At 38.3% G+C, this 141,816-nt stretch overlaps 1 protein-coding gene across 2 annotated transcripts; it reads left to right on the plus strand.

Moving 5' to 3' along the window:
• The first annotated feature begins 11,256 nt into the window (after positions 1-11,256).
• On the plus strand, positions 11,257-118,024 carry LOC136858600 (uncharacterized Golgi apparatus membrane protein-like protein CG5021). 2 transcript variants are annotated; one of them, XM_067138276.2, is made up of 7 exons: positions 11,257-11,365; positions 19,973-20,043; positions 49,335-49,489; positions 68,112-68,191; positions 89,680-89,805; positions 106,254-106,394; positions 116,370-118,024. In XM_067138276.2, the coding sequence occupies exons 1-7, from the start codon at positions 11,351-11,353 to the stop codon at positions 116,436-116,438; spliced, it is 657 nt and encodes a 218-aa protein (XP_066994377.1). In that variant the 5' UTR covers positions 11,257-11,350; the 3' UTR covers positions 116,439-118,024. The 2 variants fall into 2 exon arrangements, with proteins under 2 accessions (XP_066994377.1, XP_066994378.1); XM_067138277.2 differs by having other exon boundaries at positions 11,262-11,365; positions 89,692-89,805.
• Positions 118,025-141,816: the final 23,792 nt, after the last annotated feature.

A 141,816-nucleotide genomic window follows, 5' to 3' on the forward strand; every position in this document is an offset into this window, starting at 1 on the left:
CCAAAGACATCAAGTTGCCTATTATCTTTAGAGATGAGCCTTACCCATAGAATTTCGTGTTTGTCATCTTTAACTTTTCCATTGCTTACAAATTTTTCTTTCATGAGAATGAATACTCCCACTCCTAACCTATCTCTACGATAAACCCTCCAGTTCCGTGAGGAAATTTCTGCATCCATTATATCATTTCTCAGCCATGATTCAACTCTTGGCATTGTATCTGATGAATCTGAAACAAATTATTCATATTTATATACTAGCGAACACTTAACAATAAAGTATTGTTCATACAGATCTTATGTAATTTACCTTGCAAGGGCTTTGTAAAGATATACATTGTGTGTTCATGAAGCTGCGGAATTTGCACATCCTCGCAACTTTCACTCCTTCTATAATTTTCATCCATCTGGCACATTCTTGGTTGTAGTAAACGGGTTCGTACATAGCGGATTTTATATTCATCCCTAAGCTCAACACTGCCTTTTTTGATGCCGCAATAATTTATGTATGGAACCTTGTTTCAATTGCGTTAAGGCATGACCTTGCGTCGTAGGTGGCTAAATAGAAGCTCGATATCATCGCTTATTAGTTTCCTCTTCAAGGCATAATATAAATGTATACTTATGTGGTATTTTCCGCAGGCCACCGTGGATTGGGTAGTCAAGACCAATGCCTGATATTCTTCCCTCGTGAATCTTTCCTCTTTATCTGGATGCATTTGAATGTTCTTGACATATGTAGGAAAACAGTTATTAACCAAGTGAGGCGTTCTACTTCAATGCTGAGAAATACCAGTTTGGTCTCATTCCTGGAGTATGTCCCATACGAAGATTTGCAGACATCATGCGCATCGAACCACTTCATATAATACTCCATAAAACAAATTGTTTCTTTTAAACTGTCGCTGTTTTAATGCTCTCGGGACAAACCGCCTCCATACTCTTGAAACCAGCGATTGTTTCAGGGGTAAAAACAATTTTGGCTCTTCCTACATTCATTTTCTCCAAATTTGTCGGATAAACTGCTTTTCTGGTTAGTTTTCTCACCGGTTTCGTAACTGAAGATTTCTGAAGTTTGAAAAGACTTTTCAAACGATCGCCGGTCACGGTAGCATTGTTTACAAAAAAGTATCGAGCCAAATTTTGAGATCGCACGTTTTTTAGGACGTGGCTGGTATCAAAACATAGGAACAGAGGCCTAGTTTCATCAGCTGGATGTCGTATCTCATGCGTAATGCTTCCTCCGCATAATATTTCGAACATCGAAGCATTTGCCTGGGAATTGTCGATCACAATTCTGATTACTTTGAACAGCATCCGAGGTTAATTTTGCAAGTTGTGAGCCCGTAACGGCTGAAGTGAAATAGAAAGACACCGGTATTCTGCAATATGTAGGGAGTCCCTTGAAAAAATGATTAGTTTATTTACCAACCTCTCTTCGATTCCAAGAACGTCAATTTCAATGTCATTCAGTCCAATAAACATATCATCTCATACATTAGTCTCTGCATTATGGACATTTCATCTATTATAAGAGAACCAACCTTTTCGTTATCGTTCACTAACGACAGTTTATTCTGCCAGTAATCGGGCTTTAGTTAGCGAAGTTATACCTGTTTCCCCTTTTGAGTACGTATCCAACATACGATTTCAACGTTCTTGGATGACGAAGATGAAAAATATAATGTGTTCTGAGAAGCCGATAACCCCTTGCCGACCTTGAAGGTAGCAGCAATAGGGTTACCAACCGTCGGGCATTTCCCGGACATGTCCTGCTTTTCAGTCATTTTTGTTATGTCCGGCCGTCATTTCAAATTTATCGACATTGTCCGGCATTTTTCGTTACAAGATTGCTCACTTAGGTTTTAGGCTGAAGACAGCATGTTATTGTATCGTACATCAAATCCATGTGCTCAGGGCGCTACTTCCGAGGGTGGAAATAACTAATACTAATATTCGATATATTGAACTCGAAGTCCAGGCATCGATCAACCAATCAACGCGCTTCATTTCCATGTTTATGTTGAGAGAAACCGGAGCTGTCGAGAGCTACAGTTTACATGTGCTTGCCATATGATTTGCAGCTATCGTGTTCGGTTATCTGGTTGTTGCCGTAAATTATAGTGCGAGTCGCGAGTGGAGTGAAATGTTAATATCATTGCATCCTATTACGTACCTGTATGTCATCTTTGCAACCTGAAAGGGGTGAATCTAAAAAAAGACAGTGTACATTTTCGGATAAACTAAAATATAAGTCTCCTTGCTTTACTCACGGACGCAGTGAAAGTGAAGCGAAATGTGCAATGTGTGATAATTATTTTAATGTCGGATACAAAAGTGTTGGTGACTTGGAAAGACACGTTAACAGTGAAAAACACAAAAAGACGGTGAGAACTAGGTCAATATCATGTTCAATGTTATCATTTGTCACTCCCAAATATTCACCAGATGATTAAAAATTTCAAGCCGCAGAAGCTACAATGTCATTTCATACAGTTTTCCATCACCAGTCGTACAAATCAATGGAATGCACAGCTAAATTGAATATGTTCATAGGTTCTGAAGTAGCACAGAAACTGACCTGTGCAAGAACTAAAACAGAAGCCATAATAAATAATGTTATAGCTCCTCACTCGACAGATATTATAGTTGAAACTCTTAACAATAAAGTTCCATTTTGGCCTAGGAACAGATGCAAGCAATCATGGTGCACTAAAGTTGTTTCCAATTGACATCCAATTCTTTGATTACAAAAATAATGGCATTCAGATAAAAGTTCTTGATTTGCAAACATGTCCAAATGAAAGTTCTGAATGTATTTCCTCCTATATTTCAGATACTCTCAAAAAGCATAAAATTACTTCTAGATGCATTGCATTTTTTTGGAGACAATGCCAATGTTAATTTTGGAGGCCTTGCACACAGGGAAGGGAAGAATGTATTCTCTGCTCTCAAAAAGACTTGAATGAAAACATAGTAGGTGTTGAATGTCCTGCTACCGAGCTCGATAGCTGCAGTCGTTTAAGTGCGGCCAGTATCCAGTATTCGGGAGATAGTAGGTTCGAACCCCACTGTCGGCAGCCCTGAAAATGGTTTTCCGTGGTTTCCCATATTCACACCAGGCAAAGTACCTTAATTAAGGCCACGGCCGCTTCCTTCAAACTCCTAGCCCTTCCCTGTCCCATCATCGCCATAAGACCTATCTATGTCGGTGCGACTTAAAACCACTAGCAGAATGTCCTGTTCACATTCTACATAACAGTTTGCAAAATGGAGCTGATGCTCTTCCTGTTGATATTGAGTCTGTGGTGATGAAAATTTTCAACTTCTTTCATATATATGCAGTGCGCACTCAGAAACTGAAAGACTTTTGTGAATTTGTTGATGTAAATTATCTGCAGCTTTTAAATCATTCTAAGACTAGGTGGTTAACATTGTATCCATAAGTTGAAAGAATCCTGCAATTGTTCCCAGCTCCGAAATCCTACTTTCTTTCTCAGGGTAGGAAGTCAGTGCCTTCATCAATTAGAAACTTTCTTGAAAATGACTTTTCAGAGCTCTATCTTTTGCTTCTTTCCTCAACCATGCACATTTTTCACTATAAAATTTTGTTATTTGAGGAAGAACATAATTCAGTTGTAGAAGTGCTTGAACTTTTAGAATCTGTCCAATCTTCATTGAAAGGCAGACTTGAAGGTCAATTCATTGCCCTTAAAGTTAGACAGGTGTTAAATACATTTTCAGAAGATGGTTTGGATAAAGAACGCAAAGTGTTTATGGAGAATGTATCTTGTTTCTATGAAACCTGCACTGAGTACTTGGATAAATGGGTGCATCCTATAGAGGAATTCAAGTGTTTCAAATGGTTGAAACTTCAAGACATTAAAGACCCCAACTTTGACGATATTGTACTATGTATTCAGTACTTACAGTTAAAAGGTGTAGAAATAGATGATTCAAAATTATTCGACCAGTTCTGCAACGTAAGGGCTTATTCTAAAACTTCAACTTTGGATAAAGATACAACACTAGACCAGCAATGGTCTGTTTTTTTAATAAGTGCCAGAACATTGAGGTATTTTCTGAACTTTTGAAGATTTGCCAGATTTTCTTTGCATACCAGGCAGCAATGCCTCCACTGAACGGATGCTTTCATTCCTAAATGCTCAATGGACAAAGGAAAGGAACCGTTTGTTGATAGAATCAGTGAAAGGAATCTTACTTGTGAAGTTCAATTTCAAAGATGTGTCGTGTGAAGAACTTTATAAATATGTACTTCACGAAAATAACTCGCGCCTTGTTTCAAAAGTAGGTTCTGTTGAAAAATACAGCTTCAAGGAAATGAACAGCAGCAAGGACTGATCATTAAGTAAGGTATTTCCTTTTGTAAAAATTTGTGTGTAATATATGTATAATTTTGTTATCGATTAAAATTGTCAGGCATTTTTCTTAAATGTCCTGCTTTTTGCTAAGCAATGTCCTGCATTTGGAAATTTTCAGTTGGTAACCCTAAGCAGCAGACAAATTTTAGCTGTAGTCTCCTGGTATTTACATTTCTTTTCGCAAAGCTCTGAAGTTGCTCTAACAAAAAGTTTGCTTTCATTTTACCTCCCTCAGCTTTCTTCTGAATTTTAGAAACTCGACCTGAAAGATTTCAGGAATCCTTCTTTACCTTACTAAGTTCTGCTTCCAAGTCACGGGTTTTTACGCACAACTTCTTAATAATGGTCACGTGCTTTCTATTTCTTTTGATCTCTTTCCTCAGTTTCCTCGTGATGTATTTGGGTACTGTTGTTTCAATACAGGAGAAAACTGTGTACCTACTGTTGTGGTGCCTACATTTATCAGGTCAGATTCTCCAGTATTATCAGGCACAGGAGTGTCCCATTGTTACGTACATTTTCCCGTTTTTCTTATATACCGGTACTCATTTTCACTTTCCGGTTTTTCAGTATGTCTTTCCTTGGGAGCTTTCCTACAGCTTAAAATGACTTGTTTGTATTTGGGAAACTCTGTTAAAACTGAAGGCACTTTGTTAAGCAGGAGTGTCTTTTTAGATGTTCCAATACTAAAGTCTTCTTCTCTGAAGTGTTTACTGCACACTCGCGATTTTTCTGTAGGAACCTAAAGAAATCCCGGTTTGTCTCCTCCGCGAGATGTAGCAAAAAGCCACCGTTCTTTTAAAGCACTATTCACTGGAAACTTGTAAAATGAAATTCCACTACCTTTCATTTCTCGTGAATGACAATAAGGAACACAGCAATAAACTATGATTGAAACTGTGAGTGCTTATTATCACACGAATAAACACATTCACAACCAAGTCAATAAACACGTTTAAAGGCGTGAACCTGGTAAACAGGGAGCAGGAAAGCGAGCCTAGCGTCCCGGCATTGAACTACAGCGTGACCACTTCGATAGCGTTTTACGGGCTCTATTTCCAGGCCTTGTATTATAACGTAAATAACTCAGCAACCCTCCTCCTGGCCCCTAACGGGTGACTTGCATGCACTCTACTGAGTGATGGCAGTAGTGCCAGACTTGTATATTTGATCCTTTTCACCAGAACAAAGATGACCTTTGGTTCCATAGCTCACTTGGTAGAGTAACCAACGCGAAATCGGGACGTTGTGAGTTCGGATCCTACTGGTATTCCGTTGGCCATTTTTGTTGTATAATGTACTTAACATCTCTTCAACATGTACTACATGCACGTAATACGACCTAATGGTTTGAAAGTTGATTTGGATTACAATGCAGCCATGAAAATTCAATATTAATTGACTTGTGCAGGATACTAATTAATGAACGTACCGTATTTAAATTCCAATAATTTTTTTTCCGATATTGTATTGTATTTTATTTCATTCAACTTATCATACAGTGATATGGGGCACGTCAATAATCATATTTACAGTAACAAAGGGTGAAACAGTAATATACATGCCATGAAAAATAAAGAGAAATATACTATATGGCAGAGAGGCACAAATTAAAAAAGTGATACATAAGTTAATTTTCAAGACCTAAGTATTCTTCAATAGAATAAAATCAAGGGTTAGAAACAAATTTGAATAATTCTTTCTTAAATTTTGAGCATGGCCTTATCTGCTTAATGTACTCTGGCAATTTATTAAAAAATGTACTCCTGCATAACTCTAACTTGATTCATATAACTTAGTTTTGTGTGGTTCCATGTGCAGACTGTGTCTATTTCTAGTATTATACCTATGTACATCAGAGTTTATGGTGAAACTGTTTATATTCTCCTTCATATATACAGTACAAATGTATGGAAGATATAACGGCTAGGCAATGTATTTTAATGTATTTCTTTCAGCTTGTCCTCCTGCCGACAACGGCCATTCCTCTAATTATTTTCTTTTGTAACTTAAAGATGACTTGTCTATATCGCGAATTCACCCAGTAAATAATTCCATAGGTTAGTATGGGATGGACATATGCAAAATTCATTATTCCTCAAGCTTCTAAATTAAAACTTTCAAAGATATTATCATGAAATAAATTCTACTAAGCTTTTTCACTATGAACTCTGTATGTTTTTCACAGGTTAATGATTCATCCATCCACAAGCCAAGAAACTTTGTTGATGGTGAGTACTCAACTATGGTCTCTCCAAATGATATTGGACTAATTTCCATATTTAGATTAATCATAAGGTGAAATGTAATCACAGAAGTTTTCCGTTTACTTAAAATTAATTTATTATCTTCAAGCCAATTCACTACATTGCCTGCCCTAATTATTACCCTTCAGAACTTTCATAAGCTACAAGAACAGTAATATCACCTGCAAACATATTTAATTGCACTGCTGGAATATCTTCGACAATTTGGACGATATCATTAATCAATACTAAAAATACAATAATGGTCCTAATCTGACCACTGTGGAACACCATGATCTATGTTTCTGGCACAGGAATACACATTCGTAATTATATTTTTGATCATATCAGTACCGGTATATGATCTTTCAACAATCTGTCTTCTATCCGCTAAAATGATTTGAACCAGTTATAGGCCACTCCCCGAACTCCATACATGTATAACCTTTCTAAAAGCAAGCTGGGGTCAATTATATCAAAAGCTTAAGTCCAAGAAAATACCTAAACATGTACCCTTCCCATCTAGTGTGTCATATATCCGTTCAATAAAGTTAATGAATGGTGTGGTTGTTGATCAATTTTTACGCAAGCCATTCTGGCAACCAGCTAATATATTATGCTTCTCTAAGAATGATAACAGTCTATCGTTCATAATTCTTTCTAGTATTTTGGACAATACAGAGGGGAGGCAGACAGGCCTATAGTTAACACCATCTTCTTCACTACCCTTTTTATGTATCGGAACAACTTTGGTTACCTTGAGTTTGTCTGGACATTTACCAGTGGTTAGTTTCAAATTTATCAAATAACAGAGTGGCTTGATCATGAATTGGTAACCGTATTTAATAAGGTAGTTTAAATAACCATGTAAACCAGAAGACTTCTTTTTATCCATCTGTTTATTATCTTCTCAATCTCTTGCTCAGTCACAGGAGTAAGAAACATGGATGATACATTCCTGCGAACAGTATTCAAGTTTGTTCTTGTCATTGATGTTTGAAAATTTTCCGTTAACCTCAAAACCGCTTCTAGAAAATAGTTACTAAAGATTTCTGCAACTTCTTCTGGATCACTGACTCCTTTCCCTGCATTTGTAAGAGTAATATTATTATTTTTAATGGAACTAGAGTACCTTTTTCCCTTTTTATAATGTTCCCTATGCATTTAGACCTGTTTTTAGAATTTTTTTAGCACATTCTCATTATGCAATCTCTTGGCAGCCTTCAAAACTTCTCGATATATTTCTTATAATAATCCTTCAGTTAAGATGAGGTGTTACTCCCTTTCACACATTTGCTTAAAAACCTTAATCGTCTACTTGAATTTCTAATTCCTGTTGTAATCCACCCATTCCTATAATTATTTACAATTACCCTTTTGACTGGTATTGCCACTTGATAATAATAGTTGAACAAACCCAAAAACTCACTGAAGGCCTCATTTGTTGAGTTATTTCTATATACACTCTCCCAAGTTTCCTTGGCCAATAACTGGTTAAAATATGAAAATTTTGCTTGTTACACATTCTAGTTTCTCTGTAAATTACATTGTTATTTATAAATTACGGTTTTTCTATTACCCTAAAATTTAGATGCACAATTTGAGCAAAATTATCTGAAAAACTTGTATCATAAACTTCTATTTCATAATTCCACATTTCCTTATTCAATACAACTTGATCTACTGCTGACTTTGTATCCCCAGATATTCTAGTTGGTTGATTTACAACTACCTTTAGACCATACAAGGAAAGCAACATTTCTGGCCTTTGCTTATCTCGCCCACCATTATTCCCTTAAAAATCTACATTTCGCCCATGATTATTACATTTTTGTTCTTATTCTGTAGGTCATCTAAAATAATTTCAATATTATTATAAAAAGGTTCAACATTACTATAAAGATTTCTATAAATGCATATAAGTATTAACTTATAATCCACTAGTTCAACAAAGCTAGCCTCGAAATGCTCCTCTACATTCAGATATTCAAATCTATCCAACTGCTTACATTTGATATTGTTATTAACATATATACATGGACTTCCACACTTCATTTTCTTTCTACAAAACTTACTCATCCTCTATCAACCAATGTTCAGTTAAGCGTAATACATCATACCCTTGTAGGTTATCTGCCAACAGAACCTCCATACACAGAATTTTATTTCTTAAAGATTGAACATACTGGTGGAACAAATTTAGCTCTCCCTTTGGATTGTTACTATTGCTACCTTTTACCTTATAAATCATGCTCTAGTAATACTGGTCGTTTCCTTGTCCTACTTGACGTTCTTATTTCTGGTTGTTTAGCTTGCCCTCCTTGAGTTCGGCCTGATGGTGCTCCAACATCCATCTTCTCCAATAACTCCTCTCCTCTCCTCATTCAGCCAAGTGACTGCTACTGACGAGCTCAATTGTTTCTCACAAGTTTTCCTTGAGTACTCGGTGCTTTCTGGTATTGCTCCCTGTGATGATTGTGGTCGAGTCACATTAATCCCTTTCAGCTGATTTTCTTCTCCTAGGCATCCTTCTTTAGTGGTAGCACTCACCTCAACTACTTCCTCAACTCTTCTTACTTTAATTACCTGCAAATGTTCTGCAACTTCCTCATTTTTATCGAACAGCAATGGTTTGGCATTATTCACGATAGTTGTTCCTGGGGTCTGTTGTACTTTTTCCTTATCATATTACATAGCTGTTTCCCTCTTCTGCTAAGATGCATGCCATGATTTGTGAAATATCCTCCATCCATATTGCTCATATCAATTCTTTCTGTATTTTGAAAGCATTTGACAATCTTCTGTAGCCGCCTGTTTGTATCATCAACTAACTTATTTACACAAGACCATTCAATTAGGTTAAATCATGTCAATGTGGAATATTACATATTACATTGGTGGTCTTTAATTTTCAAATTGCTTCCTTCACCCCAGAAATCACACTTGATTCTTCATTTCTAGCAATATCATTCGTCCCTGCCATAATAACCACGTAGGCATTCTCATTAAGTGTTCCCATCTCTTCGATATCTGACTTAAGAACCTCTTTTAACAGAGCACCTGGCTTGACAAAAAAAACCCATCTTCAGTCCCCGGTAGCATATCACCAAGTTCGATAGCAATACCCCGACCATGGCTATCCCCGTACACAATTACCTTACATTCTTTAATAATAATAATAATAATAATAATAATAATAATAATAATAATAATAATAATAATAATAATAATAATAATAATACGCCCCACTAACTTCTTTTACGGTTTTCGGAGACGCCGAGGTGCCGGAATTTAGTCCCGCAGGAGTTCTTTTACGTGCCAGTAAAATTACAGACACGAGGCTGACGTATTTGAGCACCTTCAAATACCACCGGACTGAGCCAGTTTCGAACCTGCCAAATTGGGGTCAGAAGGCCAGCGCCTCAACCGTCTGAGCCACTCAGCCCGGCCCTTACATTATTTCTTCCTCAACCCCAGTGCAGGCTTCTTTGTAATGGCTGGAACATGATTAATCTTTACACATTCTTCTTCACTAGAGGTAATTGATTGTAGGACCTGGAACTTATTCCTTAATTCAATACCTAGGCCTACGCCCCGATCATGATTAGTTTTAGGCCTACTTTTGCGACTCCTCGTGATTACTTCCGACCATGTCTAAGTTTGCACTTCAGTCACACCATTTACTCTAAGTCTATTACGTTTAATACTTTCAATGTCTTCCCTTAATATTCGAATAATTTCATCCCTTGAGGCCAGTTCGGATAATAAATTAACACAGTCAACACACATTCCCGCTTTCGCATGCACGATGCGTGCGTCACATACCGTACACAAACACTTCGCGAATTATTTTCCATTTGACCTATGTCCTGACCCACACTTCCACTGGTATTTTACACCTTCTTCTTTCCGTCATTAAATTTTATGCACTCACTACTTTCTATTAAACTATTATTTCATTTCTGAAAATTCTCAACAGCTTGTGGAGCAACACGACCGGCAGGCGCCATGGTAAGAGAGAAGTCGGCATAATAATCAGTTCCTTTACCTATTCATTTCTAAACTTAAGTGATTTCACGTGAAGAATTGAAAACATAATCTTCATATAAATTATTTTTCTAATAATCCTCACGTGCCCCCTTATAACAACTGCGTTTTAATATACCGTACACTTTTCGCTTTTTCCTATGACAGGACGTATGGTGCTAGTTCAAGCATATCAACGGTTTGAAAGAGAGGAGCGTACAAACATATACTGATTGTTTTTTTAAAACCTACAACCTGTTTTCCAGTCATCGATATAGGCTATTAGTACATCCCACTCCCAAAGTGATTTATTAATGACTGATAGATGCTATGAAATGAGAATGGAGAGTGTTGCTGGAATGAAAGATGACAGGGAAAACCGGAGTACCCGCTTCCACTTTGTCCAGCACAAATCTCACATGGAGCGACCGGGATTTGAACCACGGTATCCAGCGGTGAGAGGTCGACGCGCTGCCGTCTGAGCCACGGAGGCTCTATACTGATTGTTATGTTATTGTTTCATAAAGGGACAAATACTCGTATGATTTTATGATGAGTTTGTTAGATCATGATTATAATAAATACTCGTTGTGATCATGTATACATTTTCTGTGCAATAGCTTTCTGTTTAGGTGGCATTTCTGGCATATCTGATTCTTTGCATCTGATTGCAGCTGATTTTGAAGTTGACTAAATCATGGCATCAGCAACGGTGAGGTTATATTGCAATATGCAGCAAGTGTGCTATAATAATTGAACTGTCCATTTTAATTGCAACAAGGATTGTCTGTTATCCATAGGTTATACGAATACCGTTCGTAGGTTATGTTGCCTTGTAGATATGCCTTGACAATATTGACTCGATGTGTGTTTGTTTAATGTTTTCCTGGCCAACTCGTATTACCGTTTATGTTTGCCATGAATATACTACATTATCACTTTCCGGAAAATAATCGCCATAGCTCTTTTGAATTACGTACTCTTAGTAAAAGGGAATTATTTCAGTTTGACACTGGTAAGTCACTATAGGCCTACTTGGAGTTCAATGACGGCTTACCTGCTGACTTTCTGTGGCTACTTTAGCCTTTCATTCGGAGACTTAACGATACAACTTGTGTAAAGCGTCTATATCGTATTTCCTTCATTTTCGTCTAAGTTAAGCATCGATTTTGTCTGCATCTCTATCTCGTTTAGAATACAGGTAGCCTAACTTAGTTATTGAGGATCAAGGTGTAGGTGGATGTACACCTAGATAACCGTAGTCTGCAAACCTTCACAATTGAATTAAAGTGTGTTGACAATCCCCTATTTTGCAAGTTATGAATCTCATTATAAAATCGTATTGGATTTCAGAATAAGAAGTTATTATATTAATAAAACCACCTTTCCAATACATGACTATCCTTTATATTTTTTGGATAAAACCATTAACAGATATTATAATTAGGACATGCTTCGCTCATGCTTAGTGAGCATCATTAGCTAGAAGTAATCCAAGGTAGGTCAGGTCCCTGATCCCAGTATATATAACGAGAAAACGTCTAATAATACATTGATAAAATATGAATTTTAACTATTTAAAAATTGTCAATAAGATTATATCTATTGAAACAAATAGTGACCATAAAAATTGCTTAAAATATAAGTGGAATGAATGACATGAAGATGTTAAAGTAATTTGCTGTGAGTGATTGTATAAATCGATGATCATAATAATCTTACCGGGCGAGTTGGCCGTGCGCGTAGAGGCGCGTGGCTGTGAGCTTGCATCCGGGAGATAGTAGGTTCGAATCCCACTATCGGCAGCCCTGAAAATGGTTTTCTGTGGTTTCCCATTTTCACACCAGGCAAATGCTGGGGCTGTACCTTAATTAAGGCCACGGCCGCTTCCTTCCAACTCCTAAGCCTTTCCTATCCCATCGTCGCCATAAGACCTATCTGTGTCGGTGCGACGTAAAGCCCCTAGCATAATAATCTTCGCTCACTGGCATTAGACTGCTTGTAATTAAAAACAGTTTTTCACATGTAATGAATTATGATCTTGTTTCATATATTAAATGTGATGAGGTGTGTTAAAATCGCATGTATTGGTTGAAAAACGAACTGCACAGATGAATAAAACTTCGTCAAGTCAAATTCACAAAGAACTTGGCACTTGTTAGTATGATGTTGCACCCCCTCTGGCCTGGATGCTTGCACTGATTTGGTTCTGCAAAATCAAAAGGAGTTCGGTTAGTTTCCGCCAAACATGATGAAAATATCATTCGGGTTGAATATGAACAGGTGTAACTAGAGGGTTAGCAGGAGTAAAATTATCAGGATCTCCTAATATATAAGGTTCGAGAAGAGTCTTAAAGCTGTTTTATAACTGGTCCTTGATATCCTGGATACTGGTACTGGGATGTAGTTAACGTCCCAGCCTGTCCCACACATGTTCTATCGGGGACAGACCTAGGGATCATGCTGGCCATGGGAGTACTTCAAGATCATGCAGACAGTTCGTAGAGAGACGTGCTGCGTGTGGATGAGCATTGTCCTGTTGAAAAATGGCACTAGGATACCTTCGCATGAGAGGTAACGTGAGGATGCAGGATGTCAATGATGTACCATTGTGCCATTAGAGTTCCCTTAATCACTACTAGCCATGACCTGAAGTCATATCCGATAGCTGCCTACACCACGATGCCAGGAGTAACACCGCTGTGCGTTTCCAAAACTTTGGAATAATGTGACCTCTCCCCAGATCTCTGCTATACTCGCAGATGATCATCCAGGGTAGTGCAGAACGGCGATTCATTGCAGAACACAATATGATGTCATTCATCAGCAGTCCATGCTTCCTGGTCACAGCATCACTCCAAATGCAGCCGTTTGTGTTGTGGGTTAACTGAAAAGTGTTCCCACAGGCCCCTAGAAAACAAAAGAGCTTGTAGGCCTAAATATTCTCTTTTACATGACGGTTGATATGAAGATGAAGGTTATCTTTCACTTGGGAATGCCCTCTTATCATTTCATCCTGTCTGTACTAGTAATGATTTTCACTAATTTGTTATCTCCATCTTATGAATTGGATATATTTCAAATTCACTGAACTTTCGCACCCTCCGACTCATTGGCTGAATGGTCAGCGTACTGCCCTTCGGTTCAGCGGGTTCTGAGTTTGATTCCCGACCGAGTCGGGGATTTTAATCGCTTCTGATTAATTCTTCTGGCTTGGGGACTGAGTGTTTTTGTATGTTCCATCATTCTCCTCTTCATTTTCACACAACACACCACACTACCAACCACCACAGAAACACGTAATAGTGATTACATCCCTCCATATAGGGTTGGAGTCAGGAAGGGCATTTGTCCGTAAAACAGGGCCAAATCCACATGTGCAACGCAGTTCGCACCCGCGACGCCACAGGAGTGGGAAAGTCGGTAGTATAAGACGACAACTTTCACACCCATCCATGAAAGTCAACCTCATCACTTGGGAATTCTGATTTTTCATATCGCATTTACTGCAATTCTTTTTCTATTCAACAATATTAAATTGCACATTTTTAGCATAGTCTGGTATTAGAGCTTGGGCATTAACATAAACCAAGCTACCCAATGATCCCTTCCATGCTCTTTTATGCTTTTCAGTAAATGTTCCACCGGGCGAGTTGGCTGTGCAGTTAGGGCCGTGCAGCTGTGAGCTTGCATCCGGGAGATAGTGGTTTCGAACCCCACTTGGCAGCCTGAAGATGATTTCCCAAGGATTCCCATTTTCACACCAGGCAAATGGTGGGGCTGTACCTTAAGTGAGGCAATGGACTCTTCCTTCCCTCTCCTAGACCTTTCCTATCCCATCGTCACCATAAGACCTATATGTGTCATTGTGATGTAAAGCAAATTGTAAAATAAAATTAAAAAATAAATTAAAAAACAAGTTCCATGTAGATGATGAATGGTAAAGGTGAAAGAAAACAGCTGTGCCTCATTTCTATATAGGGGGCCGATGACCTGCGATGTTAGGCCTCTTAAAACAACAAGCAAGCAATCTCTGTAACCAGAGAACTCTTTCCAACATTAATTCTTTCTGTAGCTGAACTGCCGGCGTTAGTCTATGATTTCCTGTTACACCCTACCCTTCATCCCATAAAGTTTCAGCATGACAAGTATTCTGTTGATATTCTATTATACACTTTCTGTAAATCTGTGAACATACAGTAATGTAGCATTTTTCAACCTCGTGCCCCCTGTGGGTTTGGGCGGTAGAATATCACACATGGTATTCCCTGCCTGTCATAAGAGGCGACTAAAAGGGGCCTCAGGGGCTCTGAACTTTGGAGCGTGGGTTGGCGACCACGGGGCCCTTAGCTGAGTCCTGGCATTGCTTCCACTTACTTGTGCCAGCCTCCTCACTTTCATTTATCCTATCCAACCTTCCTTGGTCAACCCTTGTTCTTTTCCGACCCCGATGCTATTAGGTTTGCGAGGGCTAGGGAGTCTTTCATTTTCATGCCCTTCGTGGCCCTTGTCTTCCTTTGGCCGATATCTCCATTTTTCGAAATGTCAGATCCCTTCAAGTTTTTCCCTCTGGTTAGTGTTATATAGAGGATGGTTGCCTAATTGTACTTCCTCTTAAAACAGTCACTACCATCACTACCTTTCAACCTCGTGGCACATATTGAAAAGTCTGGTACAAACAGCCTCTTTCTGGAAAAAAATAAAAGAGCTTGTAATTGTTCTGTTTTATATGACTGTTGATATGTTCATAGCCATGGAACCTTCATGGAATATCTCCCTGGGTTGATGACCTTAGATGTTAGGCCCCTTTAAACAACAAGCATCATCTCATCAGGAATCTCTCCCAGCGCTGGGTGTGGAGGGTGGGGGTGGCAGTTGTATATACCACGGTATCCCTTGCCTGTCATAAGAGGTGACTAAAAGGAAAACCAGGGGCTCTCAATTTGTGAGTGTGGCTTGCTGGCCACGTTCCCCTACTTGAGTCTGGCATTGCTTCCACTTGTGTCAGGCTCCTCACATTTCATCTCGCCAATCCAACCTTCCGTGGTCAATTATTATATTTTATCCTTGACAGTATTAGGTTAACAAGGCCTAGAGAGTCTTTCACTTTCACATCCTTTGTGGCCCTTCCCTTTTCTTTTTCCGATATCCTAATTCTTCAAGGTGTCAGACTTTTCCATTTTACTTCTGATTAGTGAAACATCATATGTAAATAGCCTTCATCATCATACAACAGTATACACAAATATACTCTCTATGAACTAAAAGAACGTAGTCATAAGATCTATTGTGCCAGTGCGACGTGAAGCAAATTAAAAAAAAACGTGAAAAATAAATATATCAATACATTCATCATCTAGCTAATGTACCTGTGCTTCGCTCCAGAATTCTAGGTTAAGTAGTGTACATGTTGTAAGATTGTATTCAATTGCATAGCTCTTAACTTTACCCCAGAAACGCGATGGGGAAATCACCATGCGTCTTTTCTCATGGGAAGACTGGGTTAGGGAATTTTCATCATAATGCAAGGCCCTCTTGCCTACTATCAGTCACGATCAGTTTCGGTAGTTTTCATTATGATGGCAGGCCAACTTGCCTACTGCCACTCACAATTGAGTTGGGCAGTTTTCATTATAATGGCAGTCACTCACTCTCCACTTGCCTCTTTTTACATCCTCAATCTTTGTGGTTTTCCCAACTGAAATCGATTTAGGTCATAGAACGACGTCAGTAGGAATGTCACAATTAAAAGCAGTGCTATCATATGAAGTAATCAAATGAAAAAACGCACATTTTCTCACTTTTAACGAACAGTGCTACGCTGCCAGTCTAACAGTCCAAAGTTTCAGAGCTGGAATGACCAGGTCTAAGACAGCCGTGAACACTCCTCCGCCATTATTCCTTTAAGTGTGCACACTGCTCATTCAGATCAACACTTCAGAGTAGGGATTGAATAGTTGGAATATTATGATGAACCAGTGTGTTATGTACCAGTAGTATTAGAAAATTTTTGAACCAGAGGAATGATGCGCTAAAGAAGAAAGTTATCTACCTCCCCAGCTACTTACCGCTATATTCAGGCAGGCTGTTATACTCGGTACGCAGCAGTAATTCCATCTATCGGAGGTGAATGTTCTTAAGATGGAAGAGAGAATACTTTGCCCTGCCTGAAGAGTTTATTTACTGAAAGAATCTTTTGTCATAGAGCTTGTTGTAGGCTTCCATCAGGACTGCTAATCTGGAAGTAATTCCTTGATTCTGATCCCAGCTTGGCAGATTTGATCCTGGATCAGTCCAGTCCAGTAGTATTTGAAAGGGCTCAAATACGTCAGCCTCATGTCGGTAGAATTACTGGCGTGTAAAAGAACTCCTGTGGGACTAAATTCTGGCACCTCGACGTCTCTGAAAACCATCAGAAGTAGTTAGTAGGACATAAAAATCAATAACATTATTATTAGTAATTCCTTGAAAATAGTATGTCCTGCAGCATTTGGAATAGATGCACAGGAATAGATTTTTTCCAATATATATTCATTAGGGATTGTAGCAACGGTCTTAATCTTCTCATCCAACATAGCTGAGAATTTTGTCTTCCACTGTTGTTAAAAGTAGGGAGCTTGACATGAATGAGGGACAGTTTGTGGGTTTCTGCCCATGAAAAGATAGCTTCTCTGTTTCTATCCTCTTGGATATAGCCCCAAGTGTGACTATGGCTGTTGAAGTCGTAAATTATAACAGACCCTTTTTTTTTCTGCTAAAGTTTTCAGGTGGAATGAAATAAAACTCTAATGTAATAGTTGCTCTTTGGCAGTTGACTTACCCTCAATGTTCACACAGATGATTGTCATGGTTGACCCTAAGAAGGGCATTTGCATGATCGCACTTTACCTTTAGGATGTTGTACTTCTGATGTGAGAGAATCAGCCGTCTAGGAACCATCCTTATCTGTTGCCCAGGGGATGCTCAGATGCAGCAATATCACTTTGAATGCACCCTGTATCTAGGCTTCCCGTATCCCCTGTTAAGGTGATTAAGCAGTGGGAGAAAGAAAAGAACATAGTCTCTTATTTCTTAGATATCAAAAAGCTTACGACAGTAAAGGAATAAATGATAAGAATGATATCTACCACCATTTTTAATGAATGTGGTCAAAACGTATTACCAATGGTGTATCCAATAGGTGATGGTTCCTCAGGGTGGTTTAAGGTGAAATGAAATATGCTACAAGAGTGCATGGTTGCTCTTGTATTCTTCACTATAATGGATGAAATAATGAGAAGAGTTATAGGCCTACATTTAAAGAACTTGTAAATTATATATTTATATTGGGCCATATTAGATAGGAAAAGTAAGAGATGATGTACACAGGGTGTCTCATATAAACTCAGACTGAATGCATGGTGTTTGTACTCTGCGCTACGGCAGCTGCCTCAGCCGAACTTATGTCGCGCGCGGCCACCCTGCTTTAGGCGTGTATACAATCTTATATGAAATCTTACCTTATAAAAGATGTTGGAAGTGTTGTCATTGCTGGGTTATACAGGCATTGTATCTGGTAACCACATTCTGGCTGACGTGAGTGAGTTCTGCCACTGTATTGTTTGATTTCATTCGTAGTGTTTTCTTTCAGTTCTGATGTGTGAGGATTTGTTTGATACACTTTTTCTTTCAGTTTTCCCCACAAGTAAAAATCACACACTGTTAGATCTGGAGAATGAGGGAGTAATAGACCAGCACTGATCACTCTGTCTGCAAACACTTCCGAGTTTGTACGAAGGGAATCTCTGTTGTATGAATGGGCTGAATCTTGTTGAAATCACCCATGTTATTTTTCTTCTTCCATTAACTGATGGAAGAACGGCATCAAAATGTAATCTTGGAACCTCTCTGCATTTACTGTTGTATTGCAAGCTGTCCACTTCATGGCCGTATCGATGAGTTTAATCAACAAATTAATTTAAAAAGCCACCTAATCGATACTTTATAAAGTATACTTAGGTGGCTTTTTAGATTAATTTGTTGATTTACTGTTGTCTCGAAAAAAATAGGCTCAATTATTCGTCTTGCATTAACATCACATCAAACACAAATCTTTATATCATAATGAGGGACTTCATAAACACCATTAGGATTTTCTGCACACCAATAGCAAGAGTTATGACTGTTCACACAATCATTAAGATGAAACCAGGCCTCATCCAAAAAGAACACAAGCTGTGGGTTGAATAAAGTATCATTCAGTGTTGCAAGATACCACTCACAGTATCTCGCTCTTGTGGCTGGATCAGCAGGTTTTAAACAATGGGCATATGTAAACCTGTACAGTTTAATATGTAACAGCTTTTATAGCTCTATGTGCAGAAGAAACCAAAACCCCTACTTGTGCTAATTTTGTAAGCGATTTATTTGGTGACCGTTGAAGATTTGCACCAATGTCATCTAGCTTTTCCTCCATTAAAACTGTTTGTGCGTTTTTTATTGAGCGCTGAGCCAGTAGTTTAAAATTTATTTACAATTACATGAATCCGTGCTCATGAAGCTGGGCACTTCACCGGGAAATTACTGAACAAATACATTGTGTACCCATCAAGCAGTCTTGTACTTCAAATAACTTTTTCATACGAAAATACGGTGTTGCAATGATAACTGTCTCACCATGTTAACAGCTGAGATTCAGACTGGCGACTCACGTTTACGAGGTCAAACACCTGCAAGCTGCTTGCAAGGTCAAGAACTATACACGCATCTCCCATACTGCAGCTGCTATAGCACAGAGTACAAACACCGTACGTTCAGTCTGGGTTTATATGAGAGACCCTGTAGTTGCTCATGAAAAGAATGAGCGCATGATATTGTATGTTCCTCGCTCTTAGTATTTTATCGGACTTAATTTTAATTATTATCCAGTTGTGATTCATCTCCCATGTAGATACAAATCCTGTGGATACCCACAACAAACATAATATCTATAGCTTCAGTTGTTTCTGAGAAAAGTGTACCTCTTAGGAACTTACATAATACAATAAACTCATTTTTTTGAGTGACTATACATACATACATACATACATACATACATACATACATACATACATATTGCATTCATTTATTTTTAGTATAGAGTGTTATGACTTGAAGTTTTCAGTCTACAAGCCTCTGTGAATTATCTAAGCAATCCCTGCAATCCTCTATTTATGTTTGCCATCAAGCTAGGTGTATATGTGCATGGTATTTCACTATCTTAGATTTGAACTATTCTTTACACTTACAATTTTTCTCTGCACTATAATTGAATTTAACTATGATTTAACTATCTTTTCAGGCACCGCTGTTGGATGATGACACCCTGGGATTTGGAGAAGAAGACGACGCAAGAGACAGTAGAAAGTTGAAGTAAGAAGATATTAAAATAAGCCTTTTTAAACTCCTTCCTCCTCCTCCTCCTCCTCCTCCTCCTCCTCCTCCTCCTCCTCCTCCTCATCATCATCATCATCATCATCATCGGTTTGCCCTTCCAGCGAGCCAGGTAGGATGTTTGAAAACGAGCATCTTCCAAAGTTGCCTATTCAAAAAGATTTTGGTGTCCATGACAGATTCTCAATTCCATCCTCTTCTCTCCACGTCTTCCCTCAGTTGGTCCATCCATCTCCTTCTTGGTCTTCCAGCTGGTCTTCTACCTATTATCTTTTCCAAATAAGCACATGGTAGTCTGGCCCCGCGGTGTAGGGGGCAACGCGTCCGCCTGTCACCCAGCGGCCCCAGGTTCGATTCCCGGCCAGGACAGGTTTTTTTAATTGTAATGGTTAATATCCCTGGCCTGGGGATTGGGTGTTTGTGATGTCCTTAATCTTCCTTTCCTCACACACAACATTCCACACTATCACCATTCCAATTACACGCAGGTTCATACAATATCGTGCCAGTAGGGGCAAAAGATCCACATGGGTCGACGCCCAAAAAAAAAAAAGAGGCACATGGTAACCTTGTGCTATTCATTCGTTTAACCTGCCCAAACCATTTAGGTCTAGATGACATGACCTAAGTCTCTCCTCCATCGATGCATTTAGACCTAGGTTAGATCGGACCTCATCATTTTTCACGTGATCAAGTCGTGTCTTTTTGGAGGGCAGTTCTAAGAAATTTCATTTCACAGGCTTGAATCCTACTACAATCCTTTGATGTTAGTGTGCAGGTTTCCAGAGAATATGTAAGGATGGGAATGAAATATGACTTGTAGGCCTACAGGATCATTTTTGTTCTTTGTGGGACCTTCTCATCCCATAGTAGGTGTCTTAACGATATTGTAAAAGTTAGAGCCTTTGGTTACTCTGTTTGTTATTTCTATCTCAGCTCTGTTGTTACTAACCATTATACTTCCTAAATATCTGAATTGGTGTACTACTTCAACTTGGTGGTCCTGTATTTTTATGTTGCATTCTGTATTATGCCTGCTGATTTTCAGTGCTACTGTTTTTGCTGGGTTCAATTTCATTCTTACATTATGCATTCAGTTTATTTTGCACTCCCTCCTCTGTTTCATCCCATATTGCAACATCGTCTGCAAACACCAGAGCCTGAAGATCTTTATTACCTTTTCCTTTTAGTTCCTTTAAAATGGTATCCTTAACTGCTATGAATAGAAGAGGTGTTAAGGCACTTTCCTGTTGTACTCCTTTGGTTGTATTGAACCAGTCAGAGTGACCATCTCCAATACTGACACAGCTTTTGCAATATTAGTATATAGTATTTAGATTTTCCTAATAAGGTACTCTGATATATCAAGTTTTCTAAGACTTTTCCAAATAGTTGATTTAGGAAAATTATCATTATGCCTTTTCAAAGTCCATAAACACAATAATTAGGTCTTTTCTTCTTTCCCAGTGTTTCTCTGCTAACATCCTCAAAGATATCAGATCTGTTATGCTTCTTCCAGCCCTAAAGCCATGTTGTTCCTCTTCTTAAGATAGGCTCTAGTATATCCCTTACCGGGCGAGTTGGCCGTGCGCTTAGAGGCGTGCGGCTGTGAGCTTGCATCCGGGAGATCGTGGGTTCGAATCCCACTGTCGGCAGCCCTGAAGATGGTTTTCCGTGGTTTCCCATTTTCACACCAGGCAAATGCTGGGGCTGTACCTTAATTAAGGCCATGGCCGCTTCCTTCTAACTCCTAGGCCCTTCCTATCCCATCGTCGCCATAAGACCTATCTGTGTCGGTGCGACGTAAAGCCCGTAGCAAAAAAAAAAAGAAAAGTATATCCCTTACTCTGTCTTCAATGATCTTCTCCATAATTTTAACGCCATGTGATAGGAGGATAATGCCTCTGTAATTTTCACTTTTCCTTCTACTACCTTTCCTAAAGATAGGAACTATCATCCCTTTTGTCCAATCTTCAGGTATTTTGTTATCTTTCCATATTGTTCTGAGAACTCTATACAGCCACTGTATTCCTGTTGGACCAGCAGCTTTAATCATGTCAGCTGTAACTTCATCAGCTCCTGCTGACTTACCACTTCTCATCTTATGGAGAGCTTGCTCTACTTCTGCCCATGTAATTTGGAAATCTTCCTCTATTATTTTCTGTCCTACATCCTCAACAGAGATGTCATTAAGGCCATTTAGGAGCTTGTCAAAATACTGTCCCATTGTATCCCTGATATCTTTCATACTGTGAACTGTATTCCTATCTGCTGTCTCCAGAGCTGTAATTGCTTCTTTATCTGATCTTTTACTTTTTACTGCTACATATATAATTTTCATATTCCCTTTACTGTCTTCTTCCAGTTTAGTTGTAAATTCTTCCCAACTTTTCTCTTTTTCTTCCCGTACAATTCTCTTGACTTCAACTTCCTGTATCTATATTCTTTCGCCATCTGTTGTCCATTCAGTCGCTGTTGATTCTTCTATCGGACTTAGCCACATCAAGATCTTTTTTGGATTTATTAATTTTCATTGTGGCTTCTTTCACTTTATCATACCACCAAGATGTTCCTCTTCTGCTTGTTCTTCCTCATATTTTATCTGCGCTACCAACCAGACACACCTTAAAATCATTCCATTCTTTATTACTTTTCTTTGTGTCTGTTATTGGTATTTTAGCTCTGATTTCCTCTTGAAACTGCTGTTTGACTTCCGGATCTTTCAATTTCCAGTCTTTAATTTGTGTTTTTTTTCTTCTTGTTTACTTTAATAGGTTTGGTGACTCTTAGGTCTGCAATGAGGAGTCTATGGTCACTATCAAGGCTCTCAGTAGGTATCACTTTTACGTCATGCACCTTTTCTCCACTTGGCCTATCTGTGACGATAATGTCTATCACTGATCTATACTGACCATTTCAGCTGTATCCCGTTATCTTGTGGCTATCCCGTTTCTGAAACCACGAGTTCTTCACTGGAAGTTGGTTTCGTGTACATAGATCAGGTAGAAGTTCACTCTCCTCATTTCTATTACCAAATCCATATGGACCAATAATTCCTTTATAACCTGACCTATCAGTTCCTACCTGGGCATTAAAATCTCCAATTATCATTATGTTCTCTTCATCAATGATGTCCTCTAGTTTTTCTAGGAAGCTTGCTTTTTGGTCTTCGCTACAACCCTGCTGGGGAGCATTTGTCCAGCTCCATGGCTAAATGGTTAGCGTGCTGTTCTTTGGTTACAGGGGTCCTGGGTTAAATTCCCGGAAGGGTCGACAATTTTAACCATAATTGGTTGATTTTGCTGACACGGGGATCGGGTGTATGTGCCGTCTTCATCATCATTTCATCTTCATCACAATGCGCAGGTCGCCCACGGGTGTCGAATCAAAAGACTTGCATCTGGCGAGCCGAACTTGTTCTCGGGCACTCCTGGTACTAAAAGCCATATGCCATTTCATTACTTGGATCTGTTTAATTCCTTAGAGAAATGCATATTCACCAAACTTGTTGAATTGTTTACCAAGTTTGTTCTATTGATTTACCATATGAGGGGGTAGATGAGGATGAGAGAGACAAATTTTTTGTAGCACAGGTTGATGTAATGGTCAGTAAGCTTATGTGAATATACAGTGTGGTCCATGTAGGTTTACACCTCAAATATTCAAACATCTCCCGACCTGTTGAAGATAGTGATACAGTTTATGAATTTCATTTTAAAAAAATTATATTTACGATATTCAGTTATAGAGAGAGTTCCCGTCTTTCAATGCATTTGTTATTTCTTACCTTATCAAGAAATAACAATTAGTCAAGTACATGTTTCCAGTAGTGGCGATTAAGGCCCCCCCCCGCTCTGTAGAGAAAATATTACATTTTTATTCCATTTTAGCCAGCTGAAACTATGAATTAAAGGAATTATTTTAAAAAAAAGGAATTTATACAAGCCTTGTTGTCTTATCAGGTAATTCTTTCCTTTATTTTTTTAATTATTAACAAAATTATTAGCGGAAATACATAGAAAATGTCGATCGCCCCAGCTGATGGATTTGTATAGTGCCACAGCAAGTGGTGCAGACTTTGCATGTACTGCGAGGAAGGGTGGCAGTGGTATAATTTTTTGCTAAGGCAGGGACTCTTGAGGTGTGATTCACCCGTTTACCACGCGCATTCGTCAGTCTGGCAGTCTCTTTACTATCTGTTAGTTTCTTAGTGTGTAGTCAAATATTAAATGATTTTAATTATATAATCACTTCTTTTTAATTGTAATAAATGCATAATATTATTCCTTTGGTGAAAGTTTTATTGTATAGTATTGAATCAGAATCTCAAAAAAACTATTATTATTACACTTAAGTTGTTAAACTGTCAACCTTTACCTCTCTGTCAAACTTCACTCAGCGAGCATAAAAAACTTGCCATTTTGTAGCATTTTTAAAATTTTTTAAATGTATATAACCCCCCGTATTCTGCTATATCCCACGAACCCGGTACTGTTTGTTGTCTGTTTATCTTTTTGCCTCTGCACTTTTAATTTCCAATTGCCGCTACTGCATGTTTTGCCCCTCTTTATGGGAAATCATCTGCTTGGAAGATTAATTATATCTAAAAAGACATTAGACAAGTTTAAAATATAAAGTAGAAAACATTTCAGAATGTTTTTAAAACATTTGTGTGTCACTGTGTTTTCTTCTTCTTGTGGTTAAATACTATATTATCCTATTCATATTTTCTTGTGGTATTTTATTGCCTTAAATGGGTGATATACGGTTAAAAATGTTCAACAAGGTTTCTGGTTGTGTTTTTTATGTTGACAATAAAAGGAGTTTTAATCTAGCTGGGGACTCACCTGCAATTGGAGTGCAATATGGATGCATGCTCGTGAATCTGCCAATGTAGCTTGTTGTTAATTTTGTTATAGGGGCTCTAAAAAGAAAAATAATTTATTTTCGTGTGAAGAAACTGTGGTGTTAATGTGTGGGGATACTAGAGAATGTTAAATTCTACACTTCCCTGCTGGTTCCTTTAGAACATGTTGTCGCCTTATATTGCTGGTGACTGACTGAGTCGAGCACCTGATCGGTTGAATTTCTTTCATCAATCAGTCAAAATATGTTTGCCTCGTACATTGCCTGTTTAACTGCAGAAGGTGACATTTCCAGCATTTGCAGTGAGGTAAGAGTTTACTTTCTTGTATATGTACTGTAGATTTACTGATTTAAGAGGTGAAAGCAGAGTACAGGTCAGCCATGGCCATGTGGGCTGCAGGTGTGAGAGAAGCCAGATGGCCAGCCAGCCTTGGTTCAGCTGCATGCGTGTGGTCAGGTTTTATATGGGAAACCCTGTACTTGGTGGTCTTGCTTTCTCCTTTTCTCATAAATACTATGATCAGGTGCACCATTCCTCAGTATATCGTATACAGTAAAATACCAGTACAGTATAACAAAAATTTTGGGGACCTCAGAAATTATTTGTTATAGTGAAATTTTGTTATACTGAAATAAGTCAGTTCCTTAAAACTTGCCTATTGCTAAACCTGTTGAAGATTATTTCAACATGAATTTACACATTAAAAGCCTTAATACTGTATTTATTAAATGAGAAGAAATTTTAGATACATATATATATACATGAAGTAAGGTATTTGCAAGAAGTTTTCAGCATCTCTAATTTTACCCTGTACTGGTACATTATGTCCTAGACTTTTTTTGAAAAAGTCTCTGATTTTCTTCGGAACACTCCCAGACACAAACGAATATTCAAGGTAGTCAGCAACCACTGCACTGGAATTTAACACAGATTCTGGCACATCACTTCGTGACGGAAGAAAATCTTGAAGATTACGTGCCATGTTTGTTGCCTGCACAAGAGTCAAACTCTGTTGAGCACTTTGAGGCACATCTTCTTCTTCCACCTAATCATCACACAGATTCCTGTCACTTATGATATCTGCCACAATCTCTTCTTAAGTGATTTCCTTTTCCACTAACACATCACAGTCCACGTTGACAGGATCGGTAAGATTTACACTTGTTGGCTCATCCAGCTTTTCACACAAATGCTTCCAGTTCTCCTCTGTTTCTGCATCCACCTCTTCACTTTCTGCGATGTTGTCTTTTCCATCAACCCACTCCAGTTTTTCTAAAGCGGTTCCTGATTACCTCTTCTTTCAGTGATATCCATGCAGCACTGAACATCTGCATTGCTTCCAATAAGTTGACATTAATGTCTCTCTGTGAGCCAATGTTATATAGCATACGCCGGACCACACTAGTTTGGTAATGCCACTTCACCACGTGAATTATCCCTTGATCTAGTGGCCTGCAGAACTGAGGTATTTGGAGGCAGAAATAAATCTTTCACATGTTCCAAATGGCGAGGTACATAATTGTGGGAGGAGCAGTTGTCTAAGATGAGAAGAATTCTCCTCTTTTCGGCCTTCATCCAATGTTCCAGGCACAACAACCACTCTTCAAAGATCACTGATGTCATCCATGCCTTGTTGTTGTGCCTATATTCACAGGGCAGATGTACTCCCTTGAAGCACCTTGGCTTCCCAAACTTCCCAATTATGAGAAGCCTCAGTTATCCGTCCCTGTGGAGTTGGTGCACAAAAGAGCCGTTATCTGTTCTTTTGAGCTTTTGGCTCCAAAACACTTATATTCCTTGAATTCCATAGTTTTGTTTGGCATTAATATGTAGAATAATGGAATCTCATCTGCATTATAAATATCCGCCGGCGAATATTCTTTCAGGGCAGCTGATAGTGTCTTCATCCGCCATGAAGATGCAACTTCCTTTGGGACACTGTTTGCTTCACCATTTACAACCTTGTGGGAAATGCCATATCTTTCCCGGAACCTATGAAGCGAACTAGTGCTCCCCATAAATTCCAGTAATCCAAGCGAACATGGAAAGGATCGTGCACACTCACATATCAGTGGACCATTGACAGAAATGTTTCTGGTCCGCATTTCGATAAACCTTGTATAAACGGTTTTGTCCACCTTCTCATAGTTTGCTTTCCTCATCTTCTTTCGTTGTGGGCCAAGGGAATCAGCATCAATATTCTGTTCCATCATACTTTTCTATTTTAGAAAAGTAGACAGTGTTGAAGGGCTGATGCCATACTTATTTGCTATTTCTCCTTTCTTTCCTCCTTTCTCCACTTACCGAAGTATTTCACATGAGATATGAAACTGTAACGTTCATTGGTTGATTGTAAATGTGGCGTTCCTACCCAGCCAATAGCATTACTTCTTACGTATTAGTTACTTTGAAATCGATATCCAGCTCGACCAATCGTGTACATGTATGGAAAATGGCTACCTGAACCATATCCTGTAAACGCAAATACTGTAATCCAATCCGCGCACCCCAATAATTGAAGATATTTTTTATTAATAGAAAATTGGCTTTAATGTGCTTTTTATGTATAAGAAATTAATCCTACATAATGACGTTCAGTACCGGTACACCAAAACTGAATAAGATAATCTTCATGTGCTGTTGGGTAGGCAGCCCGCTCGTCAGAGTTGTGATGTGTTTACTTACCTTCCCCTGATTTGTAATCGGTTAGTTTCGCCTGTGTGTTGTATAGTGTGTGCCGTCTGGTATTGGCTGTATAGAGACATGTGGTGCTAAATACTCGGCGATTTAAACAGGACAAATTTCAATTCTATTTTGAAGAAAAAAGATGTTAAATATAAGCAAAAAGGCTACATTTTAATTCGTTATACTGAAGGTTTGAAATTTGTTGCAATGAAATATTTTAACATACATTAAATAGGAAAAAGGGAAGGGACCTAAAAATAATATCGCTATTCTGAACATTTCGTTAAACTGGTGTTCGTTACAGTGGCATTTTACTGTATTATTACTTTCACTCTCATGAACTTCTCTCCTTCTGCCATAGATTGGGGCAGTAGAATAACATCCACGGTATACCCCACCTTTTGTAAGAGGCAACCAGGGGCTCTTGGAAGCATGGGTTGGTGACCACGGGGGTGTCCTTAAATGAGTCCTGGCATTGCTTCTACTTGTGTCAGGCTCCTCACTTTCATTTATCCTATCCGACCTTCCTTGGTCAACTCATGTTCTTTTCCGACCTTACGGTATTAGTTTTTGAGGACTAGGGAGTCTTTCATTTTTACTCCCTTCCTAACGGCTGTTTTCCTTTGACGGATACCTTAATTTTTCGAAGTATTGGACCCCTTCCACTTTTCCCCTCAGATTAATGTTAATAGAGGATGATCTCCCAGTTGTACTTCCTCTTAAAACAATAATAACTGCCACCACCACCACCACCACCACCACCACCACCACCTGGGGGGCCGATGACCTAGATGTTAGGCTTCTTTAAACAACAACCACCACCACCACCACAAATTTCTCTTGTTTCACCGCATTGTGTATAGAGTGTATTATGGCCTCAGAAAACTGTTCATCTAGATTCTGCCACAAACGTTCAAAGGTCCTCTAAAATTTTTCAGTCAGAAGTTTGTTTAGAAGTGGCAATGCCAGATTATTTTTTCCTTCTAAGAGAAAGGATTTCAAATGGATACATTTTGTTCCTAATGCTGCTTTGATATCTGATGGGTGAATCTGTTGTAGTTCATCAACTATATTTCATCAGGATCAATTGCTGTGTGGTTTGATAAGAATGAGAATCTTCCTGAAAACTCATTGTGTACATGTATTCATGTTTTTATCTCTGTTGACAGTTTTTCCAATGTCTCTATAACTGCTCGGTAGGATACAATTTAGATCATTATCATTTTAATTTCTTGGTTTAGTTTCAGATTCAGGCTCTTCATCAAAGAATCTCTTGAGCTTCTTAATTCATTTGAGCTTAGGTGATTTCCTCTGTACTGGGCGAGTTGGCCGTGCAGTTAGGAGCGCGCAGCTGTGAGCTTGCATCCGGGAGATAGTGGGTTGGAACCACACTGTCGGCAGCCCTGAAGATGGTTTTCCGTGGTTTCCCATTTTCACACCAGGCAAATGCTGGGGCTGTACGTTAATTAAGGCTACGGCCGCTTCCTTCCCACTCCTAGCCCTTTCCTATCCCATCGTCGCCATAAGACCTATCTGTGTCAGTGCGACGTAAAGCAACTAGCAAAAAAAAAAATTTCCTCTGTTCCTACCACTTGTTGAATGCTTTTAATATTATTCTCACCAACACTTCTATAGATATTAAATGACAATTTCATTTTATTCAGGAAAACAATTCGAGAGTTGTACAAGTTCACCATTGTACGAACGTCCATTTTGTCAGACTTTAATTTTTCCCTGACAATATCTCCACACACTGCAGTCATAAAAGTCATTGTAGGGGAGTTCTCATTTTTATCTTCTTTTATACATTTATAGATCTTAAATAATGACTTCAAAATTATTGTTTGAACTCTTACGTGTATTTCTTGTTCCAGAAAGTGTTTTGAGAGAAAGGTTTCCCCGATGTGAAAAATGACTCTAAAACATTCTAATGATGGGTAGATGCCAAGAAAAAATTATACAGTTGTTGCAGTAATTTTAAGCAAAAAAGAACAAATTGCAGCACTTGATCCCACTGAATTAAGGGAGTGGGCTGAACATAGTATGTAAATTGCTAATCAATTGGCCTTTTTGATTCTTGCTTACAGGATGGAATATATGCCAGACATATATTGGTGGTATTGTGATAGGTTTGGCCCCTACAACTGATTACATCTAGACCTTGGGATGAGAAGAAAGTCATTACAGCATTCTGGAATGTCTGGGATTTTTTCATGAACTTTAAAAAACGTTCTTCAGGAGACCCCTGTTTATTCACATATCTGAGAATAAAGCTCAATTGATCATTCTGTGTGATGTCAGATGAGGAATCTACAATAATTGAATGAGTTCCTCAAAGGTCCAAAATGATAAATAGCAAGTCTCCCCTTCACTGGGGTTTCCATAGTGGGCTGTGTTACCTTTGAATAATGGGTCAAATTCAGCTATATAAGTTCTAGACACGGAGCCAAATACTTCAGCTTCACCCCAGAATGCTAATCCATAAGAAGACAGTTTCTTGACTATAGCAATTACTTTTTGCAGTATACATCTCCAGTATTTAACTATTACTTCTAAGAGAGCAGATGGTTGTCAACTCTGCACAATTCACTGCCCATCTTTTAAACATTAGCACACAGTCAAGATGAGAGTGAGAATTCTCATGTTTATACCTGCTGATTTCCATGCTTCCAATCATTGAAGCCAGTTGTTTGCAAATTGTGATGTCCCTGCAAAAAGTTTACAAGGAACACAAAAATAGATCCTTAGTTGCAGGAATAAACTGGATATATTCATGTTTCATTATGTCTCCATTTAAAATCTTTCTTTCAAACAAAGCTTTTCTTAGGAATTGCTGTTTGTCTGGATACATCCGCATAGAATTACATAAATTGTCCTTATTATGTTTCATTCCGCTTTTAGCTTAATGGACCTTAGTAACATCATTCATACCCCAAAATAAGGGTCATCATTTGGTTTTAAAATCTTTTAGTACTAGATCGTCTTCATGATTTTCGCTTCTAGTTCCAACAGAAGACGCAATAGAAACACAACTAAAAGTGAACTACAGTCATCAAGGTTTTCTGTGCTGATACAGTCATTTTTATTTTTGTTGATTGCATGAGAGGAAGTTTTCTGAGTTAAAGTTAGGTTCCTGTGGAAAAATAAGTCTAATTTTGGTGTTCGAGACAATAATTCACTTTCCCTCCTTTTCTGCTAATCTGCTATATTTTGTGCCGTGTCATTGTTTCTAACCATTAATTTTGTGTACGTAACATGAAAAGCACTTAATAATTCACTAAATGAATGAAAAATGGCTTTCACTTTCACGGACTTATCTGAAACTCTTGGTATGGGAAATTAGCAGCCTTTTCTATTCATCCAGTGCTACACGATTGTCTCTTGATTAAGTTGCAGCCCGAAGTTGAAACCCATACGCAGAACCGAGAAGGCTGTGTTTCAATATTGTGGCGGTATTTAATATTATTTCTGACAACTTTCAAATAAGATGGATGATAATTCCGTTATTCACTTGGGAGCTTTAATTGTTTCATTCTTCGAAAGTGTGTACATTCTAAAAACTTGTTTAAAACTATTATACCTTTTCTATTTTGATGCCCTGGTCTTGGGCCGATAAGATCCATGCCTAAATACAGCTCTGATCAGGAGAGGTGCTGTCATTTTTAGATGCACTGCTGTCATATGAAATGCTATACTCTTCCCCACAGAAACATTACCACATATACAGGATAGAAGAATAGATGCAACTCTTCTGAAGTTCTAAAGTCAACACTGGATGGCTGTGGAATGACACATTCAAACTTGAACATTCTTTCTCTTTCATAATATCTAATGTGGCATCAGCAAAAGCTTTTCTTATCATTGTTTACCCTTTTCTAGCTTTTCAAGTAAGTGTTTTAATTAAAGTAAAGAAATTAGATGTTAATGTGTATTTCAAGTGTTCAGAAATCATGTACACAATATACAATTATATTTTATTGTCAAATATGTTCTGTAAAAATCTTATTAAGATTTGAAGTGAGATTGTCACATGTGATCCTGTGATCCTTTGTCAGTCCCCGATTTTACAAATTTTAATTGCTGGGTATAGATTTGACAATTTTGCCTCTCCTTGTGTTCCCTCTCTAGCAATAGTTGGTGACGCTAGAGCATTTATAATGTGAATTGATTGACTTAAGGTGTGATAGTCAAATGCAGTCCTTACAGCCAACACTACTAGTAATGCTTTAGAAGTACAAATTACTCAGGCCTGTGATAGAAAAATTATCTCAAATGAAATCAGTGATTTTTATAGCACTTTTGACTGATTACGGAGAAAATAATTTAAAAATTCCATCATGCACAGTTTGGTCACAAACCACGCATTTTAGTTTTGCCTATTTAAGGTTTTCAAAGTTAGACAATAGTAAAACTAATAAAATCTGGTTAAAACTTAGGCTCGTTTTCCTGTCTTTGCCTGTCTCCCTCCCTTCCCCCATTCCCCTTCCACTGCACTGGAGCTCAAAGCAAATTACAATAGTGGTGGGCTGTTCCATCCAGCGCGTGGACATTACTCTCAGATTAATTACAAAATCATATTGCATATTGAGAATGTGTGAATTATGTATCACAAAATAAATACCCAGGTTCATGTACTATCCACCCATGACCATTAAACTATTACGTAGGACAGGGTAAATACAGTTTTAAAGACTTCAAGATCATCAGTAATGGGGGACTCTGGTAAGTGTAAAAGCTGTTGAGTCTTTGTTCTCCTAGAGTGTGCCTCTTGACTGTGTGCTGTACACATGCCATTCCTAGTTTTATGAAGTGGTGATTTTTTATTGTTTATATTTTTGGTTGATTTATAAACAGTGGCTTCTAGAGGATGTGTTACTTCACCAGATCTTTTGTGCTTCATTTGTGGTAATTATACAGCTAAAAATTGCAAAGAAACATTTCAGATTTTGTAAGAAAAGTTTACTTCGGCATGAAATTTGGTGATCAAGTCTTGGGACCCTCTCAAAGTCTGTTGAGTGTGTGTTGAAGAACTAAGGCAGTAGTTTCAAGGTAAAAAATAGTCTTTTTGTTTTGGAGGGAGTCCAAAAATCACAGTGATGACTGTTATTTTTGTTCTTGTAATGTGCAAGGTTACAACTTAAAAAACATAAAGAAGTTTGACCTACAGCCAGCGACCTTGTGCCGAGTGTCTGGTGACGAGAAATAATTCAACGCCCTTTGAGGACCAATGGCCTCAGGCAGGTGAGTTCCCTCAGTGTAGAAAATGACACTGGAACCCATCAAGCAATGTCTGTCCCAAGATTAGGGGTGGCTACAGAAGGCATCTGTATTCCATGTTAGGAGCAGCTTCACCTGCTGGCAGCAGCTCTAAAAATTCCTTTGGGAGTGGCAAACACATCATGATAAAAGCCTAAAATGAGTGCAGATATTGTGTGGTCTCGGAACATTCTAAGGCGTCCCCTGTAGGTGATGTGCAGTTCTTTGGGGGAGCTGTGAGAAGTGGGTGACCAGTATCACAATATATCCGAATTATCACTGACTGTAATGAATTCTTCATGTTGGGTTTCCACAGGGCAGTTTAAACAGTAGAATAAATGCTCAAGATCGCTCAAGATCTTCACTTGCAACATAGAGGCAGTCAGCATTCTGTGTATAACCCCATCTTTTGATTGTAGCCTTGGTTCTTGTTTTCACCCGAACAACCGAATGGCTTCAAGGGACCTCAAAGTATACTTCGGTAACACTCTCCTCCGCCATAATAAGACACCCCAGATATCTAGGTGTTACACTCGACAGAACACTTTAATTCCAAAAACATCTGAGAAAGAGCGCTGCCAAGATTCAGACACGTAACAACATAATTAAAAAACTGTGTGGTTCTTCTTGGGTGCAAGTGCAACTATTCTACGCTGCTCAGCTGTTAAGTCTGGTATACTCTACTGCAGAGTATTGTGCCCCCGTCTGGATGAACAGTCCTCATGTGAAGAGAATAGATGTTAAGTTAAATGACGCAATGAGAATGATCACGGGCACGATCAGATCAACTCCAATTCAATGGTTGCCCGTACTAAGCCAAATTCCTCCACCTTACCTCCGTAGATGCCTTGCTCTGATGAATGAATACAACAAGATCGAGAATAATCAAAGATTGCCCATTCGTGAGGATATCCTCCACCTACATATAGACAGACTTAAGTCAAGTCGTCCACCCATCTGCACAGTAGTGAACCTTACATACGTACGTACGTACATACATACATACATATCCCACGTCGTTCCATCTTAAGCGATGGGTCGACAAACGAGGCTTCTCCACCAGTTGCGGTCCCTGAACCTTATAGCCAGTAGTGAACCTTATAGCCAGTAATTTCAACCTGACTGAGAGATGGTCTAATGAATGGAGACAATTTGCTCCAGCAGAATCCTTAGAAATGCCATGGATTACACAGAAGGTACCTAGCTTTAAACAACCTCGGAAAGTATGGTCCAAGACAAACCGGATCCGGACTAACCATGGTGTGTGTGCAGATCTGTTGTATAAATGGAGGAAAAAGTCATCATCCTGCTGTGACTGTGGTGCTGAGAGGCAAACTGTGAAGCATACCACACAAGAATGCCCACTGAGACGTTTCAATGGAGAAACAAGTGAATTTATCCTGGCGACGCCACAGGCGATTACCTATGTAAATAATGTAGATATAAATCTGTAATTTATTATACTGTTCATGTATATGCCATACGATAAATAAATAAATCTAGGCATTCCAGTTCTTATCCTATTAAGGGTATTCCAGACAGGCCAAGATTGTAAAGTATGTGCTGGAGTTCCTTCTGTTGGCCAATTTCAGTTGGATAATGTGGACTGTTTCTGCCAGTATTGATTCCTTAGATCGCTTGATGTGGATGGTGCTGGCCTGGTGTTATTAATGAAACTTCTCAGTGATTTGAGATGCTGTTGTACTACTTCATGACCATAGAGAGGATGACAACTGTCCTCCTATTGTTTGAGTTTCTCAGTTTCAGCTGCTACTTGCTGTCAGATTGAAGGTGGAGCCATGTCACAAGTATTGTATAGCTTTTCGACGTTTGATAGTAGGAATGATCATTAGAAAGGATATCATGGAATATGTGGAGGAGGTGAAGAAGATCAATGACAGTATGATCAAAGCAAGGATACAGTTTGAGAGGGGAACATTAGATCTGTTCCTGTTATATGCTCCACAAACTGGAAATAAAGAAAATACAAAACAATCTTTGAAGAAATGGAGAAATACTCTGAAGACAAGGAAGTAATAATAATATGAGATCTGAATGCACAAGTGGGAAGAGAAGAGATTCTGGAGCCATATGGATATGGCAACAAGAATCAAGAAGGGGATATGTTAATGGACTTTGCCAGAGAACCAGCTAAAAATAGGAAACACGTGGAAGAAAAATAGCCAGAAGATTACTAGGTGTGGATGGAGAGACAGAAGAACGAAAATGTTCATTGATTACATATTAGTGGAAAAAGGACATCAGAAAGATCTTATGGACATTACAGCTATGCCTGAGGATGCCTTTTGGGGGTGATCATTGGGCAGTGATAGCAAAGTTGAAAGTAGGCCAGGTCACAAAAATAGAAGAAAACAGGGAAATAAAGATTAGGGTCTGGAGATTGAAGGATAAAGAGGTTCAGGACGAGTTTAAGAATTACAAAAACTGATTCCATGGACAAATATTAGTCATGGTGAACAGGAATGGAATAATTTTAAGAGTGCATTTGTATGGTGTGCAGAGAAAACATGTGGCAAAACATCAGGAAAGATAAGAAAGAGACAACATGGTGGAATGATGGAGTGAAAGATAAAGTAAAGGAAAACAAGAGAACTTGGCAGGAATATAAAACACAAAAGACTGAAGATACATAGAAACAAAGAGTTTGCAAAAAAGGTAGTAGTTGAAGAAAAGAAGAGTTAGGAAATATTCACTGAGGAAGTAAAGAAAGATTTCAATGATTTCAACTGTGGGAAAAAATTATTATTTGGAATTATAAAGAACAGTAAGAATGAAACTGAGTACACATGGTTTGTGAAGAATAAAGGAGTTCATTCATAGGTTGTTCTGCCATCCGGCAGGTCCAGTCATGGCTGTGACCTCCATATCTCTCGATCTTGTGCCCTTTTCTTCACTGCTGCAGAATCTTCCTTTCTTTTTCTAATTATTATTAGCGTATGGTAACGTACACAAAACAATACAAAGATTAAATATAAATGAACAGTAAGCACAAACCATTATATACATAATTATAAGATATACACATAACATTGAAAACAATCATGCAAGCAAAAGGGTTCAAAGATTTAGATCTAAATTCTCTAGCCATTGTATGGCCTCAGCAGAAGCCACCACAAAGTCCTGGCTAGATCCAGCGAATGCCCTTCCAATGCATTCGGTGACGATATGGTCGATAGTCTGTTTAACTGCACCACAGTCACAGGCTGGGGAAGATCTCATACCCCATTTAAACATCATTGAACCACATCTCCCGTGGTTAGTACGGACTCTGTTGAGGGCTACCCATGCCTTGCGGGGCAAATCAAAGCCAGCTGGAAGATTCTTATAATTGAACAATGCCCGCCATTGAGTCGGAGCTACGCTGTTCCACTCTTGTTGCCAATCTGCTTTTGGATTGAAATCCCTCCTAACAAGTTCCTGTGCTGTTTGAATAGGAGGTGATCTTGATTTGAGGCGGCTGAATCTGACGTTAGCATCTTCATGGATGGGGAGATCAGGATTGGTTAATATCTTGCTGTATTCTCTAAACAAGTTGTTCAATCTTCTAATTCTAGGAGGTTCTATGTGGCTGAGCACTGGCAACCAGAAAAGAGGAGTAGATTTTACTGTGCCACTTATGACACGCATTGTTTCATTCAGGACCATGTCCACCTTTTTAGCATGAGAGCTGTTGATCCATACGGAAGAACAGTACTCAGCTGTGGAAAGCACCAACGCCATAGCTGAAGTATGATATAGATGTTGATTCCCATAGGGAATCTGAAATATTTGTCCTGAATGAGCAAATTTATAATACCAATATAAATGGTCCGTTATTGGACATTATAAATTTTCCAGCTAGCTCATTCTTGGTTGCCAGCGTTTCGCCCTCGTGTGCTAGGGTGGGCTCATCAGTTGGTACCTAGCACACCTACCAATACGCTGGCTAGTGCATACCGTGGAGGCCACTGCGTAGGCTAACTGGAGCCACCGGCAGTGCCAATGCACTAAGAGACTTTGTCTCATCACTAAAAATTGATGCCTGCTTGGCCATCAGATGATATAGATGTTGATTCCCATAGGGAATCTGAAATATTTGTCCTGAATGAGCAAATTTATAATACCAATATAAATGGTCCGTTATTGGACATTATAAATTTTCCAGCTAGCTCATTCTTGATTGCCAGCGTTTCGCCCTCGTGTGCTAGGGTGGGCTCATCAGTTGGTACCTAGCACACCTACCAATACGCTGGCTAGTGCATACCGTGGAGGCCACTGCGTAGGCTAACTGGAGCCACCGGCAGTGCCAATGCACTAAGAGACTTTGTCTCATCACTAAAAATTGATGCCTGCTTGGCCATCAGATGATATAGATGTTGATTCCCATAGGGAATCTGAAATATTTGTCCTGAATGAGCAAATTTATAATACCAATATAAATGGTCCGTTATTGGACATTATAAATTTTCCAGCTAGCTCATTCTTGGTTGCCAGCGTTTCGCCCTCGTGTGCTAGGGTGGGCTCATCAGTTGGTACCTAGCACACCTACCAATACGCTGGCTAGTGCATACCATGTGGAGCCAGCAAGTTTGTGAATGATGTTGTTGCGTGACCTTAATTTGGCTGCTAGGTTGGTTAGATGTTTCCTGTATGATAGCGTTCGGTCGAGAGTAACTCCAAGATATTTGGGGTTGGCATTGTGAGGGAGAAGACTTTCATTAAGTGACACTTTCAAGGTGATATTCGCTTGCCGGTTATTTAAATGGAAGAAGCAGGTTTCCGTTTTACTAGGGCTTGGTTTCAAGCACCACGTTTTGAAGTATGTGCACAAAACTTCCAGATCTGCATTTAAAGTTCTCTCTATCACATTAGCATCCACATGCTGACTAATTATTGCCAGATCGTCGGCATAAGCAAACTGACGAGAGCTCGTGACAGGTATGTCTGCAATATACAAGTTAAACAGTAATGGAGAGAGAACAGATCCTTGAGGTAAACCATTGTTAAGTACCTTTATTTTGCTGTGATTTGTATGCATGACTACCTGGATAATCCTGTTTGAGAGCATATTGTTAATCAGACACGACATTTGACTGCACTTTGTCAGTTTAAAGAACTTATACACAATACCTTCTCTCCACACTGTATCATATGCAGCTGTTAGATCAATAAACACTGCACCACTCTTTAAATTGCTTTTCAAAACCTGTTTCAATATGTGTTGTCAGTGCAAGCACCTGATCTTCACAACTACGTTGAGGTCTAAAACCAGCCTGTTCGATTGGAATGATTTTAAAAATTAGAGGACTTATTCTATTGTAGATAAGCCGTTCCAAGAGCTTAAAGCAGACACTCATTAAGGCAATTGGTCTATAGCTTTTGACAGAATCCGTAGGTTTACCAGGTTTTAAGATAGCTAGTATCTTAGTTCGTTTAAACTCTGAAGGGAGTTGACTTGTTCGGAGTATGTTTGAGAAAACTGCACTAGCCAGTTCCTTACATTTTTTCCACAGTGCTTCAAAAATTCTGGGTGTATACCATCAAAACCTGGGGATTTTCCATTTTTCAATTCATTTAAGGCAAGCAAAAGCTCTTGCTCAGTAAAAGGAGCAGAAATGTTGGAAGAAGTAGTGTACTCCTTTTTCAAACGAAACAGTTCATTTTTTATAAACCTTTTGTGTAATTTGTCTGGCTTGGATTTGGACAAACTGGCAATGCGACTGGCAATATGATTAGGTGAAACCTCTGGTTTCAGCTGGGGACTCTGAGGTATTCTTCCCAGCTTCTTTAGAAGGCTCCAAGCTTTTCTACTTGAGTGTCTGAAGTCCAGTGTATCTATGGTTTCCTTCCATCTGCTTCGTCTAGCTTCATCTAGTTTATGAAGGAGCTCGTCAGCTACATCTTTTTCACCACTCTCCTGGAAATCCTCATAAAGTACTTCACAAGCCTCATCCCACCCTGGAATAAAGTCCTTTCTCACTCCGCGGGGAATATGTCTTTTAGCGCATGTTAGAGTAGCTTTCACAAACCTAGAGTAGTTACTAACCTCAGGAGGAATCCATCATATGGTACTGTCCAGATCAGCTGAATAGCTCTCCCAACTAGCTTTACTAAAGTTCCAACGAGGGAGTGGAGAAGATCTTATAATAGGAATCTGCATTCCAGTTTCCAGAAGGACAGGTCGATGTTGACTATGTGGAAAGTTCATAAGAACTTTACAAAACACAGGTAAGCTGGATCCCTGACAATCACATGAAGCAAAGCATAAGTCAGGATTGGTTTCTGAGTCCCATCTTCCTGACTTGAATGTACGTTTGTCTTTTGGATTGAAAATCAGTTGCATGTTACAAAGCTCAGCCCACTCTATAAGTTTTTCTCCACACTGGTCACTATATCTATAACCCCACAAGAGTATAATGACTATTGAAATCACCCACATAGATGGATGGGTGAGAGATTGTTTGAAGAACTCTGTTAGGCCACAGAATTCCTGGAGGTTTATAAATATTTATGATTGATACATCATTAACTTTTGTAGTGATGTTGAAAATGCCTGCATCAGAATTAGCTGAGACTAAATAAGAGCAGGCGATGGAATTTCGAACAAAGGTTGCAGTTCCATAAGACTGATGATACGTAGCTCCCAGTAACTTATATCCAGGAATGTTTCCTTTTGAACGAAGCTGAGATGGATCAGAGGCAGGAGTTTCCTGAATGCATATTACATCAACATTATTTTCCAATGCCAGTTTGGAAAGGTAGTCACTTTTAGATCTACTGATTCCTTCGATGTTGATTTGAAGGACTCTCAGAAGAGTTCCCAAGGGCTTTGCAGATTGGCTCTGAAAAGAGCTAGTATCATTCGTTTTGTGTGCCATTAGCCAGGAGATCACAAGTGATAGTGCTGTCTAATAACTGGTATTGTCTCCTTCCCCTTCCTTGTTTTCCTTTTATCATCCCTTCAATTGCTATTCGTAGTAAAGTGTTGTGTCTTAGATTATGCCCTATCCAATTTTTCTTCCTATTTTGGATTACGGCCATCATGCTCCTCTCTTCTCCCACTCTCTTCAGAACTTCCTCATTTGATATTTTATCTTCCCACTTTACTCCTTCAATTCTCTGCCAAACCCACATCTCAAATGCCTCTATTCTTCTCTGTTCTTCCTTCCTTAATGTCCATGTTTCAGCGCCATATAGAGCTATACTCCATATGTAACACCTTGCAAGTCTCTTCCTCAGATCTTTCTCTAGTGGGCCACAAAGCAGTTTTTTCTTCTTGTTGAAGCTTTCCTTGGCTAAGGCAATTCGAGCTTTTATGTCTGTTATAGAGTGAAGGTCTTCAGTCACAATACTTCCAAGATACTTAAACTTATTCACCTGTTCAATAATTTCTACCCCTATCTTGATTGTTGCTTTTTCACCTTTACCTCCAAGTATCATGAATTTGGTTTTCTTTTTGTTTATGCTCATTCCATACTCTTCACACTTTTTGTTTAATTCTCTCAGCATTTTGCGGAGGTCCTTCACATTTTCAGCTATTACTGCCATATCATCAGCAAATCTTATACATTCAATTCTCTTGCCTCTAACGTTGACACCTCTTTTACCATCCAAGCATTCACAAATAATTTCCTCCAAGTAAATATTAAACAAAGTTGGTGATAAGCAGCAACCATGTCTAACACCTTTTCCCAGTCTGATTTCTTCTGTTAATTCACCTCGTATTCTCACTCTTGCTGTTTGGTTGTAATATAATTCCTTGATCAATCTTCTCTCTCTCTCCATTCCACTCCATGTTTTTTAAGTATCTCCAAGAGTTTATCCCACCTCACTTTGTCAAATGCCTTCTCTAAGTCTACAAAGACTGTGTATACTTTTCTATTCTTCTCTATGTACCTTTCTCCTATGACTTTCAGTAAACCAATGGCATCCCTTGTGCCTACTCCATGCCTAAACCCATATTGTTCTTCACTAATATAATTTTCCATTCGTCTGTAAATCCTTCTGTTTATTGCTCTTAATAGTATTTTAGCTGCATGAGATATTAAGCTTAGTGTCCTGTGTTCTTCACATTTCTTACTATTTTTCCTTTTTTCTATTGGTATTATTATATTTTCCAGAAAATCTTTTGGCCATTTCCCTTTTAAGTATATTTCTTGACAAAGTTTTACAAATATACCTTTTCCTTTCCCCTGCAGTACTTTGAGTAGTTCAACTGGTATTTCATCTACACCAACTGCTTTACCATTCTTCATTTCCCTAATAGTTGCCTCAATTTCCTCTTCTAATATACTGAACCCAATCTGATCTTCATTTATTTCATTTTCCTTCTCCAAATTTATACTACTCTTGTCTGGTCTGCTGTTCCAATCATATAACCATTCTGTGTACTCTTTCCATCGTTCCTTGACTTTTTCAGGCTCACTTACTAACTGTCCATCCAATGTTTTAATCTCAGTCATTCCACTTCCATTCCTTTTATCCTTGAATGTTAATTCCATAGCTTCTTTGTACATCATGTCATATTTACCTTCGCTTTCCAACCGTTCTATTTTGCTGCAGGTTTCTCTGATCCACTTTTCAGTAAAGGAGTAATACTGATAAAATCAGAAGAGATAATGAACAGATGGAAAGAATATTTCAGTGAACTGCTGAACATGAGAAACCAGACATGTGGAGATGGTATCCAGGCAGCAGGAATAGGAGAGAATCAGAGAAGGAATCAGACACTACAGTGACAGAGTTGGAATGGGTAGTTAAAAAGATGAAGATAGGAAAAGTTGTGGGAATAGATGAACTAGCCATAGAAATTATCAAGGCTGTAGGACCAGCGGGACTCCAGTGGACCTATAAAATACTGGTGTATGTAGAGAGGGAAAAATGTCCGAGGATTGGTAAAAGGATGATATAATACCAATATTCAAGAAAGGAGATAAGAAGATGTGCAGTAATTACTGAGGAGTCACAATCATTTCCCATGTTGTCAAGGTAGTGGAAAAGATATTTGAAAGAAAAATTACTAGAAAAAAGGTGGAAAGTTAGTTACAAGGAGAACAGTTTTGATTCAGATGTGGAAGGTCAACAGTGGAACCAATTTTTATACTGAGACAGATCATGGGAATATGGGAAGTATGTAGCATACAACTGCAACAGTTATCGTATCCTGCTTAGACAAGGCATATAACAGCATCCTTAGAACAAAAGTTTGGGAAAGCCTGACACACAGGGGGATTGGCAAGGAACTAATAACTGACACCGAGCTCGATAGCTGCAGTCGCTTAAGTGCGGCCAGTATTCGGGAGATAGTAGGTTCGAACCCCACTGTCAGCAGCCATGAAAATGGTTTTCCGTAGTTTCCCATTTTCACACCAGGCAGATGCTGGGGCTGTACCATAATTAAGGCCACGGCCGCTTCCTTCCCACTCCTAGCCCTTTCCTGTCCCATCGTCGCCATAAGACCTATCTGTGTAAGTGCGACGTAAAGCAACTAGCAAAAAAAAAAAAAAAAAAAAAAAAAACTCTGACAAAAGCAGGATACGATAACTGTTGCAGTTGTATGAAGACAACTGTGGTTAGAACGGAATGGTTTAGAATTGCCAATGGGTTAAATGAGTGTGTTGTCACCTTTACTGTTCATTGTGGTGATGGATGACATCGTAAAGGCAGCAAGGGGGAAAGTGAGCTGACAGATATTGGAAGACTGGATATGGAAAATAGTAGGATACAGGTGGGAGTGCTTTTTACCACCAAATACAGAGATTAACCTTCCGTCGGTCGCAACTGATCTGACAGGCACAGGCTGTAGTCATCGGTCGCTACCGCTCCAATGTGCAGACCTACAATTCTCATCCTCTGACTAGCCTCACTTCTTTTCACGTTCGTTAGTAATGTGACTGGCAGTCTGTGTTCGCTCGCTCCATAAGCCGGAAGTATTCCATCTGATTTGGTAGATCGTTGCGATTGGTGTTTCAAAGAGATGCAAGCAATTGCTGTTCTGTAAGCAGTTAAATTATTTGTTTACCTTAAATTTGGTGTAATTTTCCATGTAAGCATGCAGATAGTGCAATATAAGCCCAGTGCCTCACAGGCACATTGCAACTACTTACGTCCCAATTTCTCTTCATTTTAGATTTACCATACATTATGGCCAGTAGGAAGGAACATTTTAATTTAGAGCAGAAGATGTGGAGGATGTCCAACGACTGTTGCTGGGTGAAGATGATGATGCGTTACATGAGAATTTTGAAGACAAAAGTGACACAAACAGTGACGATCTTCTAGAATCAAGGGATGGTGACTCTGAAGCAGAACAAGAAGATGACAACGGTGATGCTGATGAACAAGGAGCATTAGAGGCCAGTGCTAATTATTGTGAAGGGAAAGACAAGACAAAATGGTGTACGGTGCCGCCATCCCAACGGGTCCGCGCCAGAAAGCACAATCTCTTACGACATCTACCTGGAGTTATAGGACAAGCAAGACAAGCTAAATTACTGCTTGACTCCTGGCAGTGTTTATTTATCGAGGAAATAATAGACACTATCGTAACTTACACAAATCAATACATGGACTACGTGAAACAAAATTTTACTTGTGAAAGGGTTGCTGAGCTGAGCCGAGCCGAGACCAGATAGAGATAAAAGCATTTTTTGGCCTATTGTACTTGGCAGGATCTTACAGAGGGAATAGGCAGAGCCTTGAAGGTCTCTGGGGCACTGATGGAGATAGTATAGAAAAGTTTGCACTGGTAATGAGCCTCAGGAGATTTAAGTTCTTGATTCGTTGTTTAAGATTTGACAACCGCCATACCCGTGAAGAAAGAAAGGAACATGATCGACTAGCGCCTGTGTGAAATATTTTTACACGGTTTGTGGAGCACTGCATGAAATCATATAGTTTGGGTGAAAATGTAACTTTAGATGAAAAGTTGGAAGGTTTCCGAGGTAAATATTCTTTCGGGCAATATATACCTTCGAAACCCAATAAGTATGGGATAAAGATTTATGCATTAGTTGACGCAAAAATGTATTACATTTACAACTAAGAAATATATGCTGGTAGGCAGCCTGACGGGCCTTTTAGTGTCAGCAACAAGCCTACAGATGTTGTGAAAAGGCTCACTGAACCAATTAATGGATCTGGTCGCAACATCACTGCTGATAATTGGTTCACCAGTGTACCTCTTGTTGAAGATTTGAAGCAAAACAAGTTGTCTTATGTGGGAACAGTAAAAAAATAAAAGAGAGCTGCCGCCTGAATTTACTTCCTCAAGCAGAAGAGAACAATATTTCAGCCTCTTCGGATTTCAGGATTCTACTACTTTGGTATCATATGTTCCAAGAGAGGCAGAACTGTTTTACTGATATAAACTCTACACAGTGACTCTGAAATAGACCCAGAAACAAAGGAAAAACACAAGCCTTGTATCAATACATTTTATAACCAGACGAAGGGAGGTGTTGATACAGCTGACAAAATGTGTGCCTCATTCATTGTAGCCAGAAACACTCATCGCTGGCCTATGGTGATATTGTATGCCATGGTTAACATAGCAGGCATCAACTCCCAGATTATTTATTTAGGAAACGGCCAGAAATCTCTCTGAAGGCAAGTGTGTCTGAGGCAGCTTTCAAATGAGCTTGTTCTACAACAACTTTCTAGGAGGAGTTTGAAAACAATTGGAATGCCATTAAGTCTGCAGATGAGATTGAAACGATACAGTCCAGTACAGCCCAAGGAGGATGATGAAGATAATAGGTCAGAACAAGAACAAAAAAAGGCGTAGATGTTTCATGTGCACAGCTGAAACTGGCAAGAGAAGATTGTCGAAGTATGAATGCAGAGTTTGTTCCTCAGCAATCTGTTTACAGCATACAGATTTTGTTTGCAGTGGGTGCTACCATAACTTCTGTGAGTGTTACGACACTAAAGTGAAGTGAACTTATGCTAGAAAAGATTAAAACCTGGATTCTGGTGTATTTTATGTTTAAACTGATAAATGTGTGGTGAATGTGGTAAGATAAGCTGGGAAGAAAATCACACATTTTACATCAAAACTTCTGACACCACAGGCCGATGCGTATTTTCGTATGTTCAGTCCAGAAAACATTTTTATTTCAAGTGTTGTCACCATGTCTAGTATCACATAAATGCTAGTGCTCTCTGATTACTACCCACTTAAATGACACGGATTTTCTTTTGTGTCGAAAATATTAGTGTTCTTGTAGAATCCTTACTGAAGAATATATGACCTGTTTAGGCCTGTTTATGATATTTCCCATGTTTGTTGTTATTGCTGAGACGTATGAACATAGTTTCCGCCTGCATAATTTTTCTCTGCGATTAAAATTGTAAATACTGCAAAGATACCTAAAATTTTGAAGAAAATAGTTGGTTATAAAATGTGGCTTATTTTAGGATCAGAATTTTGCTAAACCATTTTTAACTGACTCAAACACACCTCTATAACATAAGGAGTTCTTCATAGCTGCCCACTTGAACTTCCCGAAACTTATACGCGGGGGGATCTCTCAGGCTCATTGTGACCTGTCTTGAAACTTTATATATTGCGACCGACGAAAGGTTAATATGGAATAATGATGTACCAATGAAGGCTAAAGAAGTAAATTACAAGGGATGTTACTTACCTATAATGACATTGCAGCAGAAACGTGGACAGTGACTCAGGCAGCTGAAATGAAATTCCTGGGGAGTATGCTACAGAAGACAAGTAAGGATAAAGTGAGAAAAGAGCTAAATGTACAAAAATTAAATGATGAACAGAACCGATGGAGATCATTTGTACATGCCAAGCCATGAAAAAAGAAAGACTGCCAAAACAAGCACTGGAAAGACAGATAACAGGGAAGAGAGGATGAGGGAGACCAAGATTACGTGGATGGACTCTGTGAAGAACAGCGTAGGACAACAGAACCTGGACTGGATCACAGTGTTGGATGAGGAATGGTAGAGAGACAGGACAAAGTGGACTGGAATCATATTTTGCCCCACCTGGTGTCAGCTGGAAAAGGGGAATGATGATAATGAAAATTAAATGATGTTTTTTGCTTTGATGTCCTTGAAGTTACGGCAAGCTTTCAATATAGAATATATGCTGAAAGATTGGAGACTTTTACTGAGTCTTCAAAAAGAAGCCTGAAAGCAGTACTTCTACACAATGGCAACAAATATGCTTTGGTGCCTGTTGAAAATTCAGTTCTTTTTGTTATGAACATCCTGAGCTGGTCCTCTACAAACTTTGCTATTCAGACCACGAATGGACGATTTGTGATAATTTAAAGGTGTTTTCAGTGTTGGTTGATCAAGAGAGTGGTTACACAAAGTTTCCATGCTTTCTCTGCAAATGGAATAGTTGAGAGGGAACAGTACTATATTAAGAAATAATGGGCATTGAGAAAAACTGCACAGGCTGGAGTTAAAAACATTCAGAGAGAGAGAGAGAGAGTTTTGTGTATCCAGAAAAGGTGTTATTTCCACCACTTCATATCAAATTGGGTCTGATGAAACAATTTTTTGAATTGTTTCCAAAAGAAGGAGAATGTATTAGATATCTTTGTGATCAGTTTCTGGGCTTATCTGAGGCATAGTTTAAAAGGAGGAGTATTTTTGGACCTGACATCAGAAAACCTTTGAGGGATGCCTATTTTAAGACAAAAAAGGGAACAAAAGAAAGAGCACCTTGAGTATCTTTTAAACTTGCTGTAACCAGTATTTTTGTAAGCAACAGGGAACCAAACTACAAGTCCATTGTAGCAGACATGTTGGAAAATATCATGAACATGAGCATAAAAGTTCATTTTCTGGCTACTTCGCTGAAAATCTCGGGTACTCTCAGCGAGGAGCAGGATGAAAGTTTTCATCAAGACATTAACCCGCCGTTGGTCAAGCCTCCCGGACAGATGCAGATGGTTGTGGGTGAGCGCGGCGTTACATGGTGAGGTTTTCTTAACCTTTGTAAACTGTTTTTGCTTTGTTATTTTTTTTTTTTTTAGTTTTTCTTTTTTATTACTTTATTTTTCAGTCACATATCGTTTTTCAGACCATTGTGTGAGGCTCTTATGGTCATGCGTGTCTTTGTGAGATCTAGACCCAGGTTTACGGGAATTTTCTTCTTGAAAGCTTTCCTCTGGTATTGAAATTTTCAGAATGATTTGTGAATTTGTTCCACCAGTGTTAAGAAGGGAATTTTCTATGAGGCCACCGAAATGAAATTCTTGCAAGTTAGTACTCAGACTTCATGCCAATGACGACATCCACTCCATCTTTGATAAGGTTACAGAAAGTTACAACAGTAGGTTTTTTTGGTTCTCCAGAAGTTTCATGAGTCTTATCAGAATCATGCATCGTCAATTAAAGGAGGACATTCCGATATTTTTTAGGAGCTTAAGACCCTAGCTTTGCGTTTTCGCCAAATCCAAAGGGACTATAAAAAGGAGGCCTTCATCGAGTGTTAACAGTTTCTAAAGGTACTCTTTTGTTTTTCCTCAAGTCACTACGACCATAAAATTCTTTTGAGTAGCCAACTTGTTTGCAGTGGGCACGGAGAACCAATTGTACATTGCCATGTTCCAACCAAAGCCTTGAATTGGTTAAGTCATTCTCTTCACACTTCATGGATTATCCAAATGGAAAGGTCCCTCTAGTTGATTTCCAAAATAAACTTCAATACTTTGTGTATAAAATATTCTTGCATGTACTACAGCAAACATCTTCAAACTGTACTTTGCCTTTTTTTTTTTTTTTTTTTTTTTTTTTTTTTGCATAGCCAGAAAGAACTTCCTCGAAATAAGTCTAACATTTCATCATGTGGTGGGTTATTTCTTAAAGAACCGACACTGGAAAAAATAGGTTTCATACTTCAGTAACTGTTTCTGAATTCCTGGCCTCCACTGTCACTCCTGGAAGGTGAATTACGATGTTCCTCATTGGTCTGTGTACGACTCATTGGCTGAACGGTCAGCGTACTGGCCTTCGGTTCAGAGAGTTCTGGGTTCGATTCCCGGCCAGGTTGGGGATTTTAACCTTAATTGGTTAATTCCTACGGTACGGGGGCTGAATGTATGTGTTGTCTTCATCATCATTTCATCCTCATCACAATGCGCAGGTCGCTTACGAGCGTCAAATAGAAAGACCTGCACCTGGCAAGCCGAACCCGTCCTGGGATATCCCGGCACTAAAAGCCATACGACATTTCATTTCATTGGTCTGTGTCTGCGCTGATTTGGTGCGTGGATTCTCCATTGCGTTGTCTTGCCAGGGCGAGTGTAAAGGGGCCCAAAACTGTTAGCACTTTCTTCCACTTCACCAGGTTGTTTACTTTTGCTGTTGTGGTCACTGTTTATAACCTCATCTACCTCAGAATCATCAGAAGAATTCTTACCATCCTGAAACAATTTCCTGCATGGTCCAATTCCTCTTCAAGCCAATTAGCTTTTTGATTTTCAACACTCATAATGTAAAAAATGTAAACAATAATCAAAACTGGATAATTAATTGTTAGAATTCTAAGAATTTGGAAAGCCAAACACAAAATATGAAAATCGAGAATCAAACAGAATCAGTAAAAATGTATGACACGGATGGTCTAGGGTTAGCGCTCTGCTCACTGGTACGTAGTAGTGTACAGTTCAGTAGTGCTGAACTCACTCAAGGACAAGGTGACGCAGTTGCATTCTGACTAATCCCCCTCACTTCTGACATTCCAACGGACAGCTACTCATAGTTACATGTTACTATCTGCGGCTTCTGGGCTTTTACAGAAAAAATATTTTGATAGTGAGCACCACAGTCTCCCCTCGATCAGCGGGTTAAGGAAATGGAAAGAAGGTACCAAGGAAGATGGTATGTTAACATGATAGTGGATTATTGCTGGATGTTTAAAAGGGATGATCTTCAATGAGTCCACAACAGGAAGAGCAGTAAAAGAAGTCTTGATAGGAAGCAAAAGCAGTACTTTGAGGGCTTTTGACCTTGTAGTAACACATATTTTTCAAATGTGTGGTGTTTTCATATAAAATAGTCGCTTATTAATAAAATGTAAAACTAAAACAAAATTTTAAAAAAATGTGTTTTAATTAATTTTTTCCAAAATGTATCACTTTTTTGTAAAAAAACAGTTTACATGATAAAAACAGATTTCATTTTTGAAATGACCATTGAAAAATACACAGAAATTAATTACTGAAGTCAACAATTTAAAAAATATATTTATGCAGGCCTGTGTTATTTTTGCAAATGCTTTTTAGCCTATTTTTTTTAACTTAAGGTCAAGATTATTATATTCTTGTGAATCAGTTTGATTCCTAATATTAGGACTTAATTCGAAGGAAAGAACAGGATATTGTATGAATGTTAAGCATGTGTTCCCGTACAGTGGTGTGTATTTTTTTCCAAGCCCTGTTTTCTTTTTCATAAAAGAGTAAGATATAATTTTTTGTTTCAGGCACCCATTTGTAACATTTTTCCATTTAGTATTTCGAGTCTCAGCCATTCTGGTGTATCTGCTATGTGGTGTGTTCAAGAGCAGTTTCATAGCAAGCTTTGTCACTGTTGTCTTGTTGCTATCCATGGACTTTTGGACCGTAAAAAATATAACAGGTAAGAATAAAAGAATTCCAGCATATCTCTCTCTCTCTCTCTTATTCACAGATAGTGATTCAGGTGCTAGAGATTAGGATCAAAAATTTACTTTCTTTCTGTGATAGATTGGTGGGACAGGATATAAATTCTGAATGCTTTAAAATATCCTATGGAAGTTTCTCGGTAGAGCTGTTTGTGTTGTATTGTTGCCTTGTTCTTTACTACGCAGGTGCAAAAGTTACGAATAATGCAGGTATATGGCGCAAGCAAAAATTTCCAGTCTGTTCAGTAACACATCTATACTGCTGTGCTAGCTGCCTCTGTGGATCCGTGGTAGAGTGTCAGCCTCCGGATCCCAAGATAGCGGGTTCAAACCCGGCAGAGGTAGTCGGATTTTTGAAGGGCGGAAGAAAGTCCATTCGATACTCCATGTCGTATGATGTCGGCATGTAAAAGATCTCTGGTGACACATTTGGTGTTTACCCGAAAAAATTCATTTAATCTCAGCCATAGACGCCCAAGAGAGATCCGGTTTACTCTGGCTGCCATCTAGTGGGCCTAGAGTAAAACGGAACGTCGAAATTGACGAACAGACAGCCAGATGGCGTCAAATCGAAATGTCTGCACACGGTAGCTGAGGCTATACGATTATTATTATTATTATTATTATTATTATTATTATTATTATTATTATTATTATTATTATTATTATTATTATTATTATTATTATTATTACTGCTGTGCTAATCACAGAAGGGGTAAGAGCATTTTCAGTGAAACAGAGAAATCAAGGTTGTTCAGCAGAGCTGTTACCACGTCGTTATTTACTGTGAAATAATTTTTTGCAATATACCTATCTTACAATAAGGTTGCTACCTTTTAGTCATGGATTCTGGGGCATACGAATAATAATAATAATAATAATAATAATAATAATAATAATAATAATAATGGCAATTATTACAGTTTTATGTTTATACCACTTTTGGTTATATAAAAAAACTATGGAAATCCTACATTTCTGTAATAGTAGAAAAACAGTTTCAGTAATATTGAATCTGCTATGTAATTTATTAGGTTCTGCTTAACCGAGGTGGTAAAGGCGTGCTTGGTTCATCCGGAAGAACATTTAAGAAACAAGATTTCCACTTCTGGAACAGCATATAGCCCTGATGTTCACTCAGCCTACTTCAAAATTGAGCACCAGGTTAATTCCTGGAGACAAAGGCGACCAGGCATAGAGCAAACCATTCTATCCCACATAGTGTCGAGGTTACGTAAATTTATGTAATTTCTTAAATTTTACAACCAATTGAAGTTCAGTGCTTTCTCAACAATAGCAAAACCAATCTGCACAAATATTTTTTAAATATATAAATTGTTTAATTCAATTTATAGAGTTAAATTTTGTTGTATGAAATAAACAAAGATAACCCTACAGTAATTGTATGAGTATGAACCTAACTCTCAAGGAATATTACAGACAAGCAGTGTGCAACAGTATAGTACAGTATGTATGTATCTAGTAGAATTATATTTTTATCTCTACACTTAAAATTTTGGCCTCATGCTTGGATTAGGCATAAAAAAGATGATATGTTTAGGTCTAATTTTAAGTACCGGAAAGGAACAAACAGATTTCAAATCGAATCATATATAGGTAGATAGGAACAAGAAAGGAACGCATAATAGATTTTTTTGCCGGGCTGAGTGGCTCAGACGGTTAAGGCGCTGGCTTTCTAACCCCAACTTGGCAGGTTCGATCCTGGCTCAGTCCGGTGGTATTTGAAGGTGCTCAAATACGACACCCCCGTGTCGGTAGATTTACTGGCACGTAAAAGAACTCCTGCGGGACTAAATTCCGGCACGTCAGCGTCTCCGAAGACCTTAAAAAGTAGTTAGTGGGACGTAAAACAAATAACATTAATTATTATTATCATAATAGATTTCTCTATACTTGACTCAGTTCAGTGTTTGTCTGAACATCATGGGGAAAACAAATTGACAAAATTTCTTGCAACTTAGTATTTAAATTCAGGGATATACAGAGAGTGGCCTAGGTTATATATTATTTATATTATTGTATCCGTATACAGCGGCATTGCATTTTAAGGGGATGAAAACAGGAAAGGTTAAAACTTCTCCATTGACATTAGCATCCCCACATGATTTGTGGGATGAAAATCTCAACCCCGATCAGCCGGGATTCAAACCTCAGCCTTTCAGGTGGGAAGCCAGCAGCTGTAATAATAATAATAATAATAATAATAATAATAATAATAATAATAATAATAATGGCATGCGGCCTCCAGAGAGACCTGGTGCAGGTCTTTTGATTTGACTCCCATAGGTGACCTGCGTTTCGTGATGAGGATGAAATAATGATGAAGGTGGCACATACACCCAGCCCCCATGCCAGCGGAATTAACGAATTATGGTTAAAATTCCCGACCCTGCCGGTAATCGAACCTGGGACCCCTGGGACCCCTGTGACCGAAGACCAGCACGCTAAAACCATTTAGCCATGGAGCCGGACAGCCAGCATCTAAGCCACAGAGATAATCGTGCCCCCGAAAAAGAAGAAACATGTGTAATATAAAGATTCCTATCTTTTATGTTTTATGCACTTTAAGAATAATAAGACTATTACATTTTTTACAAACTTTCAAATATCTCAAGATATATTAGTACTATCTAAAAAGTGTACATAATGACGATTATATAAAGTATTTTTCAATTTTTCAATCTCTTACATCTGGTACATTTTCATCATGAATTCAGATTAGTTTTTTCAAAGTCCATCATTGGCGAGCATTGTTGATGGAAATATTGTTCAGCTGTCATAATAACGAACTCGCTGATGATGTTGGTTTGTTGGATGTTTTTTATAAACTGAAAAACTGTGTGGTCATTATCCATTATTGATCAAGAAGATAATGAAGAAAACTATTGAAATTTGAAGAAAACCTCTTAAGGAATGCTCACTCAAAGAATATGGGAGAGAATTGTAAATGAAAGGGGTTGTCCATAAATGCTCTAATATCACTGAACCAGAAGAAAACAAAACGCGATGGCCTGCAGTGTTCTAAGTACATAAAACATAACATTAACATTTCACTGACTTACTATCATTAGTTGAGGTGTGCTTTGTGTCTCCTGTTGCCACTCTTGTTCTCTAGATGGCATTACTGCTGCAGTTATACAGAAGTTACCATGTTAAAATTTCAAAGACGTAAGTTTGAAGCTTTGATGCTGTGTGAAGACTATCTATAAACTGAAGGCTCATACTAAGAGGAAACAAATTTTTTGAGTTGTCAGAAGAAAGTTTTCTACAAAGATACCTAATGACCAAAGCCATAATGAATAAGGTACTAGAAGAAATTGAAATAGGTCAGAGGGTCCCATAGGTCAGAGGGTCCCACAGATTGAAACTTATCAGTGTCTCTAGTACAGCAGTTGCTTTTAGTTCTTCAGACTTTTTTCACGTAATTGTCGGTACCCTTCAATTCTCTCTCTCTGATTAGTGTTAATAGAGGATGGTTACCTAGTTGTACTTCCTTTTAAAACAATAATTACCACCTTGTAATTGTAGGTGACTATTTTTATCAGTGCAAGACAGGAGTGTTTAGAATTGTGCAAAGAGTTTCTGCTGCCATTGCAACATTGGGAAAATAATGTAATGCCTTGCCACAGCATACAAGAATGCTTGAAAATCATTCAATACAGATATCAGTTATATTTTCCCAGTGTTGTAGGAGCCTTAGAATGCACTTACAGAAGAATATATTGAATGTTGTGATATAACCGTCCGTTCTTTTATTTCTCAAGCACAGATCCATACTTTTAAATTAAATTCATAATAATGTTTATCTCGTATTCATTACATTAACACTTTTGTTGCCTCTTACTGCACATCTTTACGTCTTAGCTGTCTCCGCTAACCATAACCTATAATAAAGTCAACCATGTGTGACAAAATACAATTCCACTATACCGCTTTGAGCCTGAGCACTTTACATAAAGCAAAAAATGCCCACTTGCAAACACGTTCGGAAATCTAACAGAAATGTATTAATTTGTCTTTTATAATAATTGTTTTATAACAAATGTTGGAAATGTGTTTGCGAAACAGGGGATTTTTAACCAAAGAGTTAATAACAATTGTTAGTTAACATTTTAAAAGTAAAATTTAACATGGATTTGAAGAAATCAAGCATAGGATTTCCTACGTTAGATGCGTTTGATTATACAGAAATGTATACTGACTTTTTTCAGGTCTTTATGACAAGTTTCTGTGAGATGGGGCTAGTACGTTTTGAACAGTTGCTGTTGCTTTGGCCAAATTTTATTTCAGCAGCGGTCTTGCATTCTGAAAACATTTTTCAGACATTTTGTTTTGGCAATCTAAACTGTTATCTTTGGCAATGCTTAACATTGTGAAATACGGAAACAACTTCATCGCTTGTGTTTTTGCCGACAAAAAACTCATTGATTATTTTGGTGTTATATTTCTTGGCCTTTTTTTGTGATTCTTTGATTCTGTGTGAACTTTCAAGGTGTATCATCATTTACAGTGACAGAAAATTTAAGAGAACTAACTTCATATACATTTAGTTATATATCCTTCTTGCCATACTACTCAGTTTTAAAATTCTTTTTTCTTTTTCCCATTCTTTATAATGAGAGCAAAATCTTTTCAAGTTTTTTAGTAGGAGTAGAATTACCTCAATCGTCCTTGCCTTCATCATTGCCAAAATTTACCATGTTTTCTTAAAAGAAACACTTCATATACACATATACTACTACTGTTTCCCCACATCAGAAGAACAGCTCAAGGTAAAGGGTAATAAAATAGTGTATTAATATTAAGCTAACAGTGGTGCAGAAGACAGCATTATGTATTAATTAGCATTCTGGTTCAAAAACCTTTGAGTGGACGTTCCAAATTCAACCTTACACACACCACCAATATATATGCATTATTGTATACACTGATGAGTAATTGAATTAGTGATGCCTGACTAGTACACTAGTGTCCAAAAGGTAAGCATAATCATTAAACGAGGCCATACCACCTGATAGGAATGTCAGACTGATTGCTGAACAAATGGAAGCTGAATCACACACAATATGTGACACAACTTGTCCAAAAAAAAAAAACAGTGTCAGAAAGGTTCTGATAGCTAAGATACACCTTTGACAACAACTAACAAAACTTGGCAATGTCTTCCACAACAAAATATGCTGTTAATAGGGTGTGTGGTTACCCCTAACGGCCACACATACTTCCAGCGATGTGACATACTCTCTATCACATGGTCCAAGAGCTCTTGTGGCAGTCGATCCCATTCCTCCGAAAGGGCAATGCGAAGGTCTTGGAGGGTCCTTGGTGGAGGCTGACGGGATGCAATTCACCTCCGCAATGCATCCCAGGCATGTTCTATAGGATTCAGATCCACAGACCTCGCTGGCCACCAACACCATTCTGGTCCCATTCCACGATGTTCCTGTGGTTGTTTCGGCTACCCGGTTCTCTCCAGATTAATGTGTCATTCCCAGCCGGAAATTCATCCACCAGAGCAGCGCGGTGCGGTCGGGCATTATTGTCCATTAAGAGGAAGTCTGGACCAACCGCACCTCTGAAGAGTCGAACATGTGGTCTCGGTACCTCATCCTGTATCTCCGAGCGTTAACAGTGTTCCTCGGACCACCCATGAAGATGTGCAGTTCCGTACGGCCATTCAACATGATGCCGCCCCACACCATGATGCCACCAACACCATACTGGTCCCATTCCACGATGTTCCTGTGGTTGTATTGGCTACCCGGTTCTTTCCAGATTAATGTGTGATGGAATCGTTCTGCAAACTGAAGCAGGATCTGTGAAGAGCACATGCCTCCATTCATTCATGGTCCAGTTTCATTGTTGACGACTCCACAGTGCTGGAGTGAGCGGGACGTACACCGCTGGATGTCGGGCAAACAGCCCTGCTGTTCTGAGCCGCCAGTACACAGTTTGCCGGGAAACGGCAACCCCTGAGACGGCTGCAAGCACTGCCGACAATTGTCTTGCAGGTGCACTTCGATTTCGTCGGACGGTTAAGGCCAGATATCAGTCCTGCTGTGGGGTGGTTACTCTTGGTCAACCTGGTACTGGCCAAATGGAAATTCTAAGTTCTCATGGAGGGAACTAGACATTTTTCCACCAATAGATCTGATTTTATATGCTCTATAGGTGGAAAAATATCTAGTTCCCTCCATGGGAACTTAGAATTTCCATTTGGAATTGCTAGGCGGGCATTAATTCCATTGTGGAGTCTTATCTCCCGTATGCAGTTATCAGACTGTGCCTCTTAAATAGGCTTCTGATAAGGTCACCTGCATACACCCCAGCGTCAGTGGGTAGGGTCTGACACATCCCACTCTGACGACTCTAGTGTCAGACCTAAGACGAAATGCTGGTCAAGGGCAAAGCCGGAAAAACCCTACATCTAATTTTTGATCTGGTACTGGCGTCTCAAAATCGTCTCCAAAGCCTGGAAATGACACTTGATGGCACATTCAAGGATACAGCGACTTCGGTCTGTGTCTAGCCTGCTTCCAGGTGGCCGAGTATTCTACACTGCAAAACGGGGTCCAAATGGCGTTGTCGTGCCATTATGTTGTCACGTTCACCACGAGGCTACACTCCGCACATTATAACAGGGCAAATATGACTGAGGGAATATGGGGCACAGGCACTGGCTGTGTTTACCTTGTGGTTACGCCTCTAGTCAAAGCAGGGAACACTCCTTTTTTATACAGAGCGAACACGTAAGGTTGGTAAGTGCATATATTGTGCGATTTGCGGTCTATTTCCCGGTGCCCTGCTTACTCGTAACTTACGCTTAACTTTTGGACACTGGTTTAGTATGTAGAACCCCCTTTCACCCTGATGATGGCAGTAACGTGGTGTGACAGGTACTCCACAAGGTATCAAAGGCATTAGGGAGCCATACTGATCCATAACCGCCGCCCAGTCTCACATAATGCATGGAGATTTCTTGGAGCAGGGTCCAGGGTGCACAGATCTCTCTCGATAGCATCTCAGATACCCTCAATAGGATTGAGTTCTAGGCAAATATTCTCATGTCTGTGGGGACATTCATTGAACCAATCAGCCACAGTTCGTAAGCGATGGGTCAATGCATTGTTTTGCTAGAGGAAAAGGTTTCCTGCAGGATGCTGGAGGCAAACAAATGGGTGGACTTGGTCAGGCATCAGGTTCCTGTAACGTTTGCCAGTGGCAGATATACCATGTGTCCTATTTAATTCCATTTGATCCTTTGAACCATCTGGTACCTCAACTGATCTGAGCAGGCAACCTTTTTTTCCCTATACTTCAAATGTCCAAAAGCGGTGTTCCTTTGCCCATGTCAATCATTGTGCCTTCTGAAGTGCAGTGAGCAGAGGTACCCCTGTGGGATGGGTACTCCTGTATCCTATTGCGAGGAGATGGTTCTGGATGGCATAGCTGCTCACACTTCATTATTGTCGAGCATTGAATTTGCTAGTGATCTGCAGCACTCTCACTCTAGACCCGTTTTTCACATTTCATTGTCAACATGTTGTACTTCACGGCATTTGATCCTGGTCGTAGTGGTGGTATCCATCGAATCCACTTACTCATGAAACACTCTTGACATGGTGGCCCTTGCAAAGTCTAATGTCTTGCACGACTTCGGAGATGGAGTAACCCATACGCCAGGCACCAATAATCAGGCCTCAGTCAAATGCACAGAGATCTTATGTCTTGCCCATCCTGTGATCATCTGGTATTCGCATGGCCAGTACGAGGTCTGACAACATCGCAGTCATGTGCTACACTGTACTACTACGTTTACCAGGCCGACCACAGTGCCATTTTGGCAAAACGGCAATTATCTTTAATTCCATTGCTCATTTTTACATAGTATAAAATTAAGTCCTCAATCCTGCCTGTTTGTTTGTTTGTTTGTTTGTTTGTTTGTTTGTTTGTTTGTTTGTTTGTTTGTTTGTTTGTTTGTTTGTTTGTTTGTGATGGCTAATCTTGAGAACCACTGGATGGATTTTGATGCAGTTTTTACCATTCTATAAAAGATTTTATTGAGAAATGTTTATGTATAAAAACGTTCATCTCATGACCAAAGGAAGCTGAGCAATAACGATTTCAGTGAAGCAGTTGAAGAAAAAACTGCTGACCATGCGCCTTTTTAGTTTGCACTAGTTAAACTGTTACAGATGCATCTATACTATGAGTGTAAGAATTGTTCAGCGTAGAACATTGTACAATAAAGTCCGCGACAGCATGTATCGAATAGTCCACTAAGGGTTTTTATGTTACAGTTTGTGGTAAAAAAATTTAGGCACAACTTTTTAAGTTAATCCATTAATACTTATCAAAATGAGTTGTTTATTCACCTCCAATAACTAATGTAGGTTAAAATGTAATTCACAGTATGTAATTTTCATCTTTTTCTTTTTTTCTTAATGTTCTATATGCTATTTGTTTGGGGCGACGACCTATGGAGATCTTTTGCCCCTACTTGCACCATATGCGAGGAACCTGCGTGTATTATGTAAATGGTGGAAGGGTAAAGTGTTGAATGGGAGGAAAGGAACATTAAGGATGCGGCAAACACCCTGTCCCCAGGCCAGGGATATTAATCATTTATAATTTAAAACCCCTGACCCGGTCGAGAATCGAACCTGGGGCTGCTGGGTGACAGGCGGACGCTTTGCCTCCTTCATCGCGGGGCCGGATAATTTTCACCTATACTTTAGGAGATATCGTCATTGTAATTTTTTAGTGCAACCTTCCTTCTGATGTGGAAATGTGAATGACCCACTTCAGAGCAAGTGAGTAAATTGCAAGCCGGTGGGGGAGCATCTCTTCCAAGCTATGTTATGTGAGTTACGGGCTGTCCTTCACTGCACATACATTGTGAGTCTCTGCAGAAACCCCACTTGAACAATTTGTCGTTGCTACTCCGGTGCAGATATGATTCAAGATCTTCCATGTAACCCACTCTTGACTGGGGCCAGGAGGCAGCTTTTTGATCTTTTTCACCAGGTGCTGGTATCTTGCCGACCACTTTGTGATCCTGGCTGATTCTGGGATGATCTCAATTAGTGATGTAGTTGCCAAGAGGCTTTTCCTAGATCTTAATCTCCTTCTTGGCAACTGATGTCTGTGAAGTGGGTGTCACATATCTTGGATAATTTTTTATCAATTTCCACTTCAGCTGCAACTTCAGCTCTTGTTGTTGGTGGAGCTTTACTTGGCAAGATATACAGGGTTATTCACCTAACATGTTACACAGAAGTAACTTCTAAACCATTAAAGATATCGGGATTCTGTTTTCATATTCCTAAATGGTACCCAGGCCCTTGTAAAATAACGTGCTACTTAGACTCATGGGGTGATTAATAACCGAGATATTGATACTACCTCCATATTTTTAAATGGAACGGCACAAATTCATACAGGTGGCCTAAAAGTTCAACTGCGTACAAGTTCAAATATGTAAGTATTTTCAAAATCGGACAATTACTTTTTGAGATATAAATAAGAACAGCATGCGCGGTTTTGCTGCCGCATTAGACGGCATGAGTCGGGCATGGACATATTGTGGCGCAAGTTGCTTCCTGGCCTTGATTCCAACGACAGAACGGATACCAGGCATGTACTGTAAACATAATGTGATGCACCGTAACATACCCTGGGTGTGCAACGTTATTGTATGACTGGCGAACACACAGCGGGGAAGGGAGATTAAAGTTGTATTGTTTTGTTTTGATATGTAATAGGTTGCGCTCAGTTTAGCGTTTTTTCTGACGGATCAAAATGGGAAGGATTTTGAAAGGAAGTCGGCCGTGGCCTATCACAAAGGTACCTATCCGGTTTTTGCCTGGTGTTGAATATGGGACACCATGAAAATCACTTTCAGGTTAGGTGAGGCAGGACTCGAACCTACGCTCTCCCGAATGCATGCTACTACAGTCGCGCTGGAGCTCTGCAGAGATTAATGCGTGTAAAATAAAACATAAATAATAGTGTTGCTGCCATCTCACCACGATCAGCTCTGACCATTTGCTTTTCTAGAAGGAGGTCTTCCGGTGTTTTGTGTTATGTTTATTTCTCAACTCATAGAGTAGTATGAACTGTACACTAAAACCAGTGACAATTATAGCTTTCGTTATGTTCCTTTCAAGGCAAAGTACTTATTCTATTCCTTTTAAACAAATCAGCTCTTTCTGTCCTGTCATGTGTTCGCCTGTCATACACACTTTGCAAACCAATCACGTGTGTACGAGGTGCTTACATGCTTGGTATCCGTTCTGTGGCTGAACTCACTCCCAGGAAACTGCTTGCGCCTCAATATGTCCTTGCCCGACTTCACGCCGTCTAATGCGGCACGCAAATCAGCACTTGCTGTTCTTACTTATATCTCAAAAAGTAATTGTCCGATTTTGAAAATACTTACATATTTGAACTTGTACGCAGATGAACTTTTAAATCAGCTGTATGAATTTGTGCCGTTCCATTTAAAAATATGGAGTTAGTATCAATATCTCGGTTATTAATCACCTCATGAGACTAAATAGCACATTATTTTTAATGGTTTAGAAGTTATTTCCGTGTAACATGTTAGGTGAATAACCGTGTATAGATCATCCATTAGTGTTGATTTATGACATCACCGAGCTTGATAGCTGCAGTTGCTGAAGTGCGGCCAGTACCCAGTAATCAGGAGATGTGGGTTCGAGCCCCACTATCGGCAGCCCTGAAAATGGTTTTCCGTGGTTTCTCATTTTCACACCAGGCAAATGCCGGGGCTGTACCTTAATTAAGGCCACGGCCGCTTCCTTCCACTTCATAGGCCTTACCTATCCCATCGTCGCCATAAGACCTATCTGTGTCGATGCGACGTAAAGCAAAAAATATATATATATATATGACATCTGCATGGAGTGGCACCAAACTGCAGATGTATCAGATGTATATTCTCTGGATGAGAAACACATTGCCTGGGCACTTGCTCTTAGGATGGTAGCACGTGCTTTCCATTTGGAGCCAATTAATTTGTGAAGGAGGCTGTTGCGGGCTGTGACTTTTTGCTTGGTGTTTTCATAGTTCCGCTGAAAAGAGAGTGTTCTGTCAAGGGCTACACCAAAATATTTAGGAATTTTTCAGTTTGTTTTACGTTGCACCAACACAGACATATCTTATGGCGACGATGGTATAGGAAAGGGTTAGGAGTAGATAGCAAGCAACCATGGTGTGAAAGTGAGAAACCACAGAAAACCATCTGCAGGGCTACCGACAGTGTGTTCGAACCTACTGTCTCCCAAATGCAAGCTGACAGCTACATGACCCAAATCGCGAACCCTCTCGCTTGATATTTAAGAAAATCAGTGTTCCAACCTAGTCCCATTCCATGTAACATTTAACTTTCTCCTGACATTTGAGTTCTGGGGATACAAGGCGCACACTGAGTTCTTTGGTGGGTTGGGTTTTGGCTGGAATTCATGATAATGTTTACAGAACAGTTTTAGAGCACCTGTGCGTTTGTCATCATTGAAATGTTCTCCTTGAACTTCCAAAGCTAAGTCATCAGCATAAATAAAGTACATAGTACCACAAGGATTTGTCTGATCATTGGCATAGATGGTAAAAAGTGTGGGTGCCCGAACACTTCCTTGAAGCAGGCCATATCTTTGCAGTCTTTCTCTACTTCGCTTGTCCTAGAATTCAACAAAGAATCTTTCTATTTTACTTACTGTTTTCTTCAGATGGTAATCTTAGGTAATGTTGTACAATTTCAGATACAAGTCTTGATAGGTAACTGTATCATATGCCACTGTAATATCAACAAATGCAACTCCCATTGCTTTACCTAGTTCAAAGCTGTTTTCTATATGGTGGACTAAATTCGGCACCTGACCAGTACATGGTCTGCCCAGTTGGAAACCAGCCTGCTGAGGGATAATTGCCTCATTCTGCTTGCAAGAGCCCAGAACTGTTCATTTATATCTGTTCTATTCTTGTGTTATTACTTTTGAGAACTTTTATATGCACTTTTCAGAACAGCCTTACTTTAATGAGTGTATTTCTTTTTCTTCTTCAACCTGGCCTCTTTCCTTTATGTTGGTATATTAAGATACTAGTTCAACTTTCTGATGATACCTTTGTTGGTTAAAGTATCTACAGTCTGAAATTTGTCGCTTAGTAACTCCTGATTTTCTACAATTATTGCCCCATCGTTTTGATTTTCCATGTCACCAAGAACTCCTTTGTTGTTTGTGTTGAGTTCCGTATCTTCTGTAATGGCTGCTCCACTGTTTTTGGTCTCTGTATCACAAAGTAGTCCTGTGCTGTTTATTTTGGGCTGTAGCCTATATCTTTTTGCAAATGAACAGTTTCAGCAGGAGAAAAGCTTGATAAAATTAGAGAGATGAGAAATATTACAGAGGAAAAACCTGCTCTCATCAGTCAGAATGTGCTTTCCAGGTACAATGCCTGTTTTACCCAGGAAGGAAGACACTTCCAGCATCTATTATAAGGTAAGATTGTATTGTATACACAGTAATTGAAGCAGGGAGTCCAGGTAAACGCATCAGTCAAAGTGAAGACTTCTGTTGACTTGTATGTGAGGCTGCAGGCACTTCATTTATGAACTTACTTTACACTTTTCAAGATTGGTTGTGCTGCGCTGAAAGTCTCCCAAGTTACTTCGTATTGAACTCTGTCTTGTAACTGTCAATGCTTGGCTTTAATTCTTGCTCCAGTTATTTAATATGCTCTGTAATACATCAGATGATTTTTCTACTATTAGTAATTTTAAAATTTGGCCTATGCAATTTCACTCCCTTTCTTAGATGCTTTGCTTACTTTGCTAGTGAATATTGAATACCGTACTGTACTTCTAATCTGTATCATTTCTAATGCCCACAGTTCCCTTAGCCTTTATGCTTGCTTATCGTATGTCTTCCATGTTTGCTCTTGACCTTTTCTTAATGAATAGTACTTTTTTTTAAGTCAAATTTTATTTGGGTTTGTTTCCCTTTTTTTAATGTTTTTTTAATATGTTCATGGTGTGTCCCTTTTAATAATAGATTTTGGTAAATTCAAGATTGTATTAGTGACCTCTAAGATTCAGTATATTATAAAATTATTCTTTTAATTGGTCTTCCAAGTTAGTGTTTATGCTCTACCTACCTTACAAACCATCACTCTCATTTTTATTCCGTATTGAAAACAGCGATCTCACTTAGTTTACAAAAGGAGCATATTTATTACCCCACCTATTCAATACAATAAATACCACGTTATGTGGTTAAATAAAAATAGAAATTCTAAATTTTAAGGGGACATGTTTCACCCTTCTTTTATTATTGCATCATCAGCCTTATTTAATCTTAAAACGAACATTATTTAGAGGACATTGACATTTATAATTTATAAAAATTGAACTGTGATTTCTTAAGGTTAAAAACACTAAGGAATAGTAGTTATAAAATATGATGTTGAGATATGACATATACAACACATAATACCAACATAATAGTCCGTTATTGGACATTATAAATTTTCCAGCTAACTCATTCTTGGTTGCCTGCGTTTCACCCTCGTGTGCTAAGTTGGGCTCATCAGTTGGGACCTAGCACACCTCCCAAGACGCAAGGCTAGTGTATACCGTGGAGGCCACTGCATAGGCTACTTGAAGCCACCAGCAGTGCCAATGCACTATGAGAGCTATGTCTCATTTCCAAAAAATTTTTGATGCCTGCCTGGCAATCAGATGATATAGATGTTGATTCCCATAGGGAACTTAAAATATTTGTCCTGAATGAGTAAATTTATAATACCAACATAATGGTAGCAGACAGAAAATCGAAGCTGTCTGTCTGGCAGTAAGCGCTACACCAGAAGCCAATTTCGGCTTAAGTACAGCAGACACTGTGTAGTATTTGTTAGTTACACCAACAATGTTTAGCAATAGGCAATAGAACTGTAGATACAGCAACAAAAACATAAACTTTTCTTCCATTTCTCACTGTGTAACAGCCTTGAAACTAGTTGTACATGCAGAAAACAAAGCTGATACTCAAGATAATCCTGACTCAATTTTTCCAAAAATGTTAGTTTGCTTGGTGTGTTTAACATGGTGGTATAGATCATTATAACAGAACTTCTCTTCACTCTGTGACAAATTGGCAGCTGGTAAACATATTTGTATATACATCATCATCGTCGTCGTCATCTGTATCATCCATTTCCCTCACCCAGTTCCTGCCGGGTTGGGATATTTATAGCACCTTTCCATCTTCCTCTATTTCATTTCACTGGCATGAACTTTATTTTCCTGTCCTTTTTTCAGTGTCCAGGCCTCTGCTGCTTATGTCAGTATTGGGCAGTAGTACCTTCTTATCACTATTGTTCCTCCTTAACTGTGTTCCAATCCAGGTTTCTTCTAATTATACTATTCTGGATTGTTATCAACTGCCTTAGTCTGGGTCTCCCTCTTGTCCTTCCTCGTATCTGGGTCTCCATCATCTGCTGTAGCATCTTTACCTCTTCCATCCTCTTAACATGTCCAAACCATCCAAGTATATCCAACCATTCTGTTGTAAAGCTTTTCCATTCTGATTTCCTTCCTGACATCCTCATTTCTTATTTTGTTCTTTCTTGTCTTTCTTATCATACTTAAAAATTTCATTTCACTGGCATGGACTTCATTTTCCTGTCCTTTTGTCAGTGTCCAGGTCTCTGCTACTTATGTCAGTATTATACAGTAGTACCTGTTACACATTACCTCTTTACACTTCCTTCCTCCACACCAGGTTTCTCACATTCTGGTAGAATGCATTTCCCTGTTGAATCCTTTTACTGATCTCCATGTCCAGCCCTGCGTGTTGCATGAGTTTGCTTCCCAGATACTCTAATCTCTCCACAATTTCAAGGTTTGGTCCCTATACAGCAATTGTAGACCAACAAGTCCTGCTGCTTTCATCATTTACACTCACAATTCATCCAATCCCACTGATTTTTCTTACTTTCATTAGTTTGACAGCAGTTTTCGCCTCTTCCATTCTGATTTCACTCTCAGATTTTGTCTCCTCACTCTCTACCTCTGTCATCTCGTCTACATCCCTTCTCACATTCGGGAGTTCTCAAATAATACTTCCATCTTTTCTTTATCTCCTTTGGTTGTGTTATCTCTCCTTTTTCCACTCTCACTTTGTGTAGACTCTTTCTTTCTCTTCCTTCTTACAAATCCATTTATCATCCTTTTACTGCTACACCTTCTCTTTCAACTATTGCAGAAATCCTTCTCAGCTCTTCTTATCTTACTACCTTCTTACACCTTCTTTTCATTTCCTGATACTTTCTTCTACTTTTATCCATTTTATCCCTCTTCCATACTTGCCATGCTCTTTCTTATTTTTCACTGCTTCCTTTACCCTCTCATTCCATCATGGAGCCTCTCTATTTTTCACTCTTTCAGCTGTTCTGCTACAAGCACTCTGTGCACAGCTTACAAATGCCTTCTTGAACATGTCCCATTCCACTTCACACTAGCCACCTCAGTTCTGGATATGTGTTGTTTCAATTTATATTGGAATTTTATGTTTACTTCTATATCTTTTTAATTTCCATACTTTTATGTTCTTCTTTCTTATTTCTTTCATTTTTACTACTTTTTCTACTTTCATTTTTGCTACCACTACTCTGTGGTCTTCATCAATGGCTACTTCTGGTAAGGCTGTTATATCTAACAACTGTCTACAATTTCTGAAAGTTTCTGCACCTTTTCCACCACCTGGGAGTTATATTTTAATATGAAAGCAGTTGATTACACCAATACAGTTAGGTAAATGAGAATCACCTAAAACCCATGCTTAACCCTTGCAGCTTCTTCACGTATAGCCAGCGTGTTGATACACTAAAGAAAATTGAAATTGCAACACCCAGAAGGAGTGGTGGTACAATGCTGCATTTGAACATGCAGGACCCGTGTTCGGTTGTGATTCGATGATTACACTTTCAGGTCCCTCTGACCGCAAGTTTGGACAACAATCAATACAGGATGTGCCCACCACGAGCTGCAATACGTTGATGAATTCGTCGAGGCATGGAGTAAATAAGGCCCTGGATTGCTTCGTGAGGAATTGTAGCCCATGCTTGCTGCACTGCACATGTCAGTTGTTCCAGAGTTGTGGGTGGGTGAGGACGGTTGGCCAGTTGTCGACCCATCATGTCCCACACATCCTCAATAGGACTGAGGTCCGGTGATCTGGCGGGCCATTCTAGGGTTGTGATGTCGTGGAGAGCTTATCTGGAGATGCGTGCAGTGTGAGCCCGGGCATTGTCCTGCTGAAATATCCCATTAGCAATGTTTGCCATCATAGGGACAACCACTGGATTGAGTACCCTATCAACGTACTGTCGAGCAGCCATAGTGCCCTCAACAAGCACTAATTGTGATTTCAAGTTAAAGCCAATAGCTGCCCAGACCATAATGCTTGGTGTTGGGCCTGTGTGCCTCTCGACAAAAAGATCTGGGCGGCCCCTCTCCGCGGTACGTCGGCACACACGATTCTGGTGATGACTGCGGGCAAGACAGAAGCGCGATTCATCACTAAAGACGACCCTATGCCATTCGTCAACCCACATCGATCTTTCTCGACACCAGGCCAGCCTTACACTTCGCTGTTGTGGGGTCAGGGAAACACCTTCTGCAGGGACACGGCCTCGTAAGCCACCTGCATGCAGGCGATTACCAACTGTTTGTTGTGTAACGTGGGGTGCCACAGCTGCTCGAATTTGCGCTGTTGTTACATGGGGTTCCATCCGGGCCATCCGAATGATGCGGCGATCCTCTCTCACAGTTGTCTGCCGCGCTGCGCCTGTGCCAGGTCTACGAGTGTGGGTACCTTCATTTGACCACTGCTGCCATACACGTTGTACTGTAGATGCCTGTCGGCCAACACGTGCAGTGACAGTCCTTAGCGATAATCCAGCCTCACACAGCCCAATTATCCCGAGCCCTCTCAAACGGCGACAGTTATTGATAGCGTGCTCTTCTCTGTCGTCGAGGCATGTTTGACGGGGAACACTTCACTGTACAGACTGCAAGTCAACTACGCTACACCAGAGTCCGTATACTGGAGTTAATTCCTCCGCGATCAATCACGTGGGGAGATCTGTAGCATGGCAACAAACCAATGGGTCTGAAACTTTGATCGTTTACATACCTACATAGGATCGTTCCATATCTTGAAAATCAACACAAACAACCAATGCCTTCATGGTGTTGCAATTTCCATTTTCTTAAGTGTATAATGCTGTGATAAATGTCTTAGAGCTGTGGATACTTATCTTGTTTTGGTGTAACAGAATTCATCATCATCATCATCACATCATTCTCCCTGTCCAATTTAGTCGTGGATTGGGTTATGGATTATTGATCTCCATCTCTGCCTGTCTTTCTACCAGTCTTTAATAAAGGCATCATGAAAGTATGCCACTATCTTCCTTAGGTCTTGTTCAGTTTGTTTCACCATTGTTTCCTGGGTCTACCTCTAGGTCTTTTCACGTGCCCATACCACCTCAGTTTCAATCGTTCTACTCTCTCTCCCACTCCACATACACCTAGTGTTTCTCGAATGACCACATTTCTTATTCAGTCTTGTCCTGATCAGCATACTTCTTAGGAATTTCATCTTGCTCACCAGTACCTGGATTTTACTCTCCTCTGTTGTGGTCATTACCCAAGCTCTATGCATCAAGATTGGTAGAAAGTAAATGATTTCCTTACATTGTATTGGCACTTCCTTACTCCATAACAGTCTTCTCACACTCTGGTAAAACCCTCCACCGGGCGAGTTGGCCGTGCGGTTAGAGGTGTGAGGCTGTCCCACTGTCAGCAACCCTGAAGATGGTTTTCTATGGTTTCCTATTTTCACACCAGGCAAATGCTGGGGATGTACCTTAATTAAGGCCACAGTCGCTTCCTTCCAATTCCTGGCCCTTTCCTATCCCTTCTAAGACCTATCTGTGTCGGTGCAACGTAAAGCCACTAGCAGGAAAAAAAAAAAAAAAAAGTCCTCCAGCTAACTGCACTCTTCTGCTTATCTTCTGATATCACACTCCTAAGGGTCTGATATTACCTTTAGTGGTCCCCTCTGAACTGTTAAACCTCTTCCATTCCTTGATCCTTAAGCTCTTAATAATCTGTCCACCATGACTTGAAATATAAACTTAAGGGACCTCATTGTACCTGTTTATTCTTCAAACGCATGCAGAAAGGTCAAGCAAAACTCTAGCTTTGTTTGTATCGACCTACCATTGCTGACGATGGCTGTACTGTGACTACATCATCTGGCAGTTAAGGCCAAATAATGATCTGTTCAGAGTATTATACTGCATTCCTTGGACATCTACTACAGAAGTATTGATCAAAATTTCCATCTTGTTTTAATCCTTGCCAATGCCTGGAAATGGCACACAAGGATGTGTAGAGAATGTTACTCTTGTCATTTGAGTTTAGTCCTTGAGTTTGTACAGTGGCACATTTATTGTTTTGTTACATGTGATATCATCTTGCTTTTGTAGGTCGGCTGATGGTGGGTTTACGATGGTGGAACTATGTAGATGATGACGGAAAATCCCACTGGGTCTTTGAAGCTAGAAAGGTGTGTATGTATGTTATTTTTTCTTTTAAAATAATTGTCAGTGATGGAGTGCTGGCACAAAATTTTAAAAAGAGAAAGAATACAAAGAGAAACAACTTGCTGAGTAACGGACATGTAAACACTTTATAGGAGTCTCAGCTCAAAAAATAACTACTTCATTATTGTATCTTCAACAACATGAGTGGAAGAAGAGTCTGATTAGAAATGATGCAGCTAACTGGCATGCATTCTAGAACATTGGTGGGGTAGTTAGCGTAGAAAGAGGTGAATAGAATTCATCATCATAACCGGTTTGCCCTTCCAGCGAGCCAGATAGGGTGTTTGAAAATGGGCATCTTCCAAAGTTGCCTATTCAAAAAGATTTTGTTGTCCATGACAGATTCCCAATTCCATCCTCTTCTCTCCACGTCTTCCCTCAGTTGGTCCATCCATCTTCTTCTTCGTCTTCCAGCTGGTCTTCTACCTGTTGTTCTCTTTTCCAAATAAGCACACATTAACCTTGTGCTATTCATTCGTTTAACGTGCCCAAACCGTTTAAGTCTAGATGACCTAAGTCTTTCCTCCATCAATTCATTTAGACATAGGTTTGATCGGATCTCATCATTTAGCACTGATCAAGTCGTGTCTTTTGGAGGGCAGTTCTAAGAAATTTCATTTCACAGGCTTGAATCCTACTACAATCCTTTTATGTTAGTGTGCAGGTTTCCAGAGAATATGTAAGGATGGGAATGAAATATGACTTGTACAGGATCTTTTTTTCTTTCTGGGACCTTGTCATCCCATAGTAGGTGCCTAACGATACTGTACAATTTAGAGCCTTTGGTTACTCTGTTTGTTATTTCTATCTCAGCTCTATTATTACTAGCCATGATGCTTCCTAATATCTGAATTGGTGTACTCCTTCAACTTGGTGGTCCTGTAGTTTTATGTTGCATTCTTTATTATGTCTAGCTGATTTTCAGTGCTATTGTTTTGATGGGTTTGATTTCATTCCATAATCATCAAACTTCTTACACCATGCATTTAGATTATTTTGCACTCCCTCCTCCGTTTCATCCCATATTGCCACATTGCCTGCAAACACCAGAGCCTGAAGATCTTTATTACTTTTTCCTTTTAGTTCCTTTAAAATGATATCCATAACTGCTATGAATAGATGAGGTGATAAGGCACTTCACTGTTGTACTCCTTTGGTTGTATTGAACCATTCAGAGTGACCATTTCCAGTACTGACACAGCTTTTGCATTTATTTATTTATTTATTTATTTATTTATTTATTTAACCACTTTAAACAATAAAATTTTAAAATGAAAAAAAAAAAGTAAGATACAGTAATTCTACAAGGAAATAATTATACGGTCAGATAAACTAAGATTAAGTTACAAATCAGTATGGCAATTAGTGTGATAATAGTAATATAAAGAGGAAACATAATGATGATAATGATAATAATAATAATAATAATAATAATAATAATAATAATAATAATAATAATAATAATAATAATAATAATAATAATTGAAGTGTATAACAGATTAATTAAAAAGCATTCACACAACATACACACAGTGACTCACACAACTCAGTTGTATATGTTCCCAGGAAAAACTTTCGGTAGGCGAATTTGAATTTTTGAGAGTAAGTAACGTGCCGATTGTCCATTGGGAGTGTATTCCAGAGTCTCGATGCAGTAACTAAAAAGGAATGATTGTAGGAATTCATTCGATTTAGTGGAATTTCAAGTAGGGAACCAGAATGTTTATTAATTTCATGGAATGCGGAAAGGAAAAGAAAATTAGAAGATAGGTAAGTAGGAATGTTCGTTGAGAATACTTGGTAAAGGAGTGTCATTAGGTGATAATTCCTTCGTTCATTTATGCGTAGCCATTCCAATGTTTTGAAATATGGTGTAACATGAGCGTCATGTCACAGTTGGAAGGCATATCGTATGAGTTTTGTGCTCGTTGAAGTCTCAAAGCTTGTTCAGCATTTAGATTGACCAGTACCGTATCACAGTATTCTAAAATTGGGAATAGTAGTGCTTGGATTAATTTTAATTTAAGGTTTTGAGGAAAAGCATTTTTGTGACGTTTCAGGGGATACAGAGCTGCATGAACCTTTCTACATACATTAGTTACGTGTTCATTTCAGGTCAGGTTCTCATTGATGGAGATTCCAAGTTTAGTTACGTTTTTAAGGTACGGTACAGCAATGATGTCATTGATGATGATTGGAGGAGGACTGATATTTCTTATTACATGTAATAATATAGAGTTTCCCGTGATAATACTTTGTGTTTTACGAGGATTTAGGATTGAATGGTTGTTTTTAGAATAGGCGGTAAGCCTTTCAATATCTGAATTAATATGCTGAACTGTTTCATGTAAATTGTAATGTAATTAGTACCCCTATGTATATAGCATTTGGATATTCCTAATAAGGTACTCTGGTACACCAAGTTTTCTAAGACTTTTCCAAATAGTTGATCTAGGAACATTATCGTACGCTTTTTCAAGGTCCATAAACATAATAATTAGGTCTTTTCCTCTTTCCAAGTGTTTCTCTGCCAACATCCTTAAAGCAAATATCAGATCTGTTGTGCTTCTTCCAGCACTAAAGCCGTGTTGTTCCTCTTCTAAGATAGGCTCTAGTATATCCCTTACTCTGTCTTCAGTGATCTTCTCCATGTGATAGGAGGATAATGCCTCTGTAATTTTCACTTTTCCTTCTACTACCTTTCCTAAAGATAGAAACTATCATCCCTTTTGTCCAATCTTCAGGTATTTTGTTATCTTTCCATATTGTTCTGAGAACTCTATACAGCCACTGTATTCCTGGTGGACCAGCAGCTTTAATCATGTCAGCTGGAACTTCATCAGCTGCTGACTTACCGCTTCTCATCTTATGGAGAGCTTGCTTTTCTTCTATGCATATAATTGGGATATCTTCTTCTATTATTTTCTGTCCTACATCCTCAACAAAGATCTCATTAAGGCCATTTAGGAGCTTGTCAAAGTACTGTCCCATTGTATCCCTGATATCTTTCATATTGCAAACTATATTGCCATCTGCTGTCTCCAGAGCTGTAATTACTTCTTTATCTGATCTTTTACTTTTTACTATTCCAAATGTAATTTTCATAATCCCTTTACTGTCTTCTTCCAGTTTAGTTGTAAATTCTTCCCAACTTTTCTCTTTTTCTTCCCGTATAATTCTCTTGGCTTCCAACTTCCTGAATCTATATTATTTTGCCATCTTTTGCAATTTATTGTTGTCTATTCGGTCGCTGTTGATTCTTCTGTCAGACTTAGCCACATCAAGAGCTTTTTTGGCTTTATTCTTTTTCATTATGGCTTCTTTCACTTTATCATTTCACCAAGATGTTCTGTTCTCTCTAACTCTTCTGCTTGTTCTTCCACATATTTTATCTGCACTACCAACCATACTTGTGTTAAAATCATTCCATTCTTCATTACCTTTCTTTGTGTCTGTTATTGGTATTTTAGTTCTGATTTCCTCTTGAAACTGCTGTTGACTTCCAGATCTTTTAATTTCCAGTCTTTAATTCATGGTTTTTTCTTCTTGTTTACTTTAATAATAGGTTTGGTGACTCTTAGATCTGCAGTGAGGAATCTGTGGTCACTATCAAGGCTCTCACTAGGTATCACTTTTATTTCATGCAACTTTTCTCCACTTGGCCTATCTGTGACTGTACTGACCATCCCAGCTGTATCTTGTTATCTTGTGGCTATCCCGTTTCTGAAACCACTAGTTCTTCACCAGAAGTTGGATTCGTGTACATAGATCAAGCAGAAGTTCACCCTCCTCATTTCTATTACCAAATCCATATGGACCAATAATTCCTTCATAACCTGATCTATCAGTTCCTACTTGGGTATTAAATTCCCCAGGTATCATTATGTTCTCTTCATCAATGATGTCCTCTAATTTTTCTAGGAAGCTTGCTTTTTGGTCGTCACTACAACTCTGCTGGGGAGCATAAACTTGGATCACAGTTTGAATCTGCTGAGGACTGTAGAATGAACTAGAGCCCAACTAAGAAATAGAAGCAGAGGTTGATAGAATGTTTTGACTGAAACGGTGAAACCTGTGTCTGCTTCAAGTGGTTGTGGTCATGAATGACAGTAGGGAAGCAGTTTCTGTACTGTTTGTTCATGTTGTATTCTTTTCAGAGATATCCATGTTAGTGAGATATTGAATCTGTAGTAGAGGAGATTCTGTGCATTCCAGGGTAGCTTATAGTTGACTTGTTACACAAGTGGTGAGTAATATGATTATTATAGTGTATTGAGTACAGAAAATTAGCCTCTCTGAACATGCAAAGCACCGGGCGAGTTGGCCGTGCGGTTAGGTGTGCGTGGCTGTGAGCTTGCATCCGGGAGATAGTGGGTTTGAATCCCACTGTCGGCGGCCCTGAAGATGGTTTTCCGTGTTTTTCCATTTTGGGGTTGTACCTAATTAAGGCCACGGCCACTTCCTTCCAACTCCTAGGCCTTTCCTATCCCATCGTCGCCATAAGACCTACCTGTGTCGGTGCGATACAAAGCCACTAGCAAAAAAAAAAAAACCACACAAAGCCTGTCGATTGGTGAATAGGACTTCAAGAAAGGAACATATCTGGTTTCCTCGATTAGTAAAATTGTTTAGGCTGTGAGAATGTAGCATGAAAAGTATGAAGCGGGTCAGGTGTAGGTAGGTAAGGTTTATTAGAAATAAATCATCCTTCCTCCAGTAAGAGGGGCTGTAAAGGTCGAGAATACATAACTTAGGCTGTATAATAATAATAATAATAATAAAATCATACTTAATAATTTTTTCAGGAAAATTCTTTAGCCAGAGATTATGTTCTCAGGTATATATGGAACTTTATGATTTTCAGAGAATCTCTTACAATCTGCAATAAGATTTTTCAATAGCATAAGTGAATGTGATGTGATGTGATGTGATCACAGAATTCATCATTTATGCCCGGTTTCTGGAACATGAGATATCGAACCTATAGCGGTATCAAATGGTTAACTTGTGTTTTGGCGTTGCACGAATGTATGATGCATCTATTGGTTCAATAAATCGCTTGCTAACTTAGAGGGCCCTGAGCAGGAGATATATATTTGTTAACTTGGTGGGCGCGTGCGCAGTACTTACTGTAAGTAGAAATGGTCAACATTCTAGAACGACCACGATTATATCATCGTCGGCCTAATGTTCTAATGAAGTATAGTGAAAATTAATTCAAAGACAGATTGAGGCTAAACAAATATACTGTCATAGGTTTGGTAGAGGTTACAGGCGACAGTTCGCGTCCTGTGACAATTTTCCATTGTCCCCTGTTGATCAAATATTAATTACGATACCCTTTAAGACTCAGTGCTACTGAGTCTTATCATTTTTGTATCGGTGACTGCATTCGTGTTCATAAAAGCACTGGTACCAGTAACTGAGTATAACAGATAACTACACATTTATCATAGTAGGCCTACTGCAGGCCTACTTGCATTGGCAGTTAACATATACTTTTATTGTGGGATTGTTTTTAATTAACGATATTACAGTAAAACCTCGTTAATTCGAAGTCGTTGGGACTCAAAAATCGGACTTCGAATTACGTGATTTCGAATTAAGCGCCAATTCGCAATTCAGAAGTACCAACCCTTGCCGCGTTACAAAATATTCTGAGGCCCGTTACTGCATACAGTTAACCTTGATTCACAGTTTATACCTTTCAAATGCCATGAAAAAAGAACTATTTCCAAAATGTATCCAAGAAGGTGCATTTACAGTATTCAAATAATAAACTCGGATATCTCACTGGTAAACATAACCTCACGCAACGAGAGAAAGAAGAAAAAAGCACGATTCAAAGACGAGGAGAAATCTATGCTGGCTCCCATGTGCAAGTGCTTTACTAATTGGATTACTATACTGTATGCATTTTAGATGCCTTGTATTTACACAAAAAGTACCCGATGCCCTTAAAATAGAACTTTCCTATGACTATCCTTGTACGATTTCCCGCTATGGCACTTCTCTTGTACTTCAGAAATGTAAACACTTGCCACGTCACAAAGTATTGTAAAACCTATTAATACATGCAATCACCTCGATTCACAGTTTAAACCTTTCAAATGCCATGGAAAACACTATTTCCGAAATGTATCCAACAAGGTGCATTTACAATGTTCAAATAATGCACTTGGATAAATCACTGACAAACATAACCTCACGCAACGAAAGAAAAAAAAATCGCACAATTCAAAGATGAGGATAAATTATGCCGGTTCCCCTGTGCAAATGCATTATTTTTTGGATTTCTGTATTGTTTGCATTTTTAGATGCTTTGTACTGGCATGGAAAGCGTCCGAAACCCTTAAAACATTGTAGCTTATCGAACTTTCCTATGATGAGGGGATAAAGTACCTCGCGTCCATGTGCATTGCAACGCACTACTATGACCCCCATCCCTCACCCTTGTACGATTTCCCGGCTGGCAATTTATCCTTTAAAACCATAAGACCATTTGGGCTCGCATTAAAATAAAGCAATGCAGTTTCACCGACAATGACAATATTGCTCGGTGCCTACGAATTTATTATATGAGCCACGTTTTTTCGTCAACTGTCGGCATCGCCAGTGTTCGCGGATTCTGTTTTCCCGCACACTGCCTGTTGCGTGATATTACGGCGTTCCTTAAAAGGTTGAATACAGAAGAATTCCGATTTCATTCAACTTAGCAATCATGAAGCGCTCTGTAGACCCACCGAAGCGAGTGTAAGTGCGGAAAGCTACCCCTCCACGTTCCGGAACACACGTTTTATTATGACGCGGAGCGGATAAATTTCGAGTTGAAATTACTCTGTAGCATACTACTGTTTTAAAATGTAAAGGCAGTTTCGAATTAAAAGTCTGAATTTCGGTAATGGGGCCGACATTGTACTTCGAATTATGAATTATCCATATTTCGAATTAAACAATTGAAATAACATGCAAAACTGTATCTCATGTTTCCGGGAACAAGAGCTTCTTCGAATTAGGCGGGATTTTGAATTAACCAATTTCAAATTATCGAGGTTCTACTGTATATTACAAGGAATTAACAGGTTATATAATTATGTTAATTACCCGGTATATATCGTTATACTGTGGTCAAACAATGTTCATGTTTTGGAATAACAGGGAATAGATACGGTATATTAATAAGGCTCAGTGCAAACTTGTTCGCGCGTAACGTGCTACTGGTGTGCATATTTCATTAGAAATCGTCAAACCATGTCAAATACTTCTGACAGTCCTTAAACACTACGAAACTGACACCCACGTCTGCAAGAACTAATCGAACAGCAATTTCTCGCTGCATGGCAAAAAGGAGATAATAGGAGCTGCACAGAAATCTCAAATGTGATGCATTTCTTGTGCGCATGCACCTGACAATCTAGGGAACACATCTAATGCACAAAAACAAAGCAGTACGAGGGTTGGCATGTAGTGTGTATTTATAAAACTTGATCAACAAGCCAATGGTTAACAGTTCGATAAGTTAGCTGCTATTCCACTGTGCAATGGAGCGAAGATTTATCGAGTCAACAGCTGTAACAAAGCAATAGCTATCGGACTATATCTCACCATTCCAGAAACCGGGCATTAGAGTACTAGGTGTCGATGATGATATGCCCCATGAATTTGTAACAGAAATAACAGGCAGTCCAAAAGAAATGACAGATTTGCATTTTATGGGGATACACCCATCAAAAACATAAGCAGTCATTGTCGGTTCTCGAAAGTTACTACGTGTGAGCAACAGTGCTCATACTCCACCTCTGCTAATCTACATATATATAAAAATGAATGTTAGTTTGTATGTATGTCTCGAATGGACTTAAAAACTACTGGAGCGATCTGTTTGAAAATTTCACAATTTGTTCTTATTACTACTGGGGGGGTTTAGGAAGTGGCTTGAACAAAATCTGATGGGTAGTTCGGCGTAGGGGGTGAGAAAGGTGAGAAAAAAGAAAATGGGGAAGGTAAGTAAACCGCATGGCAAATCTGATCACTGGGTTGCCTAAAAGTCCAAGTTCAGTCCCCATTGCATAGGAGGTGAGAAGGAATGAAGAAAGAAAATGTTGAAAATGACAGAGATTATGGGTGTGAGAGAGAGAGAGAGAGAGAGAGAGAGAGTGTGTGGTGTTTTTTTTTTTTTTTTTTCAGCGTAGCTCTCAACCAAACTAGATACACATATAACTTGCTATCTGGAAAAATTATTGTAGGGACAAGAAACCCCTGGCACCCATAAAGAAAGGGGTGAAATGTAAAAATCCAAAAAATGACCAATATTAGAGGTGAGTTCATAGTCTTTGGGGTAGCTGAGATGAACCGTGACACTCTGGATGCCGTTTGAGCCAAAGTTCACGGATCCAGACTTTGGAATTCCTTACCAGTCAGTGTCAGGGACAGTGACTCATTAATTCAATTCAAGAGATCTTGCCAAGATTACCTGTTGAAAACTACCGACTTACATGTGCACTGTACAGCTGAGTGTATGAATGGCGATAGACTCTGTTTTTCCGGTATACGTAGACCTAGTGTATAGTTTTGTATTACGTACATATATTCTGTGTATGTATGTATTTGTTTGAGCAGTATTATTTCATATTGGTTAATATAGATTATAATATTTTAATTCCTTTACAAATGTGAGTGACAGTAATAGGGTGTGTGTTAGCATAATGTAATTCTACTAAATTATAACGTAATATATTTGCACAAAAGTAATGTGAGTGTGGTTAAGTGTAGGAGAGGGCCATGTGCCCTAACGTTGCCACTTGAAAGAAGACAAATAAATAAATATATAAATCAATCAATCAATCAATCAATCTTGCCAGACTGTTTTTTGGTGCTCTCATAATTTGCAAGAAATATAACTTTTTGGACTTGAATGCTATTACAATGAAGCAATCATAAGTAGTATACTACAAGGTGTTCATTAAGTCACTGCACTCAACATTTCTAAATTCTTTTGTTCTGAAGTTGTGCACAAACACATCTAGTGTTTGCATATAATTTGTTACACATGCTTTTAGGTGAAGAAAAGAAAATTATACTTTGATACAAATATTCTGGGTAGTTGAGAATAATAAATACACAAACACTCCACTAACTTGTTTCCTTCACATTCCTTTCCCACAGTTTTAGTTCACAAGAGATGTCGGAAATGACAGGCATAATTTTACATGCCTACTCATGTTTTGCAACACTTTTTTTCAAAATTGCTGGTGTAATTTCTGCAATACATTTAGAAATTGCTTATTGAGTTCATGCAATGAGTGCAGATTGTGCCTGTCCACTCATTCTTTTAAGAAACCCCACACAAAAAAGTCTAGAGAAGTCTAGTGTGGTGAACGGTGGTGTCACAAATTTCTTCAGATAATTTGATCCCCCCAAAAATTGTGCAGCATGACAAATGGTGCCATCTTACTGAAACCAACTGTAGTGCTCATCCTCTTCCAATAAAACCATAAACACAGTATCTCTGTATACAGCACCATAAATGTTGTCAAAAAAACTGAGTTCAATCAATCCTTTGTGATATGGCACATATGGCACACTGGTCACCATTTTTTTTTAAATCCTGAATGAAGCAGTACTTTACGCAAAGCATGCTAATTTTTAGTTGCCTAAATTCTAATGTTCTGTAAGTTAATGTAGCCATTAAGATGTAACCCTCTTTCATCTGTAAAAAAGGTTCAGAATAGCTACATTGTTGCTAGTGAAGGTACAGGACCACTGGGAGCAACAGCGAAGTTTCCCTAAATCTGGTGGCTTCAGCTCCTGGGGGTGTCCTCGATTAGATGAGGTGTAGCTTGGCTATCTTCAGCGCTTTATCCCTTTCAGACTTGAAAGGAAACTGGCGGTGTGAATTTTTTATTTGTACGTCAAACGTGACTAAAATGCTCTTAAATACATATATTTTTAGTTTATTCTACAAAATAAAAATTAACATCTGCAAAAAATAAAAATCACCTCAGTGCATGTGAATATACATATGTACATGATCAAATGTTCTATTTTACAGCGTAGAATAATTTAAAACTATTAAAATCTTCATTCAAACACAAGTAAACATTACATTTTCTACACTGAGGATGAGTTTTGCTTTTACAGCCCTTTTGGTGGCAGCACTCAGCACTCCCGCATGCATTGCTTGTAGGGAAACCAAGCCCGCTAAATTGTACGTATCAACATTCAAAATCTCATGGTATTACGTACAATGTTGTTAAGCTCACAATTTACGTTCGCTAAACAATTTACACACTTCATTGATTATATTCTGATATTCAGTAAAGCTTGTAGATTAATATGAATGCAATAAATATATACTTTAGGTATTACTGCTTCCCGCCATCTTGCCAATGAACTGTATTTTTAAACTCTTCTTCCTGCCCCCTATTGGTCAAGTGCTAAATAAAAAAAAAATGTGTCCTGCACAAGCACTGCAGTCTGGTCTAACGCCTAGAAAATGTCAAATAATCTCAGACATAAATAAAATATGAATCCGCACAATTGTGCGTACACGGTCTGAAAGGGTTATGTGAGGACCCAATTGATGCTCTAAGCTGTTGTGACAAACATCTTGCAGATTTCTACAGAGATCTTCCAGTTTGCTGCTAAACATTGTGAACAAAATTCTCTGTGATTAACTATGATTAATTCCACAACCAAGCTTGCCAGCTTATTCTATTGAAATGTGAACTTCAATTTTGAAAGTGCACTGACTTTATGACCGCTCTATATATCTGACCAGATTGAAATAACATTATTATTACTGTTATTATTATTGTACAAGTCATAAACCTCGTAAAATGTTATTGGATTGTGACTGACTTCAAAAAGCATGGTCACTTATTCAAAACTATCTCAGGATGCACATGCCATAGGAATGAACTCTCAAAATACATCACATTTAATTAATAAAGAACCCATATAGAGTGTCATTAAGATACATAATCCACACAAAATTAATTTCCAATGAGAAATTATTATTATATTAATGTTATTGGCTTTACGTCCCACTAACTACTTTTATGGTTTTCAGAGACGCCAAAATATTATCATTCACGTCACATTGTAGCTTTAAATTTATGTAAGAGTGTGTCATAACGTCCATTTTTTATCTAGTGTCAAGAAATCCAAAGTGCTCCATGATATCTGGTTCCAAAAATCTACTTTACTGCATTGAACATCATAAATATAAAACTCGTAGGTTGCCACAAGTAACTATTCCACAAGACAGCGTACAATATCCAATATCAACAGGATGAAAGCTCATACAAAATCATCGCCTATCATCTAGGCACAACCAAATAGAGATAACTCAAAAATGGCACTCAGTCAAAATAATTATCATTATTATTTTGTCTTACTGATGCATATTATGTAGATTATTATTATAATAATTATCAAATCATGTGTTCTCACATCGACTATAAGTGAGATTTATTGTAGATAAACATCTAACATCTTTCTCCATGAGGTAATGTGACTTATAGAAGATATTACCCAAATTTATAACTCTGAAATAAATCATCAATGAAATAAATGAAACAGTCAGGCAGCAATAGAATTATTCACTAAATTTTATCCAGATGACTGAGATATTGTGAAGATTATGTATTGGCAGATGTGGCTCCAGTAAGAAGCTTGTATAGTAGAAGCCAGGATAACAACCACTGCAGACGTGCAATTGCAATTGCCTAATTGCAAAAGTATTTCACGATAATGGGTGGGAAGTATATGAGAATTGAAATGCTTAGCTGAAAATTGTAGCACAAGAGTAGATATTCTAGCCATCGATAAATAAAGAAATTTTTCTGTAATATTGGACCCAACCGTACGTCTAGAATCAGGCAAACAACAGCCGCATGATGTGCACTCTGAAAAGCAGGCAATCTACATTCCAGTATCCAATTACATCATGGAGAAATATCATGTAAACTCAGTCACCGTTTACGGATTGTTAGTGGGTGCAAGAGGTGCGATACCGGGGATGATGGCCAAGTTGTGTAAGAGGTTTGCCCTGAAGGAAAGCTACCTTGCCACGATTGCTGAGGCGGCTGTGCGTGGGTCCGTGCTTCTTTTAAGGAACCATTTATATTCCAAACATAAAAAGTGTACAATATTGTGTCTTATGGCAAACCTGTTGAGGGCCAGTTTCCTAAATATATAACGGGCGCCAGGAAATGATCTCCGCAGTGCCTACCTGCTGCTGCATGAGCGAACATCAGTAGTTTAGGTGGCAGCACGGATTCATATCTGTCACCCTCGCTGCCGAGAGGCCAAGGTCAACAGGATAGCAGTACAGGGAAGGCCACCACAGCTGTGGGCTGTCTAAATCATCAGTATGTATTGCATTAAGTGAACATTCAGATAGATTTTTTGAATAGTGCAACAGGATATAAGCAGTAATGTTCACTACTGAAGAGAGAGCTTTTTTGGTTGAACACGCTTTTCGCGAAGGCGTTCGGTTTACAGAAAATGTAAAACTAAAATTTCAGGCGCAGCTTCCTAATTCACAGTGTCCAAACCGGGATACCGTTCGGGATTTGATAAGTAAATTTCCTGTGACTGGCTCAGTTCACAGTGTATCCGGAACAGGCAGGCCTACGGTTTTAAGAGCCGAAAAAGGATTGATGAACTTAAAGTGAATATCATTAATTACGTGCAGTCCATTATGCAAGACACTTTAGTGAAAGTCTTCGACAATATGTGTAGACGTGTTGAAGTCTGTCTTCGAACACAAGGACAACACTTCCAGCATCTGTTATGAATTGATGTGAGTACAAAGTCTGTTTCAATCAATCCATCAATCACTACTGATCTGCATTTAGGGCAGTCGCCCAGGTGGCAGATTCCCTATCTGTTGTTTTCCTAGCCTTTTCTTAAATGATTGTAAAGAAATTGGAAATTTATTGAACATCTCCCTTGGTAAGTTATTCCAATCCCTAACTCCCCTTCCTATAAACGAATATTTGCCCCAATTTGTCCTCTTGAATTCCAACTTTATCTTCATATTAGGATCTTTCCTACTTTTAAAGGCACCATCCAAACTTATTCGTTTACTGATGTCCTCCCATGCCATCTCTCCACTGACAGCTCGGAACATACCATTTAGTCGAGCAGCTCGTCTCCTTTCTCCCAAGTCTTCCCAGCCCAAACTTTGTAACATTTTTGTAACGCTACTCTTTTGTCGGAAATCGCCCAGAACAAATCAAGCTGCTTTTCTTTGGATTTTTTTCCAGTTCCTGAATCAAGTAATCCTGGTAAGGGTCCCATACACTGGAACCATACTCTAGTTGGGGTCTCACCAGAGACAAATATGCTCTCTCCTTTACATCCTTACTACAACCCCTAAATACTCTCATAACCATGTGTAGAGATCTGTACCCTTTATTTACAATCATATTTATGTGATTACCACAATGAAGATCTTTCCTTATATTAATACCTCGGTATTTACAATGATCCCCAAAAGGAACTTTCACCCCATCAATGCAGTAATTAAAACTGAGGGGACTTTTCCTATTTGTGAAACTCACAACCTGACTTTATCATCATACCATTGCCTACTGTCCATCTCACAACATTATCGAGGTCATTTTGCAGTTGCTCACAATCTTGTAACTTATTTATTACTCTGTACAGAATAACATCATCTGCGAAAAGCCTTATCTCTGATTCCACTTCTTTACACATATCATTGATATATATAAGAAAACATAAAGGTCCAATAATACTGCCTTGAGGAATTCACCTCTTAATTTTTACAGGGACAGATAAAGCCTCACCTACTCTAATTCTCTGAGTTCTATTTTCTAGAAACAGAGCCACCCATTCAGTCACTCTTTTGTCAAGTCCAATTGCACTCATTTTTGCCAGTAGTCTCCCATGATCTACCTTATCAAATGCCTTAGACAGGTCAATCGCGATACAGTCCAATGACCTCCTGAATCCAGGATATCTGCTATATCTTGCTGGAATACTACAAGTTGGACTTCAGTGGAATAACCTTTCCTAAACCCAAACTGCCTTCTATCAAACCAGTTATTAATTTTGCAAACATGTCTTATATAATCAGAAAGAATGCCTTCCCAAAGCTTACATACAATGCATGTCAAACTGACTGGCTTGTAATTTTCAGCTTTATGTCTATCACCCTTTCTTTTATATACAGGGGCTACTATAGCAACTCTCCATTCATTTGGTAAAGTTCCTTCATGCAAACAATAATCAAACAAGTACTTCATATATGGTACTATATCCCAACCCATTGTCTTTAGTATATCTCCCGAAACCTTATCAATTCCAGCTGCTTTTGTAGTTTTCAACTTTTGTAACTTACTGTAAATGTCATTGCTGTCATAGGTAAATTTGAATACTTCTAATACTTCTTTAGTATTAGACACCTCCTCTATCTCGACATTATCCTTGTAACTAACAATCTTTACATACTGCTGACTGAATACTTCTGCCTTGTGAAGATCCTCGCACACACACTCCCCTTGTTCATTAATGATTCCTGGAATGTCCTCCTTGGAACCTGTTTCTGCCTTAAAGTACCTATACATACTCTTCCATTTTTCACTAAAATTAGTGTGGCCACCAATTATGCTTGCCATCATGTTATCCTTAGCTGACTTCTTTGCCAGATTCAATTTCCTAGTAAGTTCCTTCAATTTCTCCTTACTTCCACAGCCATTTCTAACTCTATTTCTTTCCAACCTGCACCTCCTTCTTAGTCTCTTTACTTCTCTGTTATGATATAGTGGATCTTTACCATTCCTTACCACCTTTAAATGTACAAACCTATTTTCACATTCCTCAACAATTTCTTTAAACCCATCCCAGAGTTTGTTTACATTTTTATTTACCGTTTTCCACTGATCATAGTTACTTATTAAACAATCCCTCATGCCTGATTTATCAGCCATATGGTACTGCCTAACAGTCCTAATTTTAACCTCTTTCTTTCACATTTATTTTTAATTACCACAAAAACAGCTTTGTGATCACTAATACCATATATTACTTCGGTTTCTCTATACAGCTCATCTGGTTTTATCAGCACCACATCCAGAATATTCTTCCCTCTAGTTGGTTCCATCACTTTCTGAATCAGGTGCCCTTCCCATATTAACTTATTTGCCATTTGTTGGTCCTGTTTCCTGTCGTTCGCATTACCTTCTCAATTGACATTTGGTAAATTGAGATCACCCGCTATGATCACGTTCCTTTCCTTATCGTTTCCCACATAGCTGATTATCTTATCAAATAATTCTGAATCAGCATCTGCGCTATCCTTTCCTGGTCTGTACACTCCAAAGACATCAAGTTGCCTATTATCTTTAGAAATGAGCCTTACCCCTAGAATTTCGTGCTTGTAATCTTTAACTTTTTCGTAGCTTACAAATTCTTCTTTCACGAGAATGAATACTCCCCCTCCTACCATTCCTATCCTATCTCTATGATACACCCTCCAGTTCCGTGAGAAAATTTCTGCATCCATTATATCATTTCTCAGCCATGATTCAACTCCTATTACAATATCTGGTAAGTATATATCTATTAAATTACTTAATTCTATTCCTTTCTTGACAATACTTCTACAGTTGAGCACTAACAGTTTTATGTCATCCCTACTTGATTTCCAGTTCCCTGTTTCCTTAACACCGCTCCCTAGGCCACCCTGTTTCCCTGAATGTACCTCCCTTCTAAACAAATTTCCTAACTTGCATGTACGACTGCGGTTTATGTGAAGGCCCGTGCTGCATTTACCAGATCCCACACATCCCCAACTATGTTGGTACTTATACCCGCTTGTCTTACGTTGTTAGTATCAACGTGAAACACTACCTTCTCCTTTCACTCCTCCTTCTCTTCTACTTTCCTCAACATCTGCCTTAACACGTTGAGTGCCAGACCGAATTGCATAGGACTGCCGTCTAGTGCCGCGAGCTAATAACATTGTGTTACTCCCTGGTGCCAAAACGTTCACAGGCTTAACCAAGCAAATGATCGCTGAAATGACGTTGTATTTATGATATATTAGGTCAACTTATTATGTATATTAGGTCAAATATTACGACCCCATGGGGTCGTATTGATCATTACGAATTGTACACGAACATGCGCCCCTATATGGGGTCGCACTTATACAGTAGTTACTGTTCCGACGCTCGTTCGTACTTACCTTTTCCTTTGCAGGGACACGTTATATGCTGTTGATTATGAGAGATGTGTTAGCTTGTTCATATTGGAGCCATAAAAATGTACGATCCCCGATTTTAGGTCAGGAAATGTTTGTAAATGGCGATCTTCCGATTTTAGGTTAGGAAATTTTCATATAAAATGTTGTTATATAAAGTAGTGAAAATCATGTAAATTTGGTTAATGAGGATGTAACAGAATATTATTATAAGAAGAATTAGTAGTTACGGAATATTGAATAAGTATATAATTTTATTTGTATAACATTTTAATTTGAGTAAGAGAACCTAGCAACGATGATTGTGCAACATGTGAAACCAGTGACTGTATCGTTGAAGACGGTCATAATTGTTGCAACAGCTGGCTTGGAAACCTGAAATACAGCGGCGATGTGTATGCTGAAGACTACTTTATCAATATGGAAGAACGTGCTAGATCGCTATTTACTCTGTACTGGGTTCAAAATTACTGTAACTAAATACTTCGTTTACATCATTGTCCGACTTGTTCGATATGTAATAGATAAGATGTAATAGATAAGAAAAATGTTCCACCGATCAATACATTTATTGTGGATGAATTACTACACTAGTACCGGTTTCGACCTATCTTGGCCATCATCAGCTAGTACACAAATTTACAGTCATTAGATGAATTACAAAGAAGTTACTTAAGAGCATCCGGATGTCTGATAAAAAATGGAAGTAAAATATATTGCAGTATGTTGCGTTAAAATGGCTCTGATTAAAAGTAGTGATGGTTAGAATAAACTAAAACCTATTGATTGAGCATGTTCGATATATCGTCCAGACTATCTGCACTAAGTATTTTACTGCTTGATTTACTAGTAACGTCTTAAAAATGAAAATGAAACTCACAGCACTGCACAATTACATAAACAATCTGTGCGCGAGGTAGACATTGATTTTGCCACCCTACAAAGCACTCATGATGTACCCATATGGGGTCGCGCCAAAACAGGAATTGAGGAATGGAAGGTGAACTATAAACGTACTTAAATAGACGACCAGCAGATGGCAAGAAGAGAACTTATACAGCTTCGAAACACATACTTACTGTGCACCCAAATGGGTTCGCACAGTTCTCGATTTAGAACGAACGTACGACCCCATATGGGGACGTGAAGTTCAAAACCTTGACTACTCTCACGTACCCATATGGGGTCTCTTGGCACTCAACGTGTTAACCTAATTCATGGATAACACTCTACTCTGGTACCCTTTCCTCCACACACTTTCCCGACTTGTCTAACGATAGAATCCCCCATGACCAGAGCCTCAACCCTACCCACGTCATTTGATCCCCTCCCCTCCTAGTCAGTCCTATCTTTCCTGACAGCTGCAGAATCTACTTCCTCCTCCGTTTTCTCCATCCCATGACCCTGTTCCATCTGTCTTTTCCTATCCACTACTCCACATTTCCCTTTCCTACCTCTTCCTTTCTCCTACTTCCAAACTTCTAGGCAACAATGCCCTGTTCCTCATCTTCCCTCGGTTGTTCTACCTGCAGTGACTCGTACCGATTTCTCACCGACACCTGTCCTGAATTTTGATCCTGAAAGGAGCCCTTAGTCTGCAATCTCCTTCCCCTTTAAACATTAGACCACCTGTCTTCCACAATTCCCCCCTTTCCTTCCAATCCCTCTATTACACCTACTGTATCCTGTACATTGTTTGGAGGCCTACTTTCCTTCCTGTCCTCAGAGAGAAAATTATCTCCCTCAAGCTCTCAAACTCCTCCCTCATACTCCTTAATGGTTGTTGTTTGTTTTGTTTTGATACAAGCGGCAGCAACCGTGCTGCCAACTTAACTGCTGATGACTGTGACAGTAATAACAGTATTGAACCTCCCCAACAACCTTTTTGGATTGGTATAACAATTATAGAAATTCGTGTCAACCGGCTTTATGCTAAAGAACTCTTATTATTTCACGTAATGCGGCGTTCGCTCCTGCACTGAGGAATGTGCAATGTCTCCACTTAGCTGCGCATACGCTGGGAGCTCGCTGGCGAGACTGCTCTGAGCCGGCGTGCTGAAGCGTTAGTTCTGAACGAGAAGCCATGATGTGTAGAACTGGAAACATTTGCCGCGCGATGGCGTGGTATTTTGCACTAAAACCTGGGTGAATTTCCCTTTAACGGGAATCTTTCCCCGTCGAGCTTGTGGTTGACCTACCATTTTCTGTAATTATCTTATTTTTGGTGAAAGCTTCTTCTGGATTCTTCGTGGAGAGATTAAGTTCAGTAGCCTCGGAGTAAAAACTATCAACAATGACCAGGTATGGATTTTCTAAATTAAAGTGTCTGGAAAATATATGTACCTGTGCAATTATTTTCTCATACCCCGTGAAGAAAAGTTTGATGTATGCTAAAGGTACTTTCATCTGGAGGAGCGTAATAATAATTATGATATCATCGAATTCGGACTTGGTGTCGTGAGAGCTAATGTATTTCAAAAGATGGGTTCTTCTAACCAATTATTCTTCAGAGTGTGGAAAATGCACGGTAGACTGGTTTCAAAAATTTAATTTTAAATTTAATAATTTTCATTTTTGGCCCGTATTGTAATATTTTCTTGTGAACCAAAGTGGCTTTTCCAAGGTATTGAGCTTATCACCTTTTTCTTTCTGGGGTTTCCTGTCTGTAATTCTGTGTACTTTTCTGCTCTGTTTGGTACGTTTTTTTTTTTTTTTTTTTTTGTCCGGGGGTTTTCTGGATATTTTTCCTTGTTGCGGTTTCTTTTCCTCCTCGCTCGGGAAGGAGGCTTTGCATTGTTTTGGGTTACTTTAGCAACGGGTTGTTGAATGGATTGTTGTTGGGAATTGGATTGAGTGAACCGATACGTATGCTTTGCGTTGTTCTCTGTTAATATTTTTGGTTTGGTGTATCTTGTTGATGATATTTGAATTTCGTTAATCCATTTTCGCCACCCTTTAAAAAAAAAAAAGAACTTTCTTTTCATTTGGTTGCGGCGTGTGTGTAAATTTCTCTGTTAAATTATTACTTATCTTGGGAACAGGTGGTAATGGTATTAATTACTTGAGGTGACGAAGACGAAGTGATCTCCTTAGCATCTAGCTGAACTGTAATTATGTTTACTGGAACTAAAAGTTTGCTTAGTTTATTTTATACCGGTGATCGATCACATTTTATATTAGTTATTAGTAACTTCTGGTAGAAAGGTATGGAGGTCAACATTTTCCTTTTTTTTCCTCTGATTTATTGGTTGCAAATCTTTTTATTATTAGCAGTTAAATGAATATCAACATATTTTCTGATTTATTGGTTGCAAATATTATTATTATTATTATCAGTTAATGGATATCAATATATTTTCTGATTTCTTGGTTATTATTATCAGTTTATCGATATCAAAATATTTTCTGATTTATTTAGTTGTAAATTACTTTACTATTTAATTTAATTTAATTCCAACATGATATCAAATTTATTTTCTGGCAACCATTTTTCTTTTCTGAATTAATCCTAGGTTTTACTAAAATTTGACTTCAGTTAGGGTTCCTTTTTTTACTTGGAGTTGTTACATCTCATTCAGTACCAATTCGAGTTATTTTATGTTACCAAGGTGGTGTTTTTCATTCACCGTTTTAAATGGAGCACTGCCGCTGTCTCTTTTCATAATTGTAACCACGGCCTTAAGCCGCTTCCCTTCTCTGTTTCCGGTAAGTGTGTGATTTTCTCGTTTTGGTTATTTTTGATGTATTATGTTTGTTTTTGATGGTGTTTTCTCTCTCCTTTTCTTGTATTCGCTGTAACTCCCTTCTGGGGCGAATGCACTACCAACCTTCTCACCTGGGAGCATTTCTCCTAGGCGTGTATGGTTTCTCTGCCCATCGTCCAAAGGGCTGGTTTGTGGCCTGGAGGACGGTGTCAGTCAGATGCCACCTCGCACAGCAGCACGTAGTCGCTGCGGAGAACATTTCCTGGCGCCCTGTATATACTGTAAATAAAACATCTGATCTCCATCTGCACATGGTAGAAGGTACAACTATTATCATTATATAAAATATCTGGAGAATCTAATGAAATAATTACTTAAATCGGCACATATGGCTTAGGATATGATATTTGGATGAAATACTCTACAGAAAAGAGAGAGAGCAAAAGATGGCATTCAAAATATCTGGCCACATCTTACTTTAACTTAACTTATCAGTCAGACTCCAAATTTTCAACAATATAAATTAATAAGTTAATGAGTTGACTTATTTAATCCCATCTCGCGGTGAAGGATGGTCATCCTGGGATTGATGACTGCAGTATTTTAGGTCCTGTCGGTATTAGTTCTCATTGTTTTATGCTGTCATGGTGCTGGATTCAAAGTCACTGGCGAAATCCATATTCAGTCGCAATCATTCCAATATTGAAATACGAATTCTTCTTCAAGCAGAAGCTGTTTTTTTTAGTTTTTTCATGAAATACCTGAAACTTGAATGATGTTAGAACAAATACTAACAACTGCTAACTATGTGCAGCTTAACACAATACATAACTTAGTATGTGATGCTCGGTGGAGTCTACGTCATTCTCAATCTCTGGGTAAGTTGATTAGTAGATGAATCTGTGATAAGTGAGAGTGAGCACATGGAATCACATTCCTTTAATTAAAATTGCAAGTCATGTGACTGATTGAAGTAGTTGCTAAAATAATAATTTAAATATAAGTTAAATAAACCCAAATAACGTATCATATAATTCAACACTAGTTGAAATTGTGTCTATTTGATTTAGAAAATTGTTTGATTTATCATCCTTTAATTAAATAATTACATACACATGCAAACAAATGTCATTAGCCTTCCAGATGGAGTACATTGTCTTCGAGGCTAGGTCAAGATATGGTTAATTTACTGCAAGGTATTCATTCATTGTAAAGTGTGTCTCTTGAAAGACAACAAAGCTGATAGGAGTTAAACTGGATCAATAAAGATAAGGTTGACTTGGAGGTTCATGCATTTTAAAAAACTTGTCTGACGGGTTTCAAAGCAGCAGGTTGTGAACAATCATATCTCGCATCACAGATAGAATACTCTAACGATCAAAGCACATCTCCAACCTAAAGATGAAAACTGTCATTGTATATATAGGTCACTGTTACACAATTACTGATATCTCTTTGTGAATGTTTTCATAATTAAAACAGTTTAACCATCATGTGACCCTTTTCCCAGGGCAACCTACAGAACCGTGTCAACCCTTCAGAGGCGCAGATCTTCTGGCTGGCGTTAATCCTCTGTCCTCTTCTGTGGGTAATATTTTTCCTCACAGCTCTAATTGGACTTTCATTGACATGGCTGGTAAGTATTTGAGAAGTCAACCTTTTTAATATTAGAGTTGCATGTTTGTTGATAGTTGAAATACTTTAAAACTGATACCTCTAATATTTTATTTCAAATTATTATATTCTTTCTCCCCCGCAAGTTTGATGTGCTGTCTCTCTCGTGTGTTTATACTTTCATTGTACTCATTGTTATAAAGGTGCTAGTAATACAGACAAGTGTGTTTGCAATGACAAGAGTATCCTTAATTTTTCAAATTTCTTAGTGAAATTTTTAATAGAAATATAGTGTCCTTATTTTAAGAACCTCTTGGAGTTTCATTTCTCTGTTTGGTGCAATACTAGTGGATATATTTTTTTATATAGTCTCTGTAAATTGAGAAAGGGTTTGGCTTTTTAATTAATCTTATCATATCTGCCCAAATTATTTTTTGGTGGAATATTGTAAAATTTTTCATTAGCCCAGTTGTTTGTAACCTAAACAGATTGGTTAAGATGATTTTAGGCTTCATTAACACATTTTTTCTTGAGATTTTCCATGTTGACATACGCTGAGTGGCCAAAGATTATATGCAAATTTGGGTTTCCGAGGTCAGTAGTATAAGAAGTTGTTACAATAAAAAAGTCACCTTTCCAGTACATAGTAATCCTTTATATTTAGGAAAAAACCATTAACAGATATTAAAATTAGGACATGTTTTGCTCATGCTTTGTGAACATCATCAGCCAGAATAACCTAATTCAAGGTAGGTCAGGGCCCTGATGCCAGTACATATAATGTAAAAACGTCTAATAATTTTTGATTTTTAAATTGTTGTAATTAGTTTTATCATTGTATTAGACGTTTTTACATTATATGTACTGGGATCAGGGCCCTGACCTACTTTGAATTAGGTTATTCTGGAAATGTAGTAAGCAGTCTGGCCTATGCTGACGATTTGGTCTTAATGGCAGATTGTGCCGAAAGTCTGCAGTCTAATATCTTGAAACTTGAAAATAGGAGCAATGAGTATGGTATGAAAATTAGCCTCTCGAAGACTAAATTGATGTCAGTAGGTAAGAAATTCAACAGAATTGAATGTCAGATTGGTGATACAAAGCTAGAACAGGTCAATAAATTTCAAGTATTTAGGTTGTGTGTTCTCCCAGGATGGTAATATAGTAAATGAGATTGAATCAAGGTGTAGTAAAGCTAATGCAGTGAGCTCGCAGTTGCGATCAACAGTATTCTTTAAGAAGGAAGTCAGCTCCCAGACGAAACTGTCTTTACATTGGTCTGTTTTCAGACCAACTTTGCTTTATGGAAGCGAAAGCTGGGTGGACTCAGGATATCTTATTCATAAGTTACAAGTAACAGACATGAAAGTAGCAAGAATGATTGCTGGTACAAACAGGTGGGTACAGTGGCAGGAGGGTGCTCGGAATGAGGAGATAAAGGATAAGTTAGAAATGAACTCGATGGATGAAGCTGTACGCATAACCGGCTTCGGTGGTGGGGTCATGTGAGGCGAATGGAGGAGGATAGGTTACCTAGGAGAATAATGGACTCTGTTATGGAGGGTAAGAGAAGTAGAGGGAGACCAAGATGACAGTGGTTAGACTCAATTTCTAACGATTTAAAGATAAGTGGTATAGAACTAAATGAAGCCACCGCACTAGTTGCAAATAGAAGATTGTGGCGACATTTAGTAAATTCACAGAGGCTTGCAGACTGAACGCTGAAAGGCATAACAGTCTTTAATGATAATGTATGTATGTATGTATGTATGGCTGATGATGCTCACAGAGCATGAGCAAAACATGTCCTAATTTTTATATCTGTTAATGGTTTTATCCTAAATATAAAGGATTATTATGTATTGGAAAGGTGGCTTTTATTATTGTAACAATTTCTTATTCTGAATTCCAATACGGCTTTATAATGAGATTTACAACTTGCAATGAGGTCAGCAGTGTCGAGGATGATTTTCAATAGCGCAGAGAGAATGTTACCACCCACGTAAACTGCTGCACGGGAAGACCACGGGTGTTTAACAGACGGACATCACATTGCATCCGCAGAACCATACTGGGCGCTTGACGGGCTACTGTGACTCAGATCACCGCCCAGTTTGGGAGTTAGTAACCCATTTCTACCAGGATTGTAAGGAGGCAACTGCACCACATAGGCTTCACCAGCCGACGACCAACTCGTGTCTCTTTGCTGACACCTTGACACAGAGCTCATCGACGTGCATGGGCCCGCGAACTTCGGCAATGGACCATGGAACAGTGGCACCGTGTGGTATGGTCTGATGAATCCCGGTTTCAGTTGTATCGAGGTGATGAGTGCGTTAGAGTGTGGTGTATGCCCCATGAAGCTATGGATCCTATGTGTCAACAAGATCCAGGCGGGAAGTGGCTCAGTTCTGGTCTGGGTGGCGTTTTCATGGTTGCAGTTAGGCCCCATTGTCCGGCTACAGGGAGCGCTGACATGTGCACATTATGTGGACATTCTTTCAAGACCATCTGCATCCCTTTCTGGCCCTAGAGTACCCTAATGGAGATGCCATGTTTCAACAGGACAATGCACCATGTCACTGCTCTGTGGTATTCGGCTCCATGGCTAAATGGTTAGCGTGCTGGCCTTTGGTCACAGGGGTCCCAGGTTCGATTTCCGGCAGGGTCGGGAATTGTAACCATCATTGGTTAATTTCCCTGGCACGGGGCCGGGTGTATGTGTTGTCTTCATCATCATTTTATCCTCATTACGACGCGCAGGTCGCCTATGGGTGTCAGATCAAAAAGACCTGTACCTGGTGAGCTGAAACCGTCCTGGGATCTCCCAGCACTAAAAGCCATATGTCATTTATTTTTACCATTCTGTGGTGGCACGCAGTTGAAGTTACGACCGTGGATTGGCTCTCCAGATCCCCCAATCTTAATCCAATCAAGCATTTATGGGATGCTGTCGATGCTGGTGTATGCTCCATGAACCCCGCACCAAATTCACCAGACCAATTGTGGGTAGCAGTGCGAGATGCGTGGGTCCAGATCCCTCCAGAATGATTGCAACATCTTATAAGAGCCAATGCCTCTCTGTATTACTGCCATTTTGAGGGCTCGCGGAGGAGTAACTCGTTATTAATATCACATTCAGTGTCTTCCCATGACTTTCGGCCAGTGTTATGTAAACAGTGTGGAGCACGGTAGGCCTAGGGTAAAAGAGATGTTCAATGAAGTTACATTTCTTCTCATTGTAAGCTTATGTGAATGTAGTAATTGAGCAGTTAGTAAATACTAGTCACATAAATGTTAAATTAGTGCAATAAAAATGACAACATACGGTACATTATTTAAAACATAACTCAATTTAGAATGCACAATTTTAGTACAAAAGGAAAATGAATGTATGGATGTTTGTTTGTTTGTTTGTTTATATTACTTGTTATAAACAAAATACCAAATTTTCAGCAAGTATGTTCACTCGGCAATAACAAAAGCGCATAATTATGAACAGAACTTCCGAACTGTTTAGTCTGCATTTTGAGGCTACACTCTATTTTTAATAGGTCTATTGTAACTTGACTGAAATGCCTCAAAGCAAAGAATGTGGTAGCCAACATTACATTTCTTGTATTTTTTCCTGGCTGTTGCCATTTTGAGGGCTCGCGGAGGAGTAACTCGTTATTAACATCACATTCAGTGTCTTCCCATGACTTTTGGCCACTTGCTTTTCCCTTGTTTTGAGGTAGTTGGATGCCCCCTCAAAACACACTTCTGGGAACACATGTGAGGATACTTTCATATTCGGTCTTCCTGCATTAGGATGCGGAGCAGCGCAAGATTGAACATATGCCCTAACGATGTACCATGCAAAGCCGAGCAGGTCTAGATTCTCCTCTTTACCCTTTGGGTCAAACAGTAAATCAGAAGCCAGTACTATTTCTTGTTTTTGATGCTGATGCAGTAATAAGATACATTTTGATCCACTTGATCGATGCCCCCCAATATGCGTATTATATAAAATTATACATGCTTGCTGAATTACTATTATCTACTTCTTTTCAGCATTGTTCCCTCTTCTGACATGTCCTACTGCCACTATATCAGACACAGTTGAGGCTACCATAACAACATTATCATCATCATGATCATTGTAGCACATGAGCATGATACCTGAGTTACGTTCTATTAGCTGGTGGTAAATACAAAGTTTTTTGATACAGATATGAATTTCAGGAAGTAGAACATTTTCCACTCAGTTCTGGTATATGGTACCTGTACTTTTGTGATCTTTCTCCTGTAGCTTTTCCAACAACCGAAAGGATTTAAAATAATTATCGAAGAACAAGCTGAGTTGAATGATTTCTTGTAGTTCCGAAATTCTGGTATTGTGTATCTAGTAGCATGTCCTTGGTAACGTTCTCCGTGAACTAGATACCTGAGATGAGTCGATAGAGCCCAGACCTTATACACAAAATGTAGTGGTTTGCCATGAATGTGTTGCTTGGTGCTGTGTCTTCCAAAATAGGGGACCATTGACTTGTCCACAGAAATATGCATATCACCAGGATAATACCATAGCCAGCATTCATTTAGCATAATCCAAACGGCACTAATTTTTCTGAAACGTTCATTGCAGTCTAGTTTTGCATTGTCGACAGAGGGCGGTGCATCACAGCACGGCGATCCTTGAGCCCAATTAGTGGGGTAGGCTGTGGATAGTACACTCATGGCTTCCACGTTTCTTTGAATTTCTTTGCTCACTGTCAGAAGCAGAACTTAACATGCCCTGTTGAAGGCCAATGCAATTTGGCTGAAAGCTCTGCTTCATTAAATAAGTATAGTGGCTTTAATCCAGTATTCATTTATTTATTTACATTATCTGAGGATTTCTTTAAACCGATCGTGTGACATGCTTACCCCAACATGATGTACATCTTCCAGCAGTTTCCCAATACATCCTTGTCCTGGCCATCACACACTAACAGGAGAAAAAAACAATAATGCCAAAAATCGAAGTTCAGTTTTATGCAACAAAAATGATGTATTAACTTTTTCAATAGAGCACTGACATTTTCTCTGAATACCAATAATAATAATGTTATTTGTTTTACGTCCCACTAACTACTTTTTAAGGTCTTCGGAGACGCCGTCTCTCTGAATACCAAGCAAGTGGCTGCATGGTTTGGGTAATGCAGCTGACAACTTGCGTTCAGGAGGTAGTGGGTTCAAACCCCACTGTTGGCAGCCCTGAAGATGGTTTACCATGGTTTCCCATTTTCACACCAGACAAATGCTGAGGCTGTACCTTAATTAAGGCTACAGTCGCTTCCCTTCTGCTCGTAGCCCTTTCCTATCACATCATCACCGTGAGACCTATCTGTGTTGCTACGATGTAAAGCAAATTGTAATTGTACTCTGAATGATATATCAAGTACCTCCTTGTCAAAGAACAGTTCAAACAATTTGGTTTGAAAATGCTCATTGTGTAGAAAGCTCTTTTGAATAAACTCTATGTTTGGTTGGTTCACAATGTCATGATTTTCTCACATGCTGTTTTGGTTTTGCTTATTATTTTTTTGTTTCTTACATGTGGGTTATCTGTCTTTGGAATCATTTGAAGATGTACACAGTATTGGACTAGCTGTTTCTTCGCTAACATGACTCTCTTAATTTTTACTCTGTACACCATCCTGCATATGGATTGTACCATTTTCAGTTAGTTTTGTACATACTAGTTCATCATCAGCCTGAAGCTGATTGCCAGAGAGACTGTTTATATCTCCACACGACTAGTCACCATCGCTATCCCACTTACTATAAAAAGCCTTTTCAGGTGGTGCTATGAATGTATGAGCATCTAGGATGTCTTCTGATTCCTCCACTTTATTAACCGTCTGCTGGACAGTCAATCTGAGAAGAATAAATGAAAACTCGGTATCAGTACTGAGGTAATCGTCTTTGCGCCCATTGTTGACATATGCCAATGTGGAAGTTTTTTTAATGCTATCAATATACTATAAATTAATTTAAAATTTCTTAAATGCATGTTTCATTATTACATTTAACACAACAGTCCGATTTTACTAATAAGAGTAACAACATTGTAATAAAATAATATTCGACTCGACGGAAGCATCTTCCTCTTGGCTGTATGTGGCATGATATTTCACACCCATTCACTTGATTAGGCATGAAACTAAGTGTGTTGTGTATTTGTGTTGTATTGAAAGTGTCAAACAATGAACTGTACGAAGTACACCTCAAACCCACACTGGTATTCCTCTAACTTACTTTCAACTACTGATTGGACCCTCCCTTCCAAAATGCCAGTGAACACCTTGCCTAGTATATTGATCAATGAAATACCTCGATAGATGTTGCAATCCTTCCTGTTCCATTGCTTATAGATAGGTGTAATTACTGCTTCCGTCCAATCAGAAGGCACCTTACTAGCATTCCATGATAATCTTATTACTCTATGAAGCCGTTTCATCCCTGCCTTCCCACTATCTTTCACCATTTTAGGTCAAATTTCTATTCCTGCTGCGTTATGACAATTACAAAGGAAGAATTAAAAGTGTTCTCCTAATTCAATACAAATCATAATTCCATTATTAGATGGAGCAATAAAATTCAAACATGTTTTGACTCGTTTGAGCCATCTTCAGTGAAATGAAAGGGGGGGGGGGGTGAAAGTAATCTACATAATACAAGCTAAAAATGTGCTAAAAGCATAATGAAGGAACAAAAGAAAAAACAAGAGACATGACAGAAATAAAAATAATAACAATATACAATATTTACATCACTAGATGGAGTAATAAATAACTCGGCTGAGACAAATTCAGTGAAAAAAGTTAATGTAAAACATCAAAAAATCCAAAAAGTGTGCTAAAACTAAGAAGAAAATAAAATAAATGATACAGACGGAAACGAAACAATAAGTGCTAATGGTGAGGTTACGGACCTCTTAGTCTAAAATTTTTTAGTTTGATGAACAATTCAAGAGCAAGACGAAATCACTGTTGAAAATTCAGGTAATGGAGTTTATTTACCATCCTTTCCACTTCATCGAGCATAATTTCAGCATCATCATTGCTCTTCTCCATGAGCTAGGTTGTTCACAACATCAAGAAAGATTTCCTTTTACGTTGAGAAGATTTTCAAAATACAATATTTCTTCCACCTGTCCCATGATTCCCTGGGATCTACACTGCTTACACCTTGTTTACCCAGAACACTTTTTATTCCCTTTTTCCTTCCCTTTCTGATATTCTTTAGTAGCGTCCAGGAAGGTTTCCCTGTCGCTTGACCTACCCTTTCGTGGTTATTACCAAAATCTTCCCATTACTTCTTCGTGGATTCATTAGTTATTTGTTTCACTCTGTTTCTTTCATCTGCGTACACTTTGCATCAGTCCATATTTGGAGCCATTCCTGATACACCATCCTTTTATGTTTACAAGCTGTCCCACACTTCATCATTCCACCAGGATGTTCATTTTCCCCCATTTTTATATTCAGTTGTTCCAGGCATTTCCATGCTGTTTCTACTACAGCATCCCTGAATGCCACCCATTCTTTTTCTATATCCTGAACCTGCTTACCGTCTATTGTTCGAAACTTTTCACTAATCGTAACTATGAACTTCTATCTAATTCCCTTGTCCTGGAGATTTTCTACCCTTATTCGTCTGCAAACAGTTTTCACTTTCTCTGTCCTAGGCATTAGTTCACTAGAGATCAGATAGTGGCCTTATTAGCTTCCATATGTTCCCTACATTTACCCATCGCCTTATCATATCCTTCAGTTCTGTTTCTAACTCTCGCATTGAAATCACCCATCAGTTCTATTCTATCATTGCTGTTGACCCTGACTACGATGTTACTCTGTGCTTCACCCTCGTCTGCACCTTCACCTTATTGAAGCTGTTCCAAGTGAAGTAGGAAGGCTGTTATTGAAAAGCAAAAGAGAACTTGTCTGCAAATCTTTGTTTACAGGAAGTAAGGCAAATTTGCCAAGTTTTGGAAGGTGATCCCTCAGTAGATGTAGATATAAGTCCATGTACATTACCTTGCTTCAACGACACTCCTGTCATATCAATTGATCTAGAGCGACCTTTTTCTGCCGTTAAATAAATGTATTCTGTCTGATGGGTGACAAGAGTTTAAGTTCTGAAAATTTGAGAAACCTTTTGTGGTGATGTGCAGTTGTGTACATCTATTTTATTCGAAAGGACACTGTGATAGAAACACTAGATTGTGAAGAATTATCTTTCAATAATTTATTATGTATGAAAATGTAGTCTATGTTATCAATGTATCTAATAAATTATATATTGCCGGGCTGAGTGGCTTAGACGGTTAAGGCGCTGGCCTTCTAACCCCAACTTGGCAGGTTCGATCCTGGCTCAGTCCGGTGGTATTTGAAGGTGCTCAAATACGACAGCCTCGTGTCGGTAGATTTACTGGCACGTAAAAGAACTCCTGCAGGACTCAATTCCGGCACCTCGGCGTCTCCGAAGACCGTAAAAGTAGTTAGTGGGACGTAAAGCAAATAGCATTATTATTATTAAATTATATATTTTATAAATTAGCTTTTAAAGAATTTTAGTGCCTATTTTGCATGTTCTGTCCTTTCTCTGCCCATTTTAACAATTTTAAGTGTCTAAACATCCAAACTCTAATGGTAAGTAACACCATCAAGTATGTGATTCTAAAAGTTCATTATTGCAGAATAAGCGCTGTGATGTTCTTTTATTATTCATTGAAAGGTTCTATTCTTGGTGGAAGATGAGTCTATCCCACTGTGGTAGCGTTTATTACTGTACATACATGTGTAGCAAGTACCAGTTTGATTGGCTGAATGAGAGCCATTTTTGTGTTTACTTCAACTAACAGAAAAGTAGAGTTCCACAGTTAATGCTTTCAGGTTTACTGGTGGACATAAACTGGATATCAGATAAATTTACAGAGATATTGAAGACAGTTAAAATTATAAGTTATCAGGTAGGATGAGAGAAATACCATTCACTTACTGACTTTTCCACAAAATACCAAAATGGGATTTGAATAGAAAAGAACCTCTAGGACATTCTTTCTCTCTCATCCTATCTGTACATCAGGATTTTATCATCATCCCCAGAAGGGGAATAATCCTAAAGAGAACAACAGTGATGTTAATATGAGAGGTTACATTGGACTAAGAATTGACTGATAGCATGTTTTATGTAATTACTTGAACATTTTGCAAACACAAAGGGGCCTTTGATATTTTACTATCTCAGTTAAATTGTAATTAAGTTATATGGTAATATCTTAGCAGTACCGTCAGCCAGGCTTGAGTCAGCCACTTTGTTGTAATTACAATGAAACATTTACAGTATATTATTCCTTTAATGAATTCTAGACCCGACTTCCATGTACACCGTTGAAGCATAGGCGTCAATCAACACTTTCCATATGGCGGGAGCAGCCAGCGATACGTAACATTGTTAGCAAATTACAAATATCTTACTTTGAAAACGTCAGTATGAATAAGTCTGTCCAACTTTTAGTAATATGGCATGGTTGTGTTTATCATACATGAACATAATTGTTATTAATGATTCCAGGTGTTGTCAGCTAACAACAGTAACAATAATTACTTTTATTTCTTATAAGATGGAATTATGCAAAGAAATTCAATTCTCATTCTGAGTTAGCCACTTCGCTATTTTTGTGAACGAAATGGCGCGCTTTCTATGTCTCATGCAAGCTGAATAAATTGCTCTGTTTTAACAACATTCCATGCCATAGTGCACATGGAAGACGTGTATTCACACTTTATAACTGCAATTGAGGAAATTAAGGAGAAAAAATTGTCCACTAGACAAGCTGCCGAAAAATATGGTATATGGTATCCCAAGGTCAATGTTAGTGACCTTTGGACTATGTTCAGGATGTGTGATGTGTTGCGAACAACCAGGAAAGCTGCCTGTATTCTTGGTACAGGTTCATCTTCTCTTTCTACGGGGTTCGCATAGTAATCAATTTGTGCAAAACAAACTGTACACTGCCTACAGTGGCTGGGAAGCAACTATGCGAAACGAATGAGAAATTTGTGCATTCGCACCGAGCATTACTTCTGTCTCCCACTTCCCACTTCCCTTCCCTTCCCTCCTCTCCTCTGACACACAGCAACAGCCAGCAGCTGGATCTCGGGCATAGCAAATATGGCAAGTTCGTCAACTTGAATTTTGCGCCCAGAAGTAAAAAGATAGCCTCATTTTCTCGAAAAGAAATATTTTCTCTGCCAATCCGATTACACCATCATTCTTAACATAACACGAAGAGCATCCCTGATTTTTTTTGTCGGTATAGTTCTGATACCCTGCATGGCAAGTGTGAGTCATACATAGGCAACACCCAGTTTGAATTCCATAATGGCTTTGGCTCCATTTGCTGGGGTGCAGGTTTTGATGCAAAAATGCATAGATATGTCTATGGATGTATACACTTGTTTTATTGATTACAAAAAAGCTTTCCACCATGTGAAACATGAAACATTGTTGCATATCCTACATAATATTGGTCTCGATGGTAGAGATATCAAAATTATTGCCAACCTGTATTTGAATCAGACTGCATCAGTTAACCTCTTAACATAGCAATTATCATTCCAAGTAATAAACTCACTCTGGTTCCATATTGACTTCAAATATCGAAGATAAAATTCTGAAAGAATTCAATTATATTAGGTCCACCTATTCAGTACACTTCTGCCATTTATTAAATGGTCTGTTTAAAAGTTACATAGCTGTTTAAAATACCTTGGGCATGTTTCAACCTAGCTTAGAAATCATCATCAGTTTCCATTGTACTTGTTGAATATATTTTAAATATTGAAGCTATGTACATTTTAACATAAACTCCCATTGCATTTGTTGACTATATGTTATCACGGATTTTTATGTATCACTGTTTTTGTTGTATGTTTTCTTCTTTGTTATTTTGCTGATGATTAAATTTAAATTAGGTACCGATCAGTGAGCGACATTCCCATGTATACTCTGGTTTTTATTTTACATAAATATATTGCCCCCTGCTTAGCAGGCATAGCTCAGCCGGAGAACGAGAGTCCCGAGGGTGGACCGTTCGTTGTCTGGCTTTACTTATTTTCGAAGGCAGGGAAAGAGACAAGGACTGGCGACAATAACACAAAAATATAAAACAACAGATTCTGACATTTATTATAAACTAACACACTTAACAATAACAAATGAAATTAACAATCTTGATGAGAAAATTATTTTTCTTCTCCGCCAGTTCCTTTTAATTGCACATAATCTCCACTATCTTGGTCGGCATTAGTTATGAATGATGAAACTGGATCTTCGCAGATGGTCTGGAACATGTGGTAAGTTATCTGCGCGTGGTCGCTATCTCCCCATGTCGGATATCGCCTACATTTTAGCAGAGCATTGTAGCCTCGATGTTCCAAGTAGAGTTGTGGCAAGCTTCCTCTTCACAATGTAGCAGCATCTTGAAATTCTCGTTCCAACACGTGGTGATTTTCTTCCTTCTTCTCGTAGAGTAGAAGCTGAAACTGACAAACAATTTTAAGATGTGTTACACACACACACACACACACGATGAATTTAATGATGGAAAAATATGTAACTTGTTTTTAAGAAATCTGCCAGGCTCGTTGATCCAACTATTAGTGAAGGGTGACTGATTTTACTGCCAAATAATTAATTCAAGAAGTGACAGTCTCAGAGTGGACAGCAAATAGCATGTCGAAGTCCACAGCATAAGAACACGTCGAAGTTCGCAGCACAAGAGCACAGCAAGAAGAGCAGCCAGATAAGAGAGCGTTTCTTCTGGAAACTTGGGTTTTTATGCATATCCATGGAAAGGGGTGCGGCACTATAATTGTCCGTAATTGGCCGACGTCTAGCGTTCAATTCTCGAAAGTACTTCTGCCTGAGATTTGACATGCGCTGTCCGCGTGTCGAGGCGACCTTGGCCTTCCCTCAGTGTGTCACGTGGGACAGCTGATAGCTCCGTATAAAAAAAATCAATACATCTCTCCCCTACTCATGAGACCGGTTTTGGACTGGTGAAGCTGTCTCTGTAATGCAGGGCTGGAGAATATCGCCCGCGCTAATGAAATAAAATCTTACACATGCAAATACCATAAATGCTTATTGTAGGCCATATTTGAAGGGGACAGTATAAAATCTCGAGTGAGGCAAGGCTGCATTCTTTTTCCACTCCTCTTCATTATCTACTCTGAAGGGGAATTTTCTGAAGTTCTGGAAGGAAAACAGGAGGGCAACATTTTTAATGGGATCACAATAAGAAATCTACAGACATTAGTAAACTGTGTGGTCGAACACAGTGCTGCAGCGGGTCTGTGTTTAAACACTCAAAAGACCAAAGTAATTGTTTTAAGCAAACATGTCATTCAACCCATTAACTTGACAGTAGCTGGCACATCACTGGCACAAGTCCAACACTTTATGTATCTCGGCTGCTTTAGATGATTACAGCGAGAACAATGCTGTTGAAATTAGGTCCCAGATTGAACAGACAAGGACTGTATTTAAGAGAATGAGCAGACTTCTCTGTAACAGGGACTTCATGATTAATCTCTGTCTCTGTTTACTTCGGTGGTATGTATTCTGTCTGATTTTATGGTGTTGAAACGTACTGTAACAGAGAATATCAAGAAAAGACTTTGATCCTTTGAGATGTGGTGCTACAGATGCCTGCATATAATGTCATGGGTGGATAGAATCTGTAATCCTGAAGTACTCCAACATCTGAACAAAGAACTTTTTTTTTTTTGCTATTGGCTTTATGTCGCACCGACACAGATAGGTCTTATGGTGACGATGGGATAGGAAAGGGCTAGGACTGGGAAGGAAGCGGCCGTGGCCTTAATTAAGGTACATCCCCAGCATTTGCCTGGTGTGAAAATGGGAAACCACGGAAAACCATCTTCAGGGCTGCCGACAGTGGGGTTCGAACCACCTATCTCCCGAATACTGGATACTGGCCGCACTTAAGCGACTGCAGTTATCGAGCTCGGTAACAAAGAACTAGAGGTCATGCATAATATCAAAAAGAAGAAACTTGAGTACTCCGGCCATATCATTCAAAATGATAAATGTAGACTCCTGCAGTTTATCTTACAAGGTGAAATTGAAGGAAGGAGAAGTAGGGGAAGAAGGAGAATCTTGGCTGTGGAATCTACGAGAACGGTTTGGGCTCAGTACCCCCCTCCCTGAGTTGCTGAGAATCAAGAATCAGATTGCCCTGATGACAGCAGACGTCCAGTGAGGTACAAAAAGAAGATGAGGGAAAGGTGAAAGAATTGATAATAAGTGGCCGACTCAAGCCCAGTGAATGGTTTCTGAAAAGGTTACTTTGATGAAATGTTAAGTACTGAAATTATTTTTCTAAAATGTATTAAAGAACAGAAAAGCTTAGTGTAGGATGCCAGCCAGCATTGTAGCATTTACTCTTATTCCTTACAGGTTGAGGAATTAGTAGTGTCAAAACCTAGGGTTCTTTTTTCCTTCTTTTGTACACTATGATGTGTAAATAATTTCCATCCTCTTTTGGACAAGCTGCTGTTTTGTTTGTTTTGGTTGAGTTTTGCAACCAGTTACTGCTCTTTTGTGTGGTGAGTTGGGCTGTTATGCTGCACCCTGGGCTGGTGAGTTACCAATGTTTTGCCTTCTCACAGTAAGTTTTTGTCAAAGCTGACTCTCTGGCAGAAGGTTCGGCTACATGTATATGTATTTCAGGGATAGACCCTGCAGGGAAACTGCTTCAATCTGGAGATGCCTGAACTGTTTTTGTGTTTTTGTTTTTGAAGGACCTGTTTCCAACGTTATTTACTTGTAAACCATCATCTCTGCTGAAGATGTTGAGGGTTCCTGTATTTCTGCAGGTTTTCTGATTTCTCTTTGGTATAGGTGGAGACTAGGAGTTTGTTTTATTCGACCATATGGAATGTGTACGGTCTAATGATTGTTCTACAATTACTACTTTTAAGAGCTGATTGAGGATCTTGTGTGCTCCATTGATATTGCAGCAATAGACCAGCCTGTCTATTTGATATTGACCTATCCATAATCACATGGTATTCTGTGTACTGTATTTCTCATTAGAGTTGAAGATTGTCATATACCATTCACCTGAGATTTTGTACATTGGTTCCAGAGATGAATATGGTACATTTTTATGTTTCTTGAGTAGCATTGTTTTACTAACTGTAGATAGGTTCAGAAATCTCCCAGCCGTACAGATGGTATAGTGCCTTACCAACTATTTTCTTTGGGAAGGGAAAAAATACCAACATACCAAAATAGTTGCCATAGGCTTGCCATTCTCTTTGGTTGTAGCCAACCTCTTCATGGAACACTTCAAATAGACTGTATTCTTGGCCATTCTCTATGGACTTCTTCTGCCTTTGTGTGTGTTTGATAGTTTCCTAATCTAGCCACACAATTTATTGAAACTCGAGGAGTTCATCATACATCTGAACAGCATAGATAACTACATAAACTTCATATATGAGCTGGAATAAAATGACAGTACCTCCTTCTTGAACATCTTGATGACCCAAGAGGTTAAATGTCACTTCAAGCCTCCCTATGAACAGGAAACCTTCTCACACTAATCAGTACCTGTATGCAAAATCAAACCACTATCCAGCACAGGAAAGATCTATCACAACCTTTTGTCACTAGAGCAAATAAGCTGAGGCATTTCATCTCAGTAAGACATATCTGTGTCGGTGCAACGTAAAGCAGATTGAAAAAAACAAAACACCTGAGGCAAATAAATAATGGAGGTGAACATTTTTAAAACCATTTTTCCGCAAAATATATTCACACAACAAAGTTGTATGAGCTGTCAAATTGATGGCAGAACACAACTGATATACGACATAAGATAGAAAGCATGAAATACACATACTATTCAGTTTTTTACCATCATCATCAATGTCCCACTCCAGTCGCCCAGGTGTGGTTAACAAGTCTCCTCCACTCCTTTCTGTCCTTCCACTTTTCCTGCTCCATTACTTCCGCCACATCCAATCCAGCTTCTGTAATGACCTTCCAAATCTGATCCATCCACCTTCTTCTCGGTCTTCCAACTGGTCTCTCTCCCTTAACTTCTCTTTTCAATTCCCTTCTTGCTACCCTTTCCTTTCCCATTTTTTTCACATGTCCAGACCATCTCAGTCTTGCTTTTTCTATGTTCTGTACTAACGGTTCTATATTTAGCTCTTCTCTGATTTTAATATTTTGGATTCTATCTCTTCATATCTTTTTAACTGATATTCTTAAAAGTTTCATTTCTACTGCTTGGATCTTACTATCTTGTCTCTTTTTTAGTTACCAGTGTTTCTAGTCCTATGTTACAATTGGTATGAAATACTGTTTATATAATGTTAATTTTGTTCTCTTTGGTACTTTGTCATCCTATAAAAGCCCTCTGACTTGATAAAATGTTGTACCTTTACTTAGTCTGTTATTAATTTCAGGGTTGATTTCATTACTTCCATTAATAATGCTACCCAGATATGTAAACTGTTCTACATTCTCTAACCGTTCTCCATCTAAGTTCACTTGGCTTCTCTTTTTCTCTTTTCCCCAGTGCATGACATTTTCTTTTTACTAATTATCATTCCAAACTCCTTCAGATTTTCATTCCAAATGTCCAGTCTCCTTTGTACTTCCTTTTCTCCCTTTCCCCAAATCACCACATCGTCTGCAAATACCAAAGCATGGCAACAGTGAACTTCCTTGCTTGACCAAAGGTACAGAATCTCATCCTGTAAAATCTCATCCTACTGGTGAAGGACAGTGTCTGGCTAGAAAGAGTATTCAGAATATCATACAGCTGTAGACATGTGTAAATCAGGAAGAGGGGCTGATGACCTTGGATGTTAGGCCCCTTTAAACAGCGAGTATCATCATCATCAAATCAGGGAGACAGATTGGTCTATAGCTACAAGGCTATAGAACTCTTAAGACACATTCACTCAACCAGTCTTCTACGGCAGTCATAGTAGAATACTCATCGGGTTGTAGACTTGGTACTGTTTGATGAAACCAAAATCTAGTTCCTAACCATCATTTTCACAAATGAAAAATCAGGCAAGATACTGAAATACGGAAACTTTTAACAGAACTGCAGCTATTCAACTGAACTTACTAAACACATACTACCATAAGAAGAGCCCTTTATATCTCTCCAGACGGCATCAGTTTCCTTGCTCAGTTTGTCCCCAAAGCATAAATATACATGCTTTTTTCCTCGCACAGTCAACGGTAAAGATGGCAAAGTTATGGCAGTTCACCAACCCAGAACATGACACAGCAGCTCTTCCTCTCCTTATTTTCTTTCTTAGCTTCACAAAATATTTTCTTACATGATGACCTCAATCATATTTTTTACATATTTCAAATTTGCAGCTGCTTGTGTGCATTGCTTTGGTCCTTAATGGAGCCAACCTATATGGATACATCAAGTGCAAGATGGGAAGCGGTCAGTCACTTGGCAGTTCTATATCAAATGCCACATCTGACTTCTTTCGAAAGCAGGTTATACAGAATGTAAGTTTTCTACTAAATGTTAATGATTTGAAATATATATAAATTTTTAGAAATGTAAGTAGAATATCTTAATTTATAAGTTCAGCATATAACATTCATGATGAACTGTTTTAATGTCTTGAAATATTTTGATGTGGATGTGGAAAAGGTGTTTCAAAGTGGATGTAAACAGTAGTAGAATGCAGTATCTATTACATCATTGTATTCAAAGTTGTTAAGAATTTTTTATTTCATTGATGAGACAGGTAAAGTCTTTGCAATACTCAGTTATACTAAATTACCATACTGTGTTTTGCTATCTGACCAGCAGTCAACATTCTTGTTATATATTTTACCATATTTTGAAGGAAATTAAGAGGAAAATGGTCACTTATACCTATGTTTTCCAGTGTTTTTGTGTATGCTAGTCTTTGCGCTCCTCTCTGTCATCTTCTAAATGGTTTCTCCAATTTCAAATGTTGCTTGAGAATATCATTACCAGGGAAATTGCAGCACGAAGGAGGACTTGAGCAGTCACGACCAGATTTATTGGACAGAATACCAATTAGATACAGGTGACACGAGTACTCTTGCAGCATGTTATGACGTACAGAGGATGGGAAAATCAGTACTGTGAGGCCCCACCGAGGGTGGCAATATCTGCTGATCCACAACACAGCAATGAGAGTAAGATACTTCGGATGTCCATCTGAGGTATTTGTCTATCCATGCTGTTTCAGTGCATGCCCCAAGTTCATCCCTTGTGGCCATGGTTGTCCTGTGGCAGGCTAGTCGTCATCCAACCTTGGATCACTTGTTTTCAGTGAAGCCATAAGCTAAGGATGCAATGTGACATAGCTGTCATCCAAGAGCAATTGGACAGTGTGTGCCTCATGCAGTTGCACATTGTCATGTGAGTGCAGGATCGCAGCCTGGCCTTGAAGATAGGGGACAACAGGCTCCAAAACCTCTGCGATGTAACAGTTGCTGGTCAGTGCACCAGCCATGCATGCATCACAGTGCCGCCAGACATGTATACAACAATTTTGGCATGGTGCAAGCAGAAACGGGTTTTGTTGGAGATCCTGGCCCAATATTCCATGCACCATTGCAGCACTGGAGCCTGTGGTGAGCAGTCTATGCCAGCCAGAGTACAGTAGAACCTCGATAATTCAAAATCGGTTAATTCAAAATCTCGCTTAATTCGAAGCAGCTCTCGTTCCCGGAAACATGAGGTATGGTTTTGCATGTTATTTAAATTGCTTAGTTCGAAATACGAAAATTCGTCATTCGAAGAACAATGTCGGTTCCGTTACCGAAATTCAGACTTTTAATTTGAAATTGCCTTTCCATTTTGAAAAAATAGTATTTTACAAAGTAATTTAAATTCAGAATTTCTCCGCGTCATCAAAGAACGCGTCTTCCGGAACATGAAGGGGTAACTTGCGCACTTTCACCTACTTTGGCATGTATGTAGTGTGCTTCATATCTGCTATGTTCAAGCGGAATCGTAATTATTTTGTATTTGGTGTTTTTAGGAACGCCACAATATCACGTAGTAGGCAGTGTGCGGAGAGGTAGAATCCGCGAACACTGGCGATTCCGATAGTTGGCGAAAAAGCATGGCTTATTATCAATTCGTACGCACCAAACAATATTGTCAGTGCCGATAAAACTACATTGTTTGTTTGTTTTATTTTTTAAATGCTGAGGCCAAACGGACTTATAGTTTTAAAGGAGAGAATTGCCAGCCGGGAAATGTTCTGTGTTGCTCACACGGAAGCGAGCGACTTCCTTCCCCTGTCATAAGAAAGTTCGAAAAGCCATGATGTTTTAAGGGCGTTGGGCACTTTCGATACCAGTAGAAGGCATCTAAAAATGCAGGCAGTACAGTAATCCAAAAGATTAGGCATTTGCACAGGGGAGCCAGCATAATTTTTCCTTGTCTTTGAATCTTTTTCTTCCTTTTGTTGCACGAGGTTATGTTTGTCATTGTTTTATACAAGTGCATTATTTGAATAATGTAAATGCACCTTGGATAAATTTCTGAAATAGTATTTTCCATGGCATTTGAAAAGTTTACACTGAGAATCAAAGTGATTGCATGCATTAGTGGGTCTTAGAAGTGCCATGGCGGGAAATCGTACAAGTATAGTCACTGTACTGTTGTAATGTGGGCGGAAGTGAGAGACTTTCTCCCCTCGTCGTGGGAAAGTTTGATAAGCCGCGATGTTTTAAGGGCATCGGGTACATTCTGTGCAAGCACAAGGCATCTAAAATGCATACAGTACAGTAATCCAATGAATAAAGCACTTGCACAGGGGAGCCAGTATAGCTTTCTCCTCATCTTTGAATCATGTTTTCTTTCTTTTAATTTCATTGCGTGAGGTTGTGTGTGCCGGTGAGTTATCCAAGTGCATTATTTGAATACTGTAAATGCACCTTATTGGATACATTTTGGAAATAGTTTTTTCCATGGCATTTAAGAGCTTTAAACTGTGAATCAAGGTTAATTGCATGCAGTAACGGGTCTTGGAATATATTGTGATGCCGCAAGGGTTGGCATTTCCAAAATACCTGTTGGCGGTTAATTCGAAATCACGTAATTTGAAGTCCGATTTTTGCGTCCCAACGACTTCGAATTAACAAGGTTTTACTGTAATGGGTACCTGAACAAGATGCCCCTTTGCTGCAGACGGTGTCGAACCATACATGTGGACATCCCTCCTTTACCCACTATCTGCCTCACTGTGTTTGTGTTTCTTCCACCGCGAGACCTACTTCACGGTAGGATAATCCACAATTGCGATACGCCCCAATTCTGCTGCAGTAAAAGGCAAAACCTGTGTATATTATTGTCTTGGTCTTCAATGTGGCCTTTACACACAAACTCTGGGGAAACGAGATGTCATTACCTCTCAACAGCTTTTCAACCTCCACTTGTATACTGATTATCAGTGTTGCCATTGGCAAATGCGCTGCACTACAGGGCTGAACTACTAAAGTGGGGTCCATTGAATGCATCATTCTTGGAATTGCAGTTTTAATGACCAGCAATGCTTTCCATGCTACTTTCTTTTAATTTAGTGTATCTTTATCTTTTGTATTCCACGGAGATATTTCTTTCTCCTTCCATGCTATTTTCTTTTAATTTAGTGTATATCTTTCGTATTCCACCGAGATATTTCTTTCTCCTTCCTCTTTTCATTAGCCTCCCTAAAATGCCTGTGGTATTCTGTAAAAAGGTATTTTTGAATTTATACCATTCTTCTTTCACTCCAGATAATTCCTCATTTGGAATTATCTTCATTTTTTGTCTTATCATGCCTCTTTCAGTTTCCACTTTAATTCTCAGGATCTTGGTAATTTTTTAGCTGTGAATTAGGCAACAATCAACTTCTGATCCCTATTAAGGCTTTTCCTGGGAATGTTTTACGGTCAGTAACTCATCTTTCTCCTGTCAGTCACGGTCTTTGTTCTTTATTATCCTCATATCAGGCTATATTTTATCCTCATACCAGGCTATATTTTTGGAGTTTTTCTTCTTGAACTTTGTTTTTCCAATTATCAGTTCATTTCTCTCAGTATGATTCACCATCTCTATCTTGGTTCCTTGCCCACATCTAAAATGGTCTACTAAAAAGTGCTTTCTCCTTTCTTGGCTCACTTGTACGTTTAGATTCCCATTACTACCACCTTGTTTCCAGCAAAATTTGTTCCAGTGTAGTGTAGGAAATTTCCTAGTTTTACTTCCTGGATTCCTGTCTGTGGAGTATATACTGTACCTCTATTCAATCTTTCTTTGTACTGATGATATTAGGTGTTTGTTTTAAAAATCTGTCACATAATTTTTTTATTCCCTACCCCTCCCCCCCTCCCCGACATATTTTCTGTGTCTTACGATGCCTGCCTCACTTCCATTCCAGTGAAGTATGAATCTTTCCTTCAACTCTTTTTCTCCATTTCTTGTCCATGTTGTTTCACATGAACCAAGGATATTCAGCTTATTTGTCATCGGCTGTTACTCTTTTCCAAATATACAATTTCTCCTGCCTACAGTCCGTTTTCCCTCAGTGATGTTTGTGCTTGTACTTCCATTAACTGAACAAGCCAGTTTTAGCATGAAACATGCATCCACACAGTTTGCACTCGATGGATGGGTAGGACAGAGCTTGCGATTTTGTTGTGTAGACTCTGCATGCCCCTGATGTTCTTACTCGGACAGTTCAGCAGCTGTGAGGTGGTTCAGTGTCAGAAGCATGCGATCCGTGGCAAGTATGTCCCAGGTTTGAGGGTTGGTATTTGTGACCTCTTGGCTGGTTTTATAACGCTTTAAAGGGGTACCACGGGGTCTTGCGCCTGAACAAAATTCACCATACAGGAATTAGCGGGGAAGCTGGTGTCGCCCGTACGTTAGGCATGTGCAGTCCACCTAAGCTGATAATGGAGGCTTCTACACTTCATGCACGCTTTCTCAAGAACTGCGAGATTGGAGATGTGGTTCTCTCATTTGATATTTAAGATGTGACAAAGTTTCTTTTACTAAAAATGCTCAAGTTTCTTGGTTTCACAGCAGTACAGGATCCAGGTTTCACTCCAGTAGAATAGTGTGGAGATAACTGCTTCATACACTATGAGTTTGGTACGAACTGATAGGTCTTTATTCCTGAAAACCCAGTGGGATAGGGGACCAAATGCTCAACGGATAGCAAAGAGTCTGTTTTCCACATCCTCTCCTGAGGTGCATCATTTAGACAAAATCCTCCCAAGGTATACCTTTCAACTCATTATACCACTGAGCGGACATGCAGTTTTTCCTTCTTTTTATTACCTTATTTACTAAGTTGCTCTTTTATCCCCAGGATTCTGAACACTTCGTATCACTTCTGGAGTGGATGCCCTAGCCTTTCTTCTAGTCCATTTCAATATTCCCTGTGTAGACTGTAATTACTATGGGGTCTCTGCACTCATAGACATTTTAGAGCTACTGTTTTCTGGGCCTCTAACTTGAGAAACAGGTACCATGTGTATCTGCCCTTAATATGGAGCTACTGACAAGGGAACATATCCATCACACCCTTCATAGACTGCAATAAAACAGGGCTTAGATCTAATTGAAGGCACTTTTAACTGAAATAAAGAATAACATTCAAAATATGTTGAAGTTAAAGGACTTAAATTGATTCAAAATGTTCCTTACACTTGTAGATTTGCACATGTGTAGGAACAGTGTTATGTGCTTTTTGATAGCTTAGTTGATAGAGTATTAGATTCTTATCGAGAAGGTCCAGGTTCAATTTCACAAAAGTGCAACTTTTTAAAAAGTTTTAAAATGTTTGTAGAGGCCAGTGACATTAGAACATTATCAGAATAGAACTTGGTCAATATCAGTTGACAGTGAATTATGCTAAAGACTGTATTTGTGTATGTACTGTGCGTTGGTTAACAGGGATCAGAGTTCGTGAAATGAGCCCAGCAAACGTCAATCGCGACTACTCCCAAATTGTTCATGACAATTTAAGTAGTTTTAGTGAAACTGTGGGTTCTTTAAAGAACAAAACAATCTTGTTACTTAATAATGGTATGAATATTTACTACATTTATTAGTTCACAGAAACAACTGTAATGATCAAGCAGCTTTGATAGTCACAGCAAGTCTGTATGGGTGCTTTTCATAGTTGTGTTTAGTCCGGACTAAAGCCATATCAACTATGGACTAAGAGCAGATAAAAGTTTTTCTTATTCATAGACGGCTTTTCCCGTTGGTTGGAGGATGATCCAGCTTTAGTCCGGACATACTTTAGTCCTGGTCTAGAGGTAGTTTACCGGGCGAGTTGGCCATGCGGTTCGGAGCTGTGAGCTTGCATCCGTGAGATAGTGGGTTCGAACCCCACTGTCGGCAGCCCTGAAAATGGTTTTCCATGGTTTCCCATTTTCACACCAGGCAAATGCTGGCACTGTACCTTAATTAAGGCCACGGCCACTTCCTTCCCATTCTTAGGGCTTTCCTATCCCATCGTCGCCATAAGACCTATCTGTGTGGGTGCAACGTAAAGCAACTAGCAAAAAAAAAAAAAAAGAGGTAGTTTAACTGAGACTAACTTCAATAACATGGAGGTCATACGTGAAGTAGCAGAGATGAGAAGACTTATGAAAAGGTATGGAGTACGACCGATTATCTTCCAGAAGTATGACAATATCAATTTTATGAATAGATATCATTTTACAAAGTCCAGTACAAGACACCTGATAGAAGTTGTGCGTCCTAACCTATATGAGCATGCAACCTGTAAAGGTGTGCTTGTTTCCATAGAGAATAGAATTCTCATTACTTTGCATTATTACATACGAGATGGAATCCAAGACGATAACGCAGATTTGCATGGAATTAGTCTGCTCATGGTCAGCCGAATTATTGACGATGTCTCTGTTGTCATCGCTAGACTCTTACCTCAGTACATAAAGTTTCCTGCTGAAGAGGAAAAAGATGACTGGCAGTGATAATATTTAGCAATCTTGCTCAGTTCCCTCAATTAATTATTTGAATTGTATTAGTCTATTGTCTGCAGTAATGGCCTATATAACATGTGCAAATCAGCCTGTGTACTGGCCATGATTGTTAAGGCGTGAAGTTTATAATATGGTCTGACACCGTGGTTAGCCGGTTCGAGTCCTGTGGTTGAAAATATTTTCGCTATCAGAATGTTTTCTGGCAGGATAGGGGAGGTGGTGGTATACAATTTCTAATCGCCAGATTGCATGCAAAAAGCCTGGATTAAGTTCCAAACCTCTCTGCATTGCTCATATGGAGTAAGGGCATATGATGCTGGTGAAAGATAGTGATTCATCTGTCGGATGGTGATGTTACGGCTTGAGTAGACCCCTTCGTGTTATTCGACAGGAGTAGGCTATGTGCCGGCACTGGCTTTCACCCCATCAGTCGTAATCATCATTATAAATTCATTCTAGGTCATTGGAATCATTGATGGAACACGCATTCGGATTAAAGATCGCGGAAGGAAAGATGCACAAATTTATATAAAATGAAAAGGTGGTTTTCTTTAAATGTTCAGATAATAAAATTAATAAACCAAACCAAGCCCCATGGCACAATAGCCCTGAAGGCCATGGCCTACCAAGCGACACTCTATAAAAAAATCTTCGAAATATAGTTACCTTGTTTTTAACAATTGTCATGATTATGGTCCCTGAAATATCTTAATTTCTTACCTGTCACATTAATACCACTAGGACGTTTGCAATATCAGCGTGTTATCTCTTATGTAGACACACAGTCATAAGTAGGCCCCTGTCTCGGTGTGTATGTATGTTCAGTCTTTCAGCGATGCCGCTGGTGGGATCCTCAACAGCTCTGCCATCAGCTGTCATAGATGGCCTAGGCATCACTAAAGAGGCATACTACGGAAATGAGGAGTGAGGTAGTTTCCCGTTGCTTTCCTCACAGAGCCGAGTTGCTATTACATATCAGTCTGCCAAGGCCACTGAAATGCATACACCAACGACCCTATGAGCAACGTTTTTACACCATTCATAGCAGGGACTAGCTGCATAAGAATTGGCATTACTAGCATCACTCATACCTCAGTCGCTTTCATATTGTCAAAGCCAAGGATAAGACAGACAGATCTATGAAAGTAACAAAATTGCTCTAGCCTATACCAGAAGACATAGTGCACTGTAAACACTAGGTCCTGCCAGCAAAGGCATCCTGTCTGGGTATGGAATGAAAACTTTTACCCAACCAATCATATTATCCAGTGGTATTGAAGTTTTATTTTATAAATGTAATTTAAAATCTTCAATAACTGGAAAGATAATATTAGCCTAATTATGTTCACAGGTAAGTGAAAAATGTGAATGTATCTTCTTTATATTCAAATTCGTGGAAGTAGATTTATTTTCTACCACTGGTAATCTCTTCTCCACACATGAAAAGAGGAATAATTTTCTTCTTGGCTCCAGTTGGTCTCCCGTATCTTCTTTTCGTCATCCATTATCAGTCCTTGAGAATCATATGTGAATACGATATGAACGCAGGTTGTTACTGACGTCTCGGAACACGGTCAACTACTGTAGATCTATGCATCAGGTCAACCGTGCTCGGCTTTGCAAGCTATGCGCATGCTCACAAGTGTATCGCAACACTGGCAGCAATGTGCAAGGATGGTCCAGGTCTATGAATAACATGTTCTTGGTCCGTAGTTAGTCCCGCCTAAGTCGGGATTAACTTTCGTCTGGACCAAGGCAGGACTAGCGAATGTTTATGAATAGCACCCTATGTACTTGATGAAGAGGATTTAGATGAGTCATATGAGGAGAGAGTAGAAGAGGATGTAATTATTGGTTGTTACATTTTGAAAGGAAATATAATATTACAAACAGAAAAGTGATAAAATATGAGGGTAGAAATTATGCCAAGAAATTGGAGGAACTAGTTGAGATTTCAAAATGCTTTGTTGCAGGAAGCAGCATGAAGTTCTGTGTATATGGAGATGAGTACACAATAAATACCGATCAGTCTGGTTTTAGTTATGAAATGAAATCGGTTTAGTCATTGTCCATACTGGTTTTAGTTATGAAATGAAATCGGTTTAGTCATTGTCCATAATGGGAGAAGAGAATACTATGTGTAATGAAGACCGAATTCATGCCATTTTTCATAGTTATACTATTCAATACATTTTTAATAAAGAAGGTTGTGTATTGCCTAAATTTTACCTCTGTTTACAAGAATGAATGGTAAATTTGGATCTGAAATTGAGCTAGATGTCAATAACATCCTTGAGAAACTCGCAACGTAATTACTATATTAATTACACTTCTTCAGAAAAAATGGAAGAAGTCTTAGAAAGGATTTTAATTAATGTGTGCCTGGCTCCTTACACTTGCAAAATGTTTGTTTTACTTCTTGGCCATTATAGAGGGCAAAAGAGTCAGTTTATTTAATTTTTTGTACAGGCAGGTATCATTGCAATTCTGTCAGACTGTACACCACTAGTTCAACCATTAGATTTATTTTGCTTTTGAAAAGTAAATATTTTGTTAAAAGACCGTCATTTTGCAAAATTACATAAATATACAGAGAAGTATTGTTTTTGTAATTGTGTGTCCTTCATAAAAATACACATGGAGTTATGCTGGATAAGAAGGAACACAAATTGGAAAATCCAAAGATGTGAAAAATTTTGGTTTTGATAGAGCAGAAGATAAAATATGCAGTATTTATGAAACTGTAGGAGTTATATGTTGCAGTATTTGTGATAGCTGCTATGTCTTGGACATTTCTGTGGAATTGAAAACATTTATATATTCTTAATATAGTTTATGCAGGCCTAAAGTATTTTATTATTTATTTAGCTACCTGTTTAATTTGTAGGATTTTAAGGAAGCAGTTTATATTATTAATTTATTTTAATGTTGATCCATGTCATGAAGTAGACCTATTGAAATACAACAACAAAAATAAAATAAAGGAAAACAAGTATAAAAAAGAAAATATATTTTTTAATATGAGGGGGGGGGGGGGGGGGGAAGCAAAGTGTGAAGGATTTAATCCCAGGCCTTGTACTTCATAGTCTGTAATGCTAGTAGCTGAACCAACATAGCTGCAACAGCTAATCTATTTGGAGTTAACAATCTATGTAAGCTAATTATTCTTAATTGCAGTATTTTGCATAGTTCAATAAAACTTCAGCATATTTTGAATAAAAGCTTAAAAATCAGTCATGTCTCATTAAAATCTGAGAGGCGTGTGATAGTTAATGTTCCCTTGTATGAGTAATTAATAGATTTCAGTAACATTTTGTACCTTGGAAACGGGTGTCAGAAGAATAAATAACTGTATGATTATCATTTAGACTTTCACGGCCCGTGTAACTATTAATTGTATGTATTGTATTATTGTTATGTTCCTTGTTTTGAAATTATGACCTTTCTTTAATGTCTTGTTTGTTTTTTTTTTTTCCTCTGTAATAGATGGCTTCACTTATGATGAGATCAACTCAAACTCAGAATCCTACTCCAGCACAACCAAATATAATATAAGCGGTGTCGATTTAGCTCATTGATGTTGAAGATGTCAAGTGATCTTTTATTTTTAATGGTACTAAGACGTACATGAGGCTAAATATCGATGGTCTATTACGCTCATTGATGTTAAAGATGCCCAAGTGATTTTTTCATTATTTTTAATGGTACTAAGACATACATGAGGCTAAATATCAATGGTCTATTTAGCTATTGATGTTGAAGATACCAAGTGATGTTTTCATAATTTTCAATGTTACTAAGACATACGTGAGACTAAACATCAGTGATCTACCGTATTTAGCTGTGAATATAAAGAGTATTTCCTACTCTCAGAAGAGCCAAAGAAGTTAATTCCATTGGTCTGAACATCAGTTCTCTTGTTTTCTTATTATATCAGAATAGAGAAAAATGATTTAATTACTTTCATTCTTTGTTACTCTTCTCTTGGAAGAATGTTCCTGGTTCATGTGTGTTATTGTACTGTATTAATGACTGCACATTCCTAATTTTTAAAAAATTTTAATGGTATTTCTGAGTTAATTGCCAAGATATTGGCAGTTTGGAGGACCAGAAAAATCATTGGACATTCTGTAATATAATTTTATTTGTGTACTGCAGCGATGTCTGTTGTAAGGCGCATAGAAGATAAAACTCTCGATTTCTTAGTTTTTGGAAGATTGAAGGAGTAAAATGTGATTTTCTGCTACTGCCTACTTTGTTAGGCTGCACTGTACATCAGCATGTAGGACCAGATGCCAGATTTTCTCTGTTGACTAAGGTGACCTAATATCTAATCTAGAAAAATACCTCTTTCTGGTTATTGAAAACATTTCACCACATTCTTCCTATCTGATTAGTGTTAGTTGTGGCAGGCTTGTATGTATGTACAGTACTGTATTTTTTAAAATTCAAGTATGTTATGGTATTATACTTTGGATTTTCTGCAGAATCCATCATGTTGCCTGTTATTGAAAATTATCTATTTTTCTATAGCTGGCATACTTTGAGTTATTGCTCAACCTGTAAACATTTGAACTTCTGAAGAAGAGAGAGTTTGAAATGATTCCAAAAGACTGAATAATAAATCCATTTAAGTTTGGAAACTTCTATCGTAAGTAATTCAGTGTATTCGGAAGTACAAATGTGAACTATCTTGCCGTAAAGTAAGTGGTGAAATGGAATTGTGCTTTAAATGTTATAGTGTTTAGTCTAATTAAATTTTCTGTTTGTAAATTAATTCTCTGATAGATACTTACACCTTGGACACACAGATGATTGGTCCTTAACTTATGGCTGTTGTTTTCATTGTATAGTCATGTCCAAAGTGCAGTTGCAAACTATCCACTGATGTGTATATAGGAGGATTAAAAGCAGTGCCAATTTCTGTGACCCAAGGTATACATATTGATTGGAAATTGCAGTTCCTTATATGTAATTTTTCTTGTTTTATTTATTGTTGTAAATATTAATTGCCAATTATTTGTATGTATGTTTGTAAATGAAAGATATGCTTATTTTCACCAAAATATTGTTGATATCTTTTTGATTACAGTAAGTATATTGTTGCTTGAGTGTATTAAAATGACAAGTGCCTGTTCAAATCTTTATTATTGATACATACAGAAACTCTTGGGAAAGATTCACGGTATGGCATCAGTCTAAGTGCCATACAGTGATAGTATGAGGCTAATTATAGAATTGTGGTATTAGTTCACTTAATATACTGTATGTACGCAAATACTTTTTTGGAAGTAGTGGAGAGATAGACAACTGTGGAGGTCCTTGATTCACAACTCGACCCAAAAGATTGGAAATTAAGAAGAAGAAGAAGAAGAAGAAGAAGAAGAAGAAGAAGCTAATACTCGGTGCATATTTTTTTCAGAATTTAGATAAGAAAAACTGGGGTGCATGCATTATTTCAAATAAGTTTCGTACCGCTTCACCTCAAAGGATGGATCTTGTTATAGTATAGCATTGTCCAGCCTTGATCTGTATGACGTCAGTAGCATGTTAAAAGTGAAGCGTGACTCACATGTTAGGTATAGCTACAAGTTTCTCTTATCGCTTGTTCAAGGTTAAAGAAAAGCTTACGTTATTTAAGATACAGAGAACATTGAAAACCGTGCAGCAGGAAGAATGTATGATGTGGTAGAAAGTTGTATTTGCAACTGGTGAAAAAAAGAAGTGACTTCAAGAAACAAATAGTAATCACCGGGCATTTCGTAGCCAAAAAGCAAAATATCTGGATTTTAAGAGACTACATAGATATGCAGTTACAAGTGAAAATTGCCAACTGAAAACTTTAGCTATAGCTAATGAACTCGGCATTACAGGCTTCGAAGCTAGCTGAGGCTGGCGAACAAGATTTTTTAATCACAATGCATTTGGCTTCCAGGCCTAATGGTTTCCTGGTAATTGTGAAGAAAACATAGTGAAATTTCATGACAACTTAAATTTGTACTAAGAACATCTATATCTACTATCGCAAATCAGTAATGTGGATCAAACGTTGATCTGTTTTCAAATGACACTTGACAACACAGTCAACAGGAAATCTTGCATAATGATAAGAACTGGTGGCAGTGAAAAGCAAAGGTGTACAGTCATGTTATATATAACTGGTGATGGACGGGAGCTACCATTCTAAGTTATATTTAAAAGAAAAAAACATACCAAAAGTATCAATGAAAGGCATACTGGTGAGAGTGAATCCTAAAGGGTGGATGTACAGTGACCTTGTGGTTGACTGGGTGACGCATGTTCGGCAACATCGCCCAGACACGCTGCTAAATTTACATAACCTGTTGGTCCTGGACAGCTTTTGCGGACACACAACTCAAGAAATGCAACAGAAGTTGCAACAAGGGAAACTGTTTTGGTGATCATCCCTGTCCTCCGGCCACTCTGTATGTGTCTAAACTGACCATTCAGACAGCGCTGAAACAGACATATGCGCAGTGGATGGCTGATGAAAAGCACGACTTCACGCAGAGAGGAAAATCAAGGAGCCGAATGTGACTGAGATTTGTGAGTGGGTAAAATGTGCATATGACTCCATTCCACCTCTACTATTGAAAAAATTCCTCAAAAATGCAGTATCGCTAATTCAATTGATGGAACTGAAGTTGATGCTCAGTGAAAGAGTGGCAACAACAGATGTGATTCTTCCACTAGTGATGATGGATAGAGGTAAGGGAGCATGCAATTATTGACTTAATTATTTTATTGTACATATTAACATTAAGTTGATAAAAATTGTAATTCACATTTTAATTTGCTATTGTCAGTAGAGTTCTGGAAGCTTCTGCAAAAGCATATAAATATTATGATGTGTTTCTTAAAATAAATTTGTATTTTGTTCAGATTTAAGTACACCATTATATAGGATTAATTTCTTGCAAGTAAAAAACAAATTAAACTTTAAAAAAAAAAATCTTCCGTAAAAGTAGGGCACATGGATTATTATTTTGATGGAATGTATTAGCATATATATGGTACAATTGCTGTTACATTATGGAAGCTTACATGAGACTCCTTGTATGTAATGCCTTTGTATTGACTTCAGATTAATTTATTGCATACTATCCAATTTATATTAAAGAAGCAGCCTGGTCTAAAACATCTTTTCAGTACGATTGTCTAAAAACGAAGAAAAAAATGACAAGAATGCTGAATTTTGCTCCGACATGATGCGATTTCAAAAAGCTGAAATACATGTGGCATCCGTTGTTGCCAAGTTGTACTTCCTCTTAAAACAATAATCACTACCACCACCTTACTCCTCTCACTGTCAGCCGTGTACATAGTAGAGGCATTTAATTATACATTCAAGTGTTAAAATCATACCAGTAAATTGATTTATGAAATTCTACTGAGATATGCATAATATTATTATTACTTTTATTACTTACTCATCTTTCTAAATAAACAGAGACTTAGGCCAGCAGAATGTTTTCAGCAGCTCTTAATCTCTGATAAATTCCATCAGGTTCTAGAAACTTATTTCTATCCGATTCACTGCACATAATGGTATAGCAACGTGATTTTTATGACCTGTTGCAGTCCACTAATTTACCCAATTTACAAACTGTTTATATGCCACGAATCACCATGTCTCCCTGGGTTTCTGTACTTCTTTTTAGAACTTGTTACAGCAGAAGCCATTTCCTATCATTTTTAACGTTGTTAATCTGTGAGCTTTGTGAGTGTGAAAATATAAACTGCTGAAGAATATGTTTACTCGGATACGAGTTGCCGCCAACGACGACAAATCTGTAACTATTTGTTTTTTCAGTCTGTCGAAAATTAATTCAGGATAAAGTAAATTTATAAAAAAATACCTGAAATAAAATATTAAAGGGCAGATTATATCTAAAAATATACTGTTAATTAAAATCAGAACGACATATTTTGTTCTTGGAAAAACATCAGATTCTATCAAATAACACTTTTAATTATTATTCTTTTTTTATAGATACTATGAATTGATGACTATTATTAAAAGGTGTAAGAACAATTTACACCCTATTGTTGAAGTGTTTTAACATATCTTAATGAAGTATTCCTCTTGTACTTCCTCTCTCCCAATAGTACCGCTGGGAGTGCAGTGTGCCATTGTTAGCGTTATGCCAGCTGGCTTGTGTAGTGGAGACTTTCCATTAAATCATGCTCCGGGGATGTTGTAGTAGTAATAATAAAATTAATATTTAGATTGATGCTTTCACAGCCCGTAATTGTAGACATGATAATTAGCTTTTGCCGTGTCAGGAAAATTTTCTTTACATTTCGCAGAAAACTTTGACCCACGTCTTCAGAAGAAAATCTTGACTGTTCCTTGTGAACTGCCAACTGGATGTATGCTGTACTCCTAGCTAGAGCGACACAGCAAGTTGACCATGGGGAAATTAATTGTGATTGAAAGGGTTCTACTCTGCTCTTCTCCAGTGTGTGTGGTGTCACTTTGTTGTGTTCATAGAAGTGGGTGGTACTTTAGTGCATTACAGTTTTAATAATACTAGTTGTCGATTCTAAAAGAAGTTAATGGTTTTGTAAAATGAAGTGGAGCAATTGTCAGATTGCATCGACTTCTAAGAAAACAGCAGGGTTACAAAAATATTGAAACAGTTACACAAAGAAATGGCCATGCCTACTTGCTTTGCATGTTAGTGAAAACCATGTTGTTCTGCAGTGTGTGCTTGTGTGATTTCATTGTGGCTCACGGTGGTGGACGAGAGGACTGCAGAAGACACAAGAATTCACATGTGGTGAATCAAAATCACAAAACACATGTTTTTTCATTCTTTATAAAAAGTATACTGTTAATTAAAAGCAGAACGACATATTTTGTTCTTGATGTTTTTTCATTCTTTATAAAAAGTATACTGTTAATTAAAAGCAGAACGACATATTTTGTTCTTGATGTTTTTTAATTCTTTATAAAAAGTATACTGTTTATTAAAAGCAGAACGGCATTATTTTGGAGTACCTGTAATAGAATTAAAAATAATGACATTATTTAATAGTTCATGACATTTATTTCACATACTTCATTCCAGACAATGTTTGCTGTGCATTAGCCTTTAGTTTTAATTTCTACTTTTACATTTTTAAATGTTTTTCCTCGGGATATCTTTCACCTTTGTTGTTCGTAGTTTACATGGATCAGCTGCTGAAAGGTATAAAGTGGCAGGGAGGGATTCAGTTAGGTGGAAATGTAGTAAGCAGTCTGGCCTATGCTGATGTCTTGGTATTAATGGCAGATTGTGCCGAAAGCCTGAAGTCTAATATCTTGGAACTTGAAAATAGGTGTAATGAGTATGGTATGAAAATTAGCCTCTCAAAGACTAAATTGATATCAGTAGGTAAAAAATTCAACAGAATTGAATGTCAGACGAAACTATCTTTACATCGGTCTGTTTTCAGACCACCACCGAGCTCGATAGCTGCAGTCGCTTAAGTGCGGCCAGTATCCAGTATTCGGGAGATAGTAGGTTCGAACCCCACTGTCGGCAGCCCTGAAAATGGTTTTCCGTGGTTTCCCATGTTCACACCAGGCAAATGCTGGGGCTGTACCTTAATTAAGGCCACGGCCGCTTCCTTCCCACTCCCAGCCCTGTCCCATCGGCGCCATAAGACCTATCTGTGTTGGCGCAACGTAAAGCAACTAGCAAAAAAAAAAGAGAAAGTTTTCAGACCAACTTTTATTTACGGGAGCAAAAGCTGGGTGGACTCAGGATATCTTATTCTTAAGTTAGAAGTAACAGACATGAAAGTAGCAAGAACGATTGCTGGTACAAACAGGTGGGAACAATGGCAGGAGGGTGCTCGGAATGAGGAGATAAAGGCTAATTTAGTAATGAACTCGATGGATTAAGCTGTACGCATAAACTGGCTTCATTGGTGGGGTCATGTGAGGCGAATGGAGGAGGAGAGGTTACCTAGGAGAATAATGGACTCTGTTATGGAGGGTAAGAGAAGTAGAGGTAGACCAAGACGACGATGGTTAGACTCAGTTTCTAACGATTTAGAGATAAGTGGTATAGAACTAAATGAGGCCACAACACTAGTTGCAAATCGAGGATTGTGGTGACGTTTAGTAAATTCACAGAGGCTTGCAGACTGAACGCTGAAAGGCATAACAGTCTATAATGATGATATATGTATGTATGTTTCCTCGGGATAAGGCAACACACAATTGTCCGTGGCTAAAAGCAGGATCAGGCAAATAGATTCCAACTTGATGAAGCGTTTGACCCTGCACTTTGTTGACCGTAATACAAAATGCTAATATAAATGGAAATTGCTGATGTTTAAAAGAGAAGGAGATTGTAGTGTCAGATGGTGACAAATCTACACGAGGTAACAGTATTCGTTCCCCACTATTCACACCAGTTAGAACTTCTAAATCTATGATATTTTTGTACATTTTTCTAACTATTAGCCTCGTCTCATTCAGTAATCCCTTAGTTGCATTGAAATTCCTAAGGAGCATTACAATAGCACCTTCTTTCAAAGTCAACACATGGGGAGCTAGACCACTCATCTCAAGGCTGTTCAAAAATTCAGTGGGAAACTGCAAAACTTCGCTTTCTTCTTCAGTTACCAGTGTATTCACACTCGTGTAAGATCTTGAAATTCCTGGAAGTAGATCAGACTACTACCCTGTTAATGTTATGGCAGTGTTCATTTTTCGGTGCTTGAATTGCATTACATGTTATGAGTCTCATTATGATCACACAAGCACACACTGCAGAACAACGTGGTTTTCACTAACATGCAAAGCGAGTAGGCATGGCCATTTCTTTGTGTAACTGTTTCAGTATTTTTGTAACCCTGTTGTTTTCTTAGAAGTAGATGCAATCTGACAATTGCTCCATTTCATTTTACAAACACAACACCTCTATACTGATGCTTCAAGCGCCTTTTGACCTTATCACGCAACCACTTGGAGTTAACAACTCTACTGTAATTCTACGTACCTGATTCTCGATCAACAACATTCGAAGACTTATTTTTTGATGTTTTAATTAATCCACGCTTCATTAATATCAAATAATCAGTACAATCCAAATGTATCTCAGATCATTATGACGATGTCTTGTTCTACAAATAACCAACTTGTACTTTTTTAGACAAATACTAGTATTCATTCCTTGTACATATAATACTATGACAAGTTCATTATTGAATTTTAGTTGCATTTTAAGCATTGCTTTCTCCATAGACTAGATTTTTATGACTGTTTTATCTTGTATTAAAGCATGTATTATACTTTAATGAGTAACCCAGTTCGGGGCCCTGACTTAGCTTAAGATTAAGTATGGCTGAAGATGCTTACAAAGCCTAAGCGAAACATGTCCCATTTTAACATATATGTAATACTAGCAATTACCCGCGGCTTTGCTCGCGGGGATTTCGTAATTTGATCAGAGTAATCGTTCCTCAGCATTGTACTAAGGGGTTATCTGAAAATTCCTAAAGTATAAAATCTCACCAAAAATTGAGTTTCATTTACCCCAGAATTCTTCGTAAACCATGTTTGTGGTATTACCTTTTGGCGCTAAGACGACTATGCGACATAAAACTGTACATGCGAGAAACAGTCTTCTCTCAAATCAAAAAATAAATACATGTTTCTATATTTTTAAAGGAGATTCCAAATATCTATTCCCACATCTGTAACATATTCAGTTTTTGAGATATACATAAGTATCCCCATAAAAAGTATTCAACCCTTTGATCAGTCCTTCCCCTACCCCCATCTAAGTGTATTTTCCGAAAACAAAAGTACATGTTTCCGTATTTTTAAAGGAGATTCCAAATATCAATTTTCACGTCTGTAACATTTTCAGATTTTAAGATATGAGTACCCTCATAAAAATAATTCAACTATTTTTCACTACTTTTCACCCACTGTTAAGTGCCCTCTCCGAAAACTAAAAGGTACAGGTTTCTGTATTTTTAAATGACTTTCCAAATACCAAGTTTCTTGTCTCTAGCATGTTAAGTTTTTGACATATAATCTAAAATGAAATGGCGTATTGCTTTTAGTGCCGGGAGATCCCAGGACGGGTTCGGCTCGCCAGGTGCAGGTCTTTTGATTTGGCACCCGTAGGCGACTTGCGCATCGTGATGAGGATATAATAATGATGACGACAACACATACACCCAGCCCCCGTGCTAGGGAAATTAACCAATGATGGTTAAAATTCCCGAACCTGCCGGGAATCGAACCCGGGACCCCTGTGACCAAAGGCCAGCACGCTAACCATTTAGCCATCGATCCGGACGACATATAATGTAGATATACCGGTACTCATTTTAAAAATTCACCCGCTTTTCTCATTCTTTTCACTTCCTCAATTGGATTTTCCGAAAGCAAAATATATACGTGTTTCATTATTTTTAAAGGATATTCAAATACCAGTTTTTATGCCTGTACGTCTGTAACACCTTCAGCTTTTGAGATAAATGTATACTCATAATAATTATTCAACTTCTTCTTCCTCACTTCTTTCCACCCCTCTCCCGCCTTAAGTGGACTTTCCGAAAACAAAAAAAAAATACTTGTTTCTTTATTTTGAAAGGAAATTCAAAATACCAACTGTCATGTCTGTAACAGCTTCAGTTTTTGAGATATAATTATACTCATGAAAGTAATTCAACTCCTTTTTCACCCCTCTTCCTACCAGTTAAGTTTATTCCCCCTCCCCAAAAGTGCGTGCTTCTTTATTTTTGAAAGAGATTCCAAATACCGGTGTTCACGTCTTTAACATTTTTGATTGAAATGAAATGGCGTATGGTTTTTAGTGCCGGGATATTCCAGGAGGAGTGCTACTCGCCAGGTGCAGGTCTTTTGATTTGACGCCCGTAGGCGATCTGGGCGTCGTGATGAGGATGAAATGATAACGAAGACAACACATACACCCATCCCCCGTGCCAGGGAAATTAACCAATGATGGTTAAAATTCCCGACCCTGCCGGAAATCGAACCCGGCACCCCTCTGACCAAAGGCTAGCACGCTAACCATTTAGCCATGGAGCCGGACAAAATTTTTAATTTTTTGATACATAAGTATCCTCACACAAAGAATTCAACTAATTTTTCAATTCATCCACCCCTCTTAAGTGGATTTTCCAAAGACAAAAGATTACGTGATTCATTAGTTTGAAAGAAAATTCCAAATGCAAATTTTCATGTCTGTGACATCTTTGGTTTTTTGAGATATATGTATCCTCGTAAAAGGAAATCATCTCCGTTTTCATCCCCCCTCTACCAAGTTAATCCCCCCCCCTCCCGGCAAATACGTGTTTGCGTGTTTCTTAATTTTTAAAGCAGATTCCAAATACCAGTTTTCACGTTTTTAACATCTTTAGATTTTTTGGTATGTATATATACATTCTCATACAAATAATTCAAGTAATTTTTCAATCCTTTCAACCCCCCCAACCCCGTTAAGGGTCTTTTCCGGAAACCAAAGAATACGTGTTTCCTTATTTTTACAGTAGTGTCAAAATACCAATTTTCACGTCTGCAACATGTTAAGTTTTTGAGATATACTGTAGATACGCTAATTTAAAAAATTTACCCTCTTTTTCAGTTCCCCTTAAGTGGATTTTCCGAGAAACAAATCATGTTTCTTTACTTTTACAGGAAATTCCAAATACCAGTTTTCAAATCTGTATTACGTGTCTGATATAATTTGCAGATATAGTCTTCTTTAAAATTCACCCCGTTTGTCACTCCTGTTCACCCCCTATTCGTCGGATTATCCAAAAACACAAAAATACGTGTTTCTTTACTTTCAAAGGAGATTCCAGTTTTCATGTCTGTAACATCTTTAGTTTTTGAGATATAAGTCTCCTCATAAAAGGTGTTCAACCCCTTTCCCCCCATTTTTAACCTCACTTAATGGGATTTTCCGAAAACAAACAAATACGTGTTTCTTTATTTTTAAAGGAGATTCCACATACTAATTTTTACATCTGTAAACTTTTAAGTTTTTGAGATATAGATATCGTCATTTTAAATATTCGCCCCCTTTTTCACCCCCTTAGCGACACAATATCCAAAAATCCTCCCTTAGCGAGCACCTACATGTTAATGTGAATGTATCCCCAAAATTTCATTTCTTTATGTTCACTAGTTTTGGCTCGGCGATGATGAGTCAGTCAGTCAGTCAGTCAGTCAGTCAGTCAGTCAGTCAGTCAGTCGGGACAAGTTATTTTATATATATAGATTTGTATCTTAAACTTAAAGATTGTAAAGTATTGGAATGGTGGTTTTTTAATAAATTTGTTTGAAACTATTACGCAAGAATTGCAGTCGTGGAGAGATTGAAGCTGTGATGAGAAGATGAAAACAAATGTTTGCCATACATTTCAGTGACGATGTCTGTATTAGAAATTATCGAAGAAGGCAAGTCGGTGAAGTTATCATCATTAGAAGGGTTTACACCATTACTGATTTTCAAGAGGAAGTCTGCAAATTCACATTCATGTGCCTTAGCTCGCATATTTATCTGAAGCTTGAAATATTTGAAAAGTGGTCAAAGAGGTGGAAACCTAATTGAATCTTGTACTATAGCAGCTCTGGATGCATGAGGAACAACAGCTAATACTTGTCGGAAATTTGCTCCTAATATGATCAATGTAAATTTAGAGATAATTTAAATCGGCTGTGAACTGTACGACCATCAGGAAGCAACATAGCCGCAGTTTTCCAGTCCACGCTACAGAAATGACTTGTATTCCTAAATTAATGCAACTTTTGGATTAAACACCGATACACAAATGTTTTTCCAGTACCGCCTGGTCCATCCAAAAAGTATGCCTTGCAGTCACTTGTAGATGCATCATTATTCAGAAGTAACTGAAGAATTTCGTCAATAATAACCCGTTGTCCTTCATTACCTGTAGCCCTCATCGGTGTTCGTTCCCCAACTTGGATCACATCCCAAGTTTCCTCTTTATTATTATTATTATTTTTATTATAGTTATTATTATTATTATTATTATTATTATTATTATTATTATTATTATTATTATTATTATTATTATTATTATTATTATTATTATTATTATTTAGTTCCCCAACTTGGATTTCCTCCCGACTCCTCTTCATTTTGAGGGAGATTCTTAATGGTAATCACAAGATATAAACTTCATGGTTTTGATCCGTATTGAACTGTGATCACAACAATAATTATAAAATTAATATTATATTGGTCCACTTTTTCAATACTATAATATGCAATATTTCTGAATTACGGTACTAAACTAGAGACTAGTTTCGGCCTTGGCTGGCCATCATCAGCCTTAATGTAATACATCTAATAACAAACACAAACAAATGTACAAACACACAATTGACATAAAAACAAATGTACAAATACACAATTGACATTAAAAATCTGGGATGAACTATGTGTAAAATTTGAAAACTAAATTAGGCTCTAAATTCTTAGCATCTAGAGTATGTTCATCAACCAAACTCTTTCTTGCGTTAATATTCATACAATTATTAGTTCCATCATTGCTAATCATTACAATTTCAGTTGCAAAATGGGAACTGGTGAATACTGATACTGTAGTCAGGTTGTCAATCACCAAATCTATGAGTGGTATTAACAGTATGCAAGCCACTGGACGCTACTGTAAATAACCACCAGCTGACACAGAACTGCTAGATGCTGTTTCCACATCGACCAACGTAAATAAAATGAAATGTTCCTGTAGTGCTTGTTAAAAATCATGCTGAAATGCTGTTGGACATTGTCAGGACGGCACATGAAGATACGGTTAAAACTGACACATTCATAATTTGTGGCTGGTATAAATTCATAATTCATTGTGGTGTCCATGAAGTTAACCTCTTGTTGTGGCATGTGGTGCGTGGCAAATTTATACCAGCCACAAATTAGGAATGTGTCAGTTTTAACCACATCTTCATGTGCCGTCCTGACAATGTCCAACAGCATTTCAGCATGATTTCTAACAAGCACTACGGGAACATTTCATTTTATTTACATTGCTTGATGTGGAAACACCATCTATCAGTTCTGCATCAGCTGGTGGTTATTTACAGTGGCGTCCAGTGGCTTGCATACTGCTAATACCACTCAAGTAGATTTGGTGATTGACAACCTGAGTACAGAATCAACATTTACCAGTTCCTATTTTGCAATTGAAATTGTAATGATTAGCAGTGATCATCATCATCATCATCATCATCATCATCATCATCAATGTCCCACTCCAGTCACCTGTTTGTGGTCAACAAGCCGCCTCCATTCCTTTCTGTCCTTCACTTTTCCTGCTCCATTACTTCTGCCACATCCAATCCAGCTTCTCTAATGTTCCTCCAAATCTTATCTATCCTCCTTCTTCTTGGTCTTCCAACTGGTCTCTTTCCCTTAACTTCTCTTTCTAATTCCCTTCGTGCTATCCGTTCCTTTCCCATTCTTTTTACATGTCCAAACCATCTCAGTCTTGCTTTCTGTATGTTCTGTAATAACGGTTCTATATTTAGCTTTTCTCTGATTTTAGTATTTTGAATTCTATCTCTTCTTGTCTTTTTAACTGATGTTCTTAAAAATTTCAATTCTACTGCTTGGATCATACTATCTTGTCTCTTTATTAGTTACCAGCATTTCTAGTCCTATTTTACAATTGGTATGAAATACTGTTTATATAATGTTATTTCGTTCTCTTGGGTACTTTGTCTTCCCATAAAAGCTCTCTGACTTGATGACAAAATGTTGTACCTTTACTTAGTCTGTTATTAATTTCAGGGTTGATTTCATTACTTTCATTAATAATGCTACCCAGATATGTAAACTGTTCTACGTTCTCTAACCGTTCTCCGTCTATGTTCACTTGGCTTCTCTTTTTCTCTTTTCCACAGTGCATGACATTTTCTTTTTACTAATTACCATTCCAAACTCCTTCAGATTTTCATTCCAAATGTCCAGTCTCCTTTGTACTTCCTTTCTCCCTTTCCCCAAATCACCACATCATCTGCAAACACCAAAGCATTCACTTCATCACTACTGATACTCTGTTTTACACGTTTTATGATTCCATCCATCAATATAATAAACAATAAAGGTGACAGTGCACTTCCTTGCTTGAGACCGTTTTTTGTATAAAATGTTTCAGAGTCACCACTCCCCACTTGTACATTGCTTTTACTCCCATGATACAACATTTTTATCTTGTTAATTAATGATTTTGGTACATTCCTTTTCAGTAGGCATTCCCATACATGTTTTCTCGTAACTGTATCATAAGCTTTTTCCAAATCCATTGATGGAACTAACAATTCTATGAATATTAACGTAAGAAAGAGTTTGGATGATGAGCATACTCCAGATGCTAAGAATTTAGAGCCTGATTTATTTTTCAAATTTTACACATAGTTCATCCCAAATTTTTAATGTTAATTGTGTATTTGTACATTTGTTTTTATGTCAATTGTGTGTTTGTACATTTGTTTAGTTATTAGATGTATTACATTAAGGCTGATGATGGCCAGCCAAGGCCGAAACTAGTCTCTAGTTTAGTACTGTAATTCAGAAATATTGCATATTATAGTGTTGAAAAGATGGACCATTACGATATTAATTTTATAATTTTTATTGCCCTCAATAGTAGATAAACTGAAAAATGAAAGAGAAAAACCATGTAATTTTAGTGTACTGGAAATGTTTTGCATAGCCAATTGGTAAGCTATTTTGGGTGTGCGTGATTTAAGGAAATCTTCGGACGTAGCCTCTTTGAAGGCATTCCACAAATTCGAAGGCTTTGTCAGTGACTGAAATATATATATAAGTGGGCAAATAACTGTCAAAGCTGATATGGCGTTTGAAAGGAAGAGGCCTCTTGCTAGACTACGTTGCCATTCAATATTGTCCCATATGAACCCTCGTGCTGTGGCAGCTGCTTTGAAAGTATGGTACGTTACATTTTTATAAGTCCTCAGATCTTCGAAACAGGTTACTCCTACCACATGTAGCAATAATAGACGTAAATGATATTGCTCCAAATCAGAAGGTGAAATTTACATTCGGCCTATAGATTTAGTATAAATTTTACATTTGTGCCATTCATTGTTACTCCATACATAGTGAACTGGGGTTTCAAAGTAAATGTAAGGACTTCTTGTCGCAGGATTGCTGTTCAATTTGAATCATGCAACTAAATGAGTCGTACGTAACGCTCAGCTTGGATCAATGCTTCCTCAGGAGCATCATTCTTGAAGTAAACATTCTGAGAGTCAGGCAAATGAACTGGCAATCAAACTACAGTATGCGACTGATTGTGCATAGATTATGCAAACATTCTCCAAGCATTCAAGACTATATTAATTTCATCATGAGCAAGGGTATTATCTTCGACAGCAACTTCTATATTACAGCAATCATTACGTTTATAGGCATACTTAGGCACATATTTGATTGAATGCACACTTGAACTGATCTCTACATTTATGTGAGTACAGAAATAAAGCAAAAGGAATGGATTGTATTGTGCAATGAATTGATTGGTTACCTACTTCATACTCTTCATGAATATGTTTAGTTATGGTTCTACAATTATCTCTCCCATCAGTAAAGGGGATAGTAATTGACATCTTTTGTTTCCTCACGGAACGATTTGGGAGAGTCCTTTTTACATTTAGCACCTTGCATACACACACAGGAAGGATTAAGATGACCGCATGGTCCATGTACCATATGAGCTTTCACCATTTCATAGAATTCTTCATTAGAATGATCAGGAATTTCAGTTGATAAAACTTTATTTACTGTATTATTATTATTATTATTATTATTATTATTATTTTTTGCTAGGGGCTTTACGTCGCACCGACACAGATAGGTCTTATGGCGACGATGGGATAGGAAAGGCCTAGGAGTTGGAAGGAAGCGGCCATGGCCTTAATTAAGGTACAGCCCCAGCATTTGCCTGGTGTGAAAATGGGAAACCACGGAAAACCATCTTCAGGGCTGCCGATAGTGGGATTCGAACCTACTATCTCCCGGATGCAAGCTCACAGCCGCGCGCCTCTACGCGCACGGCCAACTCGCCCGGTCTGTATTATTTTGAATTATCTTCTAAGGTTAGTAAGAAATGAATGTGAGGCAGCCCACATTTTTGAAATTCCACAATGTACAAAAATGCTTTAACTATTCCAAAGATTTCCACTTTATAAATTAGTCGTTTAATGAGGATTAAATCTACATGAATTTATATCGACTTATCAGGTAAATGTTTCACCCTTTTTTGGGCATCTTCAGCCAGTAGTCACCCTTAAGATCATGGTCCGGGACCTTATTTAACCATATATAGTATGAAATACGGATGTTAATGTTACACAGTAATTACCTCTTAAAATTAATATGACACAATAATATTTTTTTAAATGTGAATAATACATAAATGTAAGTGACATAAATTAATGGTATTTTAACACAATTAAAACTTGTCAGTCCTATTCTGTCTAATTTTCAAAAATGTCCAAAACTAAAATGGATTTTCTTCGTCCAACTTGAGGATCATTAGGATGACAATGGTCTTAGGTAAAGAATATATTCATCCAAGGGCTCCTTTGACCCACGTATATTATTTAATCTTGACAAAACCAATTTGGGATGTGTTGTCAATCACGAATGGAGACTTAAAACCGATTGTTTTATGTAGGCTGGATAAGATTGTTTAAAACCACATTAAATTTTGTTGTGATTGAAAATATAAACTTCTAGGTTTCCTGTTAAATGTGTTGACAATGAATGTGAAGAATACATTCTTAGATTGTTTCGTAGTTTTGGACTGTTGCTTAATTGTGAAGGAACGTCCTAGACACTTAAAAACAGTTTTGTGAGAATAATCATTTCCGTTGATGTGTTACTTGGCCTTAAGAGGGATCTTAAGATTATCTGAAACGAAATAAAAAAGAAATTTTAATAGACAAATTAAAACGCGTTGTGACAAAAAACAATCAAAATAATACCCCATGAATGTGAAGTGACTTACTCGTTCAGTTCATATTAGGTGGATCTGTCTGTTCTGGCAGCACCTGCCTTACTAACTTTTCTACTCCTGGTGTTATATCGCAGTAATGGAGGAGCGGGGCATGGAGGGAGAGAAGGGGTAGGCTGGTCTGTGGACGCATGTGCTGCTGCTGCTGCTGCTGCTGCTGCTGCTGGAGGAGAGTTTCTAGAAGCGTTGTAGGCGGGCCTAATGTTTGGCATGGTGGGTGAAGCATTCGAGTGAGAAGATTTAAACAAATAAGGGATTTTGTTCTGATTTGAATTCACGATACAGATTAACCTGGGTGTCAATTTGTACAAAGGATTTTTAATTTCAGTGACATCATTAAGATTTTTATTTTTATAGGCCGGGTCCAAAAAACTGTAAATTTTCTAGTTTGTTCATTCATTTCCCTTTACCTATACTTCTAATTATAGTAAGATCTTTCTCTATAGATGTAAAGTGATGTCCCATTTCTCTCATATGCTGGCTCATCGCTGAGGACTTGTTATGTTTATGAGCGTTATAATATTCCAAATATCTCGTGTAAGAGCTCCGCCCAGTTTGACCTATATAAGAAAAATCATACTGTGTACATATTAGTCTATATACGCCCATACGTGCCAACTTTCCCGATTTAGGCGGGAGACTCGATTTTCGACAGTTTTTCCCGCCTCCCGATTATTCTATCTTTTCTCCCGATTTTAGCTTATTTTTTGGTGAACTTCAAACATTTGTTTTCAAATCCCGCCATTTCAGCTTTTTTACGCCAGTGGCCAGAAGTCCTTCGCTCATTGGCCACTTTCAAACAAAATATCGAAGTTTATTAATGCGAAAAATGTGCACGAACGTGCGATGTTTATTGAAACTTGTATATCGTTTCGCGTATATCGATTGTCAATCTCTCGTTCTCGCGTGCTATGTTCGTGTTCGTTCACGTCAGTCTAGTCGATTCCATCCTCTTTAGTCGATTCTAGAGACTAGTCGCTTTCTTAGTAATTTAGTGACATACGGTAATTTCAATGATAACGACTAGTGACTTTTCTAGAGATTTTAGGAGCCATTTGGAGACAATTCTGACTAATTTTAATTTATCTCAGTATAAATAAAATGTTTTGTCTGTACATTGCTCAGAATTTAAAAAGAATGATATTTCCGTACCGGTCGTGACCATAGTAACAAGGGGAAATACACGTTTTAATTTTCCGTAATTTCTGTCTGTCTGTCTGTCTGTCTGCACGCAGGCTCATCACGAGAAAACGGCTGAAGAGAATTTAATGAAAATCGGTATATAACGTCGGGGAATAAGTCGCTACAATCTAGGCCATAAATAATTTTATTCACGCTGAGTAAAATGGTAGTTTAGGGGAAGGCCTAAAATTTAATTCTCAAATATTTATGTTATTATTGGCCCTAGCGATAAATACTACATAACTAAAGTTGTATATTATTAAATTTCCTATCATTTATGTCTTATGCATTTTTACCGTACCGGCTGTGATAACGGTGATATTCATGAATTTGGATTTTTTTTTTTTCCCAAGTCCATATCAGCGCCGAGGTACAAGAAAATGGGTGAACAGAATTTTATGTAAAGTCAGGGAATAAGGAACTACAGTCTATGCTATAAATAATTTTATTCATTCTGTTTGAAATGGTAGTTCAGGGGAAGGTGCCAAAAATTTAATTTTTAATTACCTATCTTAGTGGTCATGTTGAAAAGTACTACATAACAAAAGTTACAGAGAATGCAATTTCCGATTATTTGTCTTATTCAGTTTTGCAAGAGACAATTCTCATGATTGATTCGTATTGAAACTGACTTAAGCAAATTATCACAAAAATATGTTCTATTATCACCACCTATTCAATACAAGCCACGTGCTACGTGAATGAAATCTACATAATACTATATACACTTCTCAGGGACATTTTTCGCCCCTTGTTAAGGGCATCATGAACCTTTAGGAAACCTTAAGTTCAAATGTCTGAAACATACTTTCCATTGTAATCCATGTATGAATAGATAATGTTTCAGACATTTGACCTTAAGGTTACCTAAAGGTTGATGATGCCCTTAGCAAGGGGCGAAAAATGTCCCTGAGAAGTGTATATAGTATTATGCAGATTTCATCCACGTAGCACGTGGCGTGTATTGAATAGGTGGTAATAATAGAATAAATTATTTTTGTGATAATTTGCTTATTCAGTTTTACCGTTCTGACTACAATAATATTGGTGGTGATGGTGATTAAATTTTGAAGATTATAAGAATGAGGAAAGTCATGAAGGAACGATCGCTTGAATAATAACACAAGAGGGAGTCATGAAAGAAAGGACGACTCGCTTTACATTAGATGCTCTAATATCACAGATTCGGAAGAAAACTAAATGTGAAGGCCTCCAATATAGAAAGCTCATAAAATTGATCAACAATAACATTACATTGACCATTGTTTGTTGTGATGTGCTTTGTGTATTCTGCTGCCATTTATCTACGATAGACGGGATTACTGCTGCGTTTCAAGTATAACAGCCTGTTTGCATATTGGCGGGAAGAAGCTGGGGAGTGGGGAGTTAGATCTCTCTCTTGTTTAGCATGCCATTCTTCTGGTTCATAAATTTTCTGATACTACTGGTACGTAACACACTGGATCTTCATAGTATTCCAGCTATTCGATCCCTACTCTGAGGTAGTGATTTGAATGAGCAGTGTGCACACTTAAACAGAATAATTACACAGGAGTGTTCGCGGCTGTCTGCAGCCTGGTCATTCTAGCTCTGAAACTTTGAACTGATAGATTGACACCGTAGTACTTTTCACTAAAAGTGAGAAAATGTGCTGTTTTCATTTTATCGAATATTTTGTATGAAAGCATTGCTTTTAATCGCGACATTCATACTGGCGTCGTCGTAATGAAATGTTGACTTCAGTTGGGAAAACTATAAGGACAGTCTTTCTGAGAATTCCGTAGCGAAACACGGGGACATCAGCTAGTTATTTGATCCAAATAGCATTGCGCTTCGCATAATTGCGCGGGCGCTTGATGCAATATATTAATTTTTGCATTTCTAAGTAATGGCATCTAAGTGCATGACTGATTCACACATGTGGAGCATGTGTTCATACTATTTTCGGTAGGCTTATCAGAGACCGATCATCCCACTCACGTACTTCCTGTGAGGAAATAGAGATGTGTAATTTTTAGCCTTGTAGCTTCGTATAGCAACAGTCGGGCTTTGAGACAATAAGTCTTATAAATATATCGTAGTACTGTGTTGCGCCAGCCATGTAGAATAAGCAATTTTGATCAATTTTATCTCCTGATTTCTCCTGATTTTTCCTGATTTTCAAATCAAAATCTCCTGATTTTTGGTTTTGTAAAGTTGGCAGGTATGTACGCCTGACCTTGAATAATAACTTTCTGTAATTGACCTTATTGTGGTTAAAAAATATGTTTTGGTTAGTATTAACTCTCTTGAAGCCTATATTAATATTTTGCTTCTTTAAGGTATTTGCGATCTTATGGACGGCTGGATTATTATATGAAAATGTGGTGAAACTAGTTTTCTTAGGTTTGTCTGGGATGAGATAAGTGGACAATTTAATTTTGATTTTATTAATTAAACAATTAACCATATCAATTTTAAACCTGTTAAGTTGAGCAAGATTCCTTATATATTTTAGTTCAGTTCTTAAATTGTTGGGAGAAAGAGGAATTTTAAAAGCTCTATAAATTAGACTATAGAGAGAGGCTTGTTTTTGGGTCTCGGGATGTAGGGGTAAATTTTTAAGACCGGTATTAAAGGGAGAGTGTGTAGGTTTCCTGTATATCTGAAAATCGAAGGTATTATTACATATGAATGGATGAAAATCATAACGGTATAAGTGACATTTTAAAAAAAATGAGATAAGAGCAGGATGTAAGTCCAGGAGGATGTGTCCTTTCACGAGCAAAGAGATACAAGTGATAGCGGTAATATTCTGCGCTCTAGTGATGGGTGGTATAACTACAAATAGCATGCTTTATATGAATGTTGAAGATGTTTAAATGCCTTTTTCTCTGAATGATCAAAATGCTACTTATACAGTTATGGTTTTCATCCATTCATATTTAAAAATATTATTGTGGCATGTTAATTTTAAGAGGTTATTACTGTGTAACATTAACATCCTATATGGTTAAATAAGGTCCTGGACCTTGACCTTACGGTTGACTACAGGCTGAAAATGCCCAAAAAAGGGTGAAACATTTACCTGATAAGTCTATATAAATTCATGTAGATTTAATCCACATTAAACATGATATGTATTGAATAGGTGGTATTCTTAAATTATCTTTAATATATTTTTGCCTAACGTCATTTTCAATACAGAACAATTATGAGAGTTGTTACTTGTAACGTACCACTTAGTCGAGCAGCTCGTCTTCTTTCTCTCAAATATTCCCAGCCCAAATTTTGCAACATTTTTGTAACGCTATTCTTTTGTCAGAAATCACCCAGAACAAATCGAGCTGCTTTTCTTTGGATTTTTTCCAGTTCTTGAATCAAGTAATCCTGGTGAGGGTCCTGTACACTGGAACCATACTCTAGTTGGGGTCTTACCAGAGACTTATATGCCCTCTCCTTTACATCCTTACTACAACCCCTAAATACCCTCATAACTATGTACAGAGATCTGTGCCCTTTATTTACAATCATATTTATGTGATTACCCCAATAAAGATCTTTCCCTGTATTAAGACCTAGGTACTTACAATGATCTCCAAAGGGAACTTTCACCCCATCAATGCAGTAATTACAACTGAGAGGACTTTTCCTATTTGTGAAACTCACAACCTGACTTTTAACCCCGTTTATCATCATACCATTGCCTACCGTCCATCACACATCACTATCGAGGTCACCCTGCAGCCGCTCACAATCTTGTAACTTATTTATTACTCTGTACAGAATAACATCGTCTGCAAACAGCCTTATCTCTGATTAAACTTCTTAACACATATCATTGATATATATAAGAAAAAACAAAGATCCAATAATACTGCCTTGAGGAATTCCCCTCTTAATTATTACAGGGTCAGATAAAGCTTCGCCTACTGTAATTCTCTGAGTTCTATTTTCTGGAAATATAGCCATCCATTCAGTCACTCTTTTTTTCTAGTCTAATAGCACTCATTTTTGCCAGTAGTCTTCCATGATCTACCCTATCAAATGCCTTAGATAGGTCAATCGCAATACAGTCCATTTGGCCTCCTGAATCCAGGATATCTACTATATCTTGCTGAAATCCTACAAGCTGAGCTTCAGTGGAATAACCTTTCCTAAACCCAAACTGCCTTCTTTCAAAAAAGTTATTAATTAATTTTGTAAACATGTGTAATATAATCAGAAAGAATGCTTTCCCAAAGCTTACATGCAATGCATGTCAAACTAACTGGCCTGTAATTTTCAGCTTTATGTCTATCACCCTTGTGATGTTTGGGACATCACTGCATGTATTCAGTTATTGAACTATATAATTAATTGATAAGATGTATATATTTAATCACTGATAGGTCATTTTTAAATTTATATATATATATATAGGATTTTAATCGTCCATTTCATGTCATTTCATTTCTTTGTATCGCGGCTATAACGTATTCTGAACGAACCACATATTGGGTAAAGTATTTCAACACCATTCATATTAATAGCTTGCAGTAAATTTTCCAATAGCTGTTGTGAGGTGACCAGAGTCAGCAGGCTAATTTCAGCCCATTTCCTGGAAATGAACGTCATCAAGGTTACGAGAGACCTTACCCTCTCCACCTTCTGAAGAGACAGTTGAAACATTATGAACGCCGACTTTTCGAAGTTCACTACCTGACGCTTTGATTTCGCGGGAAAGTTCAGCCTGTGTGAATGGACGTAATTGAAGCAACGTGATAGATTCACAGCAATATATAGGAGAAGGGATGAGACCTCGAATCTTCCTGGACCATGTGATATGGCTGATGGAAGGGGACTTTTGAACCTATATACTTCGAAGGCAAGAGCTGGGGTGGACGTTCTTACTCTTAGACACAGAGACACTCTTGGAAGACAGTCTTACTATGATTCTACGTCTGCACATCGCAGAAGATTTTAACTTAGTTCACTTTGCATCTGAGTATATACTACTCAAAAGTTACTCTCATTGAGACCTGTTATCTCAATGACAAGAGGTACCATAGTCAACGGGAGATTATTATTATTATTATTATTATTATTATTATTATTATTATTATTAATTATCAACTTTCGTTTTCAAGCCATAAGCTTGAAGGCTGGCGCCCATGGGATATTGTTTATGGAGAAACAATGTGGTATAATTTATTTATATTAATATTAAAGTGACCCACCACATTATATTTTGTCACATCTGTGGGCCGAGTGGGTATGTCACACCCTTTCCTTTATACACAGGAGCTACTGTAGCGACTCTCCATTCGTTTGGTATAGCTCCTTCAACCAAACAATAATCAAATAAGTATTTCTGATATGGTACTATATCCCAACCCATTGCCTTTAGTATATCCCCAGAAATCTTGTCAATTCCAGCTGCTTTTCTAGTTTTCAACTTTTGTATCTTACTGTAAATGTCATTTTTATCATAGATCAATTTTAATACTTCTTTAGTATTGCTCACCTTCCCTATCTGGACATTATCCTTGTAACCAACAATCTTTACATACTGCTGACTGAATACTTCAAAATTTGTATGACCTCCAATTATGCTTGCCATCATGTTATCCTTAGCTGACTTCTTTGCTACCTTTAACACGCATTCCCTTTGGAAGATTGGCATATTGAAACAAGTGCCTGAGCCTTTGGGTCAGAGGGTTACAGAATTTTAAAGGAGAAAACTGGTAAATGTGTGCTAAAAATGTTTCCTCACCTTGACACAGGTTTCATAGTCAGTAGGAAGATTCTGGATTCAGTCATTAACTTCACTTCACCTAGTAACAGAGTTTCAATGCTCCTTTCGGAGCACAAACAAAGTTTACACTATTGTGAATGTTCATGCACCAATCAATCAAGCGAATAAGAGACCAGGTAAATTCTGGGAAGATCTTGGAAGATGTTCGCTGTAAGATCCCAGACACACACACGATTATACTTCTTCGGAATTTCAATGCACCCAGCTGCGTAAAAGACATCAGAAACTATCCAGCGCACCAGAGAACAAACCACAATGGAGAAAGGCTCATGAAGCTATGCAAGACCTTAAATTTGAGTTAAATCTATAGCTTTCAAATGCCTCCCAGGAAGCAGAAAACTTGGAAATCTCCGAATCCCAATCTCGGGGAGTTTCAAATTGATCTCATTTCAGTCTCCCATAAAGCTCAAAGAGATATACAGAATGTGAAGGATCTAAGGAATGCCAATCTAGATTCGCATCAATATCTATCCAAAATCAAAGTTAAACTGATTCCGAGAAACACCAGAAAGGTCCACTTGAAAAAGATCACTTGATTTTATACTGGAAAAACAACACTCGTCCTGGATTTTCTAAGTAGAATCTCTGAATCCCCAGAACTGGGAAGAGCTACAACAGGAAAGAAACATGCTTGGTGGGATGATGAATGTGACTCAGAGGTAAAACAAAGATAACTTGCCTGGCAAAAATGGAATTCGGAAAAAAACCAAGATTACTGGGAAAACTTCGTGAACAAGAGACAATGCGCAGTAAAAACTATTCGCAATGTAAAATGTGCCTACAACAAGAATCAACTAACACAGATTGAACAAGACTTCCAGAGGAACAATGCACGAGACTTTTACAGAACCTTAAAAAGCAATCTAAACAAGTATAATCCAACAAGTTTACAGTTCAAAAACTCTGATGGGAAACTAGATTACAATGACAAAGAAAGTTGCCAGATTCTAGCGAAGTACTTTGAATCTCTTCTCAATTGTGAAATTCAAATATCCACTTTCTCATTTGAAGATAACATACACATCCACCCAGATTCATCCCCTCCAACGAAAGATGAAATCAAACAGCATATCCAGTCCCTCAAAAATAACAAGGCACCAGGTGAGGACTCGATAACTGCTGAATTGTGAAAGTATGCTGGTGACAAAATGATTGATAAATTGACTGACATCATCAACAAGATTTGGGGAACTGAGGAACTTCCACATGACTGGACTTCTCTGATTTACCCCCTGCATAAGAAGGGGGACAAAACGGATGTTAACAATTGAGGAGTGGAAATGGAAAACGATGTAAGTGCCGCAAATGTCATTTTGAGGTTTTTGTTACGACATGAGTCTGTGTGTTGTGGTGATCCCTCTGGAAAGGATTCATGTACCAGAAACATTTATATTTGTTCCAAGCACGATACACAGATAGCGTTATCATTTCGAGCAGACACTAGTGCCAGTGACTGTGACCTGGAGAGTGACGCAAGTGCCTAGGAAGGTCCGGTCGTCAATCCATCTAATTTTTGATCTGATTTTTGATATGCTCTATTGGTGGAAAAGAATCTAATTCCCTCCATGGGAACTTAGAATTTCCATTTGGAATTGCTAGGCGGGCATTAATTCCATTGTGGAGTTTTATCTCCCGTATGCAGTTATCAGACTGTGCTTCATAAATAAGCTTCTGATAAGTTCACCTGCATACACCCCAGCGTCAGTGGGTAGGGTCTGACACATCCCACTCTGAAGAGTCTAGTGTCAGACCTAAGACGAAACGCTGGTTAATAGAGCAAACGCCGGAAAACCCATCCATCTAATTTTTGATCTGATTAATGTGTGTAGTGCCGCAGCTCGCACCGCATTAAATTGTACTAGCCAGTGCTGTTATAGTGGTTGTGTGACACGT

Source organism: Anabrus simplex, chromosome 1, assembly GCF_040414725.1.
Source record: "Anabrus simplex isolate iqAnaSimp1 chromosome 1, ASM4041472v1, whole genome shotgun sequence".
Lineage (NCBI taxonomy): Eukaryota > Metazoa > Arthropoda > Insecta > Orthoptera > Tettigoniidae > Anabrus > Anabrus simplex.

Coding starts and splice junctions, on each gene's coding strand:
- LOC136858600 (XM_067138276.2), top strand. Junction 68,192..89,679: donor GGGTCTTTGAAGCTAGAAAG/GTGTGTATGTAT, acceptor CCCTTTTCCCAG/GGCAACCTACAGAACCGTGT. Junction 106,395..116,369: donor GAAAGCAGGTTATACAGAAT/GTAAGTTTTCTA, acceptor CCTCTGTAATAG/ATGGCTTCACTTATGATGAG.